This window comes from Ambystoma mexicanum, chromosome 12 (assembly GCF_040938575.1).
Source record: "Ambystoma mexicanum isolate Mex_15411 chromosome 12, UKY_AmexF1_1, whole genome shotgun sequence".
Lineage (NCBI taxonomy): Eukaryota > Metazoa > Chordata > Amphibia > Caudata > Ambystomatidae > Ambystoma > Ambystoma mexicanum.
This window is the reverse complement of record NC_090936.1, coordinates 97,887,826-98,032,004: the sequence shown is the minus strand read 5'-3', so window position 1 is coordinate 98,032,004 and position 144,179 is coordinate 97,887,826. Positions and strand designations below refer to the sequence as shown.

The following is a 144,179-nucleotide window of genomic DNA, read 5'->3' as shown; positions in this document are numbered from 1 at the left end:
TAATTGCAAATTATCAGCATTGTATCTCAGCTAACTATGCTAATTCCTGTCACGCCCTCACCAATTGTCACACTCAAACTGATTTAGCATAAATGGTTTACCCTCGCGCTTAATACCTTTACCGTTGGTTTTACCATTGGTTATTATAGTGCTATTGACATGCTTTGACCAGCTTTTAGACCAGACTTTTGTTGTTGCTATTGTTTCGGCATAAGTATCATTCTGTCTAGTTCAGCCTGCTATTGTACTGCCTAATATTCTCACCATGCAATAGTATTACTTTGCCTAGTATTGTAAAATCACATGTCTCGCCGCACTAGCACATTCAGTGTATAACCACCCACCTGGTCTGCTGCTGTGCATCTCTTACCCAAGATCTGTACTGCTACCCTCGTACACTATAACTCGGTGTTCAGCATTATCCCGAAAGGCCTATCTCTGCAGTGTTATCTTCATTATAGCCACTCTTCCTCTAACAGTCCACACCATCACTCCCTCCAATTTGCTACCCCCCGCCCCAATCAACAACCTTCCAGCCTGCTGCAATACCCTGGGTGCCACCTGTCCACTTTCCCCAGAGGAATGGATCCTTCGCTTCACTCGCCACCCACACCACTGGTCCGTTGCTCACTAACCATGAGGAATGCAAGACTAGGTTCTCGATTTTGTCACAAGATACCAAGTACCAGGACTGTCAACTCCCAGGTCCTCTCCTGTCCCACCACTGCACACACACCCATTACACTCCATATGCACCCCAGCCAATCTAAAGTTAGAAAGCCCGTTACCATCCCCTCACCTGACATTAAAGGAGCCCTTGTCAATGCTAGTTCCCTAGTAGCCCGCCCACTCACTATATTGCTGACTTCATCATCACTAACCAATTAGACTGTGTGGCCATATCAGAAAACTGGCTTAACAAAGCTACAGGCCCCTCTCTAGCGTTGGCCCATCCGGACAACTATACTATCATGAGAGCTGATAGATCATACGGGAAAGGGGGCGGCGTCGCATTTATAGCCAAAACACACTTGGCCTCAGAGCTCTCCAGCACACCATTACCTTCAACTGAGCTACTCCGTTACCACTCACACCCAACTGTACCCTACTCTTAATCTCATCTACCGGCCTCCCAGCCACATCTCCTCATTTGAGGAAGACTTCTCACACAAAACACCAAACCTGGTTCTCAGATCATCCTGCTAGGTGACCTGAACCTAGGCCTTCATAACTCTAAAGATATGAACGCCACTTCCCTTGAGAATACCCTCTCACAACTTGTTTCAAACTACGCATCACTGAACCCCACCCATGACAAAGGTAGAACTTTGGATTGGCTGGCAGACCACAACTGCTCCACCACTATCCTCAACAATGAACCATGTGCATGGTCCGACCAGCATTGTATCACCTTCTGCATTCAGGAAAAAAACTTGCCCCGATCCTGGCGCAACCACTGCTCCTCCACCATATCCAGGAACAAGCGCAACTTAACTCTGGACCACTTACTGCCCTTGCTACAGCCCATCTCCAATCTACCACCAAATACTGACAAGGACCCGACATACTTAGTCAAAAGGAACACCACCACAATGGAGCAGGCAATTAATAAGATTGCCCCATTAAAACTTTGAAAGGCCAAACCTACATCCAATCTAAATAAATGGTTTACCGCAGGCCTAAAATTGCTCTGCCAAAAAAAAAAGAAAAAAAAAAACGCAGCTGAAACCATTTGGAGAAAGTTTCCCTCCACCCCGGACAAAGAAAAATGTGTCAATGCGGCCACATCATCAGAACCAAAAACGAAATTTATAACGAAAGAATCCAAAACGCTAAATCAAGTACAAATGAACTTTTCACTATTCTTAGGTAGAGTCACAGGCTCCACCTACCAAAGCCTGTGTGAAAGATGCTGCATGGTGTGCTAATATTCAGGAGGCCCTCGCAGATAAAATAGCTCTATTACAAAATTAAAACGAAAACACTGCAAATAACACTGAACCTACAGCCACCAACCTCCACTATGCACAGCCTTCCACTTCTCGCCAGTTTCCATCGAGGAAGTTGAAAACATCATCCTTGGGATAAAACCTTCCAACTGTCGGGGTGACCTATGCCCAGCCTCATTCATCAAGGAGGGAGCAAGAGAATGAGCACCACTCATAACAACATTGGTAAACTCCTCCCTGATCACCTCAAAGAAGCTTGGGTCATGCTGCTTCTAAATAAAACTAACCTAGCCCCCAATATGCCCACCAATTATAGGCCCATTACTACGGTACCTTTCCTCTTAAAAATTCAAGACCGTGCTGCCTATAACCAAATCCAAAAACACCGGGAAGACAATAATCTACTAGGCCTCCGACAGTCCGGCTTCAGACCAAGAAACGGTACTGAGACAGCTCTCTTATATATCAAAACACAGCCTCATCCACGGCCTACACCAACAAACTCATAAATGCCTGCAAACCCTCCTTATCTACCAACAGCTGTATCACTCTAGCGAGAGCACTGATCGTCTCGAAGCTGGATTATTGTAATACCCTATTCCTTGGGTCATCCTCACAGAACTTAAACTCCACGTTCTTCGGAACAATGCCTTAAGAACGGCCCTAAACAACCCACACTCCAGTCATATCTCTTCCTTCAAAAGGGATGCACTTTGGTTACCCGTATGCAACAGAATTACACTACATCCACTAGTCATCACCCATAAATTCCTCTCCAACACGCCCCGAAAGACCTGACAGATAAATTTTCTAGACATTATTCCAACAGACCGACTAGATCCAACTACCGCAACCAACTTACCATCCCTAAATACAACTTTAAAACGGCAGGAGGCTCCAGCTCCCAGTGCTTGCGACCAAATGCTGGAACTACCTCCCTCCTGACATCAGAGCAGGACCCTCTTTTTGGTCTTTCAGTGCCAAGACAAAATCCTGGCTTCTCGCCTAAACACTCATCTAGCTTAGCCAACATAGCAAACACTCTTTTTACACAACTTAAAGTATTCATCTGCATAGACAAACTGTACTTTTTGTTAGGCGCCTGCACCTTTGGGCACTGCAATGACTGTATATTAACTGTAAATATGAATACCTCTGAATCCTGTATCTCCGTAAATACTTGTTCCTGTTCGTAAAGTGATCTGTAACCTACCTTGTACCTAAGTTTAAGCGCCCTGTTACCCATGGCTTTGGTGCACTATATAAATAAATAAACTAAAGCCGTCTAGTCAGACTTTACTTACACAAAACCGGACAACCTCATTGTATTTCACAGAAGTAGCCATAGCGATTCTGAATACCAAAGTGGTGGTTATTTCAGAAATAGGATTTCGGGTGCTAGAGTACGTACAACTCTTGTTAACCCAACCACCCACCATAGGGACTGCATTGGCATAAAGTCCACTGCATAAAACTACCTGTTCATACTCCCCCGAGTAACTCCTAATGTGGTGGAATTAGGAGTGCACCACTACAATGACTGTAAAACCTTGGTCCAAAAAGTGTGCTTTTTAAAATAAATGTTACTTAACTACTGGCGGAAGCAAAAACATGTGCAGCAGCCCTTTAAGACTTACTAACCCCCCCCCCCCCCACCCCTGCAACCGTCCACCAGGTACTTACCTGGTATTTGAGCCTTTAGGGGACCTCAGATGTACTTAGGTGCCATGGGAAGGACTGCTGAAGGCCAGTTGTATTATATCTGCTTTAACCACGTCTCACCCATTTCACTTGTCAGTTTTGCTTTGCCTTTGTTGAATTGCTAATTACTGTTAAGGTGTGGTGTAGTCACCATTTGAGATTACTTGGCGTATAGATCTATGCATTTGTGTGTCCGGCACCGGGTAATATATCGTTAATGTAAGGTGATGCCAAAATGGCACCAATTGTTTCATCAGCATTACACTAATTCATTGGATCCAAGCAGAGTTGCTATTATTACAAAGAAATGACATTTCTTTGACCTGCTCAAAAACATTTCAACAGATTATTTGACTTGCAAGAGCAAAATGAGCCACCATCAACAGAGTGCAAAGACAGGTTGGTGGGCCACAATGCGGAACTGGAGAGCTTTTCATGGACACAACGGATTGCACCAGGCTCACTCGGATCTTCACTGGTAATAGGGTTCCTAAAGAAATCCTCCACTGATGGCTCAGAGATGATGAACGGTCAACTAGTTGCAGGCTGCTTTGGATTTCTAATAGCGGTGCGCCAACCCTATTTTCATACTCTATCTTCTCCCTTGATCCTAGGTTCCCCGTTTCTAGGCCCATTTATCGCAAATTCAGCCCATACGCTTAATTTCAGGCTACGGACATGGTTTCTCAGAAGGGTCCAAAACAAAAGCTCAAGTCATGCATGGCAAACGCGAAGCACGGGTGCGTAGGGCTACCCTCTAAAAGCAATGGGTTTGTCAGAGTAGAGCTCCCAAACTGAGCCTAAGTCTGAGACAACGCTTACCCTAGAACCAGTTCCACAGCAGTTTGATTGAATGTGCACCTTACCCTGGTCCTCAGTTTCTTCTTTTCAACTCAGCACCCCTTCCATGCAGAACACCAACCGCACAGATTATACGGTCTGCAGCTCACTGGTCCCAATCATCCACACCGATGCTCGCTTGCACGAACAACACACTCCTACACGCTCCCTTTTTATGGCAGGAAATAGAGAACATCGCCCAGGTAGTGAAGCTGAAACCTGTTCCCCCAACGGTCCTGGAAGAACCGTTCAAGAATATATGCTGAAATCTCCCCGATTACGCTCCTTCATTCGAGTCAATGCTAAAAACACATACTCCCAGTTCACGTATGCCATTAATTTCTGTGTCAAACAAAGATCCATTGTTACCTTCATCACTAGCCCTGCCATCACACAACCTGTGATCAAATGGCAAGTCAGTAGCATGACCCACTCAACAGTACAGACCCGTCAGAAACCCCGATTATACACTACAATCACAATTACGTACAACACACAGAGGTAGGATATTAACAACATCTAATAGGTGGTCAGTCAAAAGGCTGAAAAAAAAATCTCGGAAAAAAAATTGCATTTTTTATTTATTTATATGTATTTGTGGGGTCAGGTAAGTAAAAAAAAGGGGTAAAATAAAAATAAAAATGAAAAAGGGGGGTTGGGGGGAACCCCCCCCCCCATTTCGAAAAAAAAACGTATTGAAAAAAAATTTGATTTTTTTTCTTTGAGATTTTTTGGTTCGACCTTTTTTTCAATATTTTTATTTTCAGTCTTTTCACTATGAACCCATCTAATAGTGCTACCTAGCACTCAAGCCCCACTGCAGCACCCCATTCTACTTTAATAAGCGAGGTGCAGTAGTGTCCGTGTCAATAGATTTGTTCCGATGATTCCACTTTCCTGCAACTTTTCAGGAAGGCCCAGTTATGAATGGAAAAGTAAACCCTTGCACTGGACCTGAAACAAGTGATAAAGGCAGTGTCGTGGCTCGCCATGATGTCCAAGGCACTGCACGACTGCTCAGACAGTCAACACCGCTAATCTAAAGCCATTTTAACAATTACATATGTGTCTGCTGCTCAGAAGGTATTTCAAGCCTGATACATTTTTTATCCATAATTTCTTATTATTCCAGATTTAAAATTGTGTCTGTCTGGTTTTCCTTGTGCGTCATACCACGTGATTGTTTATTTTGATGATAGAATAAATGGGGGGAAGGATGCTGTAATTAGTTATGAAAATGTTAGGGTATCTTGTAATGTTTATTCATTGTTGCCTTTGTTGATAGCTGTCCCAGACTTCTTCATATACATACCCCCCATTTCAATGCCTATTGTATTCCATTCTGTTAATATTGCACAATATGTAGGTTTACCAAAAAATAAATACAAGAAAAGGCAAAACACAACAGAAGCAAAGGCCTCAACAAGAGATGCAGCCACATGGTGTACACACAACTAATCTAACATTACACCTTCACCCTAGGTCTTCTCCAATAGTCTTCCATTGCATAGAGGAGGGGGGGGGGCGGAAGGGGGAATACAAATATAAACAAATATGTAGGCAGGAGAGATGATCCCAGGCCCTCATGTCAGAGGAATTTTTCTTTATCTCATGCATCCTGTAATCTACAAAACCATCCAGTTTATGATCAATCCAGTTAATACCAACAGATCTCCCCATACCAGTATCACATCAATCTAAACTTCCAAACACGGAATAGTTAGATTACTTTAAATTATTTGTATAGGGCAGCCTTGGACCCACAGGCATGAGGGCGCTGACAAAAAAAAAAAAAAAGTCGACCGTGAAAGAGCAAGAATGATGGGGGTTGATTGGTAGCCAGGCAGGGGTTCGCACCAGAAGCTCATATGGAGAAACCAAAGAAAGTTAAGACAAACAACCAAGTTTTTAACTTTTTTTTAAATGGTTCGAGCTTGATCTGGAATCTAGGATCGGGTGGAAGATCATTCCAGGCCTTGGGTACCGCCACTGAGAAAGCCCCCTTTTTTGCGTCTTACTGATTGACAAGTGATGTTCCTTTCAGCTCTAATTGGACCATAGGGCGCTCCTTTGTGGCCCAAACAGAAGGTGGCTTGAGGACACAGCCTATATTTTTTTTTAAACTATCCCCGCCTGATGAGGCACCGCAGGCATGATATGGGAGGATATCCACGAGAATAGACCCCCCTGAAGATCTAGTAATCCACTTTGGGGGGTAATGACCTGGTCAAATTGGAGAGAAAACAATTAACTATGACATGTGCACTTCAATGACAGGTATTTCACACTGTTGGATGGACACAGAAATATTAATACCCGAGATATTTCCCAGAAGGCAATGGAGAGTGGCCAACTACAACAAAGCAATAGATATAGCCAGAAGGAAGCTGAACAAAACAATCAGCGGGAGTTTGCAAGAGCAGGGGGCTAAACCCAATCAGGCACAGGCGTGATAACCAGGCCTCCAAATAAGGTTTGTATGAAGTCTTTGATGCATGAAAATCTTGTAAATACAACAGCTTTATTTTCCGTGTAAATTTACACACAAGTTTAGAGCAGAAGGTAGTGCAAATGTCAGGATCCTTGACAGAAACCAGAACGCCAATTTTGATTTCTATCTGCATGTATGTAATTGAAAGCCATGGTGAAAAGACTGAAACAGAATGTATTTCTCTGAAGCCTTTAAAAAAATAAAAAAAAAAGAAACTGCACACCGATAAAAGGAATGGTCTCTTTCAATTCAGCTCCTGCTGTGTTGTGTGTGTAGATGCTCATGGAGCAAACATAACCACTGTGCATATTTATTTTCCTAGCATTTTAGGATTGTATAATTAATAAGATGGAAAACTAAGCTGCAATTAAGAATTAATCTTTTGTATCAAGTTAGGTTTTTCTAGTGAAAGCAACCCAGTATTGCACAATTGTGAGTTCCTGTGCTGTGTGCATAATCATGCAGAGGCAGATCATTTTTACACCTACAATTTAATTAACACTCAAATTATTAAAACAGTGTGTAAAATCATGAGTATGCACGGTCTAGTTAACATCTATTCAACCTTGGAGTCAATGGGATACATTACTGTAAATGGTCAGTGGCAGCAGAGTCTTTGCTCAAGGGTGAGTGATTGACATTACACCAATCACAGATGATATAGCCTCTCAAAATCTTCAAGACAAATAAAACATCCAAAACCTGACTCTCCAGGAAGTGCAAGCGCTGTTCAAAAACAAATGAAAGTTACATTTGAAATCGAAAGAGAAATTCAGCAATAACCGTCCCTGTGATAATCAAGAAAGGTATTTAACGTTATGTAGCGCTTCATACATGGCTCGTCTTCTAGGCACTGTGATTAATATTCCTCATTCGATACTCTGCTTACCGACCACTGAAGGATGTTAGCTAATATGGTAGCTGGGCCGGTTGAGTGCTCGTTGCTGCGATCTGTAGGTTGCAGGTTTGAATCCCGGCCAGGCCAACTTAGCCTTTCATTCCTTCGAGGTTAATAAAGGAGTACCAAGTTCACTTTGGTGATAACTGTGATAAATATGTTTCATGTATAGCATTTGACCATGAGATTAGGTATAGAATTTAGAATTGAGTCCTTGCCTCTCTGCACTGTTTTATCATACCATTAGGTAGTAATAGCTCCAGGAAATGAGGACTTTCATTAAAAATCTAAAGACAATTCTGCTATCGAACCTCAAAAAACACAATACAATTCAGGTTTGCTTTACTATGTAATTGGCTAGGTTTTTGTATTTTCAACATTTAAATATATACTAGAGAGATCAAATGGCCAGACCTTAGAGAAATAATGAAAGGTGTATTATGTCACAATTGCAAAAGCTGCTGCATTGTGATGATTTCCATACCCTTTTTGCACACGTCGGCTGGATGTCACATACATGTTACTGTCTTGCAAGAGAAGTGTCATTTTTCCTCTCAAAGTTTAAAAATGGGGAGTAAAATGCTCCCACCTCAAAATCTTATCTGGAGCACTGGGGATAACACTCAGCAATCCGGATCTAGTCCACATTGAAGGGGTGCATTTATCTGTCAAAGAAATGGAGCCATTTTCAACAGGCATTCTCAATGCCTTAACAGAAAAAGGAAGCAAGTGAGGATACGGGGTGGGGGGAACCTGAGCGGCAGTAGAAACACTCAGGTGTGGTGGCAAGGTCAGGGTGGAAGCTGCCCTCAACCCAGAAAGAGAAGGAGCCAGCCAGAATTGTTTCAGGTCCCACCTTCCCGGACCTGGGACTTGGCAACTATAATCAGGAAAATCCTGGCGTAAGGGGCATCTCTCCTCCTGACCCTGAAGTGCACAAAAACACACATCTGGAGTTTGGTTCATAAATTATGATTAGAGTTTACGGCCTATAATTTTTCCATACTTTCTGACTCTGTGTGATGGTCTCGGGCGCTTACAAACTGCCTTCTACTACTCATCGTAAAGCAATCTTCTCCCCTGAGCCATACACTGTCCTGTGATGGGCGTCCAGGGTACAAAGTCTACTAGTGTATGGTATTTCCAGCTTAGTGTAAACTGAGACCAAGGGAGGAGCTCCCGTATCGCCATCTTGACCGCACCCCTCTGCTACATTTTACATCATAATTCAGGGCTAGGCTACTTCATTTCTTTTCATTTTCGTAAAGCTTAACCCCAATTCAGAGCACATAGCATTGTCTTTGTTTACATTTCCTTAACATTTAAAGCACTGGTCTCAAAGAAGACTAAAATCAAACTGCATCATCATCTTTTACCAACTGAATACTCATTCTCTTCTGAGTTTGCATTCAGTGAAACATAGATCCCACAAATTGTTTTTTAAGCACCGTAACTTGTCCTTGTCAAATGAAAAACGAGAAACATGCACACAATCGTCCTGTTTACAACCATATTTCGGTCTCACTCATATGACGACCCAGGCTATGAACTAACCAGAAAGTGGTTTGCTCACAGCCCATACTTGTTATCAGTCACATCCTTCCACCAAAATATCAACTAGCCAGCATCATGGACCTATCGCACACAGTGCTTGAAGGCAGCTCCTGACTTTTCTCCACAGTTGCAATATCTGCAAAATGGAATCTTCCCTTTTTCTCGTGGGTAATGGCGCAGTGTGATGTTTGTAGATACAGACCTATATTTGCATCTGTCTTGGGCCATCTTGATCATCAATGGCTCACTCAGGGACTCACAAATCACTCGAGTTCCTTACTCTTTGACTCACACCTCTCTATAACCCTCACTAAGACCTCTCCTGTTCGGAGGGTATCATGCAGCTACTTTGGAATACCAAACAAAGAAGCCCAGAAAGCATCAACCGCACAGCCTTACCTGCCAGCAAGAACAAAATGGTCAGACCACTCAATCGGCAGCAATCTACTCCAAAAACCATCCTAGTAGCTTGTCCATGTCCCGGTGGTACGTGCTCAGATATATGCATACTTTAACACAAGGGAAGAGTAAATTCATAAAGGAGCTAGAGCTCCCAAGGGATTGATGGTGAAACATGGCAAAAATGGAAGTTAATAAAACAAATCTTGAGTGTTCCAAAAAGTACATTTCCCAGGTATGGGATGAAGAAAATACCAGGAATGCAGGGGAAGAGATTAGAGAGAGGAGGGAAAGGCAAGGATGAAAAGGTGCACACAGGGTTTGAGCTATTTATTTTATAATGTAGGCTTTGGATGTCGGGTTTTGACATTCTCTGAAACAGGACACTGAACATAACCTGCTTTAGAACTACTTACCTTGCAATTTAAGTGAATGCCTACGTATGGATTCAGCTAACCATTCATGCTTACAGAGCAAGTTTTAGTCTGTTGCATAGCCTAGGACCAGCTGCAAGAGAGTAAGTTGATGCCCTGGCTGTAGTGCAAGTTTATCCAGGGTTAAACACCTTTTGTACGCTAGCTCCGAAATGTATAAAGGCTCTCCTTTGAATGAGGGAGAGCAGACCGTTAGAGAGGGCAGGTGGTTCCCATGGCAAAATTGGCAGCTATATAATAAAACCGGTGTCTGAGAATATAACTAAGATTCTGTTCCCCTGTGTCTGAGAATAAAATAAAGTTCCATTCCAGTGGTTTCATTTTTGCATTAAAGTTATTTTCTGAGAATAGGTGGGAATACAAATAAGTATTTTTCCACAATTAGCACCACCAGATGAGACCTCATTGCAGTAACGATCCAGTTGGACTAAACGTCCCACGGTCAGAGAAGAGGCAAAGGTGGGTGTCGGAAGTGGGGTTCACCGCAGCTTTACTTGCAGCCACACCTTCATTCACCAGCTGATGTCTTCGACACAATTGATCTCTGCAACCGAGGATCCCGGTCAGCGTGAAAAAAAAAGGAATTAACATTTCTGTTGAAGCACTGCAACAGAATACTGCAGAAAATGAGGTGAGCATGTTCCAGAATTATATTTAATGGTTTGATATTATGAAAATGTAATAATGTGTTCCCTGTGGAAAGCATACTGTTAATGAACCATAGGGAAATACGATTTGAAATATAACGAGTTTCTACGTAAACTTATTGCTAAAATGAACCATACGTTAATCCACTGTGTACACCGTTGAAATCATGGGATTGAGGATTCATGAAATGAGTATGCAAACTGCATTGATTGTGGCCACACTGTATTTAAAGTGGGACATTATCAAAGCAAATCTTGTGAACAGAAAAGAAAAGGGGAAACAATGTACAAATTAAGCGATCCAGATGGGATTAAAATGTTGTAAGAGTCAACAAGAAATAGAAAAACATGTGTCTACTCCACTGGAAGGAACGCCAGGATGGGAGCGAATGATTAAATAAGGCTTGGGGGGCAGTGTTTCTGCAAAAAGGGCATGAATAAACTGCCAACAACCCCGATTTGCAATTCCCAATTTATGGTTCTTTTGACCTAGAAAAAATAGGATATTAAAAAGGGAAGTGTTAACTGCTAAGGGTGACAAGGCTATCGGGCCCCTACAATGGGAAGTCTACAAGCAATGAAGATTTTTATAGGCAAAAATGTATGAAGGCAGCACAGATTAAAAAAACTTAAAATCACAATCTGAAAGAGATAAAGCGCACATTTGATGAGAAAAATAATTAAGGATTACGAAGGAGACAACAAAGCTTTAATAACAATGAAGGGTGTATATGTAGCGACGGCTTACCCCTCAGCCCCAACACCAGAATCAAAAAAGATCAAGGATGAGACGGATCCATTGTTAGAATATTTAATGGTAAAAAAAGGTCTCCTCCACCCACTATACAGTACCTGGTGATGAGGTAATCTCCTCGCCACATTGTGGCCGTAGGATTACAGCCCATGACAGACCCCGCAAAAAAGGTAGTGTTGTCTAGCTAAAACATTGCCTACTAGGAGTGGAACAGGCTAAAGTGTATGTGTCCCAGGAGCAAGATGCACTTTTATTTACAATAGTACAAAGGCTGGGCAAACATGTGGGAGCTGCATAAAACGTTAAACGTTAAGGAGGAAGTGTATCCCCTGCCAGAAAATTATGAGGTTGTAGACCAAGCAGTAAAGGAGCATAAACCTCAGACAAAATTCTGTCCCACAATAGTGGGAACATTTTTATTATGGATCATAAATGCCCCATGAAATTCTATGGTAACTCAAGAATTTCCAATGAGAGGTGCCTGGGTTTAATACGGAGAACCCGACTCACCAGGTCCATGTCCCTTGGAACCGTATGAGATTACTATCTTTTACCAAAGATTATCCAGATATTACACAAAATGCAGAACAGTGGTACACCCAGACAGATCGGGTACTTAAAACAAGTTCCCTCAGATTGGGAGATTATAGATCAGTTGTTCTCATGTACTCTGCCAGCACATATATGGCGCCAATGCAAAATGCAAGACAGTTTAGATCCTGTCATAAAGTGGGATGAGGTGACCGAGGCAGCAAATGAAAGGTGGAGTACTGGGAATTGTCCAAAGACAATCTTTCTTGCAGCATTGCTAATAACACGTATCCAGCAAGTGGTTCCCTGCAAGCAAATGCATTGGGACAAATTGACTGCTTGCAGACAGGAAGAAGGGGAGTCAGTTGAAAGATATTTTGCACAAAAAGAAGCATTTACCTCATTTAGTTGCATGGCCAGAAAGCTTTTTGTTCACATTTTATAGAGGGATTGTTGCTTCACCTACAGAAAGATATACAAACCTATGAGTCTACATGGCCAACTCAAACTGCTGCCCAGATTCCGACTATGGCTAGGTATTATGCCAATTAGCATGCTAATGATGAAGGGGAGAAGGAGAAGAAAATGGAGGAATTAAAAACCAGAGCACTAATGCAACAGCATACATATTTTCACCCTAGGCAAGGCAAGCAATATTCAGCTAGGAATCATTATGAAAAGGACTTTAGCACAATAGACTGCACAGTGTAGGGCCGGTCCAAAGTCCAAATATCTGATCCTGTACAGTTCAGTATACGTCTTAAAATGTGCATGGTTCAGCTTGTTGTCACTGATAAATGTGCTTTACATTTGTTGGGAATGGATTTGCTAAAAACGTTTGCATGCATCTCACCCCAGTTCCCTTGCCATGGACTGCTGCATACCTGTTTTTAGGTATGTCAATTTATGTTTGCACATGAAAAACAAGCCTGTGCAGTATATGTACCAACTCAACAGAAAGGAAAAAAACCAGATCATGTGCATATTTTTCCTTCTACATTGGACCCAGTGGCAAAAGCACTTCCAAATGGTTTACAGGCTGTAGTGGCTGCAGCCTTTTCAGTGAAACAGGCCGGTGCCATACTATTAAGACATCAAGTTACATTGTTTGTGCCACGTGCAATTGATGTTTTCGAATAAAACAAAACACAGCACATGAAAACATTTCAGGATGAAAAGATATGAGCTGACATTGTTGGTTTCAAATATTACCATGTAGCGTTGCGATACCCTAAATCCTGTTACTTGCTACCCCTCCCATAAAATGAATTAAAACGTTATGTTTTTAATGACCAAATTGCAAAGGCAATCATACAGTCCGTTGTATTACACATGTATATTACATACCGCCAGAAGAAATGTGCTGATAATATTCTTGAGATAGAGCAAACTTTTTAGGCTAAGGCCACCGAGTAAGACCCTCAAGGATGGAAACGGACTGAGAAATATGTAGATGGTTATTGGCTAAGAAATGTAAGATGAGGAAAAAAAAATGCAAATTACCAAATATGTATTCACATATAATGTTGTTCTATGCTTAGGGCCCATCATATGAAGGTGCAGAAGCAATGTGTAGGGTTGCTCACTACAAGTGGGGAGTAACTCTAAAACTTAAGATCAGCCATGGTTGCATATTTTAGAACCGTTTAGTATGCGTGTCTTGTAGCATTGGTGAGAGTTAGGAAGCCCAAAAGGAAACAAAGGGCATTATTTAGCAACCTTCTGAAGCATTACAGCCATAGTTTATTAAAGTTGCCTCCCTGGCAAAGAGAAATATGTTAATAGTAGGTTAGTGATAGTATGTAGGTTTAGCAAATAACCAGAAGCATTTGCCAGATAGAACAGTACTGCAGTGAGCATTGTTAATAATACAAGGTAGCATTTACCCCGATTTGGCCTGCCTTCTACTATATGCAGAAATAGCAATGTATAAAGTGTTAAATCCTGGCATCCAGGTCTTGGATGTTCTCTTCATGAGGTAGTCGTGGGCCGTCCCGCTACCAAAACATGTGTTCTATCCGCTGTTAACCAACTACTGTATGAGTTACCTAAACACTTGTTTATTCTCTGCAAACACAACATTGTCTGATCTGTCCGGTACTAATAAAAAAAAAAAAAAAAAAAATTAAAAAAAGATGCCCCTTCTGTTGAAACATTTGACATTTTTACAATTGCTGTTCTTCAAAAGACAATCTCCAATATCCAAGACGCTGGATGTGGATCTGCAAATGAAAAAAAGGAATTCCTTAACAACTATTGAAAGAGCAAGGCCACCATTAATAATAAGAACATTGCTATTTGCCGATTGTGGGGCATCTATGACAATCTGGTACAAGTGATAAGATCCATTGATGGAGGCTGAATGGGAATGTTTACTTGTTAATTAAGAACTACAGGACCATAACCAAATCTAGGTTTCCTATAACAGAGCAAAGCATGTTGCCAGTAAGGACGTAGTCTTATTTTTATCTCCATTAGCCCCGTGTATGCAGACTCACGTGATCGCGCTGCATGTTTTAAATGCAGCGTTACGATGTAGAGTTCGTTTTCTGCATTTCTTGGCATGGATGGTCTGGAAAGAAAGATCTGCAGTATCTTGCAGCTAAGAGGATGCTGTATTGGCTCAGTTTGAATTTGTCATACAGTTTCAGTGGTGTATGAGTTGTGCACTATATGAGGCGTGTACAGGATTATGATAAGGGCTCCATGTTAATAAAAGGGGGCTAGTTTGTTCAGGAAAATGTTCCGCATTCAGGGCTAATGAGTCAGATTTTCTTTCAGTTCTCGGAAAATGGCCTGGAACTCTATATCTATCTGCGACTACGCCGCTCCAACCCCGGTCTGGTCCAGATTAATTGACTTTTCCAATGGGATGCTATCCCCACATCTTTTACAATTGGGGTAAATAGTAATCTACCCCCCTAGACTTCAGCAACAATGGAGGACTGGAATCCTGATTATAGAGAGGACTTGTGTATAATAAATATGCATGTGGTCTCTTTACTCCTATTTGAATTGAACATTTCTGGTCTGTGAAAAAAATTAGAGATGAGATCTTTGGGGATGACACCTATGAAGCAACAACTTTTCCGAGTGCCTCCACTGAGAGTGCATAGTAAGCTTTTCATAACTATTAGTTGTTGGAGAATATGGGCTGGGGGCACACTTGGGCCCTTTTTGGGTGGCACGCACGGTCTCGCTGGCCTTTACTCCCTGCAACACGTAACAAATTTGAGGTTTGTTCCTTTCTTTTCTCTGGTGACTGGCTCCCTTTGGTATGGTTAGGAAATGTATGTAGACATACATTGTTGGCCGCTATAAACCTGGGTGATGGCACACTTTTTGGGAAGAAGTAGTTTGTTTTAATTTTGTATTCAAATAGAAGGACAAAAAATCCTAGTGTTTTTGTTCTTTTCTTCCCCTTTTTCTTATCTGTACATTTCTTATCTAAATATTTTAGATATGGATTTTAAAGGTTGTCTTTTATATGGCAGTAAAATGTATTGTATCCCATCCACAGAGCTCCATTTCCCTTGGGGTCCTGATGAAGGCAGTTTTACTTATCTTCTGCCGAAACGTCATTTCTACAATACCGTGTCAAGTTCATCAGCACGGTCCAACATCGATATTGGGGACATAGACCCGGGATGTGTTTTTGGGCTTCAATAATGGTGGTTATATTTAGATTATGTGGCACTGGAAAATTGAGGATGTTTTTGATTTATTAGATATATATAGAGCTAGTAAAACAGGATTCTGTGTTTTCCTTAATTGGATTATTCCATTGCGTCACCAATCCATGTGCCTATTAAATTTTATATTTTCACTTATTTACCAGATTGGGGATTTGTTCTCCTCGGTTTGCACATTTCACGCACAAATTTGTAAAAAGTGATATGATTGTAAATAATGTATTGCTAAATGCAAACTATGCGATTTGAGACATAGGTAATTAGTGAATTTATGAATGTTTTATTCACCTATATGTTTTGTTTTATCAGTAAAAATATAAACAGGATTAATAAGCATTTTTATGGTTGAAGTTGTAGGAGCCATGGCCAACGTAATAAATTATGAATAATTATATATAAACACAACTTCTTGTGTGCTGTTTTTGAGGCAAATCAGAAGCCCATTAAATATGGCCAGCTTTATGTAAAAACTAGGCTATTGAATCAGTTTTCTAAGTGGTTGATTTGGGGGACTCCCCTTTGTGTGTTACCATTAAAGACCAACTATGGTGAAAAGACGCTCCAACAAACGAGTGCTATGAGGTAAAGAGGGCTAAGAAGCAGCGTTGGCACACCATTGTCTGTAAGCATTACCTTTGAGCCGTTTGTGTGTTTCAGCTGTCCCACTGGAGCACCTGGTTCTGCAAGAAGGCCTAACCTTCCCCTACAAAAGGCAAATGGATGCATGGTGCAGAAGCTGATCAGTGTTCCCGGAAGGAATCAAGATCCAGAGAAGACATGTGCAGAGAGATCCAGAAGCCTAAAGGCACCACTGAATAAACCCGCTGCACGCGTAAGACCTGATAAAACCAGTATGAGAGGCCAGACCCCTTAACTGGAACTGTGAAAGCTGTCTTGAAAGAAATTATGAAGTCAGGCACTGGGTACCCACCAGCAACGCAAGTCCCTGTTCATATTCTATTTTTATGAATTTTTGTATAGCGCCAATACAGCTGCAGGCCTCAGGGGGCACTCACTTGACCAAAACTAACACAAAAAGCAGTGCAATAGGAGAGGGGGGGGGAGGGGTCGGAGAAAGTGCGAGTCCTAGAGTACTCCTCCATCAAACCGACGTGTTTGAGGCTTTTTTTAAAAAAATTGGTCGTTTGAGGACAACTGTTTCAGAGACTGTGGAAGATCATTCTAGACCCTTGGTGCCCAGGCATTAAAGTTCAGGCCTCCACATCTTTTTAAGGCAAATCTAGGCTGCATTAACAGTTACTTGTTGTTTGAGCGTAAGGCACGTCTCTGCAGTAGCCTCATAATATGAGCGGATGTAGCCTGGGGCGTCACCTGCTAAACATTTATACACCAGACTGGATGCTTTGAAGCAGATCCTCTGATGAAAGGGAGCCAAAGCAGCTTCCTGCGGCAGCAGTGATATGATCTCTGCGCATCAGTCCACACACAGCTCTAACTGCACCATTTTGAATGGTTTGCAGTCTCTTCACGTATGTTTGCAAAGAGCCAACCAGTAGCACGTTACAATAATCCAACCTGGAATTTATTGTTGATGTCGCTATTAGAGCCTTATTTTCTTCCGATACAGGCATATCTGCCAGAGTAGCTGGTTCATAAGCGCAGCAGGGACTCTGGTAGGCCACATGTTTGCTAAAGTTCAGGTTGCAATCAGAGATGACGCTTAGGGTTTTCACATAGTTGGAGACCGATATTTTAGTGCCCCCGATAGCAAAGGCTTCATATTGGGCATATAGTTTTTTCAGCTTTGCAGCACTCACAACAATCAGGATCGCTGTTTCCTTGTCATTAAGAGCGAGACAATTCTCCACCATCCACACCTTAACAGCATTGAAAACCTTGTTGATTTTTACTGCATCTGCTTCATAGGATCTAGTAAGCTCCAGAATGATCAGAGTATCATCCACATAATTGGCAAACTTAACACCCACGCCATTGAGCGATCAAATAAAGGCTTGGAATAGATGTTATAGAGCAGGGGCGAGACACAGGAACCCTGTGGCACTCCACAACTAAGTAAGGATTGCTGTGACTGGAAGTCCCCTCTAACCACCCTGGCCTTCCTTGGCATAAGAAAGGACCTGCACCAGTTTGCTGCTAACTTGGAGCAGTTACCGTCCTTGGCCAGCCAGTCCACCATCATATCATGATTTACTAAATCAAAGGCAGCGGACAGGTCTAGAAGCAGTAGCATAGCCACGCTACCATGATCCACAATTTCTGCTAGGCAGGATTTAACATCCACCAAAGCAGTTTCGGTTCTGGGTCTCTTCTTGAAGCCAGATTGACCACGGGCCAAAAATCCCTTCTCTTCAACATAGGCATTGTATTGTGTACAAGCGATCTTATCTATAAACTTTCAACAGAAAGGGAACATTGGTTATAGGTCGATAGTTGGCAGGCACATTGGGGTCTAGGCCCTCTTTCTTTAATAGTGGAGAGATCCAGGCCTCTGATAGATTCAAAGCCCAGTCCTTCCTGAAAAGAGCAATTTATAAAGGATGTAAAAGAAGGTGCAATGCCAGTGAAGTAATCTTTAAAATAGGAAGCTGGGAGAATGTCACCTTTACAAGATGTAGGTTTCATTTGGGCCACTATTCCTGAACTGTGACATGCTGAAACGCAAATACATCTGTCGCCTTATCTCCCCGAGTATTGCTGATCTCCGGGATTAAATCAATGCCGGAGAAATAATATTAGCTAGAGGGCATACCTGATGTTGGATGACTTTTTGAATAAAGCCATCATGGAGTCTTTGACACCATGCATCATTAATAGTTATGAACCAGTCATTGTGTCTGTGCTTAGGTTTCTCTATGTTGCTCCCAGTCAGGCTGCAACTCCAGACTAGGCAAAAAAAAATAAATAATTAAAACTGCGCTTTCTTCTAGATCTCAATTAAACACATCTACAAAAATTTTAATTGGTGATTTTTTTATCGAAGGGTTTAATTCTTCAACAAATTAGAGTAACTATTGTTGGGAAGGAGATGGTCCTGCCCCACCCCCCTCACCTTCCCCGCAGTAAACAGATAAGTGTAGGCCAAAGGGGGGTGGGAGCCACCGTGCACCGGTCCCGAGCCCTCCAGTCTCTTTCATGTAGATACACATCTGACCCCCTCACACTGACCATTCCAGAACCCCCATGGTAGAAAATCCTGTGCTGCAATATATTCACCTCAAAACGAACACGTCTGCATGCCTCACGTACCATCAGGTAGATCAAACCCATAGAGGGCATCACCTGGGAGTGAGGCCCTGGTATCGATGATGCCCTGAATGCAAAGGTCGGAAGGCCAATATATTAGCCCATCTTCTCCAAGTACCCCCATTCATGCAAGGATTTTATGTTCACCATTCTTCATGTTATCAGTTCCTGTTTAGCTTAGCTAGCCATGTTTCATATTTTTCCTGACCTTCACCACAGAGTAGCCCAGTTGACCCACATGCCATCTGACCGACTGGGAAGCAGCGGCCAATCACAGCCTGGTATCAGCTATAGAACAGGCTCTGCCATACAGGCCCATCAATCGACCTTGTAATTTTGTACCTTATAGTATGACATCATGCATGATGAAATATTCTCTCATAAGGAGCTGACTATATCGTTTGGCAGTGCTCTCTCGGGCAGCAGAGTTCTTTGCTTGCATATTTTAATTCATATAAAAGTTTGTTTATCCTTGCAACTCCTCTCTTGGTCTCATTCCCTTATGGGGTGTCGTTTTTCACTTTTCATTGCATGAAGACACGTGTATATGAGGGAGTGTGTCTTCATTTGGTGACCCCTTTGCGGGATTTCCTCGAGTTCCTGTAATTGCAGCGAGATCCAGGGCTTCTCCGGCAAGGCCACCCCCACCTACGGCTGACCAGTCCCCAATAACGCATACGCAGAAGAAAAAGGTTCTTGGGGGGTTCCGGCTTTGAGAATACTCTGCTGCTCGCGTGAGCCGGGTGCGGCACCAGGGAGAGGCCCAGATGTTGTGGATAGACCGCAAACTGAGGCTCTTGGAAGGGCACAAGAGTATAAATTGCTCCATATTCCTCAATCCCCGAAGTTTGCTCGTCCTTGCAGTGTGCTTGAAGGAACACGCAGTGATTCAGTGAGAGTGAGTGATAGAGTGAAAGAAAACGCTTTCCATTTTTACATGGCCATTTATTTTTTATTTTAAGAAGTAAAGAGGCGAAAAAAGAAAAGATATGGGAGCCTAGCTTCGAGAGAGGTTAGAAGGCAGCACGATGGTACACTGTCCAGACCAATGCAGAGGATAAATAAAAAGGAAAAAAAAGTAGGAGCCCCATATAATTAAGTAGTGGTTGTTGTTTTAGCTAATTGTTTTCAGTGTTCTTTTTGATATATGCATAGGAAGGGGCAGAAGTGATGTGCATGATTAAGATGTGAAAAGGTGAATATGCTATAAATAGGTGGACGGGCTAAATGTTTTTTGTTGCTCGGTTTTGGTCTGTTTTTATGGAGGTTTGTAAACTGTTCAATGTTTTTATAAAGATAGTGTATCAATAGAAGAGATAGACAGCATACAGTGTCATTAAGTGGACTGGGAAGGAGACCCAAATATAACCAAAGGTGGGAAGGCCCCTCGAGTATTGCGGGGCGGTAAACTGAAAGAGAGGACCACAATTATGGGGAAGAATACTCCACTGTCTCATATGTAAGCATCTGCCCCTGTACAGTGAACAAATTTAAAAGTATCATAATCAGTGGGTAACTGAAACAAAGGGGGAAGGACTATCGCATGCCTGGCCGGAGGATGGGTCCACATACTTGTCAGCCAAATATAAAGGGAAACTGCTCCAAAATAGAAGGGAAGTGCTAGATTTGTGGAGAATGTTTGCGGAGATGCCCGTCCCAATTAAAAGGGAGACAGGGGCAGAAACATTGGTAGAAGTAGGGGAGAATGGAAAAAAAAGCAGACATGGGAGAAGAAACCAAAGAAAATATATCCGTTGCTTACAAGGGCAGCAGAAGAATATACAATTCGGACATGTGTCCGGGAAAGTACACAAAATACACCTGGCACAGCCCCGCCCTATCACCCCATCAATCCCCAGCCCTGCCCACATTGGACAGCATTGGCTCTGTTACGAGCAACTCGGGGGGGGGGGGAGGGGTCTGAGGATGGCCCCCACCTCAAAGTGGGACCCCTACCGTACCTGAAGATTTACGGAAATCTGGAGACTTGCTATTTAGGATTGACAGTGGACCCATACGAACGGTACGAGTACAACAGGAAAGAGAAACAGATAGTTTGGGCTATGATACTGTGGCCTCAGTAAGCGATGATGAGTATTGGAGCGATTTTGTTGAAGCGGAAGAAGGTGCAGTGGGAGGGATAGAGCAGGTGCAGTGGGCCACCCCTATAGTGGGAGAGACATGGGAGGGGAGGTTACGAAACAGCATGGGAAGGATGGCATTGGCGAAAAAGAAAGTGACAGGGCCGAAGGGAGGAAAGTTGAAATCAAAATTGCAAATGCCCCTTATCCACAAGGGTGCAGGGTGGCCCCACTACGTACCATGGGCACAGATGGATAAGAATACACTCCTCAAATCCCTCCACCCACTGACTGCAGGCACAACAAAATGGATTTCCGCCTTTGAGAAAAACACTGCAGGGGTGCCCTTGGTTATAGGAGATATTAAAAGCATCTTGGTATCGGCAGTTGGAGATCAAGCAGACAAAGTGGTTGAAAGCTGGGTTTCCAGCAGTCACAATAAGTAATTACATTCATGATGGGGCATTGTTTAACAATGTTCGGGCACAAGTGTAGGATTCCCTGTGGAGAACCTTCCCAGATACCCCTGACTTACATTCCATAATGCAGTGCACTATGGGGGACGAGGAAGTTGCTACGCAGTTCATTGTTCAGGTGCAGGAAATGTGGTGCACGGAGACTGGCACCGCATGGGAGCAGGCCACCTCCCTATTTTATTTCATCAGAAAGCGAGGCCTCCGAAAGGAAGAACAGAATGCCCTTGACAAAATAGCAGGGATAGAAACCAAAGGTTGGCAGGAAATTCAGAGCATTATCGTACACCACTGTACAAGGATCAAAGAAAGAAAAAGAAAAAAATTCAGAGGAGATTAGCTGAAGAAGTGAAACTGTTGAAGACGAAGAAGGTGAAGGTCACGGCAGTCACAGCAGCTGGGAGAAGAGGGGGCAGGGGTGCCTCAGTGGCTACCAAAGCAAGGATGGCTGCTGTATGGACAGACAACAGACAGGAGCAGTGGGGATGAGAGCAACGATACACAGGACCCCGGTGGCAAGGAAAGCAACCACGAGGACGAGGTGGGTTCCAGGGGCAGAGAGGAGGGGGCTACAAGCTCAGAGGAGGGAATGCTGGGCAATGCCTGTCATGCGGGAGGTGGCACCACTTTTCATGGAGTGCCGAAGCAGACAAGGGGGTAACTATCAGTATAACCAACCCTATCAAGGTCCCACTCAATGTGGACACTCCTACCCAGGGACCCCATACAGAACATGTACAGAACATATGAGCAAGATGCACAGCCACACCATCCACCACCACCTGGCTACAACACTCCCCCACCTAATATGCAATCGCATCAAAACCGCCCCAACCAGATGACACCGTCACACCAATCCTTTTGCCACTACCGCAAACGGTGCACCGGCACCTTATCAAGGGGCGTGTGTACTCAGTGAAAATATTTTCTCTTGCCCTGGGACGGACACGCATCCCCACTAGCACAGCCAACAGAGCACTTGCGTGTACAGTCCTATCCACTACCTTCGATCCAGAAGAGGAATGACTGGTGGGGGTACAGATAGGGAACACATAGTTCATCTTCATGGTGGACTCTGGGGATGAGAAATCTTGCATATGTGAAGGTGATTTTCCGTTATCTGGCAAAAATCTCGACACGCAAGGGTTCTCTGGGGCTGTGGTCACGGTTCCTTATACTGAAGATTGGGATGTTAAGATAGGGTGGAAATAGTGCACGCACCTGTACTCTATTATGAAAGTTCTGTCAATTTGTTGGGACGAGACTTGCTCAGCAAGTTAGACATGACGATATAAATTTACCGACCGAGGAATTGTTTGTTCTACCCCAGGAATGTGCCCCTTCCGAGCAATACTGTTAATACACACTACAAGAAACTAATAAATCAAAGTCAGAGGAGTTCCAACAAATGCTGACTTGCTGGTTTATGGGATCCAAGTGCTAGCGAGGGCAGTGCCAGAACTAACACGAAAGGACTGGGGGGTACCCTCTGATTTTGTCTTCTGCCCCGTAGCGACCCCAGAGATAGTGCCCGGTACCATTCTCTCTAGATTTACAAGGAGTACAGGTGTCAGCTAAACAAATCGTCGCCATTGGCCTGGATATCCATGGGTGTGAATGGCATACGGTTCTGTGTATTGATCCAAATATACCATTGCAAGAATTGACAGATGAGGAATTGTTCACTGATGGGGAGATCATATTAGAAATATGCATCCGATGCGACATTGTGGTACAGGCTCAGTAGAGTGCCGAACGCCTTCATGACTCCTCAGCCCATCACCACCTTTCTGGGCGTAGATTTGCAACAAGTACCGCTGCATCTATGGACGACCAGTCCCCATGACGTGGGATAGTTAATAGAAGTAAGGCCAGTAAAGATCAAACTTAAACCAGGAGCAGTCTTGCCCAGGGTAAAACAATACCCCTTGTCTAGGGAAACAGAGGAAGGAATTAAAGAAAATATATGCACTATTACAGCAAGGCATTATGGTCCCCTCAAATTACCCATGCAATATCGCGGTGTACCCCATGAAGAAAGCAAAAGGGGAGTCGTGGCGTATGATCCAGGACCTTCGCCCACTCAATGATATTGTCCAAAAGGAGTTCTATTGTCCCGAATCCGCAATCCATTTTGTGCAGCATTCCAAAGGAGGACACCCACTTTACGGTGGTGGACCTGAAGAATGCATTTTTCTCAGTGCCCCTTGATTCTGAGTCACAGTACCTCACCGCCTTCACACAGGAGGGGAGTGATGGGAAGAGTATTAACATCTGCGTTTGCCCCCGGGGTACTGTGAGAGCCCAAGCATATTCAAAAGGATATTGCACAAAGGTCTCTGCAATATTCAAGTTCCGAGTACAGTCATTCAATATGTAGATCTTTTAGTGTGCAGCGAGAGTGAAGAAAATTGTCAAAAAGATTCCATTATCCTTCTCCAATTGCTTGCCCAAAAGGGGTGCAAGGTAGATGAAAAGAAATAGTACTGTAGGACTGAATTGCTGTACTTTGGCCAATTGATTTCAAAAGATGGTAAAAGAATAATACCCGATCAGGCTACAACAGTGCGTGCCTCAGCCAGACCATATACTGTAAATGACATGCAGAAGTTTCTCGGCATTTGCAATTACTATAGGGCATGGATACTAGACTATGCAGCATACACAAGGCCTCTGTTACAAGGTCTAAAAGAAGCGCAGAAAGACGGAACACAACATGGACCACTGAAATGCACACAGCGTTTGACAACTTGAAATAACTGAAGCACAGCTACGCAATTTGGGCTAGGAGCAGGAATTCTACCTGTTCTCACACTCAAATGGGACCCTAATGACAGCTGTATTGACACAAAAAACACCCTTGGGTCACAAGCCACTGGCATATTATAGTGGCACACTTGATTCTGTAATGCAATGTGATATCACTTGCGAACAGGCCCTTGCAGCTGCCGCCTTCACGATTGAAAAGAGCTCAACAATTTTCATGGGATGCTCAGTCACTGTTTTCGTGGAACACCCCCTATTTGCCATACTTGAAAGTTCAAAATCCACACCACCCAAAGGGCGTCTGCTTATGAAATCATCCTCTGAAGCCCCAATATTCATGTGTGCTGCAAAACATTAAACCTAGCCACGTTCCTCACAGAGCCATGCACTACACAAGGACATGACTGCGCAACCTACAAAGAAGGCGATGACATTCCTAAAGCAAGGGAGAATGCACTACAAGAAGGAGGTATACTTCGGAGATGGATCAGCATCCATATGCCAAGAAACTGGGGAAAACATGTTGGGCAGCAGTAGTAAGATTAGAAGATGGAGAAAACTAAGTACTGGTCCCAAAAAGTTGACCCATGCATTACTCTGCCCAAGCTGCAGAGCTAGTGGCATTAGTTGAGGCACTCCATGCTGCAAAAGGTTGCTCAGTTACAATATATTCAGATTCGGCATACGTGACCAATACAGTCATTGTTGGACTAACTCGATGGAGAAGGAGGGGGTTCAAGAGAGATGATGGAGCCCTGTGGCAACATGCAGAACTGTTAAATAAATTGATTGAAGCACTTGCAGAACCCCCAGTAGTGGCCCTGGCCAAATGCCAAGCACATACCCATAATAATGATGAAATATCTCCAGGTAATGCAGCTGCAAAGTAAGCAGCATATTTATCCACTCCCATAAACACAGAATTCATATTGGTAAGCAAACAAGACGACCCCAAAGCAGAGGGCTACAACTCACTACCTATTGCCCAAATTGTAGAGCTACAAAAAAGCACCACGTGTAGAGCAAGAGCTGTGGGCCAAACAAGGGTGCACCCAGTTGCCCACTGACATACTGTGGAGACAGGACACAACAGGAAAAGTGGTGATGCCTATAGAATTACTGCACATGGCATTTGAGCAATTGCACTTACCAGCACATAGTTCGAAACCGCACATAGCTGCTGATCTCCAAGAAGATTGATTCATACCAAATTTGCAGGAATATCTCAACAAAATGGTGATCGAATGTACATGTCAAGTATTTCATTCAGGAATTAATCTCAGAACACTCAGGGGAACATTGCTCCGCCCAATCGGACCTTTCCGTGAGCTGCATATTGACTACGCAGAGCTGGGAGTGAGAGATGCAATGGAGCAAGATATTGGATTGTGGTGGTCTGTCCCTTTTCGCACTGGGTGGAGGCAGGGCCCTGAATTCATTCTGCTTTTGCTAACAGCGTCCTTCCTTCAACACCCCTTGGATTCTGCACACAATTAACATTGATAAGCCTTTAATTTGTGCATTTTTACAGCGCTTGTAACGCTTCTCACAAATCATCCTCAATCGTGTTGGGCGGTGGGCAACTTGAAGATTGCACAAGAGCAATCTTTTTGAAGGATTTAAAATCGATTTTCTGGGTTTTCTTCATTTTCTGCTTCCATTCTACATTGCCTTCCACAGGTTTTTCGGCATTTCCAACATGGCCGACCTGAATAACTGCTGCTGCCTTTTGGCCTGGCCTGGCCCTGGCTCTCTCTCCCATTGGTTGCCGGGCCTAAATAGGCTAATCAGGGCAACTGGGAGGCGGGAGACTGCCCAGACCACTAAAGACCCACAACAAAGGCCCCCGTCTGCTCCCTGCCTTGAGTATTGCCACCTACTGATCTATTGTTTAGTTCCCTCCTTCTGGACTCACTCCTACCACCTTTGACTATCATGGTTCTTTCTGCTTATTTCTCCCATGTTGATTTGCAGTGCTTCTTAAAACCCTTTGCTAAAATCTGAACCCAAATTGGAAAGTCAAATTGTGCTGTTTTTGCTCCTGGTTTGAAAGCCAAATGTTGTTGCCCATTGACAACTTCTCTGTACTTTGCTTGTAAACTGTTGCTTCTCTGTAACTTGCCGGCCCAGTGATATCACCACTCTTTTGTTCCACTCTACCTGCCTTAGACCCTGCTGGTTCTCCCTCCTCTCCTCGTTACAACTCTCATGGCGCTTTCGGTTTCTCCCATCTTTTCCAACTGTTTCTCCATTGACTATCCTATCACAGCCCTGAAATCTCTCCACTGACTCCCAGTGGATGCAGGGATTAAATTCAAAACCCTCAGCCAACACCAAGGAGCTCTTTTGCATCCTCAGAACTGGAAAACCCAACTCCAGACACCACTCCAGTCAATTCCAGCAAAGAATAGTGTGCCACCATCCAAAATGCACATCTCAAAAATTGAACTGCTACAAAAAAAAAATCGCGACCAAAAGGAAAATATTAGCTGACAAAAGCACGCCCGAACCCATGCCCAACTGAACTGACAAGAAAACAAATACACTATTACTTCTTTTCGGTTACACAAGACACAGTATCAGACACCATTTCCAAACTAAAAGCTTCTAATTGTAGAGGGGATAACTTCCCTGCACACCTAGTTAAATAATGTGCCCCTACGCTCTACCATTATTACTAACTTCGTAAATGCTTCTTTCAATATGAATATAGTGCCAGTGAGTATAAAAGAAGCATAGGTAACCCCTATTCTGAAAAAACCCTCACTTGACGCCTCAACACCAACTAATCACCGGACAATAACCACGGTCCCTTTCCACCTCAAGATCATTGATAAAATAGCGTATGCCCAAATTCAAGCCCATCTAGAACAAAACCAGCTATTGGGAGCTAGACAATCAGGCTTTAGGCCCAACCACAACACAGACAGCGCTCTTTGACCTGAAAATTCAAATGGACACCATCAGAGACTGCGATAAACTTTGCATTCTGCTGTCGCTAGACCCATCAGTGGCATTAGATCTTGTGGATCACGATAAACTTTGTGCAACACCTGCAAACGACTTTAGCTTCTCTAATGATGGCACTCTTTGGGTGAAATCTATTCTAGCCGAACGCACAACCAGAGTTTCCATCGGTAAAAAGGCTGCGGATCCTATAAGCCCCCCATCGGGGTCCTACAAGGATCATGTCTCTCACCCACCTTATACAATGCGTATAGTAAGCTTCTGTTTTCTGTATTGGATGTTATGGGTGTCAGCTACACAAACTTTGCAGATGACACCCAGATCCTCATTCCAATCACAGGAAACTATGACCACAACACTATGATCATTAACAAAATATACGCAATAATTCAAAATTGGATGGCCCTGCAGCCTATGCCTCAACAATGAAAAAAACTAATTCTCATCGTGGACTCCCAAATCAAAATCATCGCCCTCCACTCAGACTATACCTCCATCAACATAGATGGTACCTTGATTCCAGTTTCAAAAAAAGTAAAAACTGTAGGAGTCTATTTAGACTCAACTATGACAAAACATGTGAAGGCGCCATCATCCTCCACATCCTATACCTCAAAGTTAATCGCTCTAAGTCGCCAATTGCTCTCTTCCACAAGCTGCATCACCCTTGCTAGGGCATTAATATTAACCAAACAGGACTATTTTAACATACTCTTCTTAGGAACAGCCAATACTACCATAAGCAAACTACAACTCATGCAAAATAAAGCATTACGAGCAGCCCTAGGACTAAAGAAATCAGATCATATTTCTATCATTAGGAGGGAGAATCACAGGTTACCCATTAAGGCTAGAATTATATTCAAAGCACTGTGTGTGACCCACAAATGCCACACTAAGAAAGCAACCATCTACATCAACAATCCAATAAGGAAAAAAGAACTCATTAGAACGCTCAGATCGAATAATAATGCTCTCCTTGCGACCCCGCACTTCAAAAGCTCCAGAGCTGACGGCAGCAGCTTCCAAGTCATGGCCCCTAAACACTGCAATACCCTTCCTGCAAGCATAAAGAATCATGCCAGCGATTTAAAAAAACTCCTAAAAACACGGTTGTTTAACCAATTTTAAGCAAGGAACACCCTTCAAGAAGTTAATATGATGATTACCATATGATGCACATGTTTATCATTGTTTGGAAATAATGCACACTATGTAACCTGTTTATGAAAATGTTGCTATATATGTACCTTAAACTGTTTGAATCATAACTATGATGTCTGTAACTACGCCGTGATACCCTAGGGTTTGGGCATATAATAAATAAAATAAATAGTCCACAAGGCTTTCTTGGGCCTGGGTCCAAAATACTTTCAGCTATCCCTCTGCAAATACCTCCCCCCTCGAGCTCTTTGCTCCTGTACCTCCAACTACCTCAGGGTCAGTCGTTTTTCAAAGAAACAAGCTCGGGGTAGATCTCAGTCTTCAGCTGGGGCCTCGCTCTGGAACAGCCTCCCTGCGACTCAAACTTGAGAAGAACCATCTCTGGTTTCAGGACGCACCTCAAGACCTTCCTCTTTGCACCTGCCTTCGCAGCCCCCTCTCCCGTGCTGATCTGTTCTCCCTCGGCACCATGCACCTGGCCTACCCTCATGTCTTCTGGGCCCAGGTACCTGCTCACCCTGCCACCCACCTGCACTGCCTCGGGGCTACCCCTCGCACTGGGGTCTGTATCTGTAGCCATACAGTCCCCCCCTTTTTTTTCTTCTTCCTGCACTTATCAGACATACCCCGTCTGCTGCCTTGCACCCAGAACTTGCCACTTGCTGGCTGCCCTACCACCACTGTTTGTTCCTTTATTAATTTAGTATTTATCCGTTTCTACTTTGCTCCGCACTTTCCACTTTAACCCCTTCCCTCTACGATGCACTTGCGCATTCTCAGTGTCACTGGGCCTAGTAAGATGGTTGTTATTTGTTCTCCCCGTTTCCCTCCCTTGCCTGGTCACGCTCTGAAACAATTGTGTACGAGCGTGATAGAAATAAAATGTCAATGATCTGTTCAAAGAAGTGACGTCATTACTGGGAATAAAACACAAAATGTGCTCAATTAACCACCCACAAGCAACAGAATGGTCGAAGAAGAAGAAAAGAGAAAAAAAAAAAAAAAAAAAAAAAAAAGACAGCCTCCTTAAAAGTAGATTGTCAAAACTATGCCACTCCTTTAAAAAAAAAAGAATTGGTGTACTGCTGGTCACTGGCACTGTTTTAACTACGCACACAGACCAGCAAAGACCACCACCTTTCTCCCCACAAAATAGTAATTGGCCGACGCATGCAAACGCCACTGTCACCAGTACAGAGAATGGCGGATAAACATGGAACAGCAGCAGTTCTAGGGGAGGAATTCAAAGAATATATCATCCAACTCACATGGGTGGTAAGGTGTACTATTAAACAAATTGCCCCACCGTTTACTGGAGAAAATGAGGCACACCACAACAGCAGCACCAGAGCCCAGCACAACCCCTGATGCCTGGGATATTAGTGTATGTGTGTAGTTTTGAGAGGAAGTGGAACTCGCCACGATTCCCCTGCCCTTACAAGGTAATTTACTGTACCCCCCATGGCTGTAAAGGTAAAGGGGTTAAGGTAATGGATCCACCACTCAGATGTCAGAAAAGGCACACACCAGTGTAGTTCCATCGACCCCGAACAGTGATGAGAAGGATACTGCAGTACCCTGACTTAAACAGCATGTAAGCAAAGCAGAAAAAAACATTGTAAATATGAAGAGTAAATATAGAGTATCAAACTTTATGATCCATCTACCTCTTTCTTTCCATCTCCCTGCTTCCTCGCTGTTATATCTCGTCCCATCTATAACTTAAGTAACTCCTGCCCTGTTTTTATTTCTTTTCTATAGGTGTAACAATGGAGCTTACACCACCAAATGTGAATGTGCAGTTAGATAGCAGTAGAAATAAAATGAGTGCCACTAGGGCATACAGTTATAATTGTGGCCATCTTTTTTTACAGCGACAATGCTTATATTGGGGATTTATTGGGGTGCTGCTTTTATCTGGGGTACCCATACAAAAGGAGGGGGGAAGAGGGTGAAGTCGGGAGGGAGCAGCAATGCATCTCTAAACTTGACAAGTATGTACAAAAATCTCACTAAAGTGACCCCTGTAATTGCATTATTGGCCTAAGAAAATGTACCAATGGTGAACAACAAAACTGAAAGCGCACCTCGTGTACTGAACGTTACGCTGCTGCCCCCCACCAGGTTACGACCCCTTTCAACACTGTTTACAAATCAACAAGTAACTGTACAACCTAGTGTATCACCTACCTCAGACTGAGTGAAATGTTTACCTTAATGTACATAAGCATGTCTAATATAACGATAAACACCCCCTCCTCAAAGAGGGACCACTCAGAAAATGTATATATAAATGTGACTACCAGACCACATATGCCCACATGTCCAATATGCAATATTTAAGGTCAACTATGCTGCTATCAAATGTAACACAACCAAGTCTAGCCTGTATAGTAGCACGTTTCTTCATTTGATATCTGAACACATGTATAGAGTATTGTGTGATAGAGAGGTGGTGCAAAGGTATAACAGAAAGCAGAAAAACTCTGGTGCGTAATGAAAAAGAAAAGGGATATACGCCCATACAAATAAGATACATACCATGGGTTGGGACTAGATAAAATGGAAGACCTTCGCCACCCAAGACAGTCCAATAGTTGGTACTCAGATATGAGCGCCACGGGAAGGCTAACTACTAATGGAAGCTGCTATGTATGTTCTTTGATACCCCATGCCTCAGGGGCGCCGAAGCTGTTAGTGCCGCCAGATGTTCCTTTATTAGACATAGGGTCTCATCCATCTTGCATTTTGCAGGATAAGGAACCCCCTTCCAAGCTGGAAGGTGTTCCTTATCCTGCATAATGCGAGATGGCCAGGCCCACACAGTAAAACTTTCTCTGTCACCAGACGAGAGGATTTGCAAAAACAGAACAAGCGTTGCGAAGTGCTTTAAAGAACCGTTCCTTGCAATAGAGGGACAAGTTTCGCTGAAGGAAGATGGCAAGACGCTACCTTTATGTGCAAGGTGAGGGGCTGCGTGGCCTCACTGATGAAAAACTTAACTTTGTGGAACAGTGTGCACATATATAGAATGAACATATCACAAAACTAACATGGATGTCAACATTCGACAAACCCATCAAAGTTTGAAAAAGAAACTTCTGGTCTATGCTTTTACAGCAAAAGAAAAGAGGTGGGAATCTAACAAAAATTGCAGCCGAACAATCATCCTCCCGGATCTTCGAAAAGGCGCAACTGCACTTATGACTATTACTGGGTGTGCAGCAAACAAGCATACTTGCAACTCCCTCCCTCTTGGAGGGGCTACTGTGCGCTTGTAATGCTGCATTCTGTGCTGCTGATTATACCTGAAGATCACCTAAAAGGGGGGGTTGCTGCTCGTCGACAGACATATGGCACCTCAGTCAACAAAGAACGCATTCACTGTGCAGCCCCCCCGTATTCTGCATACTGCCTGAAAATTAGCGACATTACCACCTGTTCTGGAAGAAATGCTCCAACTATACATCACAAGAGTCATCCGATCTCCTTGTACAAATACAAGCTCTTCAACTCCGCAGAGACATTTTTTGCATCGCTCGTGCCTAGCATCCAGATGAGAGCTAATGCCAAATGGCTCCAGATTGTCAGGTGGGAAGTAATCCAGCTGGCAAATGACAGAGGGAGGATTCAACGTCAAGGTGGAACTAAGACCACTATGGCTGATGATGATGAAAAACTGCTTTGTCCTCAACCTCCTCGCAGCAATGGAGGGCGGGGTTTGCCGAAAAATCGGGGAGTTCATGTTGCACATACGTACCTTCTTCCGACGCTGATAACGGCTATATGAGTAACACAAAAAAGGGAGGGGCGCCTGCTACCTTTTTTGTATATGAGGGAGTGTGCCTTCACTATACACAGAGCCAGCTTTAGGCATGGGCGCCCTGCCCCGGGCAGCCTCCTACCATGCAACCTCAGGGGGAGGGGCTGGGTGGTCTTTCAAGGGCTCCCCGAGCTGGCATGGTGAAGGTGCCCTATTAAAATGAAGTGTGCCACTCTCGTACTGGCACCGGCGCACCAGCACGAGAGTGGGGTGCTTGCCATTTCGATAGAGAGCTGCTGCTACACCAGCAGAGGGCAGAAAGGATGCACAACCACAAATGTGGCACTCCCTCCCCCGCCGCCTTGACTGGGGAAAGGAGAGGACACATTTAGTTTCACCATGGCCATTGCAGGGGCTAAACCCAGCCCAGACTATACAGTCGGTGAGGGGGGGGGGGGGGGATGAACCAAGGTTTAGGAATGAAAGCTTGCACAGTGCCATCATTATTTTCATGCGATCTGTAGGTCACTACTTCAGTTTCTTTCTTTACTCACTACCAATAAGTGCACAACTCAAAGAAAACAACCGTTACAAATAAAGTGTAAGCAATACAGCTGTAATGCCTTTTATTTTATAACCAAATATCCTTGAACACTTAAATAGTTCACCACACATTACAAGGTTAAAGACACGGGAGGTATGTACATAGTTCTCATGGGAGCGCTCGCTGCAAAACACCATATCCAAAAATCGAACATCTCGTAACCCTTCAAAAAGAGCGAGTAATACTGTATGTATGGCCACAGGTTCTTGTGCGTGCTTTCGATTCGACAATGAGCAGAGCCTAGTGGAGTTCCCTTCGGCAGTTCAGTGCTGCCTCCTGCTGCTTGGAGGTCTCGGGCGCAGTCTGCGCATGCACACCACTCCCTCCTGCTGCTAGTAGGACTCGGGCGCAGTCTGCGCATGCACACCACTCCCTCCTGCTGCTAGTAGGACTCGGGCGCAGTCTGCGCATGCACACCACTCCGTGTTTTCAGCTGGGACTGGGCAATGTCAGCCAGCGCACTCTGGATCTTCTCCAGCAGCATGTCGCCGCGATAAACCACCTCCTCAAGGCGGGAGGCTGCTTCGTGGTTCTCCTCTTCCAGCTGGTATAAACTTGCCGCCTAGGGAAAAATGTATACAAATGGTAAAATTAATGCTCAGAACTAGAAATAAATTTTCTGTTGGAAAAAAATAACTAATACTTCACCCAAAAGAAATGATTGTTCCACAGACTAGTGCAATGTATATATAACAAATATCTGGGAAAGAATGCATAGAAACTCCGATAACGAGAGCAATAGCCTCTCTAAAAAGACAACTCTTCACAATGGGCTTGTGGGTCGTCGCCAAATGCCCATCATAAACCAGCTTCGGCAAAGCCAACAGTTTGGGCTTCTGTATGTGTGTTCGGCATTTGGCACCATTATATGACCAGGTACTCGCACCATTTAGCTGCTACCATCGATGGGCAGTTAAAAACCACTATGGCAGTGCCTTTCCCAGGCTTAGACAAACACCTAAACTGTTGGCACGTTCCATTTAAGTGGCTATATTAAACAACGTGGTAACTGCTAATTTCCATTCCATACAAGCACTAATATTTAGTACATTTATAAAGTGCAATGTGGAAGGCTTGTCGAACTCCATCAAAAACCAGACGGTATTACCAAAGTGAAAAACATTAAACAGATTCATAGCACAGCTATAAGAGACGGGTCCATAGGTGGAGGAGACGTAGAAATTGCATGAGATTGAAGTCTCTGGATGCTGAATTTCTTAATTAAACAAATGTTAAAAATAAACAGAACAAAAATACTTTTTTTCATTCCACAAGTGGTTGAACTATGTGGCATAACCCAGATGACAAATGTTAAAAAAGTTAGATAACACAATGGCTTTAAGTGCAAAGTTATGTAATTAGAATAATGGCCAGGGTGGGTTCAATACAACAGCAATGCCAAACGCATGTGTTCAACTCGACGAATGCTACATTCCTGTGAGGAATTAACGATAACGTTAACTTACATTAACAGAAGTCCATATAGTTCAACATTACTATAAAACCACTCTCATACATAATGTGAGTGAAATGAAGAGTTTGAGTTTCATAAACTGTAGATAGTTGCAGACACAATTTATGAATTCATAAAGAAGACATTCTTAAAGGCAAAACAAACCTAAGATTTGCTACACATTTGGGACCATGTAATGGTTGGGAACCAAGAGGCTAAGAGGATATCTGAGAAAATAAAAAAAAAGGTAAAGAGCTAAAGATCTAGGGCTTCATTCAGAAAGCATTTTTGTGGCTCTGCACCCCAACTGTTCTTATCCCCCCCCTATGGAGTGTAGACTATCAAATAGCATATTTTAAAGCACAATATGCATAAAGGTGATGGAAATCTTTCTTGAAAGGAGCAGCTTTAAAGTTTTACTGCGTTTGTTCAAGTACATTTTTCTGAACAAACCCTAAAACTTTGACAGTTCGGGGAAGGGCTTCCCTCACCTCTCTGCCTAACAAAATGCAAGTGTGCACATCCGGTGGTGCACCTAGTCTAACATTTAGGCAGGGACTAACCCTCAAATGTTGGGAGAGGCGCTAACTTCAGAAACGGTGGAGGAGTGGCAAACTTACTTGTGGAGGGGCATCTAACTTCATTACTCATTGGAATGAGACTACTGTAGTGCAGCTTCAATGTTACAATCAGTTAACTCTCCACTTTAAGTCTGAAAACGCCCACTTCTTGCAGATCCTGAAGGTCCTAGAAAGTGTCCAAATGGCAGATGGTGTGCAATGAAAGACAATATCGTAGCATAACACGACATTGCAGAGTGTGGGGCAGTACTCTGGACGGCCCAAGCAACTTCAGTGGCTGAGAGCAACAGGGGAGAAAATGTAATGTTGTTTCAACCAGTTAGTCCGCTATACTAGAATCTCTGGTGCACTGACTGGCTGGTGAGACTATCTGCCTGTCAAATCAAGTGTTACGAGACTAGGAGAGGGTCAGTGCAGCAATAATGAAATTCTATATCACAGTATTGGAGCCGCTAGCAGAGTAGCAGCAGGGTACACCAATTTGTCCCTACACCTATTTAAAAAACTGTCCTATTGTAAGGGTGTAAATGTAATCACTTACAGGCATTCCAATTTTTGCAGTTGAAATCAGGGTGACATTACATTATTTACCCAGGAATACACACTTATGCTAAACATCGAAGGAGGGATTTTAACCCACTCTGCAATTTGGCAAGGCCACCCTCTTCCATGCTTTACTTGGAACAAATATTTACGTTTTCGGTGTCAAGACCTACAATAATACTGTCCTATAGCGTTTACTTTCAAGATGCACAAATTGCATAGTAAAGATTCATGACAACATGTAAATCCTTATAGCAGCATGTGGGCCAAAATAATATCAGTATACCTTTATTTTTCACATCCTGAATGGAAAACTAAGAATCAAAAGGCAAAATATTTACCCACTTTATTTTCAGCGTTTGAAGACAAAAAAATAAGCTGTGTCAAACTCACTTATGTTTGGAGATTTGTCACAAACCTCCAGCGTGTTATGTATGGTGTTATGAACATTCAACTAAGGACATCAAAGCAAACTTTACTTTTTAACATATAAAGCTATTAGACGTTATGGGTATGAACACATTTTCAAAGGTTGCTTTATTGTGTTGCTTGCTTTAAATGTCACAGATGTGCAAGGTGACTGGTGGTCCTTCAGTTGGAAATTCAGCATCATGCATAAGAAAGGCTATGCTGCTGATGACTAAAGAAATGTGTTGCCGAGTTCATTACTGCCAGGGATGCAGCCTGTGTGCTTCGGGGGGGGGGGGGGGGGGGGAAGAGAACTGCAACTCTGTGAAACGGGCAGTGCTTGATCATTCAAGCCGAGCAGATGATAGATTTGCCTCGGAAGAAACAAAATGCACCCACAAGCATATTCCCGATCCTTTGAACTGTTAAAGGGCACAGAAGACCCGCCCCTCAGCTAACATCAGAGGGGGGGTTGGGAGGGGGGGGGGGCTTCAGCCAGGTCAGCTCAATGACGTTGCGCGCCCGTTGGTCCTAGGCATTTGTTTTGGCCGACAGGCTTTATCACGGTGATTCTGGGCTTCCCTGGTGATCTCGCAGAAATTCTATGAAGATGAAATGCATGCGCTCTGCACAAAATGCCTGTGGATAAAGCCAGGGGGCGGCGCCACCCGCAGGAAGGCCTTGGAGGTCCACCACCTATTAGGGGACGCCCACCGGACGGGAGACCCCAGACTCAGCAAGGGGATGGGGGGGGCCTGTTTAGAGCACGCAAGGGGGTGGCAAGAGAAGGGGGTGGAGCATGGGAACAGTAAGTCAGGTGTGAGGGAATGGCCTGGGGTGATATGGGGAAGGGTCTAGGGCCACATAAAGAAGAGGGAGCAAGGGGAGTAGCCCTCGTTCCCAGCTGCAGACAAAAAGGGAGTAATAATTTTAAAAAAATAATAAGTATATACTTTTGTTTTTTAAATCACATATAATGTCGGACACATTGTTTTACTGTCTTGCAGAAGCCGCAGTGGAGTTACCTGGTGTGTGAAATGTGCTAGAACAGCCCAAAGGGTCGAGCAATTGGAAGGGATGGTGAAGGGGATCAGCAGTACACCCCCCCCCCGGGGGCACAATATCTTGGGGAGGCATGGGGATTAAGTGGCCAATTGGGGCAAAGAAAAGGGGGAATCTTGCTGTTGCAATCGCAGTAAGAGAAGGAAAACTGGCTATAAGGGCGGGGGGTGCAGTGGGATAAGGGGAAGGGTCGGAAAAGCCAGCCATGGCACAGGGAATGGGGACGAGATAACTTGCTGTTGCCAACAAAAGACAAGCCGGGGGTGTTTAGGGAGGCGACTGCTACCTGGACGACATTGCACCAATAGACTCCACAGGGGAATAGGCAGTACGCCCCCCGGGAGAGAAGTTCTTGGGGGGCATGGGGACGAGAACTTGCTGTTGCCAACAAAAGACAAAACGGGGCATTTAGGGAGGCAAGTGTTACCTGGACGACACAGTGCACCAATGGATTCCAGCTCAGTATATTTCTTGCGGCTGGGATCATCAACACGGATCACCTGTAAGCCAGCGCCTGCCAAAATAAAGCACTTGCAGCAGGTTGATCATCCTCAAAAATTGTGTGGTTGTGAGTTATTGGGGTCGAGAACAGGTGGCCAGAGGTTGGGTGAGGATCCGGAAGGGAGGGGGTCAGGCGGCCATGCATGGGGTGTCCCCACTAAGACTCTAGCCAGCACATTCTGATCTGTCATGTCTAGGAGGTTACGATGGAAATAGAAAATGCAGTGCCTGATCCATGGAAATGAGACTCTGCCTTTGGAAAGTCCATGATCGCTAGCAGACGCGCTTGGCGGTAACTCATTTCAACTAATTTCAAGGCACGCATTTAGAGTTTGCTCTACAACATTTCCTTTCACTTCAGACTATAGCAAAATGGGACAGCTGTGCACGTACACAAGGAGGCTCCAGATCATCCCTGAAGTTTCAGATTAGATAAAAGCATGTGCCAGACATTTTGGAAGTAAAACTGGCTGCCACAATACTAATGCTGGCAAAGAGTGCCAAAAGGGATATGGTTTGGGGGTGAGATGGGTGGGACTGGGAGGAAAATCCGATTTCACTTAGAGATGAGCGTTAAATGGGTGGGACACAGCCAAACAGCACAAATCCATACTAATACGTCAGCAGCATTGAAATGCATTGGAGAGCCTTATCCAAAGCCCCCATTTGAAGCTCTTATGTTAAAGCTCTTATTTAAAGACAATAGTTTTGGCTTAAAGATCGCGCTTTTAGCGCCACCTAATAGTCAAAACTAAAAATAGTGTATGTAGGCGTGTCTTTGCACAGCACAGTCCCAACAAGCTAAAAAAAAGCAGGTGGTAGTGTCGGCCAGACGCAAAGCCCACATCACATGTGGCAGAATACTTCACGAGTAGATGACAACTGTATCAACAAAACAAATGCAATTCCTTGAATTTGCTTTTGTGAATAGTACAAATCGGTGCAACTGTGTAACGTTGGTGCTTTTCCTGAATCTCAACATATGTCAGAATCTGAGGAAGTGTTATGCAGTGTTTAATTATAACATTTTCAGATGAGGTAAAGGCGTGGCATGGTGGGGTGGTTAACCACTCCTAAAACTTGTTATAATATACACATGCAGTTGTTACATTAGTTAAGCCTTGTGATCTTGGACCGAACTATGTATTTTGAGCACTTCTTGCTATACTAGAACATCCATTTACCAAATGATCACCAGGCCGCGCAACATCTTTGAGCTAAATCGGGCGAGTCACCCCCCCCCCCCACCCCTGAAATGTGAGCTAGGGGGCGGTGCTTTCGTGCTGATCTTGATCCTTTCAACTGTTAAAGGAACACTGTCCTGGGCGCATTTTGTTTCTTTGGAGGCAAATCTACAATTTGCTCGGCTCGGATGATCACGCACTGCCAGTTTCCCCCGAGTCATAGCGCAACCACCCCCACCCCACCCCCCGCCCCAAACCTCACGAGGCACAGGCTGCAACCACTGTCTTAATGAACTTCGTCACCAGCAGCATAGCCTTTCTTATACATGATGGTGAATTTCCAAATGAAAGACCACCAGTCACCTTGCACATCTGTGACAGTTAAAGCAAGCAACACAATAAAGCACCCTTTGAAATATGTGTTCATACCCATAACGTCTAATAGCTTGATATGCTAAAGAGTACATTTTGCTTTTATGTCCTTAGTTGAATGTTCTTAAAACCATAAATAACACGCTGGAGGTTTGTGACGAATCTCCAAACCCAAGTGAGTTTATTACACAACTTCTTGTATTGTGCATCTTAACGCTCTGAAAATAAAGTAACCAAGCAATTGCATATTCTTGTAATGCGCCCAGATACCTCTGGGTGTGTGGAGAGTTCAATAAATGAATAAACAAAGTGGGTTAATAGATATTTTGCCTTTTGCATCATAGTTTTACTTACAGGATGTGAAAAATAAAAGGTACTTATTTTGGCTCAACATGCTGCTATAAGGATTTACATGTTGTCATGATGTTTTAATATCCAATCTATGTATTTTGCAAGTAAACTACAGGACAGTATTATTGTAGGTCTTGACACACAAAACTTAAATATTTGTTCCAAGTAAAGCGTAGAAGAAGGTGGCTGTGCCTAAATTGCAGAATGGGTTAACATCCCTGCTTTGTGTTTAGCATACGTGTGTGATCCTGGGCAGATGATGTAATCTCACCCTGACTTCAACTGCAAACATTGGAGTGCTTACGTTTACACCGGTGGGACAGTTTTAATAAGTGTAGGGACACATTGGTGTACCCTGGTGTTCCTCTGCTAGTGGCTCTAATGCGGTCACAGAATTAATTGCATTACTGCTGCACTGGCCCTCAGCCAGGCTCGTACCACTTGATTTGACAGGCACACAGTCTCACCATCCAGTCAGTGCACCAGAGATTCTAGTTGAGCAGACTAACTGGGGTTGAATCAACAGTACATTTTCTCCCCTGTTGCTCCCAGCCACTGACGTTTCTTGGGCCGTCCAGAGTACTGCCCCACACTATGTTCACAGTACCCCTCTTAAGCAAGCCCTCTTATTCTGCAAGCTTTCAGCGCCTCAATGCCGTGGGCTGTAGTGCGCGTTACAAATACAAATAAATAAATGTTCAGTTATACTACGATAGAGTCATTCATTGCTCACCATCTGCCATTTTCACACTTTCTACGAGCTTCAGAATCTGCAAGAGATGGGGTAGGGAGGCTAAAGCAGTAGCAGAGGGACCAGGCCAAGATTGCTTTGTTACAACATTGATGTGTGCAGATCTTAAAAGATATGGCTCTGTACGGTGACCATTTTAGATATTTTGTCAGCGGTGTGGAGCAGTGGTTATGTGAATTTTAGGTAGCTAAAGGTACTGGTTTGTGCTATTGACAGAAAATGTAAGTGTTTTGCTTCTTGGTTTTGCCACCGACTCACCAGAGAGCCAAAGGACAAAGGTCCAACTTGCGAGGGAGCCAAGCACCAGAGGAGAGTTTACCAGAGCAGCCAAGGACCAGAGAGGCAACTGGCCTGAGAGGTTCACCGTTACCTTAGTTTTACTATATTCCATTTTTAATTTAGGCTGTAAACTGAAATTATTGAACTGGAGTACAATTAGGAGGGAGAGGACTTGTAAGGAGGGACACAGCTTGAGGGCGTTTTGTTATTTACCAGCCCACTGATTGCCCATGGCCAGGCTAATTCCTATGGCCAATCCCACCCACTACCCGCCCCTCCCAAAACACATCCTAATGGGATCTCTGAGGTAGTTTTATCAACCATTAGCCGTCCAAGGTTATTTCTAAGCAGCCTGCTGAGAGTTAAGGGCTTAATTACAGTTGTAAATGCGTGTAATAAAAAAGGCTCAACCAAGTATGCCTTCAGCCACTCGATTTAGATATGTTCCATGCACTGAACTCCTTTTAAAAACAAGCAATCCAAGACCAATAGTTTTGGGTTGAGGTATCAGAAAGGCTTTTGCCAGTTAATACCATTATATGCCTAGGTAATCACTCAATTTTCCAGCGGCTGTCATTTTATAGCAAGATAATACCATTATAGTACCATTATATCAGTGCCTATCTCATACTTGCACAAAAGCCCAAACTGTCACCTTTCCAAGTGCTTGTTTATTATTCCAGGCAATGATTAGTCTAGCCACAAAGCAACAAGACACACTCTAGATGGCAAACCAAAGTTCAAACCCCATCCGGCACAGTCCTACCCTCCGCCATCTCCCACCATCCCACTCCATCCTTTTCGGATGCAGAGTACCAGCAGTTCCTTTTTTCCACTTCTACCACTGTTCTGAATAAAGCACTTTTACACAAATAAACAACTTGGCACAGGCTGCAGCACAGGACTGTACTTGAACGTGCCTCCTCACTTGCAAACGGTTTTTAATCGAAGGTGGTGTAGTTTTGCAATCTAATGTAAGCTTTGTATGGAATTTAAAAGGCATTGTGATGTGCATCAGGAGTGACGTTGCAGACAGGCAGGTGCAGATCAGAAGCACAGAGTTTTGCGTAAAGATCTTCAATGGGTTTGGGGATACGTTATGAAATGCAGAGAAGCCGAGGTCTGATCCCTTGAAGTGCTTTGTAGAAACCTGATTTTCGTCAAGTATTTCACCTGCATTCATATGCATACATTTTTAGGCAATTAAAATCGGGACGTGGGGTTAGTACTTACATGCCAGGAGAGTGATTGGAAGGGAAGGGTGGACAGGAGACAGATCATTCTCACAGCAGTCCATAAGTGGGTGTTTTAGAATTAACTGCTTCTAACATTGCAGCTATAGTCCCATTACAATGCGTAAAGAAGTTAGATGCCCCTACATAAGTAAGTTTGCCCCTCCCCCACTGTCTCCCTACATTTGAAGGGTTAGGCCCTGCCTTAATTTTAGCCTAGGTGCACCCCTGGATGGGCGCACTTGCATTTTGTTAGGCAGAGAGGTGAGGGAAGCCTTTCCCGAAACTGGCGTTGTTAAGTTTTACTGTGTTTGTTCAGAAAAATGAACTTGAACAAACGCAGTAAAACTTGAAAGCTGCTACTGTCAAGAAAGACTTGCATCGCCTCTCTGAATATTGTACTTTAAAATATGCTATTTGATAGTTGGTCCCCAAACCACACCAGGGGTGGGAAGGGCGGGGGGTAGAACAGTGGTTGCGGAGCCTCCAAGTTTGCCCTGCTTATTTTCTGAAGTGGCCCCTCCCATCACTACTTAGCGGCCCTCCCCCAAAATGTAGGTTTCGATGCGCCTGACCACCACAAGGCACGAGCCGCATATGTGGCACACCAGGGCCTCATCCCCTTTCGCTGTTAGAACCGTGATTAGGATGATGCAGTGTCCTGGACACCACTCTCCCAGCACTGAGCATTAACTGAGCATTAGGACCTTGCAAATGCCTTATGTCTATGCACTTCAAAGGGTAGATCTGCGTCAGTTGTGAAAGGTAGCAAGCAGGGCCGGGCCTTAGTGCCTGCTGCGTCCTGGGCGAATTGGTGTTGCCCGCGCAACCCTGATCAATAGTGGGTGGGGGAGGGGTGGATGCGCACTTAAATATATATATATATATTTCCCCACTTCGGCACCTTTTGCAGGGGGTAATCACTGGAATAGGATGCTCATGCTAATTCAGGAGCGCTCCATTCCAATGAAAACCGTCTCACTCCTGCGTCAGAGAGGGGAGGTAATCATGTAATAGGGTGCTGATGCAAAAAATCAGCACCCCTGTTGTTATTAAATGCGCCCGCTGCCACGGGCGCATTTAATAGCAAAAAGGGGCTTGTTGCGCCTTCTCCCACTATGCCAGCTCGGGGGAGCCCTGGCAGGGCCTAATGGCGCACTGGGGGCATGGCGCCCCGGGTGGGTTCCGGCCCTGGTAGCAAGTCGAATAACGCTCACGCTCATGTTTGGGTGATTGAGCCAATGGGGTCATTGGCATCTACTTGGTTACCGAAAAGTGTCTAGTGTCGCCACAAAGCAACCCCTTTGAACTGTCATTTATTTTTCCCATTCTGTTACTTCCATTCAGCATGGGGAATCAATCTAAAATGTGCATGTTAGGTTGGTTTGGTATAGATTTTACCCAACGGGAGCTGAAAATATGTGTGATCAATCAAGGGCCAAAAGTGCAGGCTCAAATCTCAGCTTCACCACTTAGTGTGTGGCCTCCGGAAAATCGATTTCGCGTACTGTGCCTTACCCGTCAGAATTTGGGGTCTATAGAAATGGAGTTTAAAGTGTACGCTCTTCAGAAAGCCCAAACACAGTTTTAACAGACTACAGTGTTGTACCACTTATAAAATAAGTGACCGTTCAAAAGCACATTACAAGTTACTTGTATTTTGTTATTAAACTCTTGTAACGCAACGTCCCATGATGCACCACGGTCAACAATGGATGTCACTCGTTTTGTCAGCATTTCCTGGATTGACTCTTAGCGATGGGGCCCTGCGTTTCATTTGCTGCCAAGTGTCTCTCAAATCCTAAAACAAACATGATTTAATAACCTACCAAAGCGTGTTCTCTCAGCATCTCCCCTGTTACGTCCCATCTCCAGTTCTGAAACTCTCATGGAGCCCAAGCTCCTCAAATCACACCAACATTGAAGGTCCTAACAAAATATCCAAGATATTGATAAATGATGCAAAAGCATTCTTCAATCAGGTGCCTATAGCATCAAAAAGCTCAGAGCTAAAGCAGCAGCAAGAGAGGTGCTCTGAATTTGGATAATGCACCTATATAAAAGACACAACTCTAGTAAACAAAATGTACCTCCTCATTCAGGCATGGATGGCCTGCCACGGCCTCTGCGTAAATGACGACAAAACTGAGATATTGATCTTGGGTTCCGACTCCAACCTAGAAAAACTGAGTCCCAACTATCGCAATTTAAACATAGATGGTAACACAATCAAAGTGGCTACTGAGGTAAAAACTCTAGGCTTTTACCTCAATTCCACGTTATCTCTTAAAAAACAAGTTAACACCCTGGCATCATCCACAGCGTACACCTGTAAATTAATCAGTACCTGTAGACCTTACCTCTCTAAAACTAACTGCATCAAGCTAGCTAACGCATTAGTAATGTCCAAACTGGACTATTGCAATGCCCTCTATGCAGGTGCCAACAAATCCATTATAAATAAAATGCAAATACTTCAAAATAACGCTCTTAGAGCAAGCCCTGACATACCCCGCAGAGCACATATTTCTAACATCAGGAAAGACCACCACTGGCTTACAATCAGCGACAGAGTCCTGCTCAAGACACTATCGCTTACCCACAAAGGGCTCAACAACACAGCACCCCCTTACATCTCGGCCAGACTGCCCAGAAAATCATCCAGCTACCACACTAGGGCTACCAACCACTTCCTGCTAGAAACTCCTAGATTCAGACGATCCAAAGCGGGCGGAGCAAGCTTCCCCGTCAGAGCTGCCCAGGCTTGGAACACATTGCCCATTGCACTGAGAGCTAACCTACCCTACTCCAACTTCAGATGTAAGGTAAAAAATTGGCTCTGGTCCAACGACAACTAATTCTCGTGGTACCTAAAAGCCACAACACCCTTGTAACCCAGTCTAAGATGATTCTGCTCTCACCTTTTACCTTGTACACTCTCTCAATACTGTAACATGTTAGTTTTTCATTCCAACTGCCTGCACTGACATGTATGTACCGTATGTTTTTTATACTCTGTATGCAACCTAAGCTTAAGTAACCTTGTACCTGCTGCGCCCGGATACCCCTGGGTTTTGTGCGCATTATCAAATAATAAACATAAAGCTGTGCTTGTTTGATAATGATAATGTGTTCTTTATATAGTGCTTTCACCAAAGTGCTTTGCGTGGGACATACTTGCATACAATATCACCCAACCGAAGTTAGTACTCATTTATTGACCTCAGAAGGATGAAAAGCTGAGTTAGCCTCGACGGGTTTCGAACCCGTGACCTACAGATAGCAGCAGCCAACGCTACCTTACGGGCGAGCACAGGGCGGCTGTAAACGCATCTAAACCACTCTGCAGAGAAAAGGACTGATCTGGGATGGGGGTTGGGGGGGAGGGGTGCGGGTTATATTACAGGAGTGGGAGTTTGATACCTGGGCACTGCCCAACTCATGCTTTCTCAGAATTCCTAGCACTAGTCTTCTACCGTGAAAAGGGCAGATTGGATTGGTCTGTCCAGCCCGGCATCCATGAAGGAAAGTACAACGTTGGTGCATGGGTGGCATTAGCAACTCAACAAATGTTGGTGAATGCCTTGACTGACTGTTTTGAGGGTCAGATGAAAGCCTGCACTGCAGAGTAGGAGGTCTCTTGTGGAAGAACTAGAATAACTGGGCTGTATGAAGTATCCTGTGCTCGAACAAGAAAAGGTTCACGGCCAGTCTGTATCTGGGAACCATCATACTCCTTGGAGATTATGGCAAACTTCCCACACTCCAAGAACACGAGGCTGCTGGCATAGGTGGAATGTATTCCAATAAAACGATTGCACCAACTTTTTTAGTTCAGACACTATCGACCCCCAAAAATGAAGGAAACTGCATAGCCCAATCAATGGCTAAAGGGTGTAGCCTCTTCAGTCACACCAAAGTGGTACGAAATATTTTAATGGATTAAACGCTATTGCCTTTATTTGGTCTAGGAAACCAACAATAGGATATCCAACGGTTGCTGAATTGATGGACTTCTACAGTTAGAAAAATATAGCTTTAGAAGAAAAATACACCAAGCTGCACCTGAAGAGGGCTTTAATCAAGTTGACCGGGATAGGAGCATGAAGGATGGGCAGAGGCAGGAGTCTTGATTAAAGGAATGTATTAAAAGTTACTATAACGAGGTAAGATCAAGTTACGTACAAGTATTTTCTTATAGATCTATTAATGGATAGGGGACATTAACGCCGCCGTCGTTCTCAAACCGTCTTCTCTCCTCTGTATTCCATCGCATGAACACCACCAGCATTCTACTGCTGACAGTCTGACACAGCTCCATAATATACATACCCTATCCTCCACAAAGAACACCCCTCCAATTATGATTCAGCATAGTCTATTAAGTATCTGGGTGTCTGGTAGCTCCTGACAGCTCTTGATGTCCTCTGTGGCATATCTGTATTATCTGCCAAGGAACACAACTTCAGAGGTACTAAACCTTCCCTTGAAGATCCACCACCCACACTATTCCTTCCATCCGCAGAACTTCTCTCATGCACCAAATCTGCACTACCATTGTCCTCCTCCATCAAGACCATCACCCTCATTGTTCCACACCCTGCCATCACTGGTTCTCGCAGCATCCCGAAACACCTTCACAACCTCAATGGGTTTCGACCAGTGGCAACCATCCTCTCTCAACACAACCGGAACTTCGATTCTAACCCAGCAACCAACATGTGGCACCCTTCCTCTCCTGAACCTCCCATCACCATGCTCCATCTTGTTGGTAAACTGTCTTTCCCAAATGTTCCTACCAACGCCACTTAACTCCACCTTGCTGCCAGCCACAGCATTCATCCACTCTGAAAACAATTTAGTGTTTGCTTTTCTCCCCCTGCTCAGTTCAAAGAGTGAAACCCCCATGGTACTATGTGGCATGAATCTGTGAGCCACCACTGTCTTTCTCACCACTGCCTTCCAATTCTTCCCATTCGACCATGCCCATCCTATGGCATCCTTTATCACCCTATTGTACCTCTGAACTACCCATTGGTCTGCGGGTGATAAATGGCACCGACCCTATGAATAATAGAACTTTCTCCATTTCTCTAGATTTAAAATGACATCCATTATCCGTCAGTACTTCCTCAGGGTACCTTTTCCATTCACACAATTCCATGGCCCCTCTGGTATATCCCTTAGCACCATTGGATATTTATCCCCTACACACACTATCACTTCATGCAAAAGGATGCAGTTCCTGACATTCCTTTCTACCTGCAGGTCACATTGTGGCCACCAGTACGCATTCCTTATCCAATATTTTGTCTTCACTATTCCTTGATGTCACTAATGGCCAAGGTGTATGATCTTCTCTCTGAGATCCTCAGGAGACAACCACCTTGATTATGTAGTTCATCCCTGACGTTCCGGAATGCACCTGCTCCAGCTTCTTGCATCTCAACTTTAAGCCACTTTGTCTTACACTATTTTCATGACCATCAGTACTATAGCGTCATTTGACATTTCTTCATCGCATTCCTGCTTAGATACAGATGTACCCGTCAACTCACAAATCACTTCATGTTCATCACCTTGCTCACTCAGATCGCTATAGTTGGACAGCTTAGACAGACAATCTGCTGTGTAATTCTTCACACCAGGTATGTATACTATGGTAAAATTGAATTCTTGCAATCTGGACACCCATCTTCGAATCCTACCAGAAACTTCATCCAGGTCTTTCGTAGCAAAGCTTCCACTAACGGTTTATGATCCATGTGAATTTCAAATTCAATATCCCAGACAAAACGTCTGAATTTCTCAGTGGCCCATCTGCTGGCTAATGCCTCCGCCTAAATAAATCGCATATCATTTCTCTGCCCCTTTTGAGCAAGAGGGAGGCAAATGCTAGAACATACTCTCTCCCTCCATTAAACTGTATTGGGGTCGCCCCTAGACCCACATTGCTGGCATCCTTTGTAATAACTGTTAGTCTTCCCCTCAAATAATTCTGCAAAGATGGTGCTGCAGCCATGGCCTATTTTATGTATTCAAATTCAATTTCACACTCTCCATCCCTTGTGAACTTAATTTTCAACAGGCTTCTCAAACGTGTTGTATGGTGCGCAAAGTTCTGAATAAATGTAGAATAATACTCAGCCATGCCTAGGAAAGTCCTGAGTTGCTCTTTGCTCTTTGGTGTCACCATGTGCTTTATTGATTCTGCTAGTTCTTTCTTCAGCGATATGCCTTCTCCCGAAATTACATGCCCCAAATATTCAATCTCTTTCTGATTGATTTTTGATTTCTCCTTGTTTAGTACCATTCCCACTTCATGCAGCTTTCGGAGTACTCTTTCCAATCTTCGATCATGTTCTTCATTTTATGCATAAATTAAGATATCATCTTGAAAAAATAGGACTCCAGTTTTCCATATCTAAAATACTGTACATAATTTTCTGAAACACAGAAGCTGCTGAAATCAAACCAAATGGCATCATCCTATATTGATATAACCCTTCCGGAGTGATAAAGTCAGTCAAATGCCTCGATTCTCTATGGAATTTCACTTGGTGGTAAGCAGTCGTGAGGTCCAGTGTCAAAAATACCTTTGCTGACCCCACCGTCGAGATCAATTCTTGAATGTTGGGAATCGGGTGTCTCTCAGGGATTATACATTTATTGAGTTCGAAGATCAATACATACTCTGACTTTCCCAGAGCTGCTCTTGACCACAACTAAAGGAGATACCCATTCCAATGCATCAATCCTTTCTATGATCCCTTGCTCTTCCAATTTCTCCAATTCCATTTTTACTTCATCTCTGAGCACCAATGGTACATTGCGCAGTCTTTATGCCACCGGTTTTACATCCTGTTTAAGAATACGACCTTAAATATGTCTGCACTTATCTTCTCTGTGTTTGCTTCTGTGCTTTCAACCATGAACACAGATTCTATTGCATTCGGGTCTAGGCGAACCTTCATTAACTTCTGGTGTGCCCAACTGAGAAGTGAAGATCCTCCACTTTTTTGAAACGTAAATGTGAGCTTCTGCCTGTCTTTCCTTGAACATCAATCTTGCACTAGACCAACCTAACAGTTCAATCCTGGCACCTCCATATGCCCTTGGTCTAATGTCTACTTCATGCAAAAACTCTCGTCCACAACTTTTCCATACTCTCTGGAATGAGCGTATATCTCGCCCCTGAATCCACCATCATGACAATAGGATGGCCATTGACCATAATCGTCGTGCTTGGGCTGTCGACCACTTCGCAATCACCGGTCTCCATGAAGACACTTCATCATTTTATCCATTTCCGATCCAATTCATGCCTGCAGTGACACTCCTGCCTCTGCAGCACCTGGCAAATTGGCCTCTTCCTTTGCAATTCCTGCAGATGATCTTCAAGGATGGACACATAGGGCTGCTTGCCCAATGTAACGGACTGTTACACCTGTAACCAGTCCTGAAATTTGCTCGACCTCTTCCCCCCCTCTGTACTCATCCGCCACGACTTTGGTTTTCCCAATAACGGCTCCTATTCAAGTATTCTCCCTCTCGGGTATCCCCTCTTTCACTATTGCGCTTTCCATCAAATCTCATTCTCACATCCTTTTGATTGTTGGCACCCCTTCTTCCACCTTGGCTTTCTACAGCAGCTATAGCCTCCTCAGTACTTGGTCGTATGATGTTCACAGCTTCCTTCACTGAGAAATCCTTAACTCTGCCCTCCAGTGTCTTTACACACGTTTCCATATGCTCTACCTCTGACCATTTTCAACACAGCTTCTAACGACGGATCATCCTCTGCCTATAATTTCTCTCCAACTTTGCTACTGCTATATTCCAACATGAATTGATCTCTCGGTCTCTCCTCTAATTGCAAGTTCTGGTCAATTTCCTCAAAGCCGTGATGTACTGCTCAACACTTTCCCCTTCCTCTTGTACTCTCTTTCCAAATTTAGATCTCTCTAATATGGTGCTGATCTTTTCTCAGTGTTGTTCATCTTCTGAATAGCTTGTTTGTTCATGTCCCCACACTCTTCAGTTAAGAGATCTGGCAAATCTTCACACTTCTTGGCCAGCCGGTCCCAAGCAGTGCAATAATAGAGATTTCTTCTTCTCCACACTGTAGTTTGTGTCGCACACTACATTGGCGTAATGTTCGAATGTTTTGAGCCATCTCTTCCATGGTAGCGTAGGTTCTCCAAACTCTGGTAAGAACACTTGAGGAGCCGGAACACTGAATTGACATGTCTCCAGCACCACTGGTAGCCGTTATAATTTGACTAAAGAGGATCTGCCCCTGTGATGGGATCTCTCAATATCTAAATATTCTTGTACCTTGCCCCAACTTGATTTGATTGGTTCTAATTTATATACTGTCTTTATAAGAAAACAGTGTTTTTCCTCGTATATTTAAAATAACTTATAACATTTGTATGCATCACAATCATTAGGAGGATTGCGACGAAGAAGAGAATGATCATTCATATGCAATCTTCATTCACTACAATGCCAATGCCTGGCTCTTCAAATCAGATGTGAGGCATGTATGTTGTTCTCCAAGACTACGTAATGAAAGCGAGAGAAAAAAAAAAAATAAAAAAAAAATACAGGCACGCATGCGCGGTACAGTGTGCCTTTTAATCTGTACTGCGATCACACGTTGCTCGATCAGCTGTAGTGGGCACTGAAACACGCTGGGCTCCCTTCGCCGCAGCGCTCTCACCTGGCTTCAAGGGACCATCTGGATCCAGCCGGAGATCCTTCTCCAACGGCTCAGAGTCCTCGTTGCCACTGAAGTATGGGCAGAAGCAGGAGTCTTCATTAAGGGAATTTATTAAAGGGAATATTATGAGGTAAGATTAAGTTATGAGTATTTTCTTATAGATATATTAATGTATAGGGGACATGAACTCCACCGCCGTCTCCTGCTCTCCGTCGTTCTCCAACCGTCTTCTCTCCTCTGTATTCCATCACGTGAACTCCACCAGCATGCCACTGCTGACAGAGTCTGACACAGCTCCATACTACAGAGAACTGCTTAATATAGCTTAAGGAATATTATGGTTCTTTTTCAAAAAGTTGTCCTATGTCCCACCAGAATGAACATAAAGAACAAATACTGAACAAGGAACAAACCTACAAAATAAAAAAATGCAATAACCTTCCAATGAAGATTACCCATGCTATAGGGCAGGGAGTTTCTATTAAAGACACAGAGGCAAGCATTATGCTTAACTCTTTAATGCTACTTTTCACAGCAGCTTCTTAAAGTCTTCACTTTTGTTTTCAAATTGGTTATTTTACTATTTAAAAAAAATAATCCAATCAAACATAACTACCCCTACACGGGACTACAAATCCCCTAGAGGTCCAGTGTACTGTATTTCTATGTCAATTTTCTTAAACTAATCATAAACCAGCACTCACCTTACGTCCCGTCCCGTCCCGTCCTCTTCCCCTTTCTTTAGTGATCCAACAGGTAACGGTTCAACTGATAAACTTCACTCCTAAAAGCCCTCTACATTGACTCTGTACCAATGCCGTAACCCGCTCCTGGTCCTTGAATAACAACTCCAACAACACACGCCATAGCTTTGAAGAAGCCGTCCTATCAGTTGCTCTTAAGATAAACTACGAAGCAACCATACACACCATTTGTAAGGTAATACACAGATAAGCCAAAGAAACCACATTACAATAGCATTAGCACACATTTTATGAACATCAATACAACCAATTTTCTCCCACGGTGCATATGTCAGGCAGGATAATGCTCGCCTCTGTCCTTAATAGCATCAAGACTCCCTGCACTATAGCAGTTTAATATTCCTTTATGTCAAGACCGGAAGCAAGCATTATGCTTGTTCAAAGCTATGTAAAAAAAAAGTCACTGCAGCCATAGTTGACACAGGCTTGAAATAGGTCTTAAACGTTGCTTCCGTGGCCCAGTCTGCAGACTTCAAAATATCATGCAGGGAATGCTCCTACCGCAAAGGCTTTGGACACCATTGCTCCCGGGACAGAATGGGCCCCAAAACCCTCCCAAATCTATACGACTTCTAACCCACCGGGCTATAGTGGCTGAAGCTACCGCGTGAAAAGGCTTCCTGCGCGCAAAGAGCAACTGGTGCACCCCTTGAGGTCTAGCCCCTGCAGTTGCTTTCTCATAATCTTTAATGCATCAAGACAAACAATTTGGGCTCATCCTAGAAATATAGATAAGAGATGATCGAGGAACCACTCTTAATTCTCCTAGCAATATGAAAGGCTATGCCTTCCGGGTAGAAGACCTTCCTGTTCACATCCAGCACCTTCACATCGGACACTCTCCTACATGAAGCTAAACACAGTAGCACGGCTAGCTTACTGGACAGACTATGTATAGATAACTGCTCATTGGCCGGCCATTCCTTAAAGAGCCAGAAAACCACTTCTAAATCCCAGACGACAGAGTACTTGGCCGCGTGGGATTTGCGCAATTTCTCCCCTCCCAAGAGTCCAACCATGGCCGAGGGTGCCCCTATTGGCACGTCATTAAATTTCACGTGACCAGCAGAAATAGCTGATCTATAAACTCCCAAGGTGCTGAAAGCACACGAATCCTGGAACAAATCTGCTAAAATATTTAGGACATCAACTACACGTGAAGAATCCGTATTAACGCATTGCCTTGTGCACCACTCTTCCCATTTACCAAAAGTGGCGTCATAGCTCCCCAAGAGTGGAGTCCGATGCAATCTCAAGCGACTCTTGAAAGGTCCCATTGTTGGCTCAAATTCTGTAAGCTAATAGCTGTACCACTCCTGCCTGCACTAGGGGGTGTTCCTTGGCGTCTGTGCATTCAACCTGGAGGTGAAAAGGTCTATGTCGAACGGCCCCCAGAGACCCCGTAACAGTAAGAACACTGGCCTGTGCAACCTCCAGTCGCTGGCATCCTCTAGGTACCCGGAGCCTGCAACCACATTTTGCTTTCCTGGGAGGTAATCCGCTGCTTTTGCTAGACCCAGCTAGAAAAGTGCATGCAGTGTGGGGCAGCAGGAGAAAGAGTGTGATGTGCCAAAAATGTGAAGTGGTGAAAAAATAAAGAGGTAGAACTAGCAAGCGGACGAGATGGTTATGGTGCGGCACGGTGCTGATCATATATATATATATATATGAGTTATGTATCTGAAATTGGTTTTTCAAAAGTCGACTTTCAAAGAAAAAGATCAAATGTTGGTTTACCGTTAGGGGTGTACCGAATAAAAGATTTAAGAATTTGTACGAATACCGAATAGTTGGCCAAGTATTCGTCAACAAATACGGAGCCGAATAGTTCTATTTTTAATAAAGTTATGTAGACAAGAAAAACACACTTTAAAATATGTACATCCATTTATTGCCTCTCTCTTCTTTATGGTCTACAGAGGTTCGTGTAAACCCTGAAAGGAATACATTATCAAAAAATTAGCTATTCAATAAGAGCAGAGTTTGTATTTTTGTGCATTCATGGGTGTCGTTTGTTGGACAGGAACCCACGTAACAGACTAGCCCAAAAGTATAGTATGCATGTATGCAATCACCGAGGGGAGACTGGGATGAGTCTACTTTTACTTTCAAAAGTTCCTTTTGTGCGTTTCCCATCTCTAGCTTTCTGGCTCCAGCAAGGAACTGAAACACAAAAGGAGTGATTACATCAATTAGCTGAATGCTGAAGTGCTACTGAAAGCAAACCTTTGGGATGTTAAAGCTTTCTACCTGTGGTACTGAGTGGGAATGAGGCATTTGAAAAAGGTCTTCACTATAGATAGTATTTTACTATGTTTTTTCGTGTGGGGAAGATGTGGGCAGAGTAAAAGACGACAGCTAAAAATATATAGAAAGTGCCGAGTCCTCAATGGTTCCCGGCTGACCCTATAGGGAAGGGACAGTGACGATTTCTCAGATCTTTAATAATCATGCTTATTGTACTTATTAGCTTCACTTGTGTTTCTACATTGTAAAATTGTATCTCCTAATTATTACACAAATATCCTTTTTTAACTCTAATGTTGGGAGGAATATTTCTGCTGCCACAGGGAATTTGTTTAACTTTTTTGATTAAACTCTCAATTCTTTGGATAGACATTATTTAGTAACATCCGTCACTTTAGTTGGAAGGCAGGAATTGTAACATAGGTTTCATTATTACAAGCACATCTGTGCTGCAGCAAATTTTCAAATGCGCTATCCTACTTGCTTCATAAAACTAGCCTGCAGGCTGCATACCGTTTTCTATACTGCAGGAACACAATCCCCCTGAGCTATTTTGCTCAATGTTTGGAACGTCCTGGATCTCCACAGAAGTTATATGCATCCACTTAATTCTATCACTTGGTTGGGAATTGGTAAATTGGAACCTGTAACTTTCAGATTACTCAAACTGGTGATCAGCAAATCATTAAGCACCTAAAGTAAAAAGCATTTACCAATAGCAACAGTGTAAACTATTGTTCCAGCTCCATGGGTTTCAACTGCAAAATACAGTGAAACCAGAGACATCTCATTACACGTTAAAAATATTGAACGTTTTGCTTCAGCTAACACCTCCCCAGCAAACTACCAGATTAAAGTCTGTCTGTCCAGCACATGAAAGGTTGAGACTTTCACACCCCTGCACGGGCTGCAGTCAATCAAATAAAGTGGCAGCATGTATTTAATGATCCTTAAGGGTTAACATGACATGCCTGCATGTTTACATGCACAGTCAAAGCATTACTTCATGTATTTTGTAGGGGAAACTAGTTAGTCTCACAGTGAAAATGAATTAAGTATTTGGCTGAAGCCTAATATCTAATTTTCAGCCGGAATTCGGCTGAATACTTGCACAAATCCGAATTTTGGTACATCCCCGTTTACCATAATTCAGCTATTTAAATCAAAATGTTGTCCTTCAAGCCTTCTCCTATGAGTCGACCGGTTTATACTACCCGGCAAGCTCTCAGCAGATTTTTTTTTTTTTTTAAAGCCAAAGAAGAAATTGAAATAAACCCACATCCAACTCCTTTCCACCATCCGGTCCACACAAATACCAAATAATCAGAATGGACAGGCCCATCAACAGAGGCGACGGTCTGGCCATCATAGCCAAGACTGACCTTGAGCTAAGACTATCTACCCAAACTTCTCTCAAATCCTGCAAACTCCTCACAGCCAAACTGCCAATTTCTAACTGTCGCACCTTAACCATCTATCTGATCTATAGGCCACCCGGCCCCGTTGGCTCTTTCGAGGCAGATTTATCCAGCCTTTTGGCTAACACTAAGGAAACCTCCCAAATACTATTACTAGGCGATCTGAATCTTGGTCTCAATGATCCTGATGACAAACCAGCACAAACCGTAGCCAATATGCTTGCTGAACACGGCCTAATCCAAAAAGTGCTCACCCCCACCCACAGCAAAGGTAGGACCTTGGACTGGATTGCCACACTGAACTGCGATACCACCATCTCCAAAACTACCCCTCAACACTGGACAGACCACCACCTCATCGACTTCACTCTCTCACTCCACAAAGAAGTCAATGGGAAAAAAATCATGGCACCACCACTGCCCACTAGAGCAAAGAAAAACATAACGCCTGACAACCTCCTACCACTACTGTTGCCAACCCTTAACGCTCTCCCCGACAACCTACACCCAGAGTGCCTAGTAGAAAGCTACAACAAGACATGACTAGACGCTATTGCCCCTCTAAAACTGCAAAAGAGTAAACAAGCCCACCTCAACAGATGGTTTACCCCCCCCCCTCTGAAAGAACTACGAATGCAAATAAGGAAACTAGAAACCCAATGGCGCAATACCCCCACAGAAGAGATCAAACTACAGCTTAAACAACTCCAACAACTACAAAAAAGAAATCCTACCAAAAAGAACCTCTTCAATGAAAGAATCAAAAACCCCAGCTCCAATACCAGGGAACTATTCGCAATCCTTAGAGAACTGGAATCCCCCATACCCCCTCCAGATAATATTACCAAAGACAAACAATGGTGCACCAGCATCCTAAACAACAAAATCAAAACTCTCCAAACAAAAATTGCACTAAAAAAAGACTCCATAACCATTAATGACTACTCACCACCTAGCATCCCTGCTAAAATAACTAACACACCAGGCCCAAACCTCTTCAGATTCGCTAAAATCTCCATACCAGAAACAGAAAAGGTCATCGCCTCTCTCAAACCCTCCAACTGCAAAGGCAACAACTGCCCACCCCAGATCTTAAAGGACGCAGCCAGGGACTTCGCTCCCTTCATAACCAAATTGATCAACGCATCCTTCTCCTCCAACACCATACCAAGCAACCTCAAACAATCCTGGGTTCTGCCACTCCTCAGGAAGCAAACCCTAGACCCCGCTATCCCCACCAACTACAGGCCCATTACCACGGTGCCATTCCCGCTAAAGATAATAGACAGAGTAGCATACTTACAAATCCAGCAATATCTAGAAACCAACAAACTCTTAGGTGCCCGCCAATCCGGATTCAGACCGCAACACGGCACAGAAACCGCCTTAATCAACCTCAAAACCCAAATTAATGAGATTAACGACCAAGGAAACACCGCCATGCTTCTCCTCCTTGATCTGTCGGCAGCCTTCGACCTGGTAGATCACACAGTCTTGTGCGAACACCTGGCCTCGGCTGCCCACTTCTCAAAAGAGGCCATAGCCTGGATCCAATCATTTTTGGACAATCGTACCATGAGAGTCTTCTAACTAGCTTCAGCAGACCACATCAAAATAACCTGCGGTGTCCCCCAAGGATCCTGCATCTCCCCCACCCTTTACAATATCTTTACCAAGCCCCTATTTGACAAGTTGGACAAACTGGGTGTCTCATACACTAGGCAGATGACACCCAGATTCTCATACCCCTTTCGGGCAACTTCGACTCCGATACGGCATTGGTATATTTTGTTTACCTCATCATTCAGGCATGGATGGCCACACACGGCCTATGCCTGAATGATGAGAAAACCGAAATACTGCCCTCGGATCCAACATCAACCTAAAAAAACTCAGTCCTGACTACAAGGCCTTCAACATAGACGGCAACACTATCACAGTCCCCAAAACAGTGAAAACTCTAGGCTTTCACCTTGACTCAGCCATGTCACTAAAAAAAAAGTGAACTCTTTAGCATCCTCTACCGCTTACACATGCAAGCTGATCAGAGCAAGTAGAGCATTCCTCTCCCAAGCTAGCTGCATTACCATCGCCAAAGCCTTAATGCTATCCAGGCTCGACTACTGCAATGCCATGTATCTAGGAGCCAACAAACACAACAAGCTCCAAACTCTGCAAAATAATGCCCTCAGGACAGCCCTTAACCTACCACACAAGGAACACATATCCAACAAAAGAAGAGAACACAAATGGCTCAAAATCTGCGACCGCATCTCACTCAAAACGGCATCACTCACCTTCAAATGCTTAAACAATGTTGCCCTCCATACCTGGCAACCAGAATAGTAAACAGAACCTCCACCAGACCCACGTGAATGACCAACGCTTACTGCCTACAGGTACCCAAATACAGACAGAATAAAACAGGCGGTAGCAGCTTCCCTGTCATGGCAGCCCAGCACTGGAATGCCCTCCCTCTCAACATCAGAGCTGACCAACCCCATTACAGTTTTAGGCATAACACCCTCGCCTGATTACGCTCCAACGATCCCCATGACTGAACAATGCCCCTCCACCTAGCCTTCCTCACTGTATATATGTATATAAGCTGACCTGCTAAATGTACAATACTGTATGTACATTTGTATATATGCCTAATTAACATACCCTGTAAATAATATAATGCTCTGCTCACCATTCAACTGTTTCCTACCCTGTAACCAAGTTCTTCTGTATACGTACTCTTCTGCTCTCTGTTGCGCCCTGTTACCTCTGGGTTTTGCGCGCTATATCAAATAAACAAACACTTCACCACCTTTGCATACTTATGGCACAAAATGGTTCACACAACCTTTCTCTTCATATCGGGCACTCACATTTATCTTTTTCCCAATCCAGATTTTCCTTGACCTCTGATTTTTTGCCCAGCCTCGATTTCTCCCTTACACCTTCAATGTATGAACTCCATGGATGTACGGAACTGTAAAATGAGACAAACTAAACAATGCCACTATTCTTTTTTCCACAAAACACGTGTGCCTGAAGCCTCCATACGGTGTTAAAATTGTTCAATTAAAGGGTTATTAAAAAAATGTAAAGGATTTAACTTTAAACTGAATTCAAAGATGCTTTTACATGAAAAAAATGTAATTTTAAGTGGTTTTCGGTTTGGTAGATCTATAGACATTTCAGTTTGGGTAGGAAAAAAATAAAAGTTAGAATTTGAAGAACAGGGGCTAAGGAGGAAACCGTTAAAAAAGGGATCCGTCTGTAAGGGGAATACATGCATAATATCTTTTATTGTGATTAGTTCATTTTGAACTTTACACAAAAGAAAAGCAAAAACATTTCATGAGGTAAGTACAATGCAATATAGAACGCAATTAATCCTCGAAATCGATAAAATCCATGAAAGCATTCGTAAAATGTGTTCAAAACTTTAAGTCAACCACTCAATACTGCAATTCTGTTAGTCCCAAAAGGATTCCTCCAGGACTGCCTTATATCTGTGAACCAGGCTCCCAGGATTACACATACATGGAGCCCATTTGCAGACACTCGGTCAGCACATGTGTGGCGGTTTTGGCTTCATACGGCAACCCACAGATGCGTCAAAAACGGTCCTTAGCAGCTAAGCCCATCTGTGGTTCTCAAACAGCCAGTACTGGTAATTGATTTGTCCGTAGCTGCAGTAGAAATTGCCTTACTGCTGGATATGGGCAAAATAAATAAGGGACCCGGGGGGGGGGGGGGTGTCGGTTGGGGGTCCTCCTATAACTATGCACCACATAGGACACTACCGCTTATCCCTTTAACTTCGAAAGGTGGACTTTGTTATTACAACAGTCCCACTTGCTAAATTGCCTCTCGAAGCACTTTTTCAGATGAATGTAAGGTGTACCTTTGCTGAAATCTGGAATCCAGTTGACATCGACAAAGAGGGTTTGTTCATGGTCTTATAATTGAAACCCCTGAATAGAGCTTCTCCGTCATAGCTCTTGCCCAAGCCTGACAGAAGTTTACAGGCAGCGCCAGATCTAGATTTTAAATACAGCAAGCCTCTGGCACAAAGCGACATTCCACTCAGCGAAACTAGCCCTAATGCTAGGCGTATATATTCTCTAGAACACGAGGGACCCAAACCCAGGAATGCGCAGCAAAAAGGAGCCCTCCAATTTATTCAGCCAAGAATAGTCCTGCATGACAAGGGCCTCAAGGCCGTAGAGTATTGCAGGTACAACATACTGCCTATACAGCATAAAGACACCAGTTGTAGAGTATCCGGCGCAGCTTTTAGCAAACTGGCAGGCTTGTAGGGCAGTTGCTTAGCTCGTCTGCTTTTGTTATTAATTATATGACTGTAATCAGAAGTGACATTTGTCTCTAGTCCCAAATATGGGTAAGACCGAACATAATCGATGGTTCCAAGCATGGTGTACATCCGTGTCCTATTGACCTTTTTCCTGGATACCAACATAATGCTAGTCTTCTCTAGATTATGGTCACCGTGTTGTTGGGCATAAACTGCAAGTTCATTTAGCATGTCCTTCCGGTGAAAGTGCAGTCAAACAGCACCAGAGCGTCCGCATACAACATACCCACCATAGGTTGTTTGCCTATTTTAGGGGTAATATTTGCTTTGCCAAGCAGACAGGAAATAAGGTTGGCTAGAAAGCAGGTTAAACAATAGGGGAGCCACTACCCACCCTTGTTTGACACCCCTGTTTAGGGGAATAGGTGATGTAACCATACCTTTGTTGTTCAACCTCACTCATGACCTGTTATCACTATGTAAAACAACCAGAAAATGTACGACCCAATCAGGACATCCCAGTTTCCTAAGCTTGGGCCAGAGTACATTCCGGTTCACCTGATGAAAGGCACTTTGGAAATCCACAAATGCAACAAACTGTGGTATCCATTGGGCTGACAAACGTGTGTGGTAAAAGCAGGGATGAGCTTTAAGAGATGGAAAGGAGGGAGCCTGCAGGTCAAACACAGTTTGTCGATTTATTGGAGTTGACATTTCTAGAAAAAGCAATAATAAGCCAACATTACACTGTCACTTTTGACAGTCTTAATTCAGGAGTTCTCATTTTATAAAGTCACATTTCAGGCATAATGCCCTAATCATTCAGGTCCCACTCTGAAGTGCAGTTGGGAACAAACAACGCCATGCCCGCTCTACAAGGAAGAGTGAGCAAGCCCTGGTGCATTTCCTTCCTCTTTGGGCTTTGTAAGAGAAGTGCAGCATGAGTCTATGGGAACATCGAGGACCAAATCTGGAGTCTCCCGAACACTTAATAAAAAAAATTGAAAACACAAAGGCAGATTTAAAAGCCGAATGTAGATTTTAGTCAATCCACGATCCCCTTTGGTATATGCATGACAGTTAAAGTATATGTTATCTCGTGTTAAACATACCTGTAGAGCTGCTGTCGATTCTTCACTAGGCAGTGAATCAATCAAAACATCAATATCCTTAGCCGTTCGGGCAATCAGGGCAGCAAAAAGCTGTGCATACTCTGCAATAAGGTTAGGGATTAAAGATTAATATGTCTAAAGGATGCAATATTTTTACATTTCAATTTTCTCCATAAATGGACATTTTTCATTATATTTTAGTTGTGAAAAAATTGATCACATCTAAACACTCAGCTAAACAGTTTAAGTTACTTATACATTTTCTCACATGGATTACACAATTTATAATGTGAATTGCGACATTTATCACAAATGATTTAACAAAAAGGCACGGACTAACAATCGCAGAAAAACAGCAACCCTTTCTCCCACCCTGGTCACTGCACATGAATTCATAAAATCAGTTGACTAAGCCAGATAAACAGAAAACATGCCAACATCGACACAGAGGTCAAAGTCTACGTTTGTGGAGTAAGGTTTGATGATATTATTTTTACTCTGAAGTGCAGTGCCCATGCCGGTCAATGACATGAACACACAGGGCTTGCAAAATCTACTAGCCCACTAACATCGGCGAGTAGTTTTTATGAAGGGCGAGTACCATTTGCATGATACTTGACCTTGCTGGCGAGTATGGGGATGTTAGAAACTTACTGCAATCACACTGTTTCAAATAAATGGCAAATATAAGTTTCACTGTGTATGCTTGACAGCACTGCACCAAATATGAAGTGTGCTTATGGCGAAATGCAACATTTTACAAAAAGCACTGGTAAATATTTTGTTACCAGTCAACTTGGGGCAAGTGCATTTCTCTTTGGTCGAGTATGAAAACTAATGAACTCGCCCTGCAGGTCTAGTCGAGATGCTAGACGAACATCTAGAGAAGCAGAGTAAGAACTTCTGCTAAGGACTGGATCAGAACCCAAACCCTCTGATCAGAAGACTCACTGCCACCACTGCAGACCCTTTCGACCGCTACCCGCGGCCCATCGTGGCAAAGACCCTGTAAAACCAGCCCTACTGTGACAAGTCCACACAGACCATGAAGCATTCTAACCAACGACTACATGCTCAACACGAGAAGATGGAGTAATGAGTTTCAAGCCTTCGTATCCGATAATCACTTCGGAGGCATAAAGAAGAGGGCTGCAGGTCTAGTGGGATTTTTAAGAATTTGCAAGGGCCGATGTGTATGTGGCAGTTTTGAATGTCGTTTTTTTAACACAGCTATTGCACCCAAAATAAAAATAGCCTTTTGCTTACTCAGAAAAGGTTTTTGATTGATCCACTGCATTATGGTTCTCCGGTTGGGCAGATGGCATGTTGCCCCATGTGCACAGACACATTCACCAAAAATGTCTGTGCCCAGAATTACAGCCATCTGTGAGTTAGACACAATGACATCAAAGGGGCCGGCACTTTCCAGCTTGTCCACGTGCCCAACCCCAAAACGACTGCAGTACTGGAAACTGCGAACCAGTGAAGGAGCTAATAAGAATGTTCACCAAGTGAGCAGCCAAGCCGAATATGGTATAGAAGGCGATTAAGAGGAAACAGGATCTAAACAATTAACCAGAAGGCCACCCACCCCTCCTTAATTCAAACGCATCTATTCCAATTTAAATCATATTCTTTCAGTCCTTTAAAGTTACTGCATCACCTAAAATAACAGCAGTGGCTGGATGTAAACTATTTTGCGGGCTTGTCCAAATAGATTTTAAATGTAAATCGGACATCTTTTTGTAACCCACACTTTGTGACTAGGAAATTCATAAACATTAAAAAGGTGAATTGTTTTATGTTCCACTAAAGAGGAGGTAGGAATAATATAAGCGCTCCTTCCTGTGGCACAAGTCTACTTATACAGATGTTATGAACATATACTTCAGACCTGTGTGGGTAGAAGAGCAGCTCCCATTTGTTCGTTTTCTATTTTTTGGGCAGTATTTTTTTAATTTTAGGCGGTAAATGTGGCGTGTACACTCACCTGTAGGGCTGATGTGGACAGTTACATACTGCCCTTGGTTTCAAATCAGACAGCCATCTTCTAGAAAAGAGCTACCAATTAGACCCACCATTGACTAACTGAGAAAGGCAACTATAGGGCACATTTTAGCTAACAGCGCCTTTTATTAAGTGGGTCAACCTAATTAAATAAAGCCTTTTCACTATTCACCATTTCAAAACAGGTTTCAAACTAGGAGTAATTTGGATATGAAAATGAAGAACAAGGTAATAGCTTGCTACAAAGAAAGATCGGTTTCAATTAGAATGGTTTGTTTAAATGAAAATTGCATTGAAGGTAAAATTAAATAAAAAGAAAAAAAAAGTCGGCCTGTTAAGGGTTAATCCCATAACAAAACCGCATAGAGGCTTGTACGAAAAGTAATACCCATAGGACTACAATATTGCCCTTGGGATACTTACTCCTTTTTAATGCAATATGGCAGCCCTCATTAGCTGCGCTTCCCTAGAACTTAATGTTCTGTGCAGCCTCTGAGCTTCTCAGAAAAAGTATGCTTTAAAACATTGCTTCTGGAATAAGGAAGGGTAATAACACCAATTTCACTATGTCCCATCGATCAGGTAGGAAACATGGGTCAACTTTATACAACTTCTAACATTCTAAAGGTTTGTAAATAGTATATACATGGGTGCGAAAAGAAACTTTTGAGTCAAATGTAATGATGCACGCTCTTCATCCCATAGAAGTAGAAAATCTCCCTGCCATTGAATCCAATGAGTAGAGGAACCCAGTGTGTAAGGAGGCAGGCTACATGGGGGGGGGGGGGGGGTGTGTGTACGTGTGTGTGTGTGTGTGTGTGTGTACACAGATGCAGTGAGCATCAATGGAAACCACAAGCGCAGCCTATGGAGATGGGTTTTCCAAGGGGATTCGCGAGTGGAGCCATTTTCAGTTTCAAAATCTGCGGCTGCCAGTGCCTCATGGAGTGGAAATATGCTGTTTCCACCTTGGATCGGCCATGAAACTAAGAAACACCGTCTCTGGCTACTGCAGTGCAACCCGTGCAGATAGGGGCACTGTGATCCCCACCCCTGGACACTAAGCACATCCACCGCAGAAGTGGCTTCTCTACAGCAATGGCCGCCTCACATGTGCTACAACAGCTGTTTACCCTCATTAGCCATGGGTCCTGCCAAATCCTGGCACGATTCAATTCTATAAGCAGCAACCTGGCAATGCTAATGTGGGAGCAGCAAGTGTATCACCGCACCCCAAACCTTCCATCCATCCCTCCCTCCCTCCCTCCCTCCCTCTCTCTCTCTCTCTCTCTCTCTCTCTCCCTCCCTCCCTCCCTCCCTCCCTGCAGGCCCCCTCTTTAGCGACAGCACTGCCAGATAACCCATCATTCCTAGATGTTCAAAGCCAGCAATTTCTTTACCGCTACGGGTGTTTGATTTGCGATTTTTATGTCAACATCTTGTATTGTCAATTTTCAATGTGCTACTTTTCTACTTGGGTGTCTGATTGCCGGTCACTCAGACGCAATGAACGCAAAGCACATGCTCCTTATAAGGTTTGGTTCTTTATGCAAGACATCTCTATTGCCTTTCCTATTCATCATAATCTAGTTTGTTTTTCCTTAATGGTAATGCAAATTACACCTTGCTCGTTTAAATATTCAGGTTTTGCAACATGTAATGCTGGTTTCCAAAAAAATAAAACAAAAAAAAGTTGTAATCTTTGCCAAAAAGATTGTTCCAGATGTCCAATAAATACAACTCATCAAAGAACACGTTGTTATGCTCATCTGATTCCATGCCACTCAATACACTCGTTCAGGACTTTTATATCACTGAATCAGAAAACGTGTTCTTTTCTTAAGCTTCCAAATCTGTACCCTTCTGTAAACGATATAGCTCTGTTCATGTGAACCTGTCATATGTATGTTCTCCATCTACAAAATGATATACTAATGGTGCATTCAGTGTTTTATTCTTTATGCACTTTTTATGCTCCGTGATCTTTCCTCCAACTATACTTTCTGTCTTTCCTATATACACCATTTCTTACAAGGATACCAAATTGGCATACACCACAATACTGCAATTACATTTAGTGAAAATCAATTTATTCTTCCTTGCAACATACATGCATTCTCAACACTGGACTTGCACTATTATTTTACAAAATAACTTGCATATATACTAGAGACGAAACCTTGGTTCCTTCAGGCTTACAGAACTGTAACCGTCAAATTTTGACTTTGTTTAGAAGTAAAACAAGCAGGGTCTTAGGGTTGTGTGACAAATCCGGACAATTCGTCCCTTCGCCCCAGAGGGAAGCCCCCCCCCCTTGAGGCTGGGTAGGTGAGACTGCTTTGCAAGACCCCTACAGGTCTGGGCAAGTGGGACCTACTCACTGGGAGAGACTCCCCTCTTGGGGGGAAAAGTGCTCCCATTCCAGAGCAGAACTTCCAGTCCAATCCACCTCATCTGCATATATGGGTGTGGAAAAGACTAATATCTCAGGCAACAACTATATTCCAAAGATCCTTCTTTAAATGCATTGACTGCAGGCAATGCTGAACAGAGTCGGAAAGCCATGGTCAGTGGACAGTCGATCCCATGGAGGAGACTACAGTAACCATGGCCACCCTCCTTACAGCCCCCCTGCCCCCCCAGCTCAACCAACAACTTCTCCCCAACCATCGACTAGTCTCCCAACAGGCGGACCTCCATGTCCTTCTAGATCCATTTCCAGAGGTCTTTTTCAGAACAACCTGAGGGTGCAGAATTTATTTAATTATATCCCGACCCCAGCAAACTGTAAATCTAAAGCCTTACAGAATCCCAGAGGCAAGGAGGACAATAAATGAGACTGAACTCCAGGAGATGCTCAAGACAAATATCATTGAGCCCTCCGAGTCGCCTTGGTTGTCTCCCTTATTCTAGTAGCCATGTTCTCAACCATAACCCCAACTCTGTGGCACTCACTCCAACACCCTCACCCCTCCCCCCATATGGGACACACCCAAGACTACATGACCTTCCGCAAAGCTCTAAAAACTTGGCTCTTTCCATAAATCCTACCAAGACCATCTAAGGCAACTGAGACCTGCAACCCGATGACAAATATTCAATGAGATGAGGAGCAACGACACAGCCGAAAATGCCTATTAAGTCACTAATACGTTTTCTCTGAAAACAGCAATCACAAATGCGCACATGAAATCCGGAGTACAGAGCTCATTAGATCAGAACTCTGCCCAGACACTCACCTCTCCTCTCACTATGCTCACTCTCTACTCTACACAATGCAATACACAATTATAGCGCAGCTACAACCCTCTATCAGTTCGGCCTAGGTGCTCACATACGAACAATACTCCATGAACACCTCAAAACTCTGATAAAACGCAGCTATACCCACACGATTCGGGCCTAGGTGCACACATAAGCGTCCTACACAGGCCTAACGCAGCCAAAACTCATTCTTTGTGACCTCCATTCCAGACTGCACACCTACAACCGATGTCAAATACCTCCACACCTAATGCTAGGGTGCAGCTACCATCAGGCGAACGCATCAGCTGCGCACATAATCAGTGCACCCAAGCACCATATTACACCCTACTCTCTCGACTGACCTGGACTACGGTGCGAGGGAGTTCAACCTACCAGTGCTTTGAGGTCATACCAATGATATATAGAGCACTATATAAATACCAAACAACATAGTGGACAAGTCTTGGAGATTTTGTATAGACTTTAGAGAACGAAATTCCATCTCCACCTTTAACAATTAACATAGGCCCAAAATTGACACGCTCATTGAGAAGCTTGGGGCCTTTAAATACATCTCCATGCTGGACCTACCCAAAGATTATTGGCAGGTGCCCCTGAATCCCACCGATAGGAGAGGAGGGGGGACTTTTTTCCACCCATGAAGGGCTCTTAATTTAAAAGGTAATGCCTTTTGGGTTGCACTGCTGCTCCTGCCACGTTCCAATGAATAATGGACAAATTGTAAGACCCTATTCTAGCTTCTCCGGAGCTCATTTAGATGACCTCATTATCCATTGTAAAACCTGACCTGGACACATTCATCATCATTATGTGATTCCAAGAGCCCTCCAGAGAGCAGGTTTCACAGCCAACCCAGAGAAATGTCACCAGGCCCAGTCAGCTGTAAAGTATCAGTTATTTTGTGGGAAACCGACTGATCCAACCCCAAATAGAATCGGTCAAAGCGGCACAAACAACACCTGTACCAAAAAGCAAAATAAGTATGTACTTTCCTTCGGTTGGCCAGCTACTACAGAAGGTTCATGCAAAATCTCACTGTAGCCACCCACCCTTACTGACAAACTCAAGAACTCCCAGCCACAAAAGCTTGTCTGGGAAGATAATCATTAAGTTTTGAAGGCCTCAAACAAATCCTGTGCCAAAACCCTGTCCTAAAAATGCCTGATTTCACTAGAAAATTATGTCTGCAGACAGATGTGTCTAAGGTCGGAATATGAGCCATGCGGTCCCAAAACCATGATGGCTTGGAACATCCCATTCTATACTCAAGACAGAAATTGTTCCCCAGGTGTATGCGACAGTAGAACTTGAAGCCCTAGCCATCAAATGGGCAATCCTAAACTTACAGTATTATCTTACCAGAAGAAGATTCCGACTTGTGACTGACCACTCTCTCGTAACCTGGATGAGTCTGAGAAAAGATTCTAATGTCGAAGTGAGAAGCTGGTTTTTAGATGTACAGCTAGTTTGTTTCACGGACGAACATCAAAAGAAGAAAGAACAAGCCAAATTGGATTTATTAAAGTAATTTTACACTTCTGAATCAAGGTGGAGCCTCTAATTTAATGGAGGCGTAGGTGATGAAACTGGACAAATCGTCCCTTCTCCCCATAGGGAAGCCACCCCCTTTGAGGCTAGGATGGTGAGCTCGCTTTGCAAGACCCTCACTACAGGTCTGGGCAGGTGGCACCTCACTGGGAGCGACTCCCCACTTGGGGACAAGGAATCTCAGTCCAGTCCACCTTGTCTGTATATATGGGTGTGGAAAATACTTATTTTCTGCAACGCCTATATTCTACAAAGAACCGTCTTTACATGAACTGGCTACAGGCAATGCTTAACACGGCCTGAACACCACGGTCAGCAAAGAACACTTTTCTGGTTATTCCTGTGACATGTATGATAGGAAACTCCCAAAAAAATAAAAAGAGAACCACGCAGAGGCGAGCCTTCACATCACTGATCTCCTGCAGGGGCCACAAGGGTCGGCTTTCTATCTAACTGAGGAGCAGAGGTCTGCAAAGGTGCAGAGATGGTAGTGCCCAAGTCTCATCTGGTGGCCAAGAACGAACGGCGGTGGGCCGGTGATGAATGACATAAATAGATTGTAGGAGGGAACCAGAGTCCCCAAGCTTCGCACACGTTGGACCGTAGCCACAGAGTCAAGTAGCAGCTGGGAAAGCCAACGAGGTCCCGGGAGCCTGAAATCCCCCCTCAATGGAGAGAATATCATAAACGAGGTACGAACATTGTGATTAACGGCTGGGAAAGAAATCAAGGTTACGGGAGCCTGAGAAACCAGAAAGGGCAAATACCCCATGAAAGGGGGACGAAGGAAGATCTACAAATACTTTGAATAAAGGTTGTAAAAGCAACAGAAGGTACAGAACTCTGACAGAACATGGTGGACAGCCACCCTATGTGAAACAAGTTGGGTGAAATAAAATAACCTGTATGAAGATAACGGGACTTAACGCCCTAAAGGAGGAAGTGTTTGTTTGTTTACAAAAAATCCTGGAGGAATGGAAATGTTCACAAGAGATTTTTTTATTTACAAGAGTGAAACCCATACCTTGATAAAAAAAAAAAGACTGGGAAGAATATCCTGTTGTGGCAAAAAGAAATTTGAAATCCATGAACACATCAAGTATAAATTGGACCAGGCAGATGCTCTACTGAGGCTATTGTACAAAGCCTCCCATTTCCCTTTTAGGAAGATGTAAGTGGTAGTGCCAGTTAATTGGATAGGATACAGACTCAAGAACTTTATTGTGGACTTTAGTTTTTGGTTTACTAGGTTGGGAGCTTACCTCATAGCGATAGGGTAAGTTAGGCTTTTTGGTTCTTTATTTTGATAAAACTCCTTCAAAATGACCTAATCGTCAGTGTCCTTATGCTTCACCACAGTTATTTGCCTTGTTTCAAAATCTTGCAGCTCTCCAAATTCACCTTTTTAATCGAATTTGATAAATATACAGAACTAACAGCATTTTAACTTTATGGCTATGTTAGTCTTTTTCATAAAACTGTTTTTTTTAATACACAAAAACTGACTAAAGAGAACATTATCCCGCATTTGTTTAGGATGAAGATTACTGTATAATGCAAGTGAATTATTACCAGTAGGTTTATGATCAGGCTTGACACAATGTGTTCTATGTATAATAAACACAAATACGATTGGCCAGGAAATCTGGCTCAAAATTGCTCACAGAAGACATTTTGTCTCGAGTCAGAAACCCTGCTAGGTCATATTTGGCAGGTTCCATGTAATTTCACCAACTGAGACCATTCCCCGCACCCCCTCCTCCCAGTCCCCCCCACCTTCCCCTCCGCTCCCACCCTCACCCCAAACACCTCCCCACCCCCTTTATACCTCTTAGCCCAAAGAAATACACATCATTTCGAAGTATTTCAAACTAATAGCATCAAAGTAAATTACTTTGAAGTGTTTGTTGTCAGTAAAACCATGTGATACCATTTGGAGCCTACCCAGATCATGACATCATGTATATGGCACTTTTAAAGTTTAATGTAGCTATTAAATAGATCACGCACATACGTTAACATTTCCACATATAGATTTACAACACAGGGGGCTAGGCTATGCCATGGAGTTAGTGATAAAAAGGGATCTAGGAACTTAAAATAGTTTTGTGGGTGCCACATCTGCACACCATAAATACAAAAGAATTGGGTGTTCCATGGCCTTCTCATTTGCAGTATAACAATTCTTCCAACATAAACATTTAACCAGATTGCAGAATCAACAGCATATAAAAAACACAATAGCGAAACCTACTAATAGATGAATGTTCAAATACAAATCCAACCCTTCAACTAATTTAATTCCATCTGTGCTATTTTGAACAAACAATTTAATGAACTTCACCAACTGTCTCAGATGTGCATCTCGCAAATTTAACAGTTCCATCACTGAATCCTGGAGGCCTTGCTAATAATTTACGTATATTCGGGAGGATCTACAATTTAGAAATCCTCCATTTCTTTTTAATTAGAAAAGCAGTTTCTCGTTTGCTAATCCAATTTCCATTTACAGCCTTCTCTACTTTATCTGCAAGCAATCAAAATGATTTGTACAGCTAAAGGGAGGTTGGCATGCAAGGAGGAACTATTGTCACAGATGCTAGCATGATGACTTTTGAATTGTGGCATGCATTTGTTCCTAATAAAGGTTGTGTTTTCTGTAAAACGTATAAAGACATTTTTAAAAATAATACATTTTTGTTTTACCCTCTGTAAGGAATCAGCAGTTAAGACTCTGACAGAGGGTCATTGTGATGGTTGATGTAGACTTCTATTATTAAAGAAAAAAAAAGAGGGTTGGAGAAAGACCTCTCTCGCCATAATGCTACGAGGGGTTTCCCTGCCTCAAAGAAACTAAAGGACGTCAGTGTCATAATGTAAAGAGTTCTCCGTCCTGTGTCCAAAAGCCTAACCTGACCCTTACATGCTAAACTCAAAATAAATTGCAAAGGGATATAGTCTCAACTGGCCATTTGGGGCTTTTTCTGCAGTTGCAACACAAACTTCCAAAAGGTGCAAAAACAAACAACTAATCAAAGTTCCACAATCCTCAGGAGGGGTCCCTTTGCCCAGAGTTTCTCAGATTAAATTCACACTCCAATTCTCAGAGGGTGTTTCCACTCAGTTCTTCAGGCACTTCATAATTTGCAAAAACAATAGTTTGAAAGATTCGATTCCTGCATTGGTTTCTTTGCCACAGTTTCCCATTTCCCGATCTAGGGCGTATGATTCCTCTTTCTCCTGGCTTTCCCACATTCAAAGTTATTTACTTTCAGTCTATTATATGTTTGGGTGCAGGTTTCAAACATGCAATCAATTCACCTGGTGTATTCTCCTCCAGGGGTTTGACTTTGCTTTTCCACAATATGCAGCGTTCAATGCATGGGGAATAATTTCCTTCCCCTGGATTTCACACACACTCAAGGGGGTTATCTTTCTCTCCTTGATTTTCACAATTTCACCAATACAGTTATTTTGCCCCCAGAAAATTTAATTTTCCAGTCCCGTGGGTATGGCGCCCCGCCCCCTGGAATTCACACACCAAAGGTGTCTTTCCAATTCTTGACTTAAAGTTTATTTGCAATTGGGTGCAGTTCCCAGACTCCCAACCACATAGCCTGGTATATTCTCCTGGCAGGACATTTGAACATCTCAATTTAAAGGATTCACCAACTTCAGGTGGGTTCCCTTCACCCGATTTACACTACTAAGTTTCCACTTAAATGGGGTATGCATCTTGTTGTGAGGTGTCAAAAGTAAGGACAACTTTATGAAGGGTTGTCAAAAGATGCAATTTTATTAACTCAAAAGGTTGGATCAATGCCTCACTATCCCTACCTTGACGAGGATTTCCGTGCCTAAAATAAAAGAAACAGTAACAAAAGGTCTCCGCCCCCCCCACACTTATACATACAGTAACTCGAAAAGGAAAAGCATAGGAGTTCAAAGGCAACAAAAATATAACAGTTAAGTTTACAATACGATAACAGTCTCTACTTGTAATCTGGCAAATTTCCCTTCACCAGATTCAAACAGGATTCTGTTCCACAGTACCAAAGAAATAGTGAAATCCTGTTTTGTTTGTAACAAAAGTTCCAACATAGTTTTGCGACTCCAACTTGACAAAGTTCCAACACTTGGGAATTGTTCAACAAAAGTACTCTCTTTGACTATAATAAGACTAAAAACAATCTTCTTAGCATAAACCAAGATTATTTCCTTAGTTCATCAGTATTAGCATAAAATTGTCTTTGTCAGGATGCTCCTGCAACAACATTAGTTCTGAAGATATAGAACACTTCTGCAGCAGTTTTATACAGCTCTTGCTTCAGCAACGAAAGTTTAGCAGGCCAATTTATCAACACCATTTCACAGCACTTAATCATCTTTGACCTGGTTTACTTCCATTCTTGTCCTACTACTTCAAAATGTGCTGATCGGGCATATTCCCCTGCCCGAACAGTATGCTACAAACACCAAGTGCCTCTGTGGTTAAGAGCATCTTACAACAACTTGGTAGTGCTTATTTATCAACATCAAGCTTTCAGCAATTCTTCGGGGAAGGCAATATACACATTGGTGGTCTTCAATCACTTCTGTGATTTCCAAAACCTCTAAATTACAGTCATCTCTTTCTAAACAGCCTTTACCAGAAAGCCAGCCTTCTTGCCACTTGTGTTTCCCTACTTCTTTATTAACCAAAGAGTGAAAAATGATATGGTCTTATTTTGCTTCTTCCTTGGCTGTGGCAATGTGGATTTATACTAGCTTGTATTAAGGGGGCTTCTTAAAACATGGGCAACACACTTTATAACCTTTGGGACTCTTTGGCCCCCTTCTGGCATTATATGTTGGTTTTAAATGGCCTTGCCTTTACTAACTCATGGCTTGGATAATGGTTGTTTGCATCAAGGTCTAGAAGTGTTGCCCCACCTTGTTGCTGGGTTTTAAATAAACGTGCATTCTTAAAGTCAGTCATTTTGTCGTACATAATATTTCCTGTTTTCTGCCAGTCCAGTATTCAAAATGGGCTTCTGTCTTAGGTTCACACATACGCAATTGCTTTCCAATATGAAAAAACATGCACCAAGCACGAGAACAGTCACAGAGCGCTCCGGTGTTGCAATCACTTGCAGAACTCACTGGGTAAGGCTTGCACATCCGTTTCTCTTGCTGCTCACTGGTCCTTTCGCTTTGTTAGGTAAGAAATAGCGCAGTCCAACTACACAAGACATCTCTTGGTAACACCTTTTAATATTAGGCACGTACTACACAAGTTGGTAGTGTGACTGAGCAGCAAGACTCATTTTAAGAGGGGTAAACTAAGCTGTACAATTAAATCAGTAAACACAAGAATCCAATTAAACACAAAATTATATAATAAATCATGTATTTATACACAAGGATATTTAAAGCATTCTTTAAAAAGCAGTAATTAGCTGTAACATTAATCCCAAGGTAGTATTCAATTCAAAAAGTGAACCATAAAGCAGGCAAGTAATTCTTTCGTATGTTATACATGTTCCAGCACCTGGAGGGGACTTCATTTGAGGTCAGTATATCATTTCCACAGTATCACATTTGCAATATTGAGTTTTCAAGGAAGGGAAGGTTAGGGTTAGATCAGAACAGAGCGATAAGTTATAAGAACAGTTTGATATTCCCAATGGGATGCAGGCAGTCAATTATCCCAGCATTAAAGTATTCAAGATTTAAAACATGTAAGGTAACAAGCACTGCCAAAGCCAATAGGTTCGGAAGGAGGGTAGGATTAAATCGCACTTCTAATAGGAAGCACCACAAATGGCAAAAGGATAATGTACCCCAAAACCCACAGTACCTTTGAAATGAAGTTGTTCCAGCTGGATCTCTTCATGATGCAATGCAGTAGACCACAGTTACTGGTCCTTGGCCGTGGCGACGAAAGGGAGGGGGGGGGTGACGTCTGGCGACCTTCCGCAGCAGTACTCGAGAGAGGGACTCAGCAGCAATGGATTTCTGTCGATTCAGTGTCTGTGTGATTTTGGCACCTTTTTCTCATCGCCAAAGAAGAACGAAAAGCTCTGGTTAGGATTTCCTCGATCCTGGACTCTGGTGAGAGGATTCTAGATGCAGATTTCTTGCTTCTCTAGGGTCATCTGGATGTCCACGAAGATCTGGCTGGATTCTGACTTCAGAAGACAATGCACTCACAGGTGGTCAAGGTACCCTAGACATTGGGCTTCTGCAGCCTTGGAAAGTGGCAAGTCGGGGGTTGTGCCAAAATAGTGCATCTCAAGGCTAGTTGGTACCACCAGCCTAAGGGAGGAAGTCATCCTTTACGGGTCTTCCCTGTCGATTCGAAAATGGGGTAGGCACAGCTGCAGTGCTTCACTGGGCACTTCGCGGACCAGGAGGGTGCTGCTTGTATCTTTTCTCATCTTCCGCTTCGGATGTGGTCCTCCAGTGGTAGACTTTGCTCTTAGTCCCAAAAACCTCGCTTTTTATGCAAGTTCCCATTCATTCAAAGGCCTAGGCTGTCAATCACAGCAGGGTGGCTTGTCCTTCAGGACAGCCATCCAATTGGAACTGGTTTCATTCAGGCACACCTGGAGACAAAGGACAGGGATGTTTCGGGACCCTCCCTAACTTCCTGCCTTTCCATCAAAGGCAAAATACACAAAGTACTCAAACCTGGTGCAAACAGAGTAAAAGCCCAGAAGAAACTAACAAGAAATGGCGAAAAAATAAGACAGGGACCATTTTGAGAAAATGGTCACCCGTGGGTGCAGCACTGCAGCAGAGTTATCAGCCTGCAGATACATGTCACTAGGTAATAAAATACAAACCACTGCCATTAGCTATTCAAGTGAGTTAGTGTAACAAAATGTTACATGGGGAATGGGTTAAAGGAATTACTATGTAAACCCCCACCCCAACATTCCACACAGGGTGGTGTGTGCTGGACCCATACAGTAAAGCTAACACAGGGCTCACCTTACTATTCTGGGTAACAGTAGTTCAAAGAAAATGCAGTTATTAAGAGAAGTCCAATGGACTTCTCAGTGGCACTGCAAAGAAGGCGCTGTGTGTCGCAATGCAAAAGCAGATGCCTATGGAGTTTACCAGATTACATAAAACAGTAAGGAACATAGAAAATCAGTCAGGAAAACACATGAGTGAGTGAGGAAAAGGTCCCACTCACCCAAGATTAAAAATTAAAAAGCCCCGAGTCCAGCAAAAGACCTGGGGGCCTCCAAGGGAATAGCCACAGGAATGAAAATTCTCCCCAACAAGCTTCTGCGGCTTCTCACGATCCATCAATCTGCTGGTTTCGTCGGCCGCCGCCCGCGCCACTATCACATTGAGCTTCCTTTGCTCTGGGGGCACGTCGGTGCCTGCTTGCTACCGGAGATAGCTGTGGGAAAAGGGAAGATTTCCAAACTGTCGCTTCCCACTGCGTAGTCTCTCCAAAACAGGTATGCAGGGGTCAAGCTTCCTTCTCCCGCTGCGCAACCTCTGCAATGTAGGCTTCTGGGAGGTAAAGACCCTCTTGGGACCGGTTACTACTCACTGCTCGACAGTGGTCCCAGCGCAGTCTTCCTCCTCCAGTATCTGCTTCTGTTGCACTGTGGAGCATTCACAACAACTCCAGCTACAACTGCTGTTCTGCTCCTTCTCACTAATGGCTTGCACCAGATGGGGGCTTTTTAAACCTTCCAGTCTCCCTCAAGTGTGGTCATTCCCATTAACAAGCTGCACTTTCCAGGGTTGTTCCTCTTTAGCCCAGTACTTTGGGAATCATGGGACTTCAAGTTCCCAATACAAAAATCTGTTTTTCTAATTTCTTCCATTTTGTAATAGGCCATTGGAAGGGTTACATGCAACACTTATCCTTGGCCTCAAGCCCAGAGACCGTATCTCTCCAGCCCTAAAGTCTCTACACTGGCTCCCAGGGACTGCAAAGATCAAGTTCAAGACCATTGTCCACAAAGCTTTCTTGGGTCCTGCACTACATCCAACGCTCCCTTCCAATATACCTTCCTTCTTAAGCCCTTCACCCAGCTACCTCCAACAAGGGTTAGATGCTTCTCCAGGCAGAGAGTGGGGGTAGATCTCTCACCTCTACAGGTGGCTCCTTCTGGAACGGTCTCTCTGCTCAAACTTGAGCCGCAACAACTGAAGCTCCAGAAAGAGCTCAATACATTCCTCTTTGCTGCTTTCACTCGCCTCCTCCCCTGCTGACCTACCCATCTGCTGTACCGACTGGTTGCTTGGCTACACTCAGTCTTACTGGGTACCCAGCTCTTTCTTGATCAGTCACCCTTGCACTGCCTCTGGGCCAACCACGCACTTGGGGGCTGTAACTGTAACCCCTACAGTCGCTTGTCCTCCTTGCACTACCCAGAGCTGCACTGCCCTGGATGCACCTACTCAGAGCATTGCTGCCCTGTTTTCCCCTCCCCTCTCCCCTGCAGTCCCCCCCCTTCCCCTTGCACTTCTCGTTCTCACACAATATGAATGACAAAGCCTAGTAAAATAGTTGTCTTGTCATCCCTATGTGCTCTTTAAGGAAGGCATGGCATCAACAGTAAGTGACCACAGTTCAACTGTGTTTATTGAACTTCAACAAGGGTGTGTGTCACACTTTGTGGGAAAGAGCACACATAGGCCAAATAACTTGTTCAACACAACTTTATTTAAAACTATATCTCTCTTGAAAAGGATACGTAAGCAGGAGGTCTTCTTCCAAGTACTAGAGGACTTCTTTTCAGTTTCATAATTAGGGAAAATGCAACCCAGGAGAACACCTCCTTCATGAATTGTAAATCTGTATGTCTAATGTTGAAAGTCACAACTTTTGTAAGTTCTCTCAATCAGGTAGAATCTATGTTTCAACCAGACTTCTTTCACCTATTACGCGTCCTCTTCAAAACTCTACACCTGTTCTCAGAGCCTAAATCCTTCTGTGTGATGAATTCTCCCTTCAAATTGTTCTTGCCTTGCAGATAATACGTTGAAAGGAGAGCAAAGAGTGATTGTTGTCAGTTTCTTATGCAACGTAGGAATTCTCCCCATAAACGTATAATCAACAGGATTCTTAAACAGCCTGTGGGACTAAACTGAAGCGGGAGGGCCCGTGAAATACGAGTCAATTCAGCATTGGTAACTACGTATCACTTTCAGTGCCAATGCATGTCAATTTCACCTTTGATGCAGCGAAGGCAGCGGAGACTCTCTCATAATGCTCTCCGGCTCCTCCTCTTCCGGCTTCCTTCACCCGGGAGCTAGACGTCAATTTCTACAACTGCGCTGGTCGAGTCAGCACAATGTGTCTAACTTTGACAGGACCCACCGCTTCAGTCACCTTCGTTACGCGGCTCTCAGCATATGTTTTCTTTGTAACAACGCCAGACCCCTCCTCTTCAGTCTCCGCTCGGCTTGCATCTCACCCTCTGCTAGACAGCTGATATTGCGGCTGGGAAGCAGCCGCTTTCTTTTTATATTTTCAACCAACTACACGCTTTGGCGCAACGGCGCAACATTTTCTCCCTTTTCGTCTGTTACAGTGGAGCTCCGTCAATAAGCCCACTCGTAACGGACATTTTCTTCCGCTCCACCTGGAAGCGTCTCCTAGCAGCAACAAAACAAACCCATTAAAGAAAAGCACCTGGCTACAGCTTGTATTATTGAAGTCTGTAGATCTCCATGACTCCAGAAAGCCCCGCCCACTTAACCTTTTATCTTCTTCCTGAGCTGCAACCTGTTTTGTTGGAGACCTCCTTAGGGGTAAATCCTTCAGTGTGATAAACGCCCATCTAATCCTAAATCTACAGATGGGAGCAAACTACAATAATCAAATAACGCAGTCCTAGCAGTGTATTTTCAAAATAAAAGGGCCTATACTAAGAAACGATTGCCAATCCTTACCTCCAAGCACAAAATGTGGGGGTAGGGTTTATGAAAACGAAGGGTTCACAAAATGATATGTCAGGATGTTCAGGCTGTTGGCCTCCCTTGCCCACGCTTTCAGCACGGAACAAGGCGGTTCCCTCGAGCGTAGCACCATCTCTGGCTTCTTCGGCACGAGGATACAGTTCAATCACTAGCATCAGGGCCTTCTGTGCCCAAGTCTCTTTAATTATAAAACTCTTGATTCAGAGGGCCTGATGTACCAAAAACAAACACACCGTTTGTTTCTTCTTACAAGAATCCAAAATCAGGTGATTCACTTCACCCTGGACCCCCTCAGCCAGGCTCAAATCCTTCCTCTTACAAAATTAGTCTCCCTCAGCCGGGTCCAGACAAATTTCAGTTAGTATTAACGATCAAAAACATTCGAATGTGCACAGGGTTTAGCTTGACCCACTGCAGGATCACGTCATTTCACAATTCCTTTTTACCTTTGCCACCTCTCAGAGACCTTCGAATGAGCACCCACATGGTGCCGGACCACTTTGTTTACGGTTTCTGTATTGGCTTCAAAAGTTCAGTCATGCATTTTAATTCGTCATGCCACTCGTCACATATGCTTCACACACTATTCTCTTCAGATTTCTCTATACCATGTTGCCGCTTGCAACCTTGGTTCTAACACAAACCGGTCTGGTACCAGTCTCCCTGACTCACCGGCTGTGCAGACTTCACTGGCGCTGCTTTGTTGTAGGAGCCAAGGACAGTACCACAGCGGCAAGCGCTCCTCCTCGCCCTGGTTATCGACCCGGGAGAGCCCCGGTTACCTCCAACACAATGCAGGTTTCTTCAGCTTTAGTTCCAGGTCTTAGGTTTTTTTATTCTCGAAGGCTCATGAAAGATATGGTCTCTCTGAAAAGGTCATGGGCACTTTCTTGCAACCCTCTCCGGTATTTGCCGTTTTTCTCCACGTATTAAACTGCCACCTTGGAATGGCTGCTTCCTCAGGTGCTTTGCCTTGCTCAGTGTGCTTTCGTGCTCTGCCTTTTGTCTGTGTGGGAGATTGTGATGGAAGTCAGGTGTGTACAATGATCCGTAATTGCCCGACTGCCTCACCACTGGGTGAAAACATGTCAGGTATACAGCTCGGCTGTCAGTCCATGGTCTCTCACAGTGAGCTGTCCGTGAGAAAGTGTTTGCGTCGGGAAGGGGGTGGGGGTGGGGGTGGGGGTGGGGTGGTTGTTGAATTCCTTAGTATCCAACCTGGTAGGATGTGGAAAAAGCGTTTGTTACAAGGACAGGGATTCTGCATCTTGCCATCCAGTGTTGCACTTCCACTCCCCGAAGACCAATCATCCAAGTGATCCACCCACACTGGTCCACCCCCAGGAACTGGATCCAAAAGCCAAGGCCATGTCCTGGCCACCTGGATGACAGATCCCGGGGACTAGCAGGTGAGACACCTTTAGGTTTCTCACACTTTCCTCCCTTGTCTTGTCGCGCCTAGAAACACGTGTACATGCGCATCATACATGACTTATATTTTTTGTTATTATGGTTTCTTTATTAAAGTTAATCTCTGTTTTTTATTCGTAAAATTACTGGAGGTCTTGAGAGGAGGGAAGTTGAACAAGGGGGTTCCCATTCCTCCCGACCTCCCCACCCCCTCATGTGATCCTCCTGCAGACCACCCCCCCACATGGTCAGGATCAAAAGAGTCTGCCTTTCCCTGGCCACATGAGAAAGGTCCCAGGCCGGGTTTACTGGGTGAACAATCTTGGATTCATCACAGTCCCCCCGTTTTCTCATAGTGGTTGCGAGTCCCCGACTCGCTGTGTTTTCATCAACATTCAAGTTTGCGGTTTCCTTTAATCTCAAACAGTGCGCAACCTTTCTCTTCTCCTTATTCATCTGTTGGGTCCACGACCCCCTCATACATATGCGTTATTCCCTTTAGCTGGCCTGGTGTTCCAGCCCTCTTGCTGACTTTCGCCCAGTTTATTAACTGTCTGCAGCAAATGCTTTGGAGCACTCTGGTGTCCCAAGCTCCCCTATTGGGCTCAACAGTCTTCATTGGCAGCCCCAGTCTCTCTTGCAGCCTTCTGTTCTGCCAGCAGTCCGCGTTCTGCCCTGGAAGACGCTACGCTCTTCTGTCCTCGCTGTGCCATCCAGGTCACTTGGCAGCTTCCTCTGCCTACGGCACCTGTGCAGCGGCCCTTCGCTCACAGAGCCTCTCTGCCTGTTACTTCCAGCCGATCTCCCTCTCCACTCGGTAAACTGCTTCTTCTCCATGTCCCGACCGGCTTCGGGAATGGTGCGTCTCCCCATTTCCTGTCTGTTGGGCCTTTCGAATATCCTTACATCGTCACATGCTCCCAACGACTAGAAAGCATGGTGTGCTTCTTCGCGGATGTGATCTTCATTGCTCGAGCCTCCTTCCTCATCCCAGTAGGGCTATGTGGATTTGTGTATATAGGTCTATCACTTTCAATGGGATGTTCTACATCACAGTATGCCATACAGAGATGGGAAGGTAATGGCTTGATATCACACCCTAAAGGTGGGGAGGGGGGGACATACCGCAAGTGGAAAGGGGGATACCATGTTCCCATCAGTGAGTCTACCTCCCTCCCATGAGGGCCGTCTCCGCCCCATTTGGTCTTCCCTCAGACAGTCACCCCCAGGGTCAGGATCAGGTAGTGGCTTCCTTTCCCTGGCCATATGGGATGAGCGTTTCCCCTGAGAGGGAGTGACATTGCTAAATGCATCAGACCACTCACAAATGGGTTTTACATAATGCATGCCATCCCTAACGAGCCAAACATTCAATATAATTAATTCCATTCATAATTACAATAGCTCCACCTTAATCTGGTTTATATATGATTTTCTCCGATTAAGAATTGCATACTTTACGCATTCTGAAAGACTTTTTTTAAATACATTTTATTGGTTTTCACAACACAAAACATAACCATCACACTCGTCATTTTCAGTTACAAGTTTTTTAGCGTACATTTGCATTTTATTTATTAATGTGTTCCCCCTTGCCCCCATTTTAACTCGAGCTTTCACCTCATTCTCCGGGCTTCCCTGATCTTGGGGTTAATCCCCTTCACCACTCTTGGGCGTGTCGCATTCACTGGAGTTGGCCCGGAAGGATCCCGACAGTGTGGCTACCATTTGTCGCCATGCTATCAGAGGTCCTACTTCATCATCCTCCCCCCCCCGTTAGCTGCCTTATGCCATGCTACCGTCTCGGCGTCTGCCCATTTCAGGAGTTCATTCCACCATACCTCTAATCTGGGTCTGCCGGCTGTTTTCCAGCTCATGGCCATTCTCCAATTGGCCAAAATGTAGGCCAGGTACTTGAGTTTGCATACGTGTTTCAGGTTGCGTGGTCTAGTAAATCCGCCCATCATGCACGCCCACACCGATTCCACATCTAGGTTGATTCCCTTTTCAGATGGTCATAGCTTGATGTCATCCCAAAATGTTCCCACCTCCGGGTACTCCCAGAACATATGGATTATCTCGGCATTAACCTCTCCGGGAAATTTTTGTACTTCTGCACTTCCTAACTAGGCAATCTTTCGAGGCGTCTTCTACGCCCTATGGGTAACATAACTGAATCTGCTGCAGCCTTGCATTCCTGGACACCTTTTTGTGGTATCTCTGAGCTCTTTCCCGCTGTCCATCTGGCATAGATTCTCTCGCCTCCTCCTCCCAGTCCTGTCTCAATTTGAACAATTCCTTACCCACTCTGGACATTACCAGTTCGTAGATCCGAGATGTCTCATGCCCTCCATCTGAGATGTCATTCATAGTTTCTATGGCGGTATCAGGTTGTTCTGCTAGTGCTCTTCGGGCCACGTTTCCTTCACCCGTTTGATTATTCTGGAATATGTAATATATTGCCCCATGTGTATCCCGGTTTCATCCACTATCGTTTGAAAGTCCAGTGCCTCCCCCTCTTGCCATATGTCTCCCAAGGTCGCTAGGCCTACCGGCTCCCAATATTTGCGGATCACTTTCCGCAGTTGCTCATCCACCCCTTGTAACGCCACCAGTGGCGCCTGCGGGGAGCATGGGGTCAAGTTTCCTATAGCTCGACACGCTTTTTGCCACATCTTCCACCCCAGTTCCAACAATCTCGATCGCCCATGCATCTCTGGTTTTGGCAGCCATATCAGTTCTTTAAGGGTCGCATTCGCCCCTCAACAGACTAGATTCTGCGGTCTCGTGTTCCGACAGCCACATATTGTAGCTGCGCTGGCATGTGGTACATCTCGAAGTTCGGCAGGTTTATACCCCCTCTATCATACGTATTCTGTAGGTTCCATAGGGCCACTCTATTTCTGGAGTTGTGCCACAGGAAGCCTCTACACAAGCTTTGGAGTTTGGTAAAGAATCGTTTAGGCGGAATGTGTGGGATATTCATGAAAGTGTAGTAGCTTAGGCAGGACCGCCATCTTGAGTAGGGCCGCCCTCCCCACCATGGCTAGGGGGAGCTTTGCCCAGAAACCCATGCTGTTCTTGATTCCTTCAACTGCTCTTTCTGTGTTATATTTGTGCTCGTCTGCTATTGTGTGATATATGTTGATCCCCAGGTATCTAAATGTTCTGGTTTGCCAGGCTATCTGCAAGATAGGTAGGTTCTCCTGCGGAACTTCTCTATACCTCCCCAGGGTGAACATACATGATTTATTTGGGGTTCACCGCTATGCCCGAGAGAGTCGCGTATTGCTCCATCACCTCCTCTGGGTATCGCAGGTATAGCAGCATATCATCCGCATACAATGATATCAAGTGCGGTTCCCCCCTTAGTGTGGACCCCTATTTCTTTATACTGCTGTCTCAGACAGATCGCTAGTGGCTCTAGGGCGAGGATGTACAGCATCAGGGACCACAGACAGCCCTGTCTCGTGCCTCTACTAAATTGCCATTTATCGCTCCTGTTTTGACCCTGGCTGTTGGGGAGCTATACACCATTTTCACCCATCGCGGGTACCCTTGTCCCATCCCGTATTCTTTCAAGGTCGCCATCATCCAAGGACACCTTACAGAATCGAAGGCTTTCACTGCATCCAGCAAAACTACTGCTATTTCACTTGGGTCACCCTCTGCCTGTTCCATAATGTGGTGGAGCCTACTGTGGTTAACAGATATGCTCCTGCCTGGGACATATCCGGTTTGATCAGGGTGTTTAGTTTATTTATTACCCACTTAAATCTATTCGCCAGAACTGACGTGAGCATTTTGCTGTCCTGGTTTAGCATGGACAGTGGTCTATACGATCCACAGTCTGTGCTTGGCTTGTCAGGTTTAAAGAGAGGAATAATTACCGCCTCCCTCAGATTCCGGCAGAATTCACTAGGGAGCCTGTCCGCCCCAGGGGCTTTGCTCGTGGGCAGGTGTATTCCCACCTTCTCTAATTCCTCTACTGTAGTGGGGGCATCCAGGTTCTCCCCATCTTCCTTGCTCAAATTTGGAAGTCCAATGTCTTCTAGCATCTCCCGCTCTGCCTTCTTTCCTGTATCTTCCTATAGGCGTTTATAGAATCTAAGGAATCCCTCGTTCACTCTCTCCTGGGTGTTCCAGACTTGGCCCTCTTCTCCAGTTATTGCTGTCCTTGGTGTCTCGTTCTTGAATAGCCAAGCAAGCAGCCTCCCTGGTTTGTCTCCCCCGTGTGTTGTCTCTCGATGCATTTTATTTTATAGTTCAGGTTGCATAATTTCTCCCATAGCCCAGCGCATGCCTTATGTAATTGGCTTACACGTTCGGCATCCTCCTATGAGGTGCCCCCATTTTCCAGAAATGCTTCTAGTGTCTTTTCTGTCTCCTGTAGCTCTCGCACTATCCCCCCTTGAAGCACTTTGGATTTGGATATGGCCGCTCCCCTCACCACCACCTTAAAGGCCTCCCACAGGGTGCCCTTGACTCCACGCTTCCTGTATTATTTTCAAAATACCTAATTATCTCCTCCCTTAAGTCCTCTCGGAATGCGGTGTCCTTCAGTGCCTCGGCTCAAAGCCTCCATTTTGGGATCCTGGCTCAGGTGCGGGGGGGGGGGGGGGGGGCACGTCATAACCAGAGGGGAATGGTCCGATAATATTCTCGCCTTATATTCTGAACCCGTCATTTCCCCCACCAGTTCTGGAGCAGCAAACGCGTAATCCAGTCTCGTGTACAGGTTGTGTGGGGCAGCATAGTGGGAGTATTGTCCATCATTCAGGTGTTGCTGCCTCCATATGTCTTCCAGCCCGAAATCTCTCAACAGGGCTTGTAGCGTTTTCGCTGCGGGGTGGCCTTATCTAGTTTCATGTCTGACCTGTCCATTTTGGGTTCAGCGTACAGTTGAAATCCCCCCCCCCCCCCCCCATATGACCGGTCCTCCTATGTGGGGACTGATCTTACTGTATAGGGTCTTAAAATAGGCCACTGTATCCTGGTTAGGTGCATATGTGTTTATAATACACAATTCTCTAGCAGCCCCCGAATCGCTACCATCCTCCCATTCGGCTCCACCGTGGCCTGTAGCATCTGGAAGGGCACATGTGGCGCCACCCAGATGATTACTGCCCTGGCGTATGCTTAGTACGTTGCTCCTACAGTAGTCCCTCTCCATTTTTTCTTTACCGCCTCTTGCTTCTCTTTAGTGAGGTGGATTTCTTGCAATAGGGCTATGTCCACTCTTTGCCTTCTCAGGTACATCATTACCTTGTTTCTCTTCAGATAGCCGTTGAGTCCTCTAACATTCCAAGTTACTATTCTAAGATCTCCCATTGTTGTCCGTATCCCGTCCCTCCTCCCTCCCTCCTTGTCCCCCACTCCAGTTGTACTTGGAGTGAATCATGCGCAGGGGCCCATGGGTGCAAGCTGGTTCCCCAACTACCCCTACTACCATAACCATATACACTGCCAAACCTCCCCAACACTCCTCCCTCCTCCTCCCTCCCAATCCCCAACTGTAGCCCAGCTCCATCCCTGGATCTTAGGCCTTCCCACATCTGGTCCTACCCTCTATATCGGTGCTAGGAACCCAGCAGGAGGTTGCCGCACTACTGGCAACCTAACTAATCGGTCTAGTGGGGTATGTATGTAGCTTCAATATTTTCTGCCCGCCACGTATACATCCCAACTTCTCCCAAATCTATGCGGAGCTATATTCAAGTCCCATTGTCATATATACAGCACCTCAGTGTCCCGGGCCGATTCTTCACTTCGACTCTGCTCTCGCGTTGCTCCTCTGCCTCCTGTGGACCATTATATGCGTCCAGCCAGTTCATGGCTTCTTCTGGGGACTCGTAAAACAATGCCTTGTTTTTATGAAAGACTGTTTCGCAGGATACATCAGCATGCATCTGAGGCCCACCTCCCGCATTCTCCTATTGACTGCTCCAAAGTATAGTCAGCGCCTTTGCACCTGAAGTGTGTAGTCCAGGTATGCCGTTATGGCCGCAGATGCTCTCCTTGTAGTGCCCCCTATGAGAAAATACTCCAGGATTCTTTCCCTATCCCGGTAATTCAGTATTTTAGTGATTGGCCTCGGCGGTGTGCCCAGGGCCGGTCTTCTTGACAGTACGCAGTGGGCTCTCTCCACTGCGAATCCTTGGGAGAGCGCCCCTCCCTCAATCTCTTGCAGCAACATGGTTTCTATATAGTCTGTGGGTTTTGAGCCTTCCTCGCCTTCCGGGAGCCCTACGATGCATACATTGTTCCTTCGGGCATGGCCTTCGGCCTCCGCAGCTCTGCTTTCCAAGTTACTCCTTGTTGGCGCAATATGTGAATCTCTGAGGCGTTCGGCTTGCAGGTGGTGGTGTTTGACTGGACTTCTTTTTCTACCCAACTTGTGCGTTCAGCTATCACTTTGACGTCTTGTCGCAATAGGTTGACGTCCACTTGTACAGCGTCTATCTTGAATTCAAGTGAGGTCTTTAGGTTTGCCATAGCTGCTTCCAGTTTAGTTTCCCACGTAACCTTTAAGTCTGCTTTGCCTCTAGGATCTGCCTTTCATTTCTCGTCGGTCCGTTATCCGTCTATGGGCTCCCCTCTTTGTTGCTGGTACCCTCCGGCGATTGGGACGTCCTGGTGAATTCGTCCATGGTGGGTTGCTTCCCTTTCGTTTTGGGAAGTTTGGATGCCATTTCAGCAACTGCTGGTGTGTTCTCCTCTGGTCTAATAGGGCTAGGTTTCAGTTGTGCGAGCTGCGCTGGCTCAGTGCCTCTTGGCTTTGTGTCGAGGGGCTGGTGGTTGCTCTAGTGACGGCCAGAGTGTCTGTCCAGGTGTTCCCACTTCAACATGGTGAAGCAGTCTTCTACACCTCAGTGGAGTTCTGACTCTTGCTTGTTGCTACTTGATGTCGGCCCAAGGTTGGCGTTCATTTGGCCCACGGCTGCAACGCTTGTTGTTTCAGTGCGGTGTCACCTGCGTAGGGGAGCCTTTGTATTAGCTCCTTGGTCGCTGCTGCTTACGCTTCGTTTCTGCAATTAGGGCTTCCCCTTCAGTGTCTACCATTGTCCGCCGGCCGCCAGCCCCCAGCCCCCAGCCCCCAGCCAGGTCACAGGTCTGCTGGCGTGCCCCCTTATCCATTGCTTCTCTGGGCCGACCTCCGTGCTGCATGGTGATTGCACATCACCTCGCTTCTCCTGGCCTCATTCCGGCTAGGCCCTTTATTCTAGGACAGTCATTTGGGTATGCTCCTTCAGAGGCCTAATAAGGCCAACACGGTATAGAGCCTTATTGGTAATGTTTGTGCCGCAGCTCCTGCGTGGTGTGCACTGCCTCCAGGCAAGCGCTTAGGACGCAACACTTAGACGAGTACGCGGGGCACGTACACCATAATGTGAGGTAGTCTCATGAAGGGGCCCGGGTCTTCAAGGTCCTGGTTTAGTTTGGGGGCCCACCGAACTGGCCTGCTCTTTGGGGCATGGGGGCACCGACTCACTTTCTATGCCAATGATTGCGGGTGGCTGGCAGGTTCAGGGTATTGAGTACCATAGGTATTGTTTGTGCAGTGTAGGGCTATGTCACTGCCAACCACTCCCTGGGGCCTGTGGTCATGTACAGTCCTTGCTTCCATTATGTTGGCCCTCCATGTGTTGCAAGGCTTCCTCACTGTGTGCTTTGATCTTCATTCAGTGTAATCCTGTGTTTGTGTTCTAATATCCATGCCTCTTAATCTGCTTTATTCTCTCCCCCCCCCCCATCCCCCTCCTATCCTGATGGGGGGGATGGGCCTTTCACTGTCCACTTGCGTTTGTTTTGGTGACGTCTCGCGCAGCTGTTGAAGTAGTCTTCCAGACTATGGACTATTATATCCATGCACTGCATACCCTCGCAAGACCTTGGTCGTCACAACTGGGGGCCTTTATAAGGGAACGTTCCGGGCTTGTCTCCGCTTCAGTTGGATTGGCCTCCGTTTCAGGGTTCTGTGCATGGTGGCCCTATTACATTTCCCAGGCAGGTGTTCCTTTATCGTTTTGTGTCCCGTCTATGGTGCCGATTCAACTTTTTTTTTCTTCCTTCCTTTTCGTTGCACAACACGTACAGTGAACTGCGATACCCTATAGCTACAGTCCTCTGCTGTGGTAACATGCGCACCGGGCCCCCCTGCTGCTGGCGTCACCTTAACCCTTTTTTGACCGTTCTTTGTCCGCACACCGGTCAGGGTATTATCATATCTGGGGAGTAGTCGCCACTTTGCATGGGAGCTTGGCTATAGCTTCAGCACTCTATCATGGGTCGCACGCTGGTCCTCTTGATGCTGCCAAAGCTTTAAGCCCTTAGTCGTCCTTTCTTGCGCTCACACCGATCAGAGCCCTTTCATGTTGGGCGAGTAACCAGCTATTCCGCGAAGGATCTTGTTTGTAGCTTCAGCACTGCTACTATGTGTCGCAAGCTCATCTCCCCTTGATACTGCTGTGGCCTGAATCTTTTATTGTTTGTGCTTAACTAGCGCGCAGATCGGGGTCCGGGTCTGTAATCAGCTTCTCACGGGATTCTGCCTCGAGGGCAGTTCCTTTGTCAGGCATCCATCGCCATTTTGTTTACCTCAGCAGCCCAAATTCGGTAAGCCTTTCTCACTCGTAGTTCCTGTCCTGCGCTGTTTTCACAAAGGTGCAGTTCCTGTTGTGCTCCATGCATTCATGCAGCAGTGGGTGAAGTTATGTACGTTGCAGCTTGGTTTGAGCGTCCTTATTTTGAAGAATCATTAGAGGATCAGCAGAAGCTCGCAGGGACCACGTCCTACTTCATGGCCATTTAGCCACACCACCCGCATTCTGAAAGAGACTTATTTACATTTCCTCAATGGTTCCATTTCATTTATAACTATTTTCAAACACCAATATCTCAGGGCTATGTGTATGGACTAGAGGTGTAAAAGTTGGAGTGCGTAGTCCTGTATCATTGACTACATCATTTTCTCTTAATCATGAAAGAAATGTCTACAATGAACCTTTTGAGTAAACTGTTGAAATTCTAACCTGAATTGGAGTTTGTTATGCTTATTTGATGTTACAAAACAATCCTCTCTCGAGTACATTCCTTTTAGGGTGTGCTAGTTCATAGTCTGAGAGATGTACCCTTTCGTACAGTCATGGCCGAGTCTCCCGGTCTTTCCAGAAGAAATAAAAGAAAAAAAAAAAAGTTTAATTTCTAGTGCATCTATTCTTCGATTGACAAACCTACTGCGTCCTGGTGCTCCTTCTTGAGACAAATTGTTGTTGTGCGTATTCCCTCACTTTTTTATTCCTGCTAGAACCGTTATACATACTGTCATTACTGGAAATCTAACAAGTTTAGTGGAGCAAGCATGCAAATATTATGCTATGAGAGCAGCAAACAATAAGAGGAGCAAGCATTTAAAAATCAAGCAACGAGGAGTAAGCACTCAATGATATCTTGAATGAAGCAAATTCAAAACAAGAGCAGCAGTAACAAGGAATTAACTCCAAAACAAAAGTGGAGCCAGAATTTAAATACTAAGTCCTATTGAATTTATGCAATTCAATATCATCACAAAACTTGGCAAATTAGAAAGACCAACTCGAAGTGCCAAATTAAGAGAAGCGAATGTGAGGGGGAAAAACTCGAAAACAAGTGAAGCAAGAATTTGAATATCAAGCTTTATTGAATGAACACAATTCAACACTACAACAGAACTTGGAAAATTTAAATGAACGATTAGGGGTGACACGAAAAGCAGAACAAAACCATACGAGATTAAATATCAACAAAATTCCCACTGACCAAAGTCGTTAGGTAGGCCAAACACACCAGACTTTAAATTGTATTATAAGGCAGCCCAGCTGCGAGCGATGCTGGAACATCTTAGGGATGATCTTAGGACATACTGGACCTATGTTGAGGACGTTCAGGTCCACCCGTACAGAGTCAGGGACTTACTCTGCCCCCCCACCCCCCATGCTCCCTACCTTTGGTGACTAAATCCCATACAATCCTGTTGGTTCTCTGGGCGACATTGAAGCCGAATAGGGACAATAAACTCCTCTCATCTTGGCCTTCCCCACTTTCTTCCCTCTGGGTTCCCCCGCTTAACTTAGGGACCAGGGGGTTTCAGGAGACACAATCGTGGTCGGACCAGGGGGGTGGAAAGGGCTGCACAACTCTTCCACCAAGGTGGATTTATTGAGTTTGCTCCGTTGTCGGAGGCGTTGCCGGAAAGTCCAATCTCCATCTTTGACTACCTGCAGCTCAAGGGTATTCTCACCCAGGCCGGCTGGGTGGCGGCCCTATCCCGTCCTCTGACTCCCTTCGATAATGTTTTTGTGGAAGCTAAGTCCAGGAACAGATCTCTCTCCACGATTTACAATGTGATGGTCGCAGCTAACTTAGAGGGTAGGCAATCGTTTAAACGAGCATAGGAGGTGAGCCTAGGCGGTTTTTAGGGCAACGTTGGGGGGGGAGGGTGGAGTGCGGGGGGTTGTATACTGTAGCCATGGAGCATAACTTCAAGATTCTTCACTCTTGGCACCGGCCCCCCGCCACCTTATCCAAAATGTTTTCTAATGTGTCCCCAATGTGTCCTAGAGCGTGTGCTCTCCGTGGTACATTGTTCCATATGTGGTGGGAATGTCCGGTCATTCACGTCTATTGGCGGAGCTGCTTAGCTAGATTAAGGGCATTCTGGGAACAAGCCCCTCCCCTTCACCCCATGGAGATCCTTCTGGGCACTCCCAGGCCCGAGAACGAGGCGCTGCCCTTCTCTAGGGTGGCAGTGGCTATGTTAAGAGCTGGGAGAATAGCCTTGGCCCAGAAATGGGAACGTCCCCAGGCCCCCACGAAGGTAGAGTGGTTCAATAAACTACTGGCAATTTTTACATACGAGAAACTGGCCGCTATAGCCAATGATAACATGTCTTCTCTCTTACAGGAATGGACTGTTAAATGCTGACTGTGAAGCCCTGAAACTATAATTTTCCTGGGAACGGGGGGAGGCTCGAAGTGGGGGGAGGGTGGCTGGCGACAAGGCAAGTTGTGTGAACTATGGTGCTCCCCCGCTACCCCACTGGCGCGGATGTGTTACTGAAAAGTCTCACTATGTTTTATGCCTTTGCTCTATCCCTAGTGTGTCTTTTGCTTTCTGAATCCCGTGTAGCTCTTTGTTGGGGGATGCGGGGTTCGGGGATTAGGGGGAGGGAATGGGTTTAAAGTGTTTTCTTTGTTGGGAGTATTCTTTGATCAACGTCAGAAGTTCGCTGACGGAATTGTTCATTGTTGAAAAGCTTAATAAATACAAAGTGGAAAAAAACAAAATTCCCCACTTTCAATAAAAAGGTAATATGTGGTGTAACTAAATAGGACTTTGAAGTTTTTTTAAGCTCGTTTTCACATCCCTGGCCAGCCTCAGGACACTAGATTCCGATATTGGAGCCAAATTATTCACACCAATGATTCAACTTTGTATTTTGTTTCTTTAGGGACTCGCCAATTGCTGTCAAAGGCTAGAACAATTTAAATATCTAAACACCATGTACATCTCTGGAGTTCTCACTGAACAAAGGATAGGATCCTGAAACTAAGAAGCAGAGTCGAGGAAGCGCTGGTGACCCGCTGGAAGTTTTGGCACGCTGAGCCCGCTGTCGTACCGCTGCACCCCTCTGCATCTGGTCGTCCTAGAAGGTCTGCGAAGACGCTTTAACCCATTGGAATAGTCGGATGAACTATTCTCGGCACCTTCATCAAACCCTGCAAGTAAGCCTTCCCGAAGTGCCCCTGTGCCAACCAGTGGGCTGACCAGCTTGCGCAGGACCTTTGCTCAGATACCGCCGACATTTCGAGGAGGCTCTTGAAACTTGGTACATCACAAGCTGTGTTCACGGCACTCACAAATTTCACACACTTGCCAGGTCTGGAGTAAAGAGAGCGCCTGAACCAGAGTATACGCAGTAACCGTGTCGCCCAGCTGTGGTGACGAACTTCGAAAGTTCATTACAGCTGTGCCCTTCCGTTCCCTGAAGCCCGCTACAGCGGAACTGGCCTGATCCATCCACCAGGAGCGGAGAAATTGCCACTGTCCCGTTTGGGAATCAACGCTGTAACTTCGTCGCTGTAAGCTGCAGAGCCGCGAGATTGCCGCATTTGAACCTGCAACCGAAGTGGACTCAACTGCCGAAGTTTGGTCCGGAGTGCGCCGGGGGTCGGTAATTGCAACTATTACCGGTGGCCCCTAACGCTTCCATCCATTTTTACGCACGAGTGTCCCGAGGGCCCCTCTCCTTTCCATTGCTACTGCAAACTATTCCCAACTCTTGGAACCGTCTCTGCCCTCAAGGGGAGACTGCCCACGAATAGTGGGAACCTATTCTGCATCACCTCACTCACCTTCCCGAGCTGCTACAGCCCCTACAAAAGATCCTGTTTCGCCCATCTGCACTACCACATGTGCCAGCATCCCAAGTACATTTGAGCACTAGGCTCCCCTCATCTTAGGGATTGGACTGCCTTTCAGTTAGTCTTTAGGCAGTTCTGCATCAAAGACAATCCTATTTGCACTACCTGCTTCCTTCCCTTTTTAGGTTGTGGACCCCTTTCGTGCAAACCCTTTAGGCCCCTTTGGTCTGGTATATGTATTTTGATAGGATTGTATTGGCTTAGAAGTATTACTGTGATTATTATTGTGTGTTGAACCTCAAACGCCTTGAAATAAATTTATTTGTATTTTTACTATATATACACACCCCGCTGGAGTGATTTGCAAGTGTCCTTTACACTGTGTGCTCATTGAGGTCTTTCAGTCATCCTCACCCCTCCTGAGACCTAGTCTTGACCGCCACCAATGCTACCTTGATTGGTCTGGCTTGTCCAGAAGGTTACCCTGTTCCAAGAAACTAGGTTGGCCTTCTGACCCTCTGCCCACCAGGTCAGAGTTCAGAAATCTGTCTTAACAAAATGTAGAAGCAGAAATAAAGAAATACCCTAAAACAAATGGAACTATACTCATCCCAAAGCGTTCAAAGGCAATATCGGAATGCGAAGGGTAAACTAGGCCTAATTTGAACTAAACAGGTAGAAATAAAAGTCTACGGTATTTAAAGCAGAGAATATATGTTAAGGAAAACAAAGCAGATAGAACGTTAGCTAGACAATTAAAACAGAAAATAGCTTGCTAAGCAATTCAAGGGGTGGAAGATAAATCAGGGAACAAAGTAACGATGACAGAAGAAATCATAGCCCAGTTTCACACAATTTACTCCGCTCTATACAAGTCAGATACGCCAGATCAGATAGCACGAAAGATACTTGCAAACAATCCAGTTGAAGGAAATTTTGGAAGAGGATAGGGCAAATTTAGACAATATTACTCGAGAGGAGGTCTTATTATAGCTAACCTTCCAATAAATAAGGCGCCAGGACCAGACGGGTACATTGCTTCCTTTTATAAAAAGTTTCGAGCAACTTTGGCTCCAAAACTAGCTGGTCTTTAATTCTTTCATTAAAAGTGGCAAAATAACAGCTTCAATTGAAGAGGCTAAAATAATCCTAATTCCGAAGCCAGGGAAAGACCCTGCTAAATATGGATCGTATCATCGGATTGCGCTTATGAATATTGATGCAAAAATATATTAAAAAATTCTTGCAAACCTCCTTGAAGGCCTTATGCCCAGTCTTTTCCACCTTGACCAGACCGGTTTTTATAAAAGAGTGACAATCCCAAGACAATATACGTCAAACCTGTCATTTAATTGACAACGTTACTGAAAAACAGGATGCTGCGGTGTTACTATCAATAGACGCTGAAAAAGCATTAGTTAGCGTGAAGTGGTCTTTCTTATTCCATACCTTACGAGCTACGGGTTTTGGTCCCAAATATTTAACGATGATAAAGGACACTACTGCCAAGAGGGGCTTCAATGTGCTCCTGAGAGGCAGTTGGTGTCTGAATGGTTCTGTTGGTTAAACTTGGGAGTCAACTGCTCAGTGTCGGGGTTGGTTGCCTTTGTTGTAGAGCCAAGACGCATTACGATTATCGTCGAGCTGTGTTATTGGTGGCACCGTGCTCTTAAATGAGTGGCATACCTCAGCCAGACTGCTTATTAACTGACAGTTATCCTTTCAGGTTTCGCTTTGAAGAGGTATGAAACAGGGCTGTCCCCTTTCTTTTCTTTATGCATCACATTTAGAATCGCTAACACGACTCCGATAATCGGATCAAATAGGCATAATGTTTGGGGAGATATTAATAAGCTTATGGCATACACAGATAATATGATCCTCACAATCACTTTCTGGAGTATCTCATTACCTACAGCATTTGACCAAATGGAACAGTTTGGCAGAGTGACCGGCCTTACAATTAATATTACAAAATCCGAAATTTTGAACCTGGGACTTAAACATGCTGAACTTTCTAAAGCAAAGTAGCATTAGGGTGTTGGGAGTAAACATTACACACTCACTTGGGGAACTATATTTGGCCAACTTCTGCCCTTTATTAACAGTAATTCAGAAGCTTCTCCAGTCCTGGAGCCCTTAAATGGTTTATTGGCTCAGAAAGATTAATTTAATTAAAATGGTGATCTTACCTAAAGTGTTATACTTGTTTTATGCTCTCCTAATTCGATCATGTTTCCTTTTCCGTACGCTGCATAAAATATCCAAGTTTATATGTAAACGTTTGTCTTGGAAGCAAGGAAAAACAGATTTGAATCCCGATTCTGCGCTAGAAACCAATCTCTGGAATGTGTGTCATGTGAATATGTTTTACCGACATAATGCAATTACAATAGACAGATTAGCAATAACAAACGGAAAACGTTGGAGAATGGCGAAGAGGACGAAAGAGTGAAGAAGATGCAAATGGCCCCAAGAAAAGAATAAAAGTAACATTTAAATGTGATGAGAAAAACATCAGAACCCCCAGGCAAGCGGGTGAAAAGTTGGCATGGGAAACAGAAAAAGCAAGTTGGAGCTGGTTGGCAGGAGCCTTAATAGCGCAAACATCTAGCTAATGCCCAGATCAGGATCCAAGCCTCCTGATTATGGGCTCCTGGAATACTCGAGGCCACGCCCATCCGATTAAAACCTCTTCAAAAGGACCATGACGTTTGGATTTTGTCTGCTTACATGGAACATGGCTGTCCACGCTAACATGTGTAGAAGGGTTTGAATTAGCACTTAACCCTGCAATTAGGAAACTAAAAGATCGTACGATGGCCAGCCTAAATGCATGGATTAAGAAATCCTTCGCCCTATTTCAAGTTACAACTATAAAGCCAGACAATGAAACTCGGGACCTAGTTAAAGAAATTCACATAATTACATTTTATTGGCAGCATGAAGCGGCGATGGCATCTAGAAATTAGATCAAATATGCGAAATAATAGATGAGATGATGATCAAGGACCCACAACCAAGAATCATACTTTGCGGTGATATGAACATGGAAATCAAATGTGTGCCAAAGACAAAATAAAAAAGGACTCCCTGTGCAAAGAATGGCTCGAAGAAATGGACATCAGAAACATGTCCCCATTGAATGGAAACACACAGAGATAATCCCGCAAAAGAAGTTCAATAATTGACTATTACCTTTGTCTCAGAAAGATTGGCGAGTAAAATTTGCAAATTGGAAGTTATTAACACCACACAAAGTGACCATAACATCATGAGGCTAAGCATGAGGCGAGAATAAAAACTTCCGCAGGATAATGGAAGCATTCGCTGTCTGTGTAACCAGGACATAACAGACTGAGAATAAACGGTGCGAAAATAACAAATCTTACGAGCGATTTAGGTCTCAAGATTGCTAACAAAGAGAATGATTGCTTACAATATACCTCATTATTACAGAAATATAGGGGGGAGGGGGAATAATCGAGCCAGGAAAACAAGTTTCACTAAGCACATATACGACACAGCAATAGTGGAAAAGAAGAGTTACAGAGAAATACAAGATTACGTGGGGAAAAAGCAAGAAAAAAAACAAACGTGCGATATAAAAAGGTAATGAAGGCAAGGTATAGAAACTGGATGCGTGGACATAAAAAAACTCATGGAACAAGATGCAGAAAAAATAATGGAGACCATGAAAAATAAAAAACAAGGGACTTCTGGGCTATTAACGAGAGAGAAGCTCTGCAATGTGCAATACAGAACAACATGGTAAATGAGGCCTGCTGGACAGAACAATACTCGAACCTATTAAAAAAAACAAAGTATAATAGCTGAATGCTGAATTAGAGAGTTGGGACATCCCGATATTAAGAGAAGATATTCTATCAAATATTAAGCAGAACAGTTCATCCCGGGCCCCCGGATCAGACGGCCTAACAAACCAGATGTTAAAGGAGCACCCAAACGAATGGGCAGACTTTTGCAAAATACTCTTCAAACGAATACTGAAATTAAAGAAAATCCCTACATCATGGAAGGCCGCTATAATTGTGCCTATTTTTAAGAGGGGAATAATAACAGATCCTAATAATTATAGACCTATAGCGTTAATGGATGTGTTAGGAAAAGTTTTCACCACGCAACTCCTTCAGCACTTAACATCCAGGATCAAAACCACAGGCTCCTTCGACTTGCATCAAACAGGCTTTGTCAGGGGAGTAGGTTGTCGCCTGAACTTGCTAATTTTAAATTTACTGAAGATGGAAGCAATACGGAATGGTATCCCAGTCTATTTAGCATTCATGGACTTAACCCCATTAAAAGCGTGGGCTGATAGAGAGAAGTTGTGGGCAAAGATGGTGAAGATGAACTGTCCGCTCAGGTTGATCATGGCCATTAAAGGGTTGTATTCAGATACACAGATACAAATTTGCCTAGATCAGAATGGTACACTTTCACGTCAGATAACTTCACGTGGAGTCAAACAGGGCTGCCAGCTGTGTGCAACGCTCTTTAGCCTCTTCACTTGCGGATGTTGGAAACTCACTGGAAGAAGTTGTATCCTTTCCACCAAACATTAACGGCAATCAAATAAGCTGGATGATCTACGCAGACGACTTTGTCCTGCTAGAAAGGACCCCAATTGGTCTCCAGCGGAAATTGATAGCCCACCTTGATAAGAATGGCCTTGAGATCAATAAAGAAAACAGAAGTACTGCAACTAAAAAATCTTAAAGGGCAAAAAATACACAAGAAACTATTCCGATGGGAACTTGGAGGAAACATTGAATCTTGTCACTCAGGCCTCTTATCTGGGAGTGCTTATAAACTCGAACATCACAGATGAGCCAATGGCATTGAAAAGTAAAGTCAAGTGTAAAGCTCTTGCGATCCAAGGGGCCGTTCTTAACAAGAACTTTGGGAAATTCTCCCAAAATCCAGTGACAGAAATTTATAAATCCAAGTAATTCCTGTATTGATCCACAGAGCAGGAACCATGCTGGGCTGCCCCAATGAGCAATGGGCACAGTTTGAAAATATTTTTTGGAAGCAAATTCTACAGCTCCCTCAAAGCTTCCCCATGGCCTCTATCCGCTAAGAAATAGGCTTAACCTCAATTGATGCAAGGATAATGTGGAATACACTGGCCTTGTATAAAAAGGTTACTGGATGTGACAATCTACCACAGTTTAAAATTCTAAATACACCAGACCTAAGCAATCGAGACAGCGTTTTTGAAAAATTGATGCAAAACTGTGAAACATTTCTCGAGCAACTCAACACTGATAAAAACATGCTTGAGACTAACCCGGAAGCTGTAAAGGAAAAGCTCTGGGATCTCGATTGGACTGAAACGTGTGAGCGAAGAAACAACCATGTATGTATGAAGGCATACGCTCTGGAGACCAAAGCACTAAATAAATTGCCCGGATACTTGGAGAAATTCCCTTGTAGAACTCGTAGGAAGTTTTTCCTAAAATTCAGGCTCAACCAATTTGCTATCAAGGAGATACGAAATCTGAGATCCAAAAAGCAAGGATCGTGGATATACCATCTGTAGCTTTTGCATAAATACCGAAGAAACTTTAAAACATTTGACAATCGACTGCCCGAATCAAAGAAGCCTCAGAACAAAGCATCTTGGGGCAGAGTTCTGGAAATATAAAACAATGAGTAGTGAGGCGTGGTGGCATCATCTGCTAGAAGGAAAGGAAAAGAAGTTGCTGTTTGCCCTGACCTACTTCTTGGAGGACATGAGCAGGCTACTAGACAATGATGAAGTAGAAATCGCATGATTGGATCAGACGACAGAAAGTTACATATGTAAAAGAGACGGCGGACAGATATGAAATGTGACAGATGGGAAGCCCGGTGGTTGGACGTTCTTAGTTATTATTTCGCTATATCGTCCTCCTTTACGTTTCTCTTTTTTTTTGCTTCTATTACTTGTTTTTTCTCTTTTTAAAAAACATGTAACAAGCTGTATTAAAATATTTTTTCAAAAAAATAGACAGATTAGCCAAGGAAAATACGACATTCTACCTTGTTGCTTCATAATAAAGTTCAAAATGAATAATTGTAATTCAACCCAGTTCATGTCATGGGTTTCACCCTAAGTTAACAGGACGATCCAGACGTGGACCCCTTGCTCTCTGTTCTTAGAGAGGCAACAGTTTCACCTCACTGATGATGCCAAACAAGGCTGAAACACGTGTATGGGGTTACTGATGGTACTCTTGTACAGAGGAGAATTGCCTAGCATTTCGGCGTTGGACTGCCCCTGGGCAGGACAAAGGTGGATATGCGGGGAAATTTCTTCTCTGTGAAAGGGACAGTGAGCTAAAGACTTGGTAGAGTCTCTCCCAGGAGTTATTCACCCAAGAACAGGTCGTTGGGCTGTGTTCGTGCTGGTAGATTCCCAGACCCCCCCCCCCTTTGTTTTGCAGTTTATGAAAGGTTTAATTAAAAAATTTAAGAAAACTAAAAGACAAATGACACTGGATATGTATAGTAACTGCACTCTTGAAACTCTTTAAATATTTGCCAAAAAGGTCAATAGAATATTGCATAAGAATGACTCACTGTACTGCTCTTATAGATGCAAATTCTCAATTTCGCCCACAACTATTTTGAGTCACTCCTTACCTTCTGTTGGATTGGCAGGTTGGTCTTTGCTTAACGCTGTCTGAATGTTGGTGAACGAGGCTGGCGGGGCACACTGCTGCAGCACTCCAATGGCGTTACAAAACTGATCCGCAAGCTGATGAAAAAAAAAAAGAAAAATAATAATAGAGCTATGTTCAACGCAGGTAGCCCCAGGTGAAGCAAAGAACTTTGATGGAATGTGGGATTTTAGATTAAGCAACTTTTTTTAATGAAACATAGAAAAAAGATCAGAGGATTCGCCAGGCTTTAGGCCTTTCACAGATTGAGGAGTCCCATCCTGAAGACCGGGAATATTCAAAATATGTCAAAGTACTTTAAATACCAAGCTCATCTAACCATCTGTATTGTTTTTACAGACGATGCATCCCCAACTTTAGCCACGAGGGAGTGAAGGATCAGAACGATAAAGCAAGCGTGCTCCTAATCATACATACCGGCAACACACGGAAATTAAAGGAGCGTGTGCAACTACAAAAAAGACGACACAGGAGAAAGTCCTCATTGGATCGTCAAGGATTTACATACCTAAACAGAATTCAAAGCCAGGTTTAACTGGGGACGTAAGAGTTCACGCAAAACATTAACTCAGAAATATCATCAACTGTGCAGAACATGCCTCAACTAGGGAACCTATTGTGCAAGACATTTTATACATTTTGAGAAAGCTATTCAACCTGTGGACTACAGGGTTCGAATGAACAGAGCCGCAGTCAGCCTACCTAGCACTAATTTCAATGACTGGGCTTACTCTACCTGCAGACAGATAGTTGAAAAAAGTAGGCCATTTCCACATGGCGCAACATGGAGAGGTTACAAGATCAATTAATGTGAATGAGGGCAATTGATTTTATGTGGGCAAACATTATTTGGCAGAAAACCGAGAAACACAAAAATCAAACCATTTTTAACAAAGGGGGATGTTGCCATTAGTATCAAGATCTTCTGGTTACAAAGTAAGGACTTCATGCTTACCCTACATAACATTGCCTGCCGTTCCCCTCCTTGCCTAATCGTGTTAATTATAGCACTTCAAAACTTGTATTCTGTTTATTTCTAAGCATTCCCACATTTGCCAAATAAGAATTCAGTCTGGGAAAATCTTAAGTCCAAAATCACAATTTTTGCTCTATGGGTGGGATGGGGGGGGGGGGCGACATTTCGCTGAAGAGGGGCCATGGAACCCCTAAATGACATCACGGGACGGGATCATCCCTTTCAAAGACTATTCATTGAGGGCCTCTCACCCCCGTTTGGAACAACCCAGATTTCTCCCCGCGCGCGTTTGCAGCATGGAGAGAGGGATAGAAAAGCTGTGACAAATGTTAGAAGGTGGCTCCCCCATCTCGTTCGACCGGTGTAAAGAGAAGTTCAGGGTAGGGGAGGTCGAGAGGTTCCATTACGCCAAACTTCGGCATTGGGTCTCCCACAGAACGGTTAGGGAGAGCGGGCCCAGAGAGCCAACAGCGCTTGAGAGTTCTCTATTATCCACTGCTCCCAAGGGCAGAAGCTCAACACTCTACCGTCTGCTGGATAGAACGAACCCGGACAAAAAGGAGAAGTACATGCTAGACTGGGAGAGAGACCTAGGCCGAGAGATAGAGATCGAGGAATGGGGTAAGATCTGGTCCAGGCTACACAAGAGCACGCAATGTATCTCAAACAGGGAAGGAGGCTACAAATTCTGCTATAGATATTACATTATCCCAGCTCAGCTGAACAAAGCCAATCCTGAAATTCCCCCAAGCTGTTGGAGGGTGCATAGCCAAAGGCTCCTTATTCCACCAGGTGTGGTCTTGCCCAAAAGCCGAATCATACTGGAGGGAAGTGGCAGACCACATAAAAGCAATACCGGCCTAGCAATCCTGTGAAATCCTGGAATTGTGCTCCTGGGGGAAACAGGGGAGGGGAATTCCCATTATCTGGGCATTTATTGCAGCTATGCACACATCTCCTACTAGCCGCAAAGGTTGCAATGGCCAGGCTTTGGAAAAATGCGAACGGCCCCTCTGTCCCTCTATGGTGGTCGAAGTGGTGGGAAATTGTGGTGGCTGAAAAGGTAACAGCTATTCGGACTGGAAACCTGAACTATTTCTTGAACACTTGGGTGCCGTTCATGGACTACTCCATAAAATACCCATGTCTTACAAGAAGGCCCCCACCGACACGCTGGCTCCAATGAGAACTGAACTGGCAGAAAGGGGGACTTGAGGGACTTTGATCTGTGGGCAGAAGGCCCCGTGGGAAAGTGACTATTACGAGTGCCTCGACTATCTTAAGGCTTTCCTGGACGAGGGAGGCGATATCTGTCAAATTGTGTGTTGATGCAATATTCGACTGGCTACTATGGTAGGTTCCTTTGACGGCCCCATTCTAGCGCGAGGTTGCAGCAGGCCTCGACTGAAACTGCTTCTCAGAGGGTGGTCATTGTTCCCTCACAGGCCTCTACTTCTTCAGAGGCACGGTAATGCCTCAACAGCGGTCACTATATGTTGCATGTCCCTCAAAACTTTATAGCCCAAGACCCCTTACGACATGTACATATAACCAAGCAAACAGATGACCAAGTAGAATTGTTTGGAAATGAGTCTCCAAACCCCCAGAGTTTGCAGAGCTCAGAGAAAATAGATCTGAGCATTACCCGAGGAGAATCAAGGGAGGGGGCTCCTACATACCATGCTTCAACTCAACGGTCCCTAAACAACCCCAGACTCACCAAAGTGCAGGAGATGGAGACGCGCAGCATCGTGCACCACATCAGAGCAGTTTTCAAGAGGTCACCAAACTCTGCGCTGGCCATCATTGGAGATAATCGGAACCATCAATTACTTAATCTATTAGAAGGATGCAATAATTCAGATGCAATGAGAGGGATTAAGAAACCCTTGGAAGATGACCAGACTTGTAATTTCAAACTAAACCGAGGAACAACCTATCAGCCCACATTCAGGGAATATAAAAATGGGCTTGAGAAACGGGGAAGGCGAGAGCTAGAATCATGGAGAAGGCAGGCATGCATACTTGTGCTCCCTTTCCTAAAATTGGGAGTCGTAAAGGAGGGATAACGAGAACGAGTGGTGTCTGCAACAAGGGTGTATACATTTGAGAGAATCCAGAACAGAAGCAGTTCCCCCTGGCGATGCAGGAATGAAAGGTTAATCAGGGCGTTTGGAAACGCGGTCACCACCTCGATGGATTGAAGGTCTTCTGCCAGTGACTCCGCGATAAATGGGAGAGGGACTGAACCCCTGACAGGAGGGTTAAAGAATATGGTCTGCCTGACAAGGCCCTAATGGTAGAGTGTAGGGGTTGTGAGAATACTCATATCTCACACACTAAGAAACCTGAACCAATCCAATGTCTAAGTGAAACCCATCAAGCAATCTGTAGCGAACCAGAAGAAGGACATGGACTATAGTGGGCCATGATTCAATAGAGTTTATTCAAAATGAAAGAAGGCTGCCCTTCTGGCCCAAATGCTATGTGGGAAGTAACCTATCTTGTAAAACAAAACAGAGGGTCTTCGTCGGAGACCAATAGAAAAATAGAGTCTAAATCCTAGCTAACTGGGGGAAAAAAAAGAAAAAATAAAAAAAAAGTGAGGCTTCTGCCTGGCCCAATCATTTCGATTATTTATTTACAGTCTCAAAGTTCCTTTAGACTAGAATGACAGTTCACAGTTTTCATGTAGATGGTTGATTAAGTAGACAAACATTCGCTGTACGGTTTCCTCTTCCCGGTTGGAAAAGAAGGATTCTCCTTAGATTACTTTTCTCAGATATTTACAAGTGTTGAAATCCCTCCAGTGTCGCTTTTAACAGTTCTGTATGCCAAACCTTTGTGGCACTTTGACTTCCCAACGTCCTGTGGCTCTTTGCTGCATCTATTAAGTTGATTGCAGTATGCCTACCAATCAACTAAATAGACGTAGGGTGTCTGTCTGTTCGGGTGTGACAGGTTCTCGTAACCTAGTCGGCTTTTCCAGCCTTGCTGCAAAGTGTTTGAACTCCTTTCAATCAGTTTTATGAAGGACATATGCCTGTCCAGCTTCATCTGTTCCTCATACCTTTGTCAGCTGTCACAGCCTTAGTATAAAGCACGCTCATCTCTTTCGCTCAGTTTTACATAGGGAGTATGCCCATTCAGTCTCTCAGACTCTCGTACCTTTGTCAGCTTTACCAACCGTGGTTCTCTCCAGCAGTGATCATCCAGTCCCCGTAACCTCAACGGTTTTGCCAATCTTTGAACCCAACTTCATAGCCCTCGCTTGCGTTTTTGCTTCAGGAGCGTTTGCTTCCCAGTTAGTGCACGTCTTATCAGCAAAGGCACTTGCCGTTTGGAGCTCGGAGACCGGGTCTCCCTTTTTCACATCTGATCCAAGCATCTGTTGCCAGGCCCACCAGTCCTCTCGTCATCACATCACCAGTTGAACGGTTGGGTTTCCGACTCCATCTTTATCCTGGTCAGAGCCTCTCGCTTAGTCAGAAAACCAGCCTTTCAGCCTCTAGCTAGCGGGTGTCTCTTCCTCCATGCCACCACTGGTTCTGCAGGCTTGCGTGGATCCACACCTCCAGGACAGTCTCTACAGAGGCTCACCTCTGCATAGGGCTTACTCCTCCCTCGGTTGGAGACTCGCAGTCCACTCTGTCCATTTGTACATCATCAGAAACAAACAAAAGAAAGGTGACAGTCTTCTGTGATTATGCCATTGCGATGAAGATCAGCATTACTAGAAGGCAAAAGAGTGAAAGAAGGGTCCTTGTTTGTTATAGTCATCACAGAAGACCTCAAAGTCTTTCCAACTCCCATAAAGGCAAAAATTGTGTTTTGGAATGGGAGTTCCTTATCGGAATGGGAGTCATTGTCCCCAAGAGGGGAGTCCCTCCCAGTGAGGTCCCACTTGCCCAGACCCCTACGCAGGGTCTTGCTTAGCAGGCTGACCTCCCTAGCCTCAAAGGGGGTGGCTCCCCACTGGGACGTAAAGTGCAGATTTGTCACAAACCTCAAAGCCAAGGTCTAGCCAGGATCCATCCAACAACTTTACCCAAGCCAAGGTCTAGACAGGGCCCACTGTAAACCCTGAATCAAATCAAGGGCTTTTCAGAGGTCTACAGTGAATACTGGGGTATCCCAAGATCTGGGGAAAACTCGTTAGAATGAAGAGAAATTTAAGGACAAACAGGTGCATGTCAAAACTCTTGCAGGATGTACAAAGGGTTTGAAGAGCAGAAGAACGTGTGAGGTTTTGAATGAGCAAGGTGTAAATAAAGAGGCCAGTGGAATGAGACCAAACTGAGTAACTTCTACAAGAGTCTATCTAGAGGAATAAGTTATTAATTCTATTATATTACAGGATTTTAAAGAACCGGTTTGTGAGCTTTTAGTTCAGGCCAAATCCTGGAAACATTTATGTTCTTAGAAGAGGGTAGTCTCCTGTAGGCTAAGGTACGCATTAGGATTAGGTGATGGAACTTTGAGTTGATCCGATACATTTTTTGAAAGGCTGACTGTCTCTCCTTGAGACACCCTACTTTACAAAGACTTGCAAAAATAGGCTACCAAACATAGAATTTGGAAGCAAACCACCAAAGATGCACGACACCTGTAGGAAGAACAAGTTACTCTCTTACCTGATAATGTTCTTTCGATGGAATGGTCCGACGACGTATTCCATATCTATGACAGTAATCCCCGCAGCACAGCTGCAGTGATTACTGTCATAGATATGGAATATGTCGGAGGGCCCAATCCCCTCGAAACCTCACTTTAGGTTAATATAACTTAAAACACAGTTTACATTCTTACAGTATTTTCCCTTAGTATTAATGCAACTACTACATCAGAGGCCTACTTCATAAAACAAGCTGAAACCGTCTCAAACTTTGACACATGTATTATTACAAAGCCTACCACAATACTTCCCAAGCATAAATCAGTTTTAAAAAAATTAGTAGAGTTTGCTAATTAAAATGTTTTTGATTAGCAAACAGACCCATTTGATTGGCAATGTTGTACTAATATCGTTAATGTCACCAGTGCACCAAAGACATGAAATGAGCAACAATACAGGGATTCTGCAATTTTTTTTAAAAAGAAATTCTTGCCTAGCACTCCTACAGATACATTGGCACTTAAGAGTGGAGGAGATGATTACTGCTGCACTTTCCCTCCATTAGCACTTGAAGTGAACAGAGAAAAAGAGGATGAAGAGAGCACAGAGGGCAAGAGAGGAATGCAGGGCGAGCTGTGCTTTCATTGAAGAGGGCAACTTAAATAGCTAACTTTGCTACACATGTTATTTGATTAGCAAACCTACAGAATTGCATAGCAAATTGCTATGCAACACTGCTTATTTAATGCATTTCTTACTCATTTTACACAGCAAACTGCATTTGTCTTGGATTCAGGTTGACTGTTAGACAATTTGGCCTTCCTGTGTCCATATCCAATTATGCAGAATAATGATTGCATAGCCATATTTGTATTGCTTCATGCATTCAATTATTAACTACATTTTATTAATTGTTGCATACACAGATAGATTCGTTTTTTGTTGATATACCAAATCAAGTGTTGCATAGGCTGATGCATTTAGTTCTTTAAACTGATACTTCACCTGATTCATTTGTTACATTACACAGCTATTGCTATATAGCTAGAACCATAGCCATTGCAATCAAGGACATTTTTCTTATCACTTAACTCTTCCATAGCGAGGTCCTTTTGTTGGTTAATCCAGCTCGTGTATAGACAGACAATCTGTTACCTTATGCACCAAGTTATCAAAATGTTCACCATTTTGTACAGCTAGACTTATTTGCTGCCTGACCATTTTCATTGTAGCTAAACCAGCCTTGCTTGCATAGCAATATCACATTTTTAGCTCCACAAAGGGAGCCCAAGAGTTACCAAATGAACTCTCTCTCATAGGTAAATGAAACATCCTACCCAGGAATCCTCAACAGTTTACATTACAGAACCCTCCTATCCTCCAGTACACCTCATATAGTTAGACCATATCTTGTCTAAACCACAAAACAGTAACTTGACCAGAGATGAAGACAAGCATAAAAAGCCAAGAGTCCACTTCAGAATGCCTATAAAACAATCAATGTGGTGCAGAGTGGGGATATCGGAGGTAGCCCCATTTGCCACACAAAAACACCCTTGATAGGATTTAGCTCTAGATAACTCCTCAAACAACTTCCCAAAGAACAAAACTAACAACTCTCGCCAGCAACGCATTATGGGGCCAACTATTAACTAATACAAAACAAAGGAAGCCACAACAAACATCAAGCAAACCCTCTGCCGACTGCTAAATCTACACAAGTGGCAACAACTTTCAAAAGCACATCATTCCATGAGACACTATTGATCACGGCTTGCATCACAAAACACCCCTGGGTCATCCCGCACTGTAATCTGGGTGATCAAATGGGATCGCACCAAGACACTGCCCAGCAGTGTTTGGGGATGAAGGCAACAACCAAGAGTCATTAGATGACATTACACAATTATGATCAAACCAATCTACTACCAACTACATGAAGGAACTACAACCAGAAAATGCATTTCAGATGTTTCCTCATCAACACCCACTATCACCAAACACTCCTCCGACATCTATGGTCTTCTATGCAAGAAGACATTAGTCCTTCTCTTTATCACACAAATGTTGCTAATAGGTTCACTCAGCACCCGTACATGAACACCATTCTCATAGGCTACAAAATTAAATTTGTCAGTAGGACAGGCATTAGGATGAGGTAGAATTGCACTTGTTTGCAGAAACCCGATCAAAGTTCTAACTCCAATCTTCGATGTGATTAATGTGCTCTATCTCACACATGTACAACTTTGACCTTCCTTCTCAAATACAGATCATATGACTAAAACCCCTCCTTCACAGAAAAGCCGACTGACTTGGTTGCCAATGGAACATCAACATATCGCCATACTACAAGATTTCAACATCTGGATTAAAAAAATGTGCCGGCAATGTTTCTCTCCACAAATCTCAGCACGCTTCACCCAAAATACTGGTTAAAGAACCAATGCCCAAAACTGGACATAGATTGGGAGTTTTTTGCAACAAGAACTTCACCACCATCTCCTCCCCAGTCTGTTTACATTGAAGGGGCCCTTTTCTGTCCCATTCATCAACTACTCCAAGAAGCAGCTCTTGTGAAACTCTCCACAGGACCCCCAACACTAACAAGAACATGGAAAATGATCCAATGGTCACAAAGCTTGAAACACTGGAGGCATTCAAACCCCATAATACACCCAAACCTCAGAAGGACGCCAGATGACCAACACAACGACATGCACATCTATATTAGCACCTGGCATGGTCCTACAGTGCAGTGTGAGGACAACGTGGTTCTCAGGGTCTAAATAAAGAGTATTGGGGGATTTCCTGGCGTCTATCTGATCGAACAGCTGCAACCAAATGGCTCCCCACATACTTCATTCGATTACACGTACATCGCTGCTGTGCCTTCATCCCTGGTGTGGCAGCCAGTGCAGAGAGAATTTCTGATGGGGCCCTGAAGAAGCGCACTGATCACTCAATGCCAGCGAGTTCCTGCAAGTGCGTCTAGCCTAGAGAACATGGCTTGTATTTTTAGTGCTCTTGACCATGGCTAAGCTTTCTAGATGTATATTCTCATCCCTGCTGGTATGTACTGTCTGGACTGGTTGATTACCGGCTACCTTGGATCTGTTGCGAACACTGTAGTTTGCGCCTGTTGATGCAATTTATTAGACAGTGTTCATTTTATTTATTTTAAAAAAAAAACAGCTTTCCCTCTCTGATGTTTGTACCCTGCTCTGGTCCAACACTCTGAAGTCTCTTCAACAGCCCCGAACCTTCGCCCAGTCACTGCTTCAAACCTCCTGCAAGGTGGCCTAAGGCGGTTTCAGTACTAGGATTCTTTGGCTGAATTATATAGTGCCAGAGTCACCCAAAGATCTACTCTCAATCAAAACTACTTGAGGACTCGGGCTTGCTCCGTGTGCATGCACCGAGAACCCAAATGAGTTTCCCTTCAGTCTCTCACCCTGTGTTGGACACTCAGGAAATGTTCGCATTTTTGGCGATTAGTGGATGCTACCCAATTACTGAAACTCCCCACTTGTCATTTTAGTTGTGCTCTCCAACCGCCCTGCCAGCCCCTGCATTTCCCCTTTTTATTTTGCATACTCGTACCAGCCAGGGAGGTGGTTTCTGGCCTACATAAACTGGCTCCTCCTGAGCTGGTTTTCTAATGGGTGCACTTCACTTTGGGGTAAATCAGAAGGGTAGTAGGGGGCTAGTAGTTAAACCTATTCAGCACAGTCTAATCTTTTCTCCTCTTCTTCCTTGTGGTGTTCACATACTCCCGCTTACCTTTCTGGTCGGTATCCCTTCTGATGCGTGCCACACGTCAGGCAGAGGTTTCCGCTTTGGAAATCTGTTGGGTTAATTCCAGAGAGACACAATGTCTGGATCACGGCAACACCACCTTGGATATCGTAACACCAGAAAAGAGCTTTAAAACCGTCACCAACCGGTTTACCTCTGCCCTCCCCTCAGCACCCAAGCTGAATTGCATAAAAAAAAAAAGAAAATTGAAGTCATAAGCGCCAACTAATGGATGCCGTTCATCGGGCATCATCAGACGTTCACCATCCTTGACATTTACGCCGCCCCTGCTGGTTGTCGCCCGTTGTGAGAACCGAGGGGAGACGTGGGCCGTCAATGTTTGTATTATGTGATGCGAGGAGGTTTTTGAACCACTGATTTGTTGTCCATGCCAACTGGATCTTTAAACGGCTGTGTATGCTTTGCATCAGTGTTTAAATAAAGAATTTTATATAAAGTGTTGGGGGAAAAATAACAATGGAGTCTGGAAAAAATGCTACCTTCAAAGAGACTTCTCACATCATATTGCCACAGTAAAAAACGATCTGAAGAAATTCTTCAAAATAATGCAAGAATTCAAAACTAGTCTACCACTATGGGGGAGGAAGGATAGCTCAGGAGCAACGCGTTTGTCTTGGAAGCCAGACAACGCGGCGCAACAGATTCAAATCCCGATCCCCACACTTAGGAACCACTCCCTGGTATTAAGAATGTTATAAATGAATAATAAAATAAATAAAAATAACCTGAACTAGAAGATTATCACTTCAGCAACAAAACAAATCGAAGACCATATGGTCAGAATAAAACAGTCAAATATTGCCCATTCTCCAACATACCCTTAAAATCCCAAGAAGCAGGGATTCAGATCAATGAGAGGAACACATCTGACACCATGTCCCAAATCAAGTAATGCCGACATTGACTCAACCAGGGCACTCATCCATCTGGACATTTTTACTTTAATTTAACCAACAATTTTTCCATGTTTCACAAACAACCAAAGTAAAATGGAAACCACATGTGAACCATTGACAAAGTAAGCAAGTCAAAAATGGGTGGATAAAGAAAAGATAAGGAAACAATCATGAGGGTTTCCTTATCTAGAAACAATCTACACCCCAAACATATACCCCGTAGTTGAGGGAGTTTAATTCCCATGGGCCAGCTAAGTAAGGAGCGATTACGTTGTCCGGATTTTCAATTAATTGAAGGAACGATAGTTATAGCAGGGTTAAACAAGTCAGCAGTAAAAGGTCTGTAAATATCGCCTTTATTAGTTTGAGAATAATTTTCGAAGGCATCCCAAGCGGTAGAATTTTGCAAGGGTATTGTCCTTAGTTGTTCCTACTTTTTCATTGGCCCAGTTTTCCCCAGATTCTACACCACGGCAGAGCTTTACAGTGAACTTCAAGGTTTTTCCAAGCCTGGTCAATTGTTATCAATATTGCCCTAATACCAGCCATTCCGTATAGCCCGTCCAGATCTGCGTCACCGAATACCAATAACAGCAGATCTAAGGGGCGTTGTACCAATATCTCTTTGCAGAACTGTTATATACAAGGGACTAGCCACAGCAACTAAAGTACCTACATCTCTGCAATTCCTCCAGCATAAAAATGAATAAGTTAATTCTCTGAAGGCGTTGTGGGGTGTAATACCAATAGAAGAATGTTATAAGAACATTCCTTGGTGGTTATGCACATGTAGCTCATTTGAGCCATAGACTAGATTCACGCTAGGAGGCGGAGTAATCTGAATTGAAAAGATCCCTTTCCCTAGGTCTCGCATATCCCAGTTTTTCATCTACAACTGACCTCTCTAATAGCTTATCGGGTCAAAAGATATTTCCTTTACCACAAGTGTCAGTGATCGAAAATTCAAGGGGGTAGGTTGTCTGTTCCCTGCTTTTCGAACTATTGGATTGGAGAGCCAGTGACGGATTTGGCAATATCTGAACCCCTCAGTTTCTTCGAGTGCAAATTTCCTTTAGAATTCTTCAAATGAGATCATTAACCCCAGATTGTAGCAATCTGCTAATTTACCTGGAGAACCGGTTTAATCATTTCCTAAAGGTTGCTTGAAAGAGCCCTGTGGAAAAACTGGGTTTCCTAAAACAGGGATGAAGGGGCTGAGGCCTGGTGGGGGCAGGGGGGGGAGGGGGGAGGAAATCTCCCCATGTTTTCTGTGCTTTGTTGCAATAGCTCAAAGTGGTTTCTAGGAGTGTGCCTCGGAAAAAACAAGCATCCCAACCCCAGAAACAGGAGACTAGAAAGGAGGTATTGAGGTGGCACGTTGCTCAATGTTCGTCCATCCCTTAGGTACGGAAAGTCCAACTCCATAGAAAAATGTGTGCTAGTTTGGAAGCGTATAAAGATCTTCCAATGCTAGGGACACCGACACTTCTGAATGTCTGGAAAGGTATGATCTTGCAGGAGATTCTGGGGGCTTTATTTTTCCATATACATTATTTTGGGAGATGCAATGTGTGCTGGAATGGGATGGGATTTTAATGAGGAAACTACTAAAGGCATGTAGTCCGATTGGGATGCTGGAAGTGCCTTATGGAGGGACAGGGCTTCCCAGACCTTGTCCTGACAATTGTGTGTGTGTGTTTTCCTTGTTTTCTGCCACTGAGGTCCAGCCTGGACCTCTAGCAGTGCAGCTCTTCATTTCATCCTTTGGTGAACATGATACCATTATGTTACCCATGGACGGTTGTACACCCTTGCACCCCTTATGGGTTTTGGGCACCTGTGTGTTGCCCACAGAGCAGGGTATGGGCTGGTGGCAGCTACATGCGGACTTGGCAGTGGCTCAGAGTATCCTCCATTTTGGGATGCCCTGCCATAGAAATCAATGGAGTCCTGCACAAAGGCAAGATAGCCACTGTGGCCTCTTGGTTTCTATTGCTTTTTGTTTCCCAAACTCCTCGGAAGCCCCGACTCTGCTGCTTCCTCCCGACTGGCTGTTGGGTGGGAATACCATGTATGGCTCTGGGGCTACCCGTCATTGACTTAAGCCTTCCCAGGTGTTGTATTTTGTGGGTAGACCCTAGAGTGTGACCTGTGTGAATGGAGCTCGGAGTCGGCTCACATTCTCTGTTGTGGTTGTCTGGTTTGTATGTGACAACAACAAAGACAGCCCGACTGAAATGGACATGAATGTAGTGTGCCGAAAGGCTGGGTACTTGCCCCAAACCATATTCATTGTTATGGGTATCTGGGTGGAGTGAGTGGCTTGAATGCCTGTGAGTCCGATTGGCTGGCTGCCTGCATGCATGCATGCATGCATTCTGTGTGATTGGCTGAGCGCGGCTCAGCCAGAGTGAATGAGGAACGGATGTGTATCTGGAGACCACTCACTTACCAAATTGTTCATAGGCTGAAGTCGAAGCTGAAAGCTGTTCCTTGTAGCCCCAGCTGTAAGAGAAGTCTGCTGCTGCATTTCTTCAATGTAACCCAAAAGCTGTTGCGTCTCACAAGGACTGATCCAGAGAGGACCTGAAAGGAGACCTCTCCCCGAACTACAAGGGACCATTGTGCAAAGCTGCTACTCTTCATCGAAGCATCCTGGAAGCCAGTCCTGTGTAAGGGGTCTTCGAAGTCCAGAAGCGAAGTGCCGAACGTGTCGAGCCAGAGAAGTCCATTGGTGTCACCCAGGGTCCAGAGACGCATTTCGTGACTGCTGCAAGCCATTGCCATCTAGCACCCAGAAGAGGAGATACCCCGGTATAGTGCTACTGGACACCCTGAGCCATGCAAGTTCTAAACTGCCCCTTTTCATACGCAACCTGCTTTCCTTTCCTATTCTATGCTGTTACACCAAACGTAAGAATCCACCTGTGACCTGCCTATTTAAAACTGTCTAGAGTTAGTGCATCTATTACTGGATTTAAGTAATGTGTGGTGCCACAACTCTATTTGCCATTCTAAGTACAAAGTGTTATTATATACATTTGGTATAGGTAGCAAACCTTATTTTAGATAAGGAAGCTGTGTTATCACCTAATAGTGTGTGGACAGTCCTTTGTGGGAGCTTTGGGGAAATACTGTACTTAAGAACCTGCCTGCATCACCTCCTGAAGCGCCTAAGCATGGCTGCTCGTCCACGGTTACCAAATTGAGTGCCTTGCTGTTGTGTTCTGTGCCTTTACCCTATCATATACAGGGCAGAAGTGCAGATACCCCCTCTTTACAGTTATCTTGAGGGCATGTATTCTGCCAAGCGAGATGATGTCTAACAGAAGCCTTGTAACCAACGGGGTAATTCATAGAAATTTGCACGCGGCTGGCGCAGAGTGTGTGCGTGCGAATCTCTGCGCCAGCCGCGTGCGCTAAAATCCATTTCTGCGCACAGCATATTCATGGATTTTAGCTACCAAAACCAGCCGTGGCGCAGCGACCCTGCAGCAGCGCCAGTTACGCCCCCAAGAACGCCCCTCGCGCAGGGAAAAGCCATCAAAATCCCCAATCCAGCGCAAAGGGCTGCGCTAACCCTGTACCAGCACGGCAAGCAGGGAACGTGTATAACTGGGGTTCGCGGGAAGTCTCACACGCAATTGGAACCGGGTGTGTGTATTCCTGGGGTGCGCGGGAAGTTTCACACGCGATTTTGTTGTCAGAGGGGGGGTACGTGAATTTCGGGGGTGCGCGAGGAGTCCTACACGTGAATTGGCATTGTGGGTCCTCCCAGGTGTTCGCTCTACACCCTCCACGGCCCCTGCAGGCAGCCCACACCACAGGGCACTACCCTGCACCCCTGGTCATGTCCCGCAGGCAGCCCATCCACCATGGGCATGCCCCCCAGCCAAGCCACATGTCACCTTGCACTACTGGTCACCAAATCATGTTCCCTTGCACCCCCCAGGACTGAGGGGCACCTGCCAGCAGGCCCCCACTCATGTCCCCCTGCACCCCCCACCCCCACAGCATTGTGGGGCACCTGCCAGCAGGCCCCCACTCATGTCCCCTTGCGCCCCCACCCCCAGCAGTGAAATGCCGATCTCATGACAAACCAAAAGTCAACTATGTACATCAACGCATGTCCGTCACACACATACACTGGTTGGCATTGCTTGTGTAAACCCAATGAGCGAATCCCACACATGGAACTAAAAAAATGAAAATGTATTATGTACATAAAATCAAAAATGAAAGCATACCAAAATATGAAACATGAAATGAAAAGCATGTGAAGAAGATGATGAAAATGATAACCAATCAAAAAAAATTAGAAAGAAAAACAGTCCAAAGTCACCCTCCAACAACGCAAATCCAAAAGGAAATGTTAAAAAAAAAAAAAATCTCCATTGCTTCATGTTCATAATAAAAAAAAAAAAGAGAAATCAATCCATAGTCCAACTATTTACAATCCATTGTACGGAAAAAATAAATCCATTGCTCCATGTCCATAATGCAAACAAAAAAATAAATAAAAAAAATGAATACATGATGATACATCCATTGTCCAAGGATGTAAAGGGTCCATGATCCCAACCAAACAAATTAAACCTACCTAACAAACTACCTAAAAATATAACTATATACAAATGTGTGTGGCATTGTCCATTGACCACAAATAAAAGGAAAACAAAACCTAACTAAAAACTATTTACAGGGGCAGCGGGCTAGTCCGACGGCTCACTTTTGGATGTCCCGGGCCAGGGCATCATCAAACTCCTGCTCAATGTCCTGGAGGCTGTACTCTTCCATGGCCCTGAGGGTTCGCAGGGACGACGGCATGTTCTCCTCCAACTCCCTGCGAATTGCCTCGAGGCACTCGACCCGCCTCAGGGCCCTCCGCATGGAGTTCTACGCCCTGACCATTGTGAGCCATGCCTCTTCTGCCCGCTGCCGCTCCGCATCTATAGCATGGCCTAACCGCTGCCACACGGAAGACACTTCCAGTCCTGTGTCCTCCTGCCCTCTGGCCGATGCCTGCCCCTCCGATGTTGAAGGCCCCGAGCCATGATGGCTCCCACCTTGTTGCTGCTGCTGCTGTGCCTCTGCCCTGGCTCTTGCTGCCTGCACATCCTCCTCCGGCTGGGGTGCAGTTGTTGAGGTGGCCACCCCAGCTGGACGTCAGACTCCCGACTGTGGCAGGTATGTGTCCTCCACCAGCCTGGCCGCAGGGTCAGAGGCAGCACCACAGGGTACCCAGGCGATACATGGGTGGGAAGATGGCATGGAGGACTACTGGCGCTTAGGGGGTTCAGGTGAGATGGGGGGGTGGTCGCAAGGAGGTCCAGCACACGGAGGAATCCAGCACTGGTGACCCGTCCCAGCAGGTCAACGCGGTCAAAGAGGCTCCCAAGATGACGTGCAGTCTCTTCACGAAAAAACTGCACGTCACCTCGCATGCCCAGTTGACGCAACGCTATCCCGGCCAGGACAGGCTCAACACGGTCCTGGATAGCAACGTCAGGCAGGGAGAGGAAGGCCAGTTGTTGTGCGCTCATCCCCTCCATGAAAACGCGTCTGGACGTAGGCATCCCTGCTGGTGCCAGATGATGCAGTGACAGGATCAGGAACAGGATTGCACACAGGCACCTCGGCGGCAGCCTGTGCTGCCTCCTGTCCCTTGTCCTGCACTGCACCACTAGCACCAGTGGAATCCCCACCTCCAGACCCCGTGTGTATCCCTTCCACTGCCTCCTCCTCCACCAAACCCCCTACCAACCTGGATGACTCCATGCCATCTTCCTCCGTCGGACCCTGTGGGGTTTCAGCTAGCCCCTTCTGCTGCCGAGAAGTCCACCTCCAAACTCCGCCTCTTGGACCTACTCTTGGCAACTGCGGCCTGGGACGCGGCACCAGACTCCTCACTCCCTGACGAGATGACAATCTGGGAGGGGAGCCGGGCCTTGCATCTCCGGCTGGCGGGGCGATCCCTGCCGCTGTGCTCCACAGCACCCTCTCCGCCCTCTTCTTCAGTTGACGCTGCAGACAGGTAGAGATAAAACACGGGCATCAGGGCACTGTACAATGGACTGATACACACATGACAGTTGCACATGAGTGGCAATGTTACTTCAGACACGGCATCACACTCCATGAGACAGGTCATTTTAACTCACACACACGAACATTTCAACAGCAATATTGCACCAGGCAGCACCATCCATATACAGCCAAAGGTGAGCCTGACATCACATGAAACACAAGGAGTGCACTACACATGCACACACGCCACCCCACTTACATGCATGTCTACATCTCCTACAACTGTTGCAGTGATGAGATTGCCATACATGTCACATCTGCCATTCATCCTTCTACATATCAGTGTCACGTGCATCCATGTTGCATCACAGTTGCACACTAGTCAGATACACATACATGCACATGTACACAGTGCAGATACATGCATTATGAATCACCATCCATGCCACAACCATGCCAATGTACATACACAGAAATTCAAACGTGTGCTCCCACACCTGCATTTGCCCAGCATGCTTACCAACACATACACCATCAATGTGTCTCACAACTGAGAGGACTCGCATGTGGCAGCCTCACGCCCATGTTCATACACATCCCTACATGGCCCTACATAAACACATGTGCAACCTGCACACTACTGGCACACCAGGACACGCACTGCGTACTATCAACATGCATGTACACGTACCACTCGACCCCAGACGGGTCTGCCTCTCAAGGATCTGGACGTAGAGCGCTGGGCATATGCGTTCCAGGACCCTCATTTGATGGTTCGACAGCTGGCCCCGGCGCCCCTTGGCATCCGCTGGCTTAGCGAGGCACCGGGCCTTGTTAAGGGTCCTGGACCTGAAGTCCTCCCAGCGCTTCTTGACATGATGTAAGTCGCGGACTACCACCCCCTCCGCGTTGATGGCAGTCACGATGTCCATCCAGATCCTGGTCCGTCCTTCATTGGCGGCGCGCAAACTTCCAAAGAGGGCATCATACTGCCCCAGGACTTGCTCCACCAGGACACCAACTTCGGTGGCAGTGAAGCTGGTGGCCCTCTGCCTCTCTGGCTGGGGGTTGCCAGTGATGCCAGATGGTGTTGTGCTGGACATGGCAACCCCAGAGGCAGGAGTGGTTGGGCAACTGGGTCCTGGGGCTGGGCTGTGGAGCGATGGAATCCCAGTCAGGAGTCTTCGGTTCCAGCAGGGGTGGTCACAGCAACTACACCCCTGGCTGACGTGCAGGCAGCAAATGGCAGGGCACGTGGGAAGCAGGCAGTCAGGCAGCAGCATATGGCAGGTGGGAGCGTGCTCTGGGGGGGGCAGTAATTCGGCCTTCTGGGCAAGAGCGTAGTCTTCCGTGTGTTTTCGCGTGGCCAGCTTGATACGGAGTGATTTGGCACGTGAAAAAATTGCACGTCAGCCTGTAAACGACGAAAAAAAAAGGCCTTTAGTGCGTAAGTTAGATTACGCGCGCGGGCGTTTCCCTCATAGCACGTGATGACAGAGCACACGTGGAAAAACTGCACGTCCGAGTGTCATCGCGTGTAATTGGAGGAAAGCGCCCACGTACACGCGTATCTGCCGTGTACGTGTGGGCAAGTTTAAAAGCTACGTGTAGGACGCCATTTCCTTGTACGTGCTTTTCGTGGAGAGCGAGTGGGTGAAATCTGTACTTCTTGTCGGTTCACACGCGATTACTTCACAGCGTTCCTAGTTCGTACTCCGTTACCTCCGACAGCTCTTTTCTGAATTTTTGTTGGGCCTGTTTCAACAGAGTTCACTTCTTTTGTTCTGTCTCCTCAGACAGCGTACAATTCTTCTTTCGGCAGGTGTGTTGCCAATGCGCACACGCGCGTATTTCTAATGTTCTTTTTCCAGGCAGACGATGAGTCCCCGCACGTACTTCGCAACTGTGCTTGCCCCGTGTGTCCCGTTCCCCTTCAGAGGTCATTGTAAGCTGCGTGTATTACGCGTACGCTTAGTTTTGTGTTTCTGGGTGCCACAGCGTAGTGCGGGTTCATTTTTTCACGCACGTGGTCTACGAGGGGTTGCGTGCACGTTCATTTTTGATTTTGGGCTGCCTGTACGTTGCGTGACCCGTCATCTTCCCCCAGGGGTCACAGACAGCCTTGTTAGAGCACTAGGGTACGAATTCCATCTGGTATCCTACCCCTTTGACCCCCCAATTGCCCAGGACAATAGTTTACTGCAACTCCCATACGCACAACAACATCAGTGCAATGGTTGGGAAGTGACCAAGCAGTAAGGGAGGCAAAGGTGGCCGGCCGTCAAAAGGTGGGCATGGTGGGCGCGGTAGGGGACGTGGCCGGGATTTGCAGGAAGCCCCTATACCCCCCCCCCCCCCCCCCATGTGTGGAGAAACAATCGGGGACACCCATGCCCCCCCCCCCCATGGTTGAGGGAAACATGGCTGACACCATCCCAGCTCAGCCCCTGTTGGACCAGCCCATTGTGGCACCTGACCTGGCACAAGATGACTCCCTGGCTGACTTCCAGGTCAGCAAGTCTAGGCCACGTGTGGCGGTGCAAGTTGTCACCAAGCCACCTTGATCTGGGGCAGCTAGGTCATCTGCTGCCCCAAGTATGCAGGGTGGGGAGGCTGCAGGGGCAGCTGCAGCTCCTTCCGCCCCAGCTCTGACTCTCCCAGCCAGGACAGTGTCAGTCCAGGTCCATCAAACTGACGTTCCCCCTGCCAACATTACCCTGCAACCAATGCCTGCATCAAGACCTATGGTCATTGTGCATTCCCACACTCCTACTGCCCAGTCCACTGGTGATTCTGCCCCTACTGACCAGAGCGGCGTAAGCCACTCTGGCTCTGATCCACCTTTAAAGAAGAGGAAGAAGGGTGCTCTGGCACGACAGGCTGAGGCCCCAGACACGGCTACACACTCCGGTACCTCAAGGAAGCCTTGCTTTAATGATCCGCAACTTGATGCACTTGTGGCCTATGTGTCAGCACATAACCGCGAAATGGTGGTGACTGCAGGGTGCAAGACCACACCTGGTTAACGTAGGGCACACTGGCAGACCATCGCGGACCGCATAAGTGCCCGTGGATTTGTGAGGCGCACAGCTGATTGCTACAAGCGGTGGAATGACCTGAAACGCAAAGAAAAGAACAAGCTGGCCTCAAATCATGCCGCTACTTTGGTGACTGGCTTTGGGTCTCCACAAGAGGACAACGAACTCACTGAACATGAGTCTGTTGCTGGGGCCTTCGTCACAGAGGAACAGATCCAGGGTGTGGGAGAACTACCTGATTATAATGCATTGTCCGGTGAGTGCCCATGCATGTGTGTGTAATGCATGTGTATGTTGTTTGGGTGACGGGTTCTGATTGAGTGCCAGGTGAGGGTGTGTGCGCCTAAGTGGTATGGGTTCCCCATGTGCTTCATCCAAAACATTCAGCGGCCTTTGATTTGGGTGTGACAGTATCCCCTTCTGCCCACAGTAGTAATTTAGCGCAACATTACGGCAGTTGCCCTTGAAGTGGCATCTTGCAACAACATTGTTTGTATTTTTCAGTGTTCGTTCAGGCTGACTGTTTCAATTCTCCCACTTTTGCTACGCATTCCTCAGCCCTATTGTCACATTTGTGACATGCTTCTGTCATTGATGAACCCTACATTGGCCCACATGTGTTACCTTGTTAGGTGAATGATTTGACCATTCAGGCTGATTGAGTATTGGCCTGATCACATAAATTGTTGGGGCCCGTTTGAATATGGAACATGATAGTTGTTTCCTGTAATGTTGAAGTGCACAACCATTGGTGTGTACATCGGCCTGCAATCACTGTAATTTTGTACACTGAATGTGTTGCAGTGTGCAAGTCAATAGGCATAAAATCTGGTCCCGGTGCCCGCAGTGTTGTAATAGAATGGTGTTGTAGACCTCCTTGAACTCTAGCTGGAGGGGACTTACTTGTGCTATCCTCTCTGGGTTGTGACCTCCCTGCGGTTTCCCAGGCCTAGGGTCTTCCACCTCAGTTTCCGGAAATGTTCTCTCCAGATAGATGGGGTAATGGCAACGGAAGCACCGTTGCCGTAAGTTTCTTTGCTCCCACTTACAAACCCACTGAACAATTTTGGGTCTGCCCCCTCAGACCCCAATTCGTAGCCTCCTGGAGTTTCTGTGGCGAGCAAACTCATCCTTTTTGGTTTTTATGAGCTGTCTGCAGTGGGCTCTACGAGACCCAAGCTCAACCCAGTCCATATCTAAGCCATTCTTTAAACAGGTTAAAAGACCTAGCTTGGCTGTCCTGCACTCAGAATCATACCAGCGGACCCCTTTAATAGCGTGTTTTTTTTATTTTTCTTACATGTTTTAGTTACAAGGGGCATTCACTCTATTAGCTTCAGGTAATGCTGAACATCATCTGGCGGCCATAATAAAGATGGACACCACTATGTTTCTTTTGATCCCGTGCATAAGAGCAGCGTGGACTGCAAATGGAAGAGAGACTCCTATGGAGGGAAGAAAGTCATCACTATGCAGAGGCGAGTCTCTGTAGAGCAGATGTCCTGGAGGGTTGGAGCTACAGCAAGCCACGAAGCCAGCTGTGGCGTGGAAAAAGAGTGCCTGCTAGCTGGAGGAGCGCGTTCTGACAGAGGAAGTCTCTCCGGTCAGGAGAGGAACAGACCTGGAACAGACCTGGAAATAAAACAGTCTTCCGTGGTGGCATGACTACTGGAGAACAGTGGTGGGCCTGGCACCCGGCAAACCGATGCCAAGATCAGGGAAAAGAAAAAAAAGGGGTACCAGAGCTCCACACAGCAAGCGCCTTTGCTGAACAGTCGAATACAAACAGGGAAGCAAATGGTCCCAAAGCTAGGACACCAGGGGGAGTTATGAACTTCAGTTTCCAAGATTGCTGGAACCGACAAAGCTACGAGAATCTGAGAAAACGGAACGGGCACACGACCCAGGGAAAACAGAGTGAAAGAGAAAGAAAAAAAAAAAAAAAAAAGAAAAAAAAAAAGAAAAAAAAAAATGGGGTATCCAGGCATTGCTTCGAATGCCAAAGTTTCGAAAAAAATGCATTTTTATTGTAGGTATAGTTTTTTTTAGGGTAAATAAACATTTTTTTTAAAAAATGCATTTTTTCGATGCATTTTTTTTCCCGAAACTTTGCCATTCGAAATGTTTGCATTCGATGCAATCACTAGGAACCAAAAATTGTTATCATGGCTGGAGAAGCCACCAACAGTACAAGTGCTTAAGAGAACCGAACGGTCACACGTCCTATGTATCACCTGCACAAGGTCGGCCGGAAGGATTTGTTGCACGATTTGTTTATTTTTTTACATCCAGCATAAAGTGTGCAAAATATGCTGGCCTGCCCTGATGAGTTTTACTTTCATTGTTGGAGCACGCCCACTTCATCTTCCAAGGTTTGCAGCCCACATGGTGCTTCCTGGGCAGCACCTTCCAAGATGGCCACCCTCCTACCCAGAGCACTGGAGTGCCCTGCTGCCTGCCCCTCACCTCTGCTGACTGGTCCCTCGCCCTCCACTTCTTCTGGACCAATGGGGAACAGGCAGGCGAATAGCCACGAACAAAGGCCCACGAACAAAGGCCCACGAACAAAGGCCCACGAACAAAGGCCCACGTCTAGGCCTGGCTGGACAGATTGCCTCACCATCACCGCAGCACATCTCCCGAAGTCACTGTCACTTGGGGGCTGACTGACCCCTCGCACCAGGCACATCAGAACTTCTGGCACCGGTGAATATCGACTGGCGGATAGGCAGCTCACCTAATTTCGATTTCCTGTGACCTTTAAATCTGCAGTCACTTTTCGTTTTGATGCGTTGAAATGTGCCTTTGCTTAAAATTAAAATGTAGGTATTTCTACATCTGCAGCCACTTCGTTCTTGGTGTGCCTAATGTGCCTCTCCCTGCCACCCACTCTTCTCTCATACTATGTGTCTCTTGCACTTATTTGCTCTGTTCGTTTTGCCTTACCCCCCTCCATAGCTCTTGCATTATTGAAACTACCGTCAGAAACGTACAATAATTACGTCATATGTTGTAATCAGTTTGTATTCCTCCGGTGCCATGTAGTACCTCTAATCGCTTAGCACTTGCCCATTCAGAATGTTCCAATACCCATTAAGAACGTTTTCTCACCCTCAAAGCATTGGAGCCTTTTGAAATGCTTTAAGTGTATAGGCGCTATATAAAAGACCAATAAATAAATAAGATGGATGACTGAGCTTTATGCCAAGGCTGGCAAAGCCAACCAACGCCCCATGTGGAACAGAGTGAAAGGAGTATCAACACTCTGCAACAAGGCTAGCCAAGCCAACCAGGTAACGAGAGCCTGTAACGGAGTGGGCAGAAGCCCCAAGTTTATGAATTGGACTGAGAACCAATCACCCTGCCAAAGAGTCACAGGGCTTTGGGGAGTCCCAGTGCCAAAAGGGTGGGATACAGAAGTGTGTTTAAAATACTCCTGGAGGGATTTGACCACTGATACAAAATGTGGAGAAAAATACTATAAGAGAAAGGAAGACAGTACAGATTTGTGTTTTTAACCTTACCAATATATTTCAAAGGAACTTTGAGACACAGAATAAGTCGCAAACGAGTTGGGCCAGGCAGAAGTCCATTCTGAGGTTGTTGTGCAAGCCTCCCTTTTCCCCAAAAGTGTTAGGGCCAGTTAGTTCATTAGGATTTGGACTTCAGATTTCTTTACTTCAACAAGCACCCTTAGTTTTTGTTTTCGAAGGTAGGGAACTTCCCTCATAGCGATAGGGTCAGAGAGGCATTTTTCTTTTAATTTAAATAAACCACATTAAAACATAACCAACTGTAGCTAAGAGTCCTTCTTGTTCCCCACACCATACAGGAAACCATTCAGCAAGAGAGATCAACATTTCGATTCTTTCAACATGGATTGTTTCACGACTGGGCATTGTGAGCTACAAGTATGGAAACCACTCCCGCCTCCCCCCATTTCTTTCAGATTTGCTAGAGGCAGAAAATTGGGTTGAGAAGTCATTATAAAGCCACCATTCAGCTTTGGAAAGTAGGTGGATTTCTTGCAGGCAGATTATTTTGGCAGCTAGTTGATTTAACCCAAGATATTTCTATGTTTAAGCAGCGAGTGGAGTCCCTGCATGTTGCAGATTTATTACAATAGGATGGGCAATGTCAGTAGGGGTCCTTCAACGGAGTTCCATCTATATATATATGCTGCTTCGTATTAGCAGGAGTGTCTATTCGTGGCAGTCCCACTTTGGGAGAATAAAAAAAAAAAAAAACTTACAATTAAGCATGGAAAGCAACAAATATGTTTTAAGCATTACATTGAGCTGGAGGCAGGGGGAGAAATTTGCTCCCCACCATTTGGCTTTAAAAAAGGTACAATTAAAATGTAGAAACTCAAAACAGCCCATTGATACTCGCTACTCAGTCTCATGAGGTTTATGCAACCAAGAGCAGCGCTAACCAGTTTTAAAGGTATTGGGGCAGTAAGGCTGGAGGTTACAGGTGTACCTGAATTAAGTGAATTCAAGCAGTCGGAGAGGATGACATTTTTATTTTTCCAGCCCAGTTCCATACTTTGGGGGTTCCGATGGAAGGTGGCTTCCTGAGACATATTGGAAGAAGGGTTAATGAGTGTTCACTTCTTGTGGTACAGGATCAACCGTTTGAAAGTGAAATTTAGAGAGCATGGAAACAACAATGATATGCAATACCATTTTGTCCAAGCTAGGCAGGGACATCCCTAAATGAGCAATTTACTATTGTTTAGAGGGAGACATGCTGCAACAATAGTATTTTGGAATCTTTGCATGTATGGTCCTTAGCTCTGGCTAAATGCACCTTATAGTAATTTACTCCGGTTAAGACAGAGGTTATATGACTTTATTTCGCTGAAATGTGGCAAATACTAACAACGTGCTCTTCCTCTGGAAAAGGGCCTCTTTGAATAGGCCGTGGACAATGGTTTCCAAATCTTGGTCGTGAATCTGAGCGAATATGCAAATGTTGTTCATCCTACCTCTAGTTTCTGCCTCTTCTTGCTTCAATTGTAGTACCTCATTCGAGGATTCAATGGCTTGGACTCTAGGGCAATTCAGCCAGCTCATGCAATTGGCTGGAGGAAGTGTTTTCCAGTTAATCTATCTACTTTTTAACGGCGAACACTTGCGGTCTGTCACGCATGCCCTACACCATGACACCAGTGCCCCCCACATCTGCCCTCAGGCCACGCCACAAACCTGATTGTTTCCAGCAGGTTCGTAAGGGCTGTGAGCAGTCTCTCGGACCACAGTCCAGACTCCATCGTGGTTACCAGGATGTACAAGGTCAGCAACTCACCACGAATCCAGCTACGAAACTAAAATCGGCATTTGTGGCAGATCAGCTGCGGCCACGCTGGAAGTTGCCTTGGAGACTGGACGACACTTACACCACTGGTTTACATGGTCACGTGTTTCGGACTACATCAAGTGACCATGTTACAGAAGTAGTGGGATAAAAACGCCGGAAACATCGAACAAACGCTCATCAGCAGTGATACTTCTCAGCGTGCAGCGTTTGAACTACGTTACTACAGATTTCTGGACTTCGTCTCAGTTTCACAGACTCCCCTTGATTACCCCTCGGCTACAGCAACCTTCCCAGGCTTGATTAACTTAAACAGCTACAGACCTCGTACGGATCTCCAGACTACTCTACAAAGAACCTCCCTTCTGCATTTTTGGCTCTGTGTTTGACAAACTTTGGCTTCTGTTCTCTGGACTGCTTATGAACAATCCTTGTCTGTACCACGCACTCCTGTTTCCATCAGATATCAGGTGTTTGATCTTCTGGAACCTCACGAACTAACCTCCTGCACCAACCCAGTGGTGGGGAAAACTACCCAGGCATCTTGAGGGCTCTTCCCTTACTTAACTTTCCCAGCATATCCATTGGTAGGTGACAGTTTCAATTGGATTTGGCTATTGTACTCGTGATTGGTCTGCTAATCCCTTGTTTTCCGTTTCAGCCATCTGAGGACGGAGGCAATCATGGTCCAAGCAAGAAAACCAGTTGCGGCACACGGGGGGGGGGGGGGGGGACGGCACACACACACACACACCACACACCACACACCACACACACACACAACACCCCCCCCCCTAATTAGCAATAAAAGTACACGAGTAGCCAGAAAAACAAAAGATTATTACATGCAGCCTCAGCTGGGTATAACAGAAGCATCATTCAACGCGTCATTATTAATATTAAATGGCGGTTTTTATAGGCGTAAGTGACATCACAGCTTTAACAATGTTTCAAGATGCATGTAAATTATTATTCACCCGATTGGACAGTAGTTCTGTCCCCCTACAGAAATCTATGCAATATCTAGCCCTATTGGCATAACCTACACTTTGTGACCAAATCGGTAACCGCCTCTTAGTTCTGATCGAATACTCAGCTTATCAAAACTGCTTTGTTTTCATTGGTTGTTGTAGCTTATTGCAACAGATCTACCTATTGGTCATTTCACCAGGGTTCCATGGTGGGTTTCTTCACCTGCAGACAGTGTGGCAACAAAACCAAAAACCTTTCTCATGGAAAACAAATGTTGGCACCCTCTGCTCACAAATGACAGTTAATATTGCAGCTTTCTTTCAGAAGCAGGTTTCAACATCTGGGACATATTCTTCCTTTCTCCATCAGGGGAGCACGCAACCCACTGAGAAATACTTCTTGAATACTGCTCCAAGACTGTGTACACATCTTGAATGTGCATGTATGCGTGGGTGGTTATTGGTTCTTGTGAATATATTTGTTTAAGTGAGATAGCAAAATAGTTCATATATCCCTCACCCTTCCATGGTCCCCTACCACATTCCCAACATCAATGAAGCATCTCCTTGCTTCTGTTGTAATGAATCCTTTAATAGTCTTAGTCAAAAGTACCTGTGTTGCATGGTGCTAGTAACTTCAATCTTAAATGGGAATTTTCTGCCAGGGGACAATGCATCTCATACCCGATTAATTTCAACTGGTGCACACCTCAGCACACTGCCTCGCTCTCACCAATCTGTGGCCTGCAACATATAATTTTTAAATAATGTGTAACATTCTTGGATAGGATTTTAATAGTTTAAGGTTTGGGATCCTGCTGCACCCTTCACTTCCAACCAATCCCTGTGCGGCTTTTCGCATCTTCCCTCAAGGTTCTGACCTTGTCTCTAGTAGTGTCTGGGACAAGCAGGAATGAAGTGTACCACTGGAAATCTGAATGTTTCTCTGCAGCCTATTTTTCCAACTACTGCAAAAGGCTGCTTTTCAAAATGCATTAACTCCAGAAGCTACACACTGGCCTGTCAGAACATGTATTTCTATAGGTTCCCCACTATTTTCTATGACTGTTGTCCATTATACTTCTATGAACAGCTTTTCAGCTATAGGAAGTGCCATGTGCTCCTTCCTTTGCGTATGAATTTACCCTACTTTTATTGCACTGTTGCATAGTCATCCCCTACATTACTCTACACGCTTTGCACCCTCCATATGTTAAAAGCTTCAGATTTATATACTCTGCATTTCTTCATTGACTGCTCTCAGAAATTGGCCTATCCCTTCGTCAGCTTCGCATAAGACCTAAAAGTAGTGCACAATAGCAAAGTAGCTGGCTTTCTGTGTGGATCATATCACATGCTAAAGGAATTTCCAAAACGTGTACTTTCTCTCACGTTTGAGCCAATCAACAGGGTTGCAGCTTTTTGCGTTAGTTCGATAACACTGCTGAATTTCCTTTAAGTCCATCAGGAGATTTTGCCAGTCTAATTGTGACTGGGGCGTCTAACAATACATCCTTATCGAGGCTTATGAATTTCTGCTGAGGTTTGTGTCTCAGATCTTTTAGGATTCTCTGTACCTGTAGCCAGAGTAGGGTTAGGATATCTGTTGATTTATTCTTCTTGCTAGGTTTAGCAGGATTACTCGTCGAGGGGGTTAAGAAATTGTATGCCAATTACTTCACACTCTGAGGAACAACCATCAAAGTGGGCCTCCAACACCAAGGAAGACAATCCCTTGGTGCTGTATAAGGGGCCCAGTGTGTTGGTGATGCTGTTCTTTACTTCTACCAGACTGTTGATGTTCTACTGCATCTCTTCTTGAGCTTCATGGTTAGACGTGATGACAACTGGGACCGTAAAGCAAACTGTGCGTTCGCCATCTTCTGCTTCTAATGGGATGCTACTCTGCTTGGTTTTGTTTCGAAAGAAGGTACAGTTTGCTGAGCTTGATACACCAACTGGAGCATAATGACTGAAGGCCCAATTCACAACGCAAGGCCTCAACCGGGACGGCTTTTCACACTCCCAAAATGGATCTAAGAATTCTTCCCTTCAAGCCACCTAGCATGTTGTTCTGCCAGAAGCTCCAGACCATACATTATACCAGGGACTATGCTGGTGGTGTAAACAGCAAGAAAACCTTCCATATTATCCATGCCCCATTTTTTTTACAAATTGTTTTATCATAGACCATTTTCTCAGGACTTTATTTGTAACAATCTTCAAACATGGTGGAAGTGAGATGCGTACAGACGAGAAAGCCCAGGTATATGTAGCCATCCCCCATTTCTAGCGGTACATTATTTAATTTCCATACACATGGTCCTTTCCCCCTATTTTATTCCCTTCCCAATATCATGATCTTAGTCATGCTAATCACGGGTTTATTCTCAGTCGCACAACTCTATGCGTTTATTGAGCACTGGAACCCCATAGGTGTGCAGTCTACGAGTACAGTGTCGTCCGCGTACATTATACGCAGATCCAGCTCATTTCCTATTCTGGGAGGAGAATTACATATGTTTGCCATTTTCTCGTCCAAATCAGAGACATACAAGTTATATAACAAGGTGACAAAGCGCATCCCTGTTTCAGTCTGATGTTGGTGTTGCATGTGGACGAGTTTCCTCCCTCTTGGTTCAATCTCATTATTACTGAGGTGTCTTGGTATAAAGCTTTCACAAGATGGAGAAGCGAGGAGTCCAGTCCCCATTTCTGCAATTTTGCCCACAAGAGAGGTCGGGAGACTGCGTCAAAAACCTTTGTGTAGTTGGCATATCAGACATAAAGCCTGCGTCTAGAGGTAGCCATCTCTGCAACCATATATTGCAACGCACAGACACTGAATAGTGCTGTGCGATTTCCTGATTCCCATTTGGAATTTCTTAAGTCTAGTGCTGGTCGCAGCCCAGACACTGCTTTTTCAATAAGAATATTCTTTGTACAATGTTGCCACTTGCAACCTTCGTTTCCACACAGACCGGTTTGGTATCAATCTCCCCAACACACCGGCTGTGCCGACTTCAATGGTGCTGCTTTGTTGTAGGAGCCAAAGACAGTACCACAGTGCCAACGATTCGCCCAGTTTTGACTGCCGATGCGGGAGAGCCCCGGGTACCTCCGACACACAATGCAGGATACTTCAGCTTTGATTCCAGGTCTTAAGTTTCTCATTCTCGAAGGCTCATAAAGATTGAAAAGGTCAAGGGCACTTGTTTGTTTATTTGGTAATGCGCTCCGAGCCCGTGGGCATCTGGGCGCAGCAGTACAAGAGGACTCGAAACTTAGTTACAATGCCTGACACAGGCTAATTACAGAAAAACAGTGGTCACTTACAATAGGTGATACAATGCATAAAGAATAACAAGGGTTAAGCGCATAAGAATAACATTTTAACAGGTTGTGCCGTTTCCGCTAGGGTGAAGATCGTTGCATGTCGTTGCTGTGCAGCCATTTGATTGTCCTTGCAATCCTCCTGGTCTTGCCGTCTTCCACCTTGTATTAAACTGTCATCTTGGAACTGCTGTTTCCTCGTGGGCTTTGCCTTGCTCAGATTGTGCTTTTGTGCTCCGCCTTTTATCCATGTGTGGGGGGGGGGGGGAATGTGATGGAAGTCGTGTGTGTAATGATCAGTAATTGCCCGACCATTGCAGTGGCAAACCTCAGGTATACGCTCGGGTGTTAATCCACTTTCTTTCACAGTGTGCTGTCCGTGGGAATGTGTTAGTGTTGGAAAAGGTGGGGGTTGAATTCCCAAGTATCCTACCAGGTAGGACGGGGTAAAGGTGTTACAGGGACGGGGATACTGCATCTTACCATCCAGTGTCCCACTTCCACTCCCAGAAGACCCCTCATCCAGGTGATCCTCAGGCAATGGTCCACCCCCAAGTAATGGCTGTGTCCTACCACCTGAATGACAGATCCCAAAGGCACTAGCGAGTGAGACACCTTCAGGTGTCTCATAGTTCGATGAAGAGCGTAATGTGCCCCTAAATAGATCTCCAATTCTGGCCTTATTATCAGCAGTGCCTAAACCGAGCTTCATTGCATCTGCAGATTTAACATGTGTTCACCTGTTTGACAAAAATATTAAAAGGGAAATGCACAATCCACTTCTCTTCTAAGTTAATTGATAAACTGGTACATGAATATCAGAAAGATATCCTGCTATAAGGGTTTGAAAGCTATTATCCTCAACAAATAAGATTTGCATGAACACTTTACGTAGGAATTTGACCGTCACCTGTTATTTTGAAAACAATGGAGGGATGCATGTTAATAGAGACCAATCTTCATCAGGATGGGAATGGCTCACTGCTGCCCTCCTGACCATTTCAACTTCCAGATCAGTTTTCTAAATACAACCAGTTATCCATCTGAAGCTGGAACTCGCATAGTTAGAATTAATTTGTTCATGGCGATTTGTGAACTGCACTGGGCAAATAGGATATTGTATTATTGCAAGAGACTTGGTTGACTGTGTGCCCAGTGATGAGGGGTTTACTCTGAACATCAAACCTGCAACAACAAAAAACGCCATTCCAAGTGGGGGACCAACAGGAGGTCTCTTAACTGCTATAACGATTAGTAAGGTCGTTCCTTGCGCAATAGTCAGAAATTGTTGATTGTAATGAAAACATCTTACATATTTTGATACTAAAAATGTACTTCAACTGTCCGATCAGATATGAATTATCAAAATATTTTCAATTTCATCAATTAAAGTGGCAAACGCTCTACATTGAGAGTCCAATCATCATAGGTAGTGGCTGTTAGCAAAGATTCCCATTTATGTGTAATTTGCCCTCCAGTTGTGAACCCCCCCCCCCCCCAACTTTTTTCTGTTGTCTGACAAGCCTAGCCCTACTTGCCAGTGGAGCCCAGCCTCCATCTGTACTCCGCTGGGCTTTCGCTCACTTTGTTATGGGGAAACTGACATGCCCTTAAAGACAGCCAGCAATTCTGAATCGATGATTCAGTCTTGTTGTGCCAACCACAAACCTCAAAACTCTCCGATAGGTACATGATCGTATGCGTCCTGCAGGTCCAGGGACGCTAGGAAGTCCCAGTTCCTTATCAGGATTACCTTGTGTAGGCGCCCGATTTTCACCATTTGATTGGCCACATGCAGATTCTATCTCTTCAGGTATGGGATACATTTGTATTTCCTCAACGCTTTTGGCACAAGAAACACAAACTAAAATACTGAGGGGGAAGTGGAAGAGAGGGTGTCTGCGTGTACAGATGTGTGTGGACTTGGTGTGTACTGTGCTGGAAGGTGGTGGTTAAGGGGGGGGGGGACAAAAAAAAAATGAATGCTGTAATATCACATATAGCCACTGCCTGGCGAGAGCCTTTTACTCTCCTTGAAGAGGATAAAGCTTAGCCACGAACCTAGGGATGCAGACCTTCCCCAGGTCCTTGCAGTCCCATAAATCCCCATCCTTTACCTCCTGCAAATGAGGAAGGCCAGTCTTTCCTGACTATTGTACTTATTGTTCCTTTGCTAGTAAAGGCTTGGAAGGGCGCCCCTCGAGTTGGGCTTGCAACTGGTATAAATAACTATTGATTGCTATTCAAAGATGGTATATACTTCTCTTCATATTTTGGCAGTTTCATTAGATTTATAGCGATTGGAGTACAACCCGCTATTGTTGATTAGCTTGTACTGGAACTCTTTAAAATACTCCATTGGTGAGATAGTCGATGACATTGACAGATGCCTAGAATACGCATTCACACTTAATATCAAATTTGAAGTTATTGTCGGTGGGGACTTCAACGCTCTATGTAGGGAAAGCACAAAGTTAAAATAAAATGCTCACTCAAAGATTGAAATAGATGCAACAAAGAGGTGATAAATGGCGGGTATTTTTTAGCGATTGGGAAATATAATTTGTCCGATTTAATGAACCAACACTTGGATATACACAGAAAAGAGGTACAGCCAGCTCTATGATTGAGTCTGATTCGCTTATATCAACGATTGATAGAGTATACATAAAAGATTTTATAGGTAGTGATCACGCTCCTATAAAATTGTTATTGTCCATAAAATGTAATTCCCATGAGATTAATGATTTCTTGCGGGCAATAGAGCCCAAGCGAACGCAAATTTCAATTAGATGGAATCCGCTAATTTGTAGGAAATTAGTAGAAAAAGTCTCCTACGAGCTATATAGCAGGGATGACTTTAATTCACCAGAACTAAAAGATCCACAATATTGAGATAAAATAGTAGTTGTGGCTATAACAAATGCATTATCCGATCTCTTAAGTAACCAAAAATCTCCTATGAGCAAATCACGGCATCCATTCGACTTGGATATCAAATGTTTAAAATGAAAGAAAAATAGAGAATTAAGAAATCTAAAGAGAACATATTACAGAGACCCAATTTGTATATCTCAAAAATTGAATTTCTCAAATCTATGAGAATAAAATCAAAGTATTACATATGCACCAACACAATAACCATAATTGTGAGATTATCAGAGCTATTTGTAAGAACAACAGCAGATATGTATGGTCTGCAATTAAGAACAATCAATCTGTTAACGGTATGGATTCAAAAAATATCAAAGCCGAGATATGGAAGGCCGTCTTCAGTTCAAAGTATAAACTACCCTCACGTTTTGCTCTTAATAAGTACATAATTCCAGTTAGAATAACAATAAAGTTTAAGAGGTCGATTACTGATATCGAATGGGGCATTAGGAAATTATCCAATTCTAGGGCTGCTGGATCCGACTGCATTCCAACAAGCGTATACAAGGCAACCCCGAAATTTTGTGCTAGGATTCAGTAAGATTTTGATTTCAGGAGTCATTCCAGAATCATGAGCGACCGCTATTCTTATTACCATATTCAAAAAAGGAGACCCGCCAAGACCTGAGAATTAATCGGCCAATTTCACCGACTCATGCTGCAGCCATCTTAGTTCTGGTTGAAATGGACAAGTAACTGGTAATTCTCAATGCATATTCCAAATCTCAAATAGGATTTAGAAAGGATATGAGCACAACTTTGAACGCAACAATCATGGCCCATTTACTATCAGTTACCAAATCAAAAGAGCCTAGTACTCCATATATATAGCATCGATCGATATGGCGGCCGCTTTGATACGGTTGTGCGCAATCTGCTGTGTTTAAAGATGCATAAACTTGGTATTCCAGCTTATTTAATTAATTGGATCGCCAAATTCCATCAGAATACATCATTTAAGATTAGAATGACTAAGGAGGGCACATTAACCGAATCAGTCAGATCGTATTTGGGATTAAAACAAGGATGTAACTATGCAGCTACGCGGTTTAATTTATATTTAAGTGATTTAGACGAGATCTGGAATACCAATGACATATTTCCTGAACGTCTATATTTCTTGAAATTGAAATAGCGTTTGCAGATGATATTCTTTTCTTTGATATGACCCCAGCCGGTTTACAGAGAAAATTGCAAATGTTTTCCAAACATGCATTTCAGCATAGATGAATTAGGTTTCAAGTTAAAAACATTATATTTAATGCAGGTACAAAAATGAAAAGTTTTGTATGGAACTTTGACAGTAAAGTGATTAATCACCCCAATTAAGTTATTTACCTGGGGTATCGGTTGAGTAATCTCTCAATTATGAATAACTGGTTAGAATATTTACACTGCAAGGCTAGACCGCTTTTGAGTCAGATGAGGGTCATATTTGTAAAATATTGTACATTTTCTGATCCCACTATAGAATTTTGTGACCTTAAAGGTTGAACCCGTTTTATTGTATTCTTTGGATATTTGTCTGCACAATGTGAAAGGTCAGCTCAACTCACTACAGGGTAAAATGTTGAAATCAGCACTCCAATTGTCTACAGCTATTCCCAATTGTATTATCCATCACAAATTAGGTTTGATTTCTCTTGCATTTAGATGGGAATGGAGAGCTCTTGTAAATTATAGTAAAATTATGAATTCACGGATTTGAATAATATGATTAAAAGGTTGTAGCTCAAAGTTCCTTGATGGCATATGGTTCAAGAATGAAAGCAATTTGAGGAATTGGGCTGGAGTCAAATGGACCTTTATATGCGACCTTGTCATGTAAAATAAAAGCTCTTTGAACAAGATTGGAACGTGACGATCTATGAATTAGGAAAGTTGAAAAGACATACAAGGAATGTGCGAGTATCCGCGTAAAAGGGAAGGATGTTGTTTGTACTTATCAATATTTCCTTGTAATATTGCACATAGGCATTATCTGAGATTCAAACTGAATCAGTTACATACTTTAGAAAGGATTAAGCATTGGGGTCTCTTGAGAGGCTCTATCAAGAGGGTGAATTGTTGATTTTCAAACTGCACTGAACCCGAAGAGACCTTAAAACATCTGATTTTGGAGTGTCCGTTTTTTAAAAACGTTAGAACCACTTTGTTGATGCGATTGTTATTATCAACTATGTAGACTGTATGGAGACCTTGTGGAATAGAATGATGCTGGGGCAAGGTAAAGCATTAATCTTTGCTCTCGTTGCATTCACAAAGTTGATTGATGATGAATTATTACTATTATAATCAATGGGTACTTAATTTAGTTTTATCAATTGATGCGTTTTAGTATCTGTAATTATTGTGTTTTATGTGTCATTTTTGAGAATGAAATGTTTAAATGTGCAAAGACTTGAAATGTTATGGTATAATGAGATAATACTGGAAATTATTTTTGTAAAGGTTTATACTTTGAAACCCAAAACAAATTAAAATAAGCGGCCAGTCTTTAAGATGTATTTAAACTGGAAAGGAGGTAGTCTACTATGCCACCACCACCTTATCAACTGGCTCCTGCCCCTCGAAGCCCATATATTCTGCCACCTGCAAAAGTACTTTTCAACCAGACTCAGATCTTGCTCTTCTGGGTCCGAAGAGGAAGACTCCATTTACCTTCTTCCTGTAAAGCTTTATTGAAATCTGTAGCATCCACTTTTCAGATGTACCCTTAGCGACTTTCCTCGATCTATGAGGTCTCTTCCTTTCAGGGGAAGTTGATCTGGAATAGGAGGATTCCTCCAAGTGCTTTCGCATCCTCTTTTTGCATTTTGCAGACTGCAACACGGCTTGGAGCCTGTCTCCGGACACCCACTCATCTGAAACAACTTGCTTGAATAATACACCAGGACTGCAACAAGGGTTTACAGACCCCGCTTTTGTCTCTTAGCAATGCGTGAAAAGACTGCGTCATCATGTTGCAGCATGCACAAACAATACGCTGGTACTGCAGCAAGAATGGGAACCCCCGCTCGTCCCCTACCAACAAGCGAGCGTGCCTACGTTCAAATGCTGCGGGTCCCTGAGCCTAGCTCAAGATGGCCACCGATCTTACCGTAAATGCCCTGGAGTAGCAATTCTGTGTACAGGGCGAGATGCATGCCGCTACTGCTGCAGCCTGCAGGTGCTTTCTCTTGCTTAGTGCCCTCTGTCCAGGAGGGGCCCCTGAAGAGTTTACAGCCATCTGCAATCCAGCTCAGCAGGATACACAGACTGTCACATCCAGCTCAACCGGAGCCCTTCGCCCAGCAGGGGCCCAGGGAACCATTCAACCAAACACCCAGCCTGCCAGCCCAGCTGCTTACCTTCCTTGGGGGAAGCCTGGGACATTGCCCTTCAAAGCTCAACAAAGAGAGGATTGAATAGTAAGTAGCACAGCAACTCATCAGAGAACCTGCCTTTAGGCAGGAAATTTAAAAACAGAGGAATGCTGGGTGTTAAACTCTCATGAATGGGGGAGGGCCATGGAAAAGAGTTCCTGTCTGGGAGGCCTCATAAGTAAGTACTGGACGAGGAGGTAATGCTCATTCAGACCAGAAAGTATAGTCCCACAAAAAGTGTCCATTAGTATGAGAGAAAATAAAACGAATTATGCATCACAAGAATATGGTTGAAAATACCATTGTATCAAGAAGGTGGTTAATATTGCGGAAGGCGGATTCCAGGATGGCAAGCGAGTGGAGAGCACCGTAATCGATGCTCTCCCGAACCTCGGGGCCTTTACAGTTCCTTCAGCGCTTCAGTGCCCTCCCGAGGCATCAAAATAAGGACGTGGAGAAGTCTGAGCAGACAGGGGCTACCTAGCCCACCCCGGCCCCGAAGTAGAATGCGAGCTCCAGGAGTAACGAACACCACCGGACCCCAGAAGGTGGTCCTGTTGGCGCTGGATGCTGAGGAGGGAGCTGAACATGGCGACAGAGGTGGTGGATGTAGCCTTGCAGAGGTAAAGATGGGAGCGAAATACAGAAGAAATCTTCCAGTGAACAGACAAGCACCCTAGCTCACAGAAGCAGCAGTGCGAGGAACTGGCACTCTCCAGAAGCGGGAATAACAGCCCGGTATGGAGGCAGCCGTGGGTTGCCCCAGACGTGGGGGGGGGGTGGAATCGAAAGTCGGAAGGTACCGCACAGGACCCACAATCAGCCTGACAGACCGAGCGGAACGCTCAAAGCAGTAAGGAGTGGGAGAGGAAGAGCACTCCCCCCTCAGTCCCCCCAGACCCCACGGGTGCAGCAGCTGGCCTTGGACAAGGCAAAAGGGTGAGCGGCAGCGGAGGGACCCATGATTGGGTCTGGGGGGAAACCGGGAGTGACCTCAAGCGGAGGGCCCAAGCGGACAGTGGGGGGCACAGATTCCACTCTAGAGGAGGTGAGGAGTCCGGAGCAGGGACCCGAAGGGGTGTCCAACTCGAAAAAAAATAAATAAAAAAGGGCAGAGACCAGGTTACGACAGCGTTGAGTGGCCGGAGCACCACGTGAGGTAGCAGTAACCCTTAAAGGGGGACAACCAGAGAGGGAAAGGCCTAACTCAACCGCCTGGGCCTCTAGGGGAGAATCAGACATTTTAGCAGTACCCGGAGGTGGAGGAGAGGGGGTGGGGGGAGCAATAGATCCAAATAAAAGCACGGGGCGACTCAGCAAAGGCCCCCCCGCCCTCACCAACAAGCAAGTGAGCATAGGGTGGTGAACCCCTCCAGACAGGGCTACAATACTCCACACCATTACAGGCACTTGGAAGGAACAGGCGGAGAAAAAAAAAAAAAAAAAGTGCATCCTCACACAGCAAGTGAGAAGCGGAGAGTAGGCCCCCAACTGGCCGGAGGCAGGATAACAGAGTGAAAAACTACCTGCGAAAGACTGATAATGTCCAAGATCAGAGGGAAAGAACAGACCTTAACCCAGAAGGGCCCCAGAAAACCTATAGAGAGCAACCTCCAGAAAATGTGGAGCAAAGAAGCGACCTCCCCACAGGGAAACCTAACATGCCAGGAGCAAAGGGACCAGGGAGATCACCAAAAGAAGGAAGGACTAGAACAAGTGAAGCAAACAGGCCTTTGCTAACAGTGCGAGGAGTCGGACGTGAGCTCCCTCTGTGGACGCAGCTAATATCCTGAGTCTACTGCCTGTCTACCTAATCCTGCATATACCCTAAGCACACCAAATGAGAACGGATACCCTGGGGCACAAACAGGCCGAACAACAGAGAAAACTGCACACGCTAGGCGAAGCTGGAGGCAGGTAAAAATCAGCGAGGAATCGTCAACAGGGCGCCCAAGATGGCCGCGAGCTCTGCCTGACGTGAAGCGGTACACACAGTGCGAACGGAGCCAGATGACAACGCTGCGGGAGGAACCTGTCCGGCCCTGACATCAGCCGAGGCGGGGAGAGCCGGCACCCGGAGCACCGCCAAGGCATACCCTGGCCCCCTCAGCCATACCTCAACAAGACAGCAGCCTAAATGGAGGTCCTGAGGGACACCGGGCGCAAGCTCTGTGCCGCCCCCGGCAGAGGGGCCCGACCTGTGGGGTTCGGGGAGTGTGCCTCTCGGCAGCGTGTGGGTTCCGGGCAGTGCCACAGTGGAGCTCGTGGTGAGCCGACAGACCAGGCCCCCGCTGGCCTCTCCCCGTCGTGGTGCGGTCAGAGGTGGACCCACGGGTCAAGAGCAGGAAAAAGAAAAACTAAACAAAGGAAGCAACATATGGCTGCCCAGAGGGCCCTGCCGGTGAGTGCACCCCCGGGCCCATGGGTTCACAGTAACACACCGGCCTAACCTGGGGGCGCAACACGCCCACCCTGAACTGGCAGCACCGACACCAGGAGGGAAGGAAATGGACCCCGGCCAGCGGAGACCAAGTCCAGCACACCCACAGAGTGCTGCCCGCGACACACGTGGGAGGAGGGGCGTACATAAGGCCAGCACTACCCTCAAACCACAGAATTCCGCCACCCAGCCAACAAAGTGTGAACACCGCACCACAAACCAGCGTGTCAAACAAGTGCACAGACCTGAAGGCACAGCTCAGCACCCGGCGCAGGCCATAATTAGCAACAAAGGCCACGGCGCTGGGTGTAGCCGAGAGTACCCAGCGAACTCCATCTGGGAGCAACTTGGAGCTGACCACCAGTCCACATCCACTAACACTGGACCAAGTCATGGGAAAAATAAATAAAAATTAACAGAGCAAATAAATAAAGAACAAGCTGGTAAAATACAGCCCGGACCTGCCAGATCACTGCAACTGCAGCAAAAGTTGAGAAGAAACCATTATGTGGTAAACAGTGAGTGTTGGACTGCTACTATGCAGACTGCCTCCCATACGCAATACTACAAAGAACCCTCGCTGCCCAACACAGCGAGATTACCCCACGAGGCTCTGCAGACCATAGGGAAAACACCACCACGCACGTGGTGGGGAACAAAACATAAGAGCTTCGCTTGAACAAGTGCAACAACCGTGCAGCAAGCATGGGAAATGACAAACCAAAGAAACAATCTACTCAAAACAGGATCGATCAATACAAAACACCCTCTACACAAGCTCATGATCCCCAGGCCTCACCCTCTATGATAATGGAGCCAGACCACACGGTATCCCTAAAAGACGTCATGGCCGTAATAGCGGATTCCCGCTCATCCATGGAGCAAAAGATGGACGGGATAAGCATGGACGTCTCCCTCCTCAGACATGACCTGCAGAAACTAATGACGTGCACGGCGGAACAACGCATCTGCGACACCAAGGACGGGCTGCACAACATGCAACAATTGCACTGCGTCTCAACCAAACTTAAAACGCTGGAGGAAAGAAATGGAGAAGGGAGATTAAGGCGTAACATACGCATACTCGGCATACCTGAAAAAGCAGAAGGCTCCAGCGTAGTACTCTCTCGAACAATGGCTCATAGACCTTTTTGAACCGGACACCTTCTCCGAGTTCTTGTCCATTGAAAGAGCACACCGCATGCCGACAGGAAGACCGGTGCCCAGCGCTCCACCGCGCACCATAATAGCGAAACTCCTGAATTACAGGGACCATAACACGCCGTTACAACGGGCACGATCACCTTCAATGGCTCCAAAATTGCCTTCTTTCCCGACTATACAAGAGAGGTACAGAAGGCAAAGCAATCGTTTGACCCGCTGAGAAGACATGTAATACGCTGGGTGTCAAATACGGGCTGCTCTTCCCCACCAGCTCAAGATATACCATAAAGGAACCACGGTCCACTTCAACGACCCAAAGGAGGCATGGTGCTGGGCTGAGCAGCACATTGATGGAGACTGGTCGGCATCTCGAAGCAACAGGAACAGAAGCTCTAGGGTGCCTGTCAACCAGTGGTCAATACCAGCACAGTCGCCGAGACAGGACCCACCGGAAGACGTCAGGGGCTGACATTCAACACAAATCGTTGACAGGACCCTTCACACACAACAGTAAGTGTTAAACTGCAGGAGCCAGTGTCCCTCCTGTTGACCCGACGTCCTACAGTGGGCGAATCATGCTAACACAAGGCATCCACGGGAGAGAGACTTCCCCCATATTACAATACCTAGCGGGATCGAGGAGGGGCTTAAGAGCAGTCTGCCATATAAATGGCTCGAGAATCACAACCTACTTGGGTATAAAAGCTGACTAAAACAAAGGAGGAACTATTTGCAGTCAACTACACACCCCTACTAGAAGCAATTAGAAGTAAATTGGTGGACTGGGGCCCCCTATCAATAACCTGGATGGGTAGGATTAACGTGTTAAAGATAGTGGTTCTCCCATAGATGTATTAATGACTCTCCCCATTCAAGTCCCAACCTACTCCGAGCAGTTCAGAAAATATGGGAAGATTTATTTGGAATAATAAAAACTAAGGATTGCCAGGAGGGCGATGCTGTTACCGAGAAATAGATGGGGTATGGGGGAACCGGACCCAACAATTTATGTTAGGGCAGTTCAGATTAGGATACTGAGGGACTGGTTGAAAGAGGATCGGGGAAAATTTGGAGGGCAGTGCAGTAGTAAGAGGGAAACATTGAGGAGGTTCTGTGGAAACCAAAGGGAGATAGGCCCAAAATCCAAATAAAAATGTACTACAGTACAATACTGTCTGTGGGAGGAGACTCCTGGGATGAAGCCATTAAAAACGGGCACAAATTACCACATTCCCGTCACCATTTACCCCAATCTTTGATAATCCAGGGTTCACCCCAAGTCAAAGGGAAATGGGCTTTAGAGCGTGGCTGCTTTAAAGTTTGCAACATGTTCAGGGGAACAAAAATCAAAACGTTCCCCCAGTGCAAGGAGGACTTTGGGCTGGAAGAGTCGGAGATATTGATACTTCCAGAAAAGACATCAAAAGGGGCCGCTTCGCGAGATCGAACACCCCTTTGAGAAATATTTAACATCTGACTGGAGATAAACATATAGTGGGAGCAATACATGCTTTACTCAAACAGGGAGAGAAATCTATGGCTTATTGTGGGTGGGGGTGTAGCCAGTCAAGGCATAGAAACAAGGGACTGGCAGCAGTTGTGGGCCAACATACCAAAAATAAATATGGACAAACTTTATGTTCCAGTAACATCTAACCCCGGAGAAACTACCCACATTCTACCCCCTAGTGTCAAATCTCTGACAAAGACAATGCGGAAAGGTGGGCACCTGGAACCATTTTTGGTGGGAATGTCCTCACATCTAGGATTATTGGAGGCTAATAGGGGAGGCACTGAATCTGAAGGGAAGTGGTAACAGAGGTCTGTCTATTCTGGGCCGGGGGGGGCTTGAGGGGGGACAACCGTAAGAGCTTCCATCCAGAGCAGAGCGACACAAATTTATATAATTTTGTTAATGGCGGGGGCTTTGGGTGTAGCACAAAAATGGAAGGCAAAGGACCCTCCAACCGAATGTGATTGGGTGGGAAAAGTGTGGAATTTTGCTATACTGGAATGGGCCACCTACCCTTTGCAAGGAGCTCAACAAGACTCTGGAGGACTAGTCACGGGTCATGGGGTTGCTTCAAAAAGGGGAAAAGGGGAACTGGTGTCCGAGGAGGACGAAACTGTTAGGCCTGGTGGATTCCATTCAAGAGGCTAAGAGTCAATTGGCTTCAATAAGAGTTTCCCCATCGAAGGTCAGACTATTGGGGGGGAACAAACGGGGGGGTTGTAAAATTGTGTGTAAAAGTTGTGAAAACGTTAATAAAAACATATATAAAAAAATAATAATAAAAGATTTGCAGACGGCAATTGCATAACCCTTAGACTACTGAGGGCCGATTCAGTGGGACATTCAGAATAGGCCAAAATTACCGAAAATAAATTACCAACCCCACCAAAAGACATAAAAACACATACCACGAAAGTTCGAACTTTTGGTGGTATGTGTTTAAGGACTTATGGTGGGGTCAGTTAATAAACAAACAAACAAATAAATAAATACATAAATAAATAAAAATGACCCTGTGGTGCCAGTTGCGGATCACGGAAGTGAAAGGGAACTGGCGGCGCAGTGACACAGCGCATCTGAAGGAAAGGTAAGCAGAGGGGTGGGGGTGTGAGCGAGGGTGAGAGTTTGAATCTGTGTGATTTTCAATGGATACCTGCATGGGAAATGTCCGCAAAACAAAAATGTTTGTACATTTCCCATGCAGATATTTCTGTCGCGGGCCATTCCGCAATGGTAAAAATCACACAGATTCGGACATTCAATGCACCATATTAGGACAAAGAAAGAATGTGGTGTAGGAACATGAAAGACTCGGATTTTGCATATGCCCGATGTACAGCCCAACAACAGCCTTGGTAACCATCAGGAATGCATGGCAGGGACGGAGAGTCGATTCTCCTAGAACAGCAGTTAAACTACAGCACCAGGCGCCGTGAATATCTATTAAATAGGTTTGCTACATTTTCTAGGCATTGCCCAGACTACAGCACCACGTTCATAATTTACTGTAAACTTAAGGGCACTTTCGTAAATTAGAAAAGTGGTATGCTTAAGAAATGCACGCAGTTACACTGCTGCACATACTGCCGCCACAACAAGAGATTTTAGCAGCTTTTACAGCTCAAAAGCACCACATGTCCCCGTTAGTCTTTCCACCAACCCAAGAATAGTGGTGCTGAAAACGTTCTACACTGCTTTTAGCCCAAGCCCCGACTCTCCAAGGAGGTGAAATCAGACATGTTTGGCGGGTGACCTGTTAGAATAGTTTTCTAACCTCTGCTCTGGTGAACAGATGTTGAGGCAGGCCACCCTTGCTAGTGAAACAACTTCTGGTCAGATAAACTGATTCACTGTAACTTTGAGAGCAGTCAAGGCTAAGTCACAGGAGGAGTGGAGGTGATCTGAGGTCTCCGATGAGCACACAAAGTAAGACACCTGCATTACGGACCCCTCCAAATAACCACAGGTTCGGTGAGTGCCCACACCCAGCCGGCCAATGAGGAGATCTCCCCCACTCATGCACGCCAGCAGCAGTCGAATCTGGAACCACTCCGGCTCTCATGCCCTCCTGCACATCAGACATCCTGGCACCAGTCTGTCCGAGCCCACTTCCTGGGTAACCACACATGTGGCCTTCAGGACGACGCTAAAGACCCGGCTTTTGCGGGCCACTGCATGCCCAAATAAGGAATTCCCAGATCACAAAGACATGGGAGAAGGCCAACAGAAATAAATGGCTAAAAAAGGTGTAGACAAAAGACCTTGTGGCACGGACATGAAGGACACTTGCCACAAGTCATGAGCCAAACACGGTAAGCATGTTATGGCTGGGTAAAAAGTTATAAAAGTACCCGAAAAAGCTTCTACTGCCACCAGTGCACTCCCAGGCACATTGTCCATTCACAGAAAAATCCTTAGAGGATGACTAGCCAGCAAACATAAGGACCACATTCCACGGTACAGTAACTTTGCACAATGAAAAATTTACCAAAAGTGGCAACCAAGTTCAAAGACTAAGAGAAACAAAGTTTCTCAGTATTGACAGTATGATGGCCGTGTCAGTTTCCCCGTAGTCAAAAACCAGTGGAGTGCAGCTAAAGGCTGTGCTCCACTGGCAAAAGTCAGGTCAGGATAGTGAAACAAAAGCAAATTGTTTGGGAAGAGGGGGGGGGGGGGGCTTCTACAAATACAGAGGTAATTTACTCGTAAGAGAAATGTTCCCAAAAATGAACCAATCTGAATTCAAAAAGGAACCAGTGCTTTAAATGGGCAGGCTCTATCCAGCCCTCAGTACCTGCCTTTCCTTTTGTTTTTCCACACTGAGGGCCAGGACTTCTCCAGCCTTGCAGAGTACCGATTGCCAACTGTGCCATGTTGAAGTTGCGCTTTGTGTCAACAAAGCATTACAATAAAGGAGATTAGAGGTAGATAGCCCAGGCACAGGTGTGCCTGGGAGGGACTTTTGTCCACTTAGTGATGTGAATGAGGATAACGAAAGGAGGGGAGCACAAAGTAGCATGCAGTCTTAAAAATTCTAGAAGATGACATTACAGTGCATTTTCTTTCAACATGAATAACGTTTAAAAACTCACTTCTGTAAACTTTAAAAAATAAAGCTATAATCCAACTTTTGCTCAACATGTTTTTATAAACTATTTATATAAATGTCAGGTTAGCATTTTATGTATTGTGTACTTTTATGAATTGCTATATAACTTATTTTATCTTTTCAAATTCAAACCTTAACAAATACATGACCTACGTAACCTGGTCATGTGCACTTATTCTTAACTTTTTGCATGTTTATGATATGTTGTAACTTGCTCTAAGTTTCCGGCGCCCAGTTACCTCAGGGTTTGGCACGCAGTATAAAGAAACAAACATATATTAACAATAAATGGAAAGATATGTGGCAGAGTGCTTGAATCGCTGACTGGGGCCACCTCCTGGTTAAGCAAAGTGTGTGATCCTGGGCAAATCATTTAATTTCCCTGTGCCTCGCCTTCAAAAATTGGGAGTCTGATTAAATAAATCATCCTCAACAATGGGTCAGATTTAGGGAGTCAATTTCCAATATCACAGAGATTGCCATGTTTTAGCAACTGGTAAAAGCTTGCAGATTTCATGGTAATCCTTCACGTATATGCCTGAGGCCATGCGCGATCATGGCAGGAGGCATTTTCAGTTTTAAGACGACGTGCAAAGTTTCCATTGAATTTCCATGCATTTGTGTTCGCACTTCTGTTCCTCCCATTAAAGCACTGAAAGGAGCTAATGTTTTTTTACGGTTTGCCTTGGTGGTCGAGTTTATCGAAGCCCAAGAAAGACAGGTAATGTATGTAAAATAAATACATTCGTTCCTACAGTGTCATTTACTGGACCAATAAACACCTCACGGTGCCAGGGATCTCTTGTCCTAAACGTCCTCTGATGGACTCCTATGAGCCAGATACTGACAGCGAGGGCTCAGAAATGCTCCAGACACGGGTCGCTGCGCGGAGAAGGGAACATATCTGACATACGCCTGTCCACATGATTCTCAAACGTGAACATGTACACCTCTACCGATAAATACATTGTACCTCTCCCCTCGCCCTAACAACACCCTGCTCTGCAGGCATGACTCCCCAATTAAGCTGCTCAAATTCCCGAACAGCACTCACCGAGTTCACTGCATCTTGTAACTGGGTGAGCCGGTCAGCCATGATCCCTAAAGCAGCGATCACGCCGGTCGCAGCAGATGGCCAACTCCTAAGAACTCGCTAGTGTCTAGTTCCCATCAGAGAAACGGACCATAGCAACGCCCCGCCTACTCTTCTTCACGTGACTTTGGGCACGTTGCGTTACACACCGTGCCCTTAGCGTCCAACGTCGCCTTCTCCCTCATCTTGCGCGGGAACCGGAAAAGCTTCGGCTGCCATGCTGCAACCTGTACGTGCTATTAGGTGCCTGACATTTAAATTAGCATTTTCTTCGGGATACGGGAATGGAGATGAGGGATTGAAAAATTGCTTCTACTTTACACCGGTGGTGGTGGTGGTACTTTGGCTGCATCAAAAAAAGAGAGCGTGGGATGGTCTGAACAGATTGGTGGGGAGGTCTACAGTAATAATGTCTTATAGAGTTTACTTACAAAAAACACAAATTGCATAATAAAGCCACATGACTTATAGCAACATGTTTTTTGGTGCCTTATGCCCTTCCTGCCTTCACTTGCTAAGCGTACTGTTCTAAGGAGGAACTGGCATGATGTGGACATGTCTCACTTAGCATCGGCTGTCATGGCCAAATGTCCAAGTGACAGGCCAACTGAATTTTCCATCCTGTCTCAAGCACTTGTAAGTGCGGCCATTTAAATTAGCGCCACTTAAGGCTACATGAGATGCCGTCCCTACCAACCCTGGTTCTCAGCCGAGCTTAAAGCAGCCAAACTGGGGGTACGCAGTGCTTAAAGTGAGCTGGAGCCTGCCGGGGCCGGGCCCCGGTAGTCTCCAAAAAGTGGGACTGAGCCGGGGCCCTGCCCGGGCCCCCCATCCCACACAACATTGGCGGGATACATTATCACGCCGCAGCCGCGACGGGAGATGCGCCCGCCAGTTTAATTTCAGGTGAGCTGACAGAAGTGCCAGCCAGGCACAGCGTTACTGAGGCTGGCTGGCACTTCTGTCAGTCACTGTAACTTCCCTGATGACCCCTCATCTGAGGACCCCTCATTTGAGGGGTCATCAGGGAAGTTACAGTTCCCTTGTTTGCCCTCGCCAGGTCACTGACCCTCAGCGAACCTGCGGGCTCCATGATCTAATATGCAGATTAGATCACGGAGCCCGCGGGTTCGCAGAGGGTGAAAGGCGCCTCGAGCTCAGTGATCTATCTGCTCAGAGCAGATAGATCACAGAGCCCGAGGCGTCTATCTCCGTTGGCAAAGCTTTATAAAAGATGCCTTGAATTGTATATGTTTCAAGCCATCTTTTATAAATGTAGAAATATTTCTATGTTTATAAAAGACCGCTTGAAACGTGCACAATTCAAGGCATCTTTTATAAAACTTTGTCGATGGACAAAGCCACCTCGGGTTTTGTCCATCCTCAACGCTTTATAAAAGATGCCTTGAATTGTTTACGTTTCAAGCCGTCTTTTATAAATGTAGAAATATGTTATAAATGTATATGCTTATAAAAGATGGCTTGAAAAGTGCACAAACCATAGTAAGGTAAGCACACAAGTGTGCTTAAATTTCTATGATTTGTGCACTTTTCAAGCCACCTTTTTATAAACCTAGAAATACGAAACATTGGTATGTTTATAAGGCTTGAAAGGTACACAAACTATACTAGTGCGCATACAAATATATAAATGCTCACATACATTTATATATTTGTTTGCACACCTTACAATGATTTGCGCACGTTTTAGGCCACACCCACAATGGAAGCCACGCCCCCAAACGAGGGCCCCCCCCCCTCAATTTCTTACCCCACTTAAAGCAGTGGGGGTACGTCAAGCCGAGTTCAAATGATGCTCCTTGTTAGGCAGAATCCTGTGCAGTGCCCTTAGGGACCACTACACACAATTAAGACCGCAGGTGGCAATACATGTTTACCTTTGGTACAAGCCTGTACTACTAAGTTATAGTGGTAGCAGTAGCAGAGCAGCCAGGCTTATCTCAAGAGTATGTGAGCAGTAGCAGAGATTACACAAAGGGACCACAATTACTGAGACTGTCCTGACTTGCCGCGTAGTGAAGAGTAATGGGCCTCTGTCCACAAATCACCCACAGGGAAGTGT

General features: G+C 44.9%; 1 protein-coding gene across 1 annotated transcript; it reads right to left on the bottom strand.

Moving 5' to 3' along the window:
* Positions 1-32,929: 32,929 nt before the first annotated feature.
* On the bottom strand, positions 32,930-142,327 carry MED21 (mediator complex subunit 21). Its single transcript, XM_069628091.1, has 4 exons — positions 142,058-142,327; positions 97,447-97,561; positions 60,229-60,329; positions 32,930-33,495 (listed from the first exon to the last, which is right to left on the bottom strand). The coding sequence occupies exons 1-4, from the start codon at positions 142,097-142,099 to the stop codon at positions 33,316-33,318; spliced, it is 438 nt and encodes a 145-aa protein (XP_069484192.1). The 5' UTR covers positions 142,100-142,327; the 3' UTR covers positions 32,930-33,315.
* Between the last annotated feature and the right edge of the window lie 1,852 nt (positions 142,328-144,179).

What these genes read in the sequence shown, in the direction of transcription:
- MED21 (XM_069628091.1), bottom strand. Translation starts at nt 142,099, where the DNA reads ATGGCTGACCGGCTCACCCAGTTACAAGATGCAGTGAACTCG. An exon ending in ACCTGCCAATCCAACAGAAG is followed by an intron (nt 60,330 to 97,446) that starts GTAAGGAGTGAC and finishes ACCTTATTGCAG; the next exon opens with AGTATGCACAGCTTTTTGCT. An exon ending in AATCGACAGCAGCTCTACAG is followed by an intron (nt 33,496 to 60,228) that starts GTATGTTTAACA and finishes ATTTTTCCCTAG; the next exon opens with GCGGCAAGTTTATACCAGCT.